This window comes from Cyprinodon tularosa, unplaced genomic scaffold (assembly GCF_016077235.1).
Source record: "Cyprinodon tularosa strain WSP-4 unplaced genomic scaffold, ASM1607723v1 ctg248, whole genome shotgun sequence".
In the NCBI taxonomy this organism is placed as follows: Eukaryota; Metazoa; Chordata; class Actinopteri; order Cyprinodontiformes; family Cyprinodontidae; genus Cyprinodon; species Cyprinodon tularosa.
In genome coordinates this window covers 55561-199739 of record NW_024038921.1, presented here as the reverse complement: position 1 = coordinate 199739, position 144179 = coordinate 55561, and the positions used below count along the sequence as shown (strand labels likewise).

Below are 144179 nucleotides of genomic sequence, written 5' to 3'. Positions count from 1 at the left end.
AACATGTCCAATGTTGAGAAGTTCGTCTTCATAGTGCTGAGTGAAAACATAATTTAGAGAAGACCATCATTTTCAGTTTCACCAGAAGGTCTTAAATTGTGCTCAGTGATAATGGTTGTGATTCAACTCGGTTTGTCCACACAAATGTTTTGTTTGTTTGAAAGACTATGTGAAGAAAAGGGGTAGTTATAGCGAAAACCAATCAAACCCTGATTCTTACAGTTAGTAAGTGAGTGAATAAGCAGCACTTCCACTACAGTACTAGTTAGCAAATCACCCTAGTGTCCAGTACAGTCATGAATCTTGATTAACTCATTTGTATTGTAAGCAAGTAAGTCAATTAGCACCATTTCTAGTATAGTACTACTGGGCAAATCATTCCTCTGCAACATTTTTCTACATGTCCAGTGGGTTGGTCTACACAAACTAACTTTAGCCGTTAGCTTGGAGAAACAGAAGCTATCATGTGTGAGTCATAGAACAGGAAGTTCCCCACCCGACGGTCTTACTCTGACCCTAACTGAACTGAGAAAGTAAGAGAAAAGTCAAAGAATTGATTTGATTTGGCACATTCACACAAATATTTTTTTTATTTGAATAACTCTTACATGTAATAACTCTTACAAGTAATGGGATTCCTCAAGGTTCCATACTCGGGAACTCTTTTTTTAACATCTATACCATCCTAGGTTGATTAATACAACAGCATTTGCTAAATCTATGCTAAAAATGGTTAACTGTATTTCCATTCAACCGCATGAAATATGTTTACATTTACTACATTTGCATTATATTTACGATATTACTATGTTGTAAAAACGAGCATTTTGGTTCAACAAGTTCAACATCTGAAACCAGCACTCAGTTAGACTCAATGGGGCAAAGTACCAAAGCTAATGCTGGGTGTCATCATGCACGCAGATGTAAGTCTCTGCATCCACATATTTACTTTTAGATTATATTACCATCGTGATAACATTAACAGACTAAAAGATTTTCTTAAGAAACACAAAAAACAATGCAAGCTAAAGTTTTTGTGAAGATGTCTTCGGCAGCTTGTTTACAAATATTAAACAGGCACCTGCCACTCATCTGAAACGATGAAATATACCCAAGTAATATAAATCACACCTTTTCTTAATTCACTGCACTGGCTTCTGGTTTGTTCTTTGAGAACAAAACGCACAAAAGCACTTTCTGAACCATGGCTTAATGACTCCACACATGCTCTCAGATAAGCTCCGTGTATCTAAAGAAGTTCTTCCTGAAAGCCTGTCCATCTATCAGGGTGCCGTTAAAGCTGGGAAAATTTAATATTTGTCCAGTCTTGTCTCTTGTAATAGTCACAAAAGTCCTTTTTTAAACATTTTTAACTCTCTTGTAAATCCTTGTGTGTTTAGAGTTTTCAAAAAAAAAAAAATTATTGATAGCGTATCTGCTCTTAGGCCACCTGGCTGCTCTTCTGTAGGTCCCAGCCCTGAACTCACTGTTCCTCCCCTAAATACTGTTTTTGATCAGTTTGAACCTGTGTGTCTCCCCTCACTGGCCAGTGTAGTTTAGCATCTCAGACCTACAAATGGTCTCTCAGACAGCATCCCCTCTCTTCTTTTTAAAGAGGTATTCACTACGGTGGGTTCTGTCATACTTTTATTTGTTAATTCCTGTCTCAGCACAGGATTTGTTCCAGTTGCCTTCAGACATGCTGGGGTACAACCTCTGATCAAAAAGAAAAATCTGGATCCCTCTGTGCTGTCCAACATCAGACCTGTCTTTAAACTGCCATTTTTATCTAAAATTTTAGAGAAAGTGTTTTTTATTTAGATCCAATAATTTTTAATGGCTAATGATATATAGGAAAGGTTTCAATCTGTCTTCAAACCTTCGCATAGCACTGAGACAGCAATGCTGAGAGTTTTTAATGATCTAATGGTGACCGTTGACTCAGGAAATCCTGCTATACTACTGCTCCTTGATCCAACAACAGCCTTTGACACTGTGGACCATGGGATCCTCTTAGCGTGACTTGAGTAGCGGGTGGGCATTACAGGATCTGCTCTCATGGTTCCAGTCCCTTTAAGTAACTTCCCTCTGGGATTATTAAAGTATGTCTGAATCTGATTCTGAATTGACTGATCAGAGCTTTTCTGTGCAGCTAGGTGATTTTATCTCATCTTTAGCCCCTCTCACTTCTGGGTTCCCCCAAGGCTCCATTCTTGGTCCTATTCTTTTTCTTCTGTATATGTTGCCATTAGGGTCAATTTTCATGAACCATAATCTTTCCTTTCATTGTTATGCTGATGATGTCCAGATCTATTTTCCGTTAACATCAATATCCAACAACCCCGCACACTCATTTTTTGACTGCCTAAACGATGTTACCTCAAACTCAAACTTTCTGAAACTAAATGAAAGCAAGACCGAAATCATTATGTTTTTTTGTGGTCCAGCAGACTTTCCTGCTGGCTTTCTGGGCCCCCTTACACCTAACATTCATCATTAGTAAAAAAAATCTTAGTGTAATAGGTTGAAATTCGATCACCAGGTTAACTCAGCCGTAAAATAAACAGCTTTTAACAGGTAAGAATTTTATCAAAAAGGTACCTGCCTTGCAGAGATCTGGAGACTGTAATACATGCTTTTATTAATACGAGATTGGATTACTATAATTCATTATATGTTGGCCTGGACCACTCACTTTTGCACGTAAAAGTGACTGAATGTAAACTGGCCTAGCTTTACTGCACTGGCTCTCGATTGCTTTTAGAATCTTTTTATTTTTTATTTTATTTTATGTTTTTAAAGCTCTTAATAGCCTAGCCCCCCAGTATCTTACTGAGCTCCTCCTAATCCATGCCTCTGCAAGAACACGGAGATCCTCCAATCCGCTGTTACTGCCAATGCCTAAAACCAGTCTTAAAACCAAAGGTGACCATGCCTTTGTGGCTGGAACAACCAGCCCTGGCACATTCGATCAGCACGATCTTTTGAGGTTTTTCTTCTCCCTGGCTTTTAATCAAGTCTAAGTGGACATCTGGCAAAAACATTTTTATTACAATTTTTATTTAAATTTTAACTTATTTTATTATATTTTATTTTCATTCTATTTTATTGCATTGTGTTTATGTATTTTAGCTTCTAAGTTTTTAACTTATTTCCTGCAACTGTGATATCCGTACAGCACTTTGGTAAACCCTGGTTGATTCAAATGTGCTTTATAAATAAAGTTTGAGTTGAGTTGAGTAAAAGGATATAATTCAACAGCTTGTTATTGGTCTAGAAACTACTAAATGGTCTTTGCACTAAAAACCTTTCAGATATGCTCCTAAAGTCTTGAACCGTTCACATCGTTAAGGTAATAAGGGACCTGCTCAATTGGTGCACCTGAAACCAAAACAACAGTGGGTTAATTTGTATATTCTCTTCAGCTTTCTCAGAGGCCACAAAGATTACCATCCGTCTATGATAGTTTAGGAAGAAAATGTATTGTTTATTTCTTTACTGTATCTAATGCTTCAATTTTACTATTATCTTTTTATTGCATATCATAACTTTAGGATACTTTTTCTTACCTTTCTCTGTTTAAAAAAAAAAAAAAATTCTGCAAAAGCAAAAAAAAAATCCTCAGCTCCCAGCATCTGTCATTTAACACAGCATGTTGAGTGCTGAGCAAATCAACGATGTGAGTCCTTGCCACCAGCCGTCTTGGAAACTCCTGACAGATCCGTTTCAGATTATCTTTCCGTAGTGTCCGGAAGAATTTTCATCAGCATGGTCCAGTGAAAAATGGATGAGTCTGCAGTGGAGAGGGTGGGTGGGGGTCGGATCAAGATGGTGTGAACAATGTATCATACAGTATATTAGACATCACATTGTAAACATGCTTTCCATTACTTGGTCATTTCTGTAGCCTAGCAGCTATTAAGTTGCTTAAGAGTAAGTAGCTGTTGTAATGTTTCTTTTTAGTTTAGTTGTGTAGAGGCAAATGCTGGAATGGCTTGTGTGTGGTTGGATGGTCATGTGTTGGGGTGTGCTAACTTCTTTAACTTCGCTCCAGTCTCATCTTTAATCTCCTCACTTTTAAAGAATGACAGCCCCTCAGGCTGTCTGGCTCTTCTTTTTTCCTATTCCCTGTGTCTCGCTGCCTTCTTTCTTCCTTGTTCCTATAATATAAAAAATAGGGGCAAATTCTTCACTCCTTTTTTCTGATGCATGTCAGCTGAGTTTCATTTTGTATGGATTTGTTGTCTCAGTTGCTACTTTCAAGACAAAGATGCAGCCTTTTTCAGCTTGTTACGACACCTCTATTTTGTAGTAAAGCATTGTCTGCTGATTTATTCTGAGGGATTTTTTCAGTAGTCGTATACTGTTTACAGTCTGGTTTGATGTTCCCTTTTGTCAACAAAGATTGAAAAGTAACTTCCCGACATTTATTTTTGCTCTTTAGTTTTTCAAACTGAATTCTAAAAGCCACAGTTTCTAAAGATTGTTTGTAATCATATCCTGGGTGCTGTTGCTCAGTACAAGCTATAAGTCCTTTTTGGCATGCTTTTAATCCACTCTAAGAAGGAACATCAAGAAAGTGATTGATCATTTTTGACTTTAACGATAAATAAAAATAGTCCTACTGAAGGCTTGAATGAGATTTGACCTGCTGAGCCTGAAGTGACAGTGGCTGATCCCAGAGCTGACCTGAAGACCTTCAGCAGCCCCAAAGGGTTTAGCGTCATAATGACAACATTATGTGTCTTATTTAACATTGTTCCCTATGTGAACCTCATTAGAATCAATGACACAGAATCCACCGGCTATTGGACCTTTGTTCCTTTTACCATTTAATACTTTTTACTGCAACAGTTTATAAAAACCATCATAATCACCATTTATAAATGGTAAAGAGACTGGATAGACTGGGGAGATTGGTTAAATTAATGATTAACCAATAGTTTATTAATGTTTGAAATAAACTGCATCTAAACCATCTGTTGGTGTTTGGTGGCAATTGGAATTTTGCCTCTCCTTGGTGTTCTGATTGGAGGCTCTGGGGAGGATTCACTAAAACGTAGAGTTGCTATCAGTTGGTGTTTACTAAAACCAAGTTGTTGCTTTACATCGGTGCATTGTGGGACAGTCAGGCTCAGTTGGGCTCTATTAAGAAGCTGCTTTAATTGTTGCCATCTGACTTTCTGATAGTTTTGAGTACTGCCAGCAGATACTGCCTACATCTGTACATTTCTGCTCATCTTGCCTGGCGCTTAAATGATTTTCTGATATCATCAGAGGTCATAGAAGAATGAATATACAGGTTTGAAGTAATAGAAAGGCATAGGGTGATAGTGCCCTCAGCAGGAGCACCATTGATCACTACTGCACACATACTATTCAGCCTGAAAACAGAAGGGCCACAGCAGCCGGAAGGCCTCACCTATACCTGTTGTCAGCTAAGAGCAGGAAAATTAGACTACAGTTCCGATAGACACACTGGGGGAAAAAAAGTTTGGTTCCAATGATTGTCATTTGCCTCTGCAACAACCAAATGGCAGCCATGTTAAGGTTAAACTATCTGTATAAACAACAAGGAAGGCCTGGATCCATCCAGCTTTCAATCAAAGTTTCTGGGCTTTTAGTACCAATTTAGAACCGCTGTAACACCACAGCCTAAAGTGTTTTTACTAACCATGTCCATCCTCGTATGACCACAGTGAATTAATCTACTGGTAAACATCATCTAGAGTAAAGCAACCAGTCACAATGACTGCAGTCCAGATGAATGAAACTACAATTTTCCTGTTATATCATAAGGCAGCAAACTGGCAAAGTCCAAATGCCTTGTTGTTTTCAATGGTGGTATACTTAGAAAACCAAGTATCTATTTAAGAGGTGCATGAAAAACTTTGACAATCACTAATTGAAAGTAGTTGTATATAATACATTTATTATCTCCTGTGAATAAAGGGGGCTTTATCTGGCTCCATAAAATAGCATCAAGGAGTAAGAGGTCTGTCAGGATTATTTAGGTTTGATTTGGACTCAAAAAATTTCATAGTAGGATTTGACACTCATGAACATGGATGGAAATAAAGAAAGGGTTTAATATGTATAACATTCAGAAATTATTTACATTCTAGTACGCCGAGTTCCAAAGTTAGGGTCATGACCCCACTCAGGGTTGTTGATCAGCCAGTATGGGGTCTTGGGCGCCACTATAAATTAAACTAAACAATAAACATTAATTTGAAATTATTAAAGATATAAATCACTAAAGGTGGAGAAAACGAACTACTTTTACTATTTTAATAGTAATATTTAACAACTTTTGTTGAAGTTTATATATTTAATACGTTTTTTGGCTCATGAGTCGACACTGGTACCATTTTTTTCGTGGGTCAGAAGCTGAAAAGTTTCAAACCTCTGTTCTAGTACGTCAGTTCACATTCATAAATTATTGTTGATTTATGAGATATTGATTATTATATTTGTTTTATATTTACAAATCTCGTTTATATGTCATCTGAGTCTAATTAAGACTGAGTGCACAGGGTCTTGGGAAGTGCTATGGTTACCGGGGAGGTTTTCTTTTGTTTGCACACATTATCTGTTAGACTTAAGTTATTTTTCCGGTTTCTAAATCTATTTTAAGAGTCACAGGTGATGTACTTCAATTATCTGATGAACCCCAATAACTAAAATCTTCTTTCATTCATGCTAATATCATCAGTCTTATTATGAATCACAGTTAGAGAATTTTTTCCAAAATCCTTAAACCTTCAGTCAATCATTAAAGAGAAAAAAAGCACCACAAACAAACTTTTGCTTTACCAAAAGTATTCACTTCCAGGTTTTGGCTGACACAAGCTATTTTATTTCTGCAAAAAAATTATTTTAGGCTGAAAAATGTATCTCTATCCAAAAATGTGGCTTCAATTTAAATCGTTAGCCTTGTCCTTCTTAGATGTCTTAGTCCTCTAAAAGCTCAACAAAAGAGGCTGGATCATGTCAGCTGGAAAGTGTTTCAGTAAGATGGAAGCCTGGTAATGATTCCTTAACATGTTTTCAGCAATAATACCCATAGAACAAATCGATTCTTGTTTTATATTCTAATATATATACCCCATTGTGTACATTCTCAGCTTGCTAACAACATAATTTCTTTCGTAAATTAAAGTTATGTGTTCACCACAGCCAGAAACATTTTGTGGCTGTATAAAAGCTGTCAGAAACGGATGGTTTATCGCCAACTTGTATTGCACGACTCAAGAAACATTTTTTGCATGTCAGTTTGACATGAAATATATATTATGGTCATTTGTTGGAAAATCTAATTATCGTTGTTTGTTGGCTGTTTCTCCCCCTTCAGTAATGGTGTGGTGTCATCATACTTGCACATTTTCCATGGTGTTAATCTTCACAGCTCATCTTCAACTGTTTTAAAAGACCAAGTTTTAGCTTGCCAATTCTTTAAACTTGTGATCGTACTGGCATGAATTTAATCTGGTGAAAAAAACAATCGTTATTTTGAGGCATGGCTTCAGCTTTCCACCAGGTAAAATTTTGTTTTCTGTTTCTTTGTTCTTTTGTTTTTTTTTCTACTCTGTCCTGATGCTTATTTACTAGTATGTAGTACTTCATGGTACTTCATGTCCTACTAAACCACACATTCTTTTGTTTCCCGTCACAAAACCCTTATCCTCTCACAGACTTTTTTAGTGGATTTACATTGTGCAAGGTGAAGAGAAAACCATGAAGGCGGTTTGTTAGATCATTCCCTACAAATAAGGAAACATGTTTTTTGAAAAGAAAGATGATTATTGAAGGAAACCATGTTAGATTTTTGTAGGAACAGGAGCTGTAGGAGAATTTCCAATTTCAGATTCATGTCAGTACCTTTTTTCAACCAGATATAATACTTAACAGCAATGTACACATTTTTCCTTGTATCTAATTTGTCCAATTAAAGTCCATCCATCCATCCATCCATCCATCCATCCATCCATCCATCCATCCATCCATCCATCCATCCATCCATCCATCCATCCATCCATCCATCCATCCATCCATCCATCCATTATCTGACATTCTATTAGTGTTATAAGGAGATTCTAGATGAAAATTGACATACGCCATCTGAGACATTTCATTTCAAAATGATAAAATAGTAAAACTTAATTGCAGATTTTCTCTGCCTTACTGTTATCAGCTATTCTTTATTGTCTGTCTGTCTCCCACAGTTGTAATTAAACATAGTCCTTTTGATATCATGTTTGTACCCAAAACATATGCATGTAACTGTAATGGACATGATCTGATATCTTTTTTTTTTTATAATGTCACTTTTTCAATCATTCTCATTTATACTGTTTTGGGACTGGAAAAAGTGACCAAAATAGTTTTTTTTTTATTAACTTACCATGGAAATATCCTACATCACATTATTATAATTGTTGATTAAGGAGTTTATAATAACTGATTAATTTCTTTGAGGGATGTGAAAAGGTACTTATCTTCTCATTTGACTGCAGCTGGAAGGGTGTGCTGTATGAGGATTGTGCAACCTGTCTTAACACAACCTAATGAAGATAAATGCTTTTGTGTCAAAGTCTCCAAATGGACCAGAAAAAAAGTTATTGATTTTTAGCTGATCTTTTGATTATTTTTATTTAAATATTGCTTAAATAGAACACCATATATTGACTTATATCAACACTGAAGTACAAACCTGCCTCTAAATACGATTTCTGTAAAAAAAAAAATTTCCTTTTACAATATCATTTACTCCTCAGGACAAAGTTAATCTTTTGAATTTCTGTTTAGCTGATCACTGCACTGGATGAACCAAGTTGAAAATGAGAAAAAAAAAAATCCTAAACAAGTAAACAAAATTCTATTAAAGTGTATTTTATGCATACTGTGGATATTAGAAGATGTTTTGAACTTGACCTCTTTGTCTCTTCCTTGTACCTCCAACATGATCTAAACTGCCTCCCACTTTCTTTCATTTTATCCTCTGCCACAGTATGAAGCATGGCTTTGGCTAAACCTTTCCTAAAGTTCAGACGCTTTCAGATTTCCCCTAAGCCTTGCCAAACCCCAAAATTTACCTTACACACACTTAAACACATGTTGGTTTGATGAAGCTAAACAGACTAAAGTAATAAAAAGACTACAACCATTCTTTGAAATCCAAAGCAGAGGTTGGGTTTCATATCAGAGAAGGACAGTGAAGTATTTATAGAAAAGCAAAGTCATTCTTTTCAAAGCCAACCATACAGGGGCAAACACAACTCAATGAAGAGTAGTAATGAGGACAATTTTCAAGAACTCTTTACTACAGCAGCAACCTACCACCCCCCGACATATCATTAAATGACAGCACAGCATATGAGATTTCTTAGAGGGAAGCAGCCAGCATCTATAAAACATTAACAAACTACCTGGCCGGTATCTTTGTGTCTCTTGCTGGAAACACACCACTAAGAAAGTACAAAATCCTACACTCTTAAAAAAAAAAATTCTATGTTTAAAGCAAGAGAAAAAAAAAACACACTGTACCTTTCAATGCCACTTAACCCTTCACCTGTATACCCACATTTGAAGCAGTGGAAAAATTGAGGAATCCAAACAACAGGACAGATTTCACCCCAGATCAGACCTGTAGCCTGCAAACATAACGGACTGGCAGGGCCATTATACTGTCATTATATTAAAAATGTCATCATATTTCAAGTATAATGACAGCTTTTGCAAGAAAAGCACAGCTTTGCTGCGATATCACCAGTGTCACTGATTGTAGCCAGTCTTTACATGGAGGAAAAGGAGAAGAGAAGCCGGAAACCCCTTCAAGCTAACATTATTAAGCTGCTGGTAACACTTGCATCAAAAGCAAAAAGACATAAAAGCCCTCATCAGACATATTCATTCATTGGACATTAAGTTAAATGGTGAGGAGGAATTAGGAGTCTTGTGGTATACATGGATGGAGACTGAAGCCTTAACACATAAAGGAAAGGTGGTGAGACCTCAGATTTTAACTTCCTGAAACATACAGTCCGGATTTAAGCAGGTGTTTACATTAAATACAAATGCCATTAAAAGGACACATGAATACATTTGTTCATAAATATAATTAAAATGTGAAGAATGAGTCTTTCCAAAAAGCTTTAAAGCCTCAAACTTTTTCCTCACTAGCTCTAAAGTTAAAGAAATCTTCAAAAGATGACTAAAAGTGGTCTTCCAGAAAAATTACAACAGTAACGAGAAGCTGTTTGATCATTAAATTGGATTTATCTTGACATAAATATCAAGATGTAATCACTCAAAAGTATGAAGCGTTCCAAATTCAAGATATTTAATATGAAAATCGAATAAAGCATGACCAAAAATATACGGGTGTGCTCGAAAGTTTATATATGGTATCCTCCCATTAAAGAAACTGATAAAGTCACACTGGTAATTGAAATTGAAAAGTAATAAGACAAATTATTATTTTTATTTTTTGGCCCCCGTACCGATACCTGGCTGTGTAGTATCGGCCAATACCAACACCATCTGTTTGAAATTGATGTGTGTGTCTATATATATATATATATATATATATATATATATATACCAGGACACCACCAGGCACCAGGACACCCTAGGCCGCAGTTCGATGATCGACTTTGTCATCGTTTCATCTGACTTGCGGCCGTATGTCTTGGACACTCGGGTGAAGAGAGGTGCTGAGCTTTCCACTGACAACTACCTGGTGGTGAGTTGGCTCCGGTGGTGGGGGAGGATGCCGGTCAGACCTGGCAGGCCCAAACGTGTTGTGAGGGTCTGCTGGGAACGTCTGGCGGAGTCCCCTGTTAGGCGGGGCTTTAACTCCCATCTCCGGCAGAACTTCAAACACATCCCGGGGGAGGTGGGGGACATTGAGTCCGAGTGGACCATGTTCCGTTCCTCCATTGTCGAGGCGGCTTATCTGAGCTTCGGCCGCAAGGTTGTCGGTGCCTGTCGTGGCGGCAACCCTCGAACCCGTTGGTGGACACCTCCGGGGAGGGATGCTGTCAGGTTGAAGAAGGAGGCCTATCGGGCCTTTTTGGCCTGTGGGACTCCGGAATCAGCTGATGGGTCCTGGCGGGCGAAGCAGCATGCGGCTCGGATGGTTGCTGAGGCAAAAACTCGGGTGTGGGAGGAGTTTGGAGAGGCCATGGAGAAAGACTTCAGCACGGCTCCGAAGCGATTCTGGTCCGCCATCCGGCGTATCAGGAGGGGGAAGCGGTGCAGCACCAACACTGTTTATAGTGGGGATGGTGTGCTGCTGACCTCGACTCGGGACGTTGTGGGTCGGTGGGCGGAATACTTCGAAGACCTCCTCAATCCCACCAACATGTCTTCCATTGAGGAAGTTGGGCCTGGGGACTCTGGACTGGGCTCTCCGATCTCTGTGGGCGAGGTCGCTGAGGTGGTTAAAAAGCTCCTCGGTGGCAGGGCCCCGGGGGTGGATGAGATCCGCCCGGAGTTCCTTAAGGTCCTGGATGTTGTAGGGTTGTGTTGGCTGACGCGACTCTTCAACATTGCATGGACATCGGGGGCAGTCCCCCTGGATTGGCAGACTGGGGTGGTGGTCCCCCTATTCAAAAAGGGGGACCGGAGGGTGTGCTCCAATTACAGGGGAGTCACACTCTTAAGCCTCCCCGGCAAGGTCTATTCGGGGGTGCTGGAGAGGAGGGTCCGTCGGATAGTCGAACCGCGGATTCAGGAAGAGCAGTGTGGTTTCCGTCCTGGTCGAGGAACGCTGGACCAGCTCTACACCCTCAGCAGGGTCCTGGAGGGTGCATGGGAGTTCGCCCAACCAGTCTACATGTGCTTTGTGGACTTGGAGAAGGCGTTCGACCGTGTCCCTCGGGTTGCCCTGTGGGGGGTTCTCCGAGAATACGGGGTGCCGGGCCCTTTAATACGGGCTGTCAGGTCCCTGTATGACCGGTGTCAGAGTCTGGTCCGCATTGCCGGCAGTAAGTCGGGCTCGTTTCCGGTGAGAGTTGGACTCCGCCAGGACTCCCTTTGTCACCGATTCTGTTCATTACCTTCATGGACAGAATTTCTAGGCGCAGCCAAGGTGTTGAAGGGATCCGTTTTGGTGGCCTTAGGATTGCGTCTCTGCTTTTTGCAGATGATGTGGTCCTATTGGCTTCATCAGGTCGTGATCTGCAGCTCTCGCTGGATCGGTTTGCAGCCGAGTGTGAAGCGGCCGGGATGGGGATCAGTGCCTACAAATCCGAGGCCATGGTCTTGAGCCGGAAAAGGGTAGAGTGCCTTCTCCGGGTCAGGGGGGGTGTCCTGCCCCAAGTGGAGGAGTTTAAGTATCTTGGGATCTTGTTCACGAATGAGGGAAGAAGGGAGCGGGAGATCGACAGGCGGATTGGTGCAGCGTCTGCCGTGAAGCGGGCGCTGTACCGGTCCGTCGTGGTGAAGAGAGAGCTGAGTCAAAAAGCGAAGCTCTCGATTTACCGGTCGATCTGCATTCCTACCCTCATCTATGGTCATGAACTCTGGGTCATGACCGAAAGAACGAGATCGCGGATACAAGCGGCCGAAATGGGTTTCCTCCGTAGGGTGGCTGGGCTCTCCCTTAGAGATAGGGTGAGAAGCTCGGTCATCCGGGAGGGACTCAGAGTAGAGCCGCTGCTCCACCACGTCGAGAGGAGCCAGTTGAGGTGGCTTGGGCATCTGTTTAGGATGCCTCCTGGACGCCTCCCTGGTGAGGTGTTCCAGGCACGTCCCACCGGGGGGAGGCCCCGGGGAAGACCCAGGACACGCTGGAGAGACTATGTTTCTCGGCTGGCCTGGGAACGCCTTGGGGTTCCTCCTGAAGAGCTGGAAGAAGTGGCTGGGGAGAGGGAAGTCTGGGCCTCCCTTCTTAAGCTGCTGCCCCCGCGACCCGACCCCGGATAAGCGGAGGAAGATGGATGGATGGATATATATATATATATATATATATATATATATATATATATATATATATATAAAGAACTGCATACTACTTGGATGAAAAATAATTGCCATCATGGCTTTGTCAAGCTGCTGCCTACCTTTGTGAAGCAGGAAAAAGACTAAAACAAAGTGAATCCATTAGAATGTTTTATTCCCTACCTGTAATGGGTGACAATAGTTGAATAAACTTTTGGCTCTAAAAATGGTATCGATGCCCTATTTAATGGTACTCGTCGATACCGATACCACCATTTTAGTGCAGTATCGGGGCCCTGCCCGATACTGGTATCGGTGCAACACTAATTATACATATATAAATATATATTTCATAGATTTGACACAAAATCAAACTTTAAAGAAAGACGATTGCCAAAAAACCCTCATATTTTCAGATTATGTGTTTTTTGTGTTTGCCGTATCCAGAAATGTTTCCAAACAACAACATCTTGAAAGCCTGGCACACGTCTAGAACTTCTTTCTTGTGTTTCACAAAAATTGATTGGCAAAAATAAAGACAATCAGATAAACAAAGAACACTGTCTAAACATCTCTGCAAACTTCAGTCAGAGGTCATTTGTGAGCTTGAAATCAGAGTGTAAAACAAAACTTTTGATTGTCTACTACAGTTTTTGAAATAAAATAGTTTAACATAAAATATGAAAAAGTTAAGCTGAAATAATCAATGTTCGCTCCGTATTGTAACAATGGAACCGTCCTGTCCCTGGAGTAAGGTGTGGCAGTGATTATCAGATGATGAGGGGATGATTTAAGTAAGGCAGGAACTCTGACTGAAAAACAAAACTAAATGAATACAAGAAACAAGGTAAATTAAAGTATAAACAGGTTTTACTAAATTTAATCCTCAAAACAAAGACTAAGCTGATTTGCACAGAAACACAAACTTAAAAATCTACTGAATAACCAAACAGAGGCTTAAACAGTTTTTGCATTGCATTAACCTTCTAAAGGGTAATTCAAGAGTTAAAGTTGTACAAAGTCAAAACAATAATGCAGGAAATGTCAGTAAAGTCAATTTTTGTTAAAAAAGGTTATGCTCAAAGCATAAGAGGGTTTTCCTCATAGTTCAGTGGACTTTTTAATTACCCAGAAACATTCAATTACATATCAATTCACAAACATTTTGATGATAAGTCTTCTGTAAACCTGTGGATTAACTTTAATTCTCCTTATTTTTTTTTCTGAAAAACTTCTAAAAACTTTTCACATTATTTTTTCCCCCCCTCTGAGTAAAAGAAAAAAGGCTCCAAAAAATTGAAAGCAGTTTCCTTTTTCATTTTTCCCCTCACTGTGATCATTATACAAATCCCCAGAACTGGACCAAAAAAGTTTCCCACAATGAGATAAATTCCTTCTTAGAGAAGTTATACAACTAGCTTGTTAAAGTCTTCAAAAATTTCTGGAAACATTAAATCAAGTTTTCTTTTTAAAAACCATATCGTTATGCTCATGTACAAACCATAATTAAAGTCATAGAAGCTTATTATTTTAATGCCTCTTTGTAAGTTCAGTCTGTAAACTGTTTGTTTTATCCCTGGCTACAGAGTTTGCTAGAAACCTTTTTTTCTAGCAGTAATAAAAGAAAAATTACATAATAAGGCGCTTTTATTCATGTACAATAACACAATCTTTAAAAAATAAAGTAACTTTCTTTATTCTCTAAGACACTTTAAATCCCGCTTTTTCTGATTTAATTTAAAATGTAAAGGGAACTTTCTTGTTCTTTGTAAATATCATTTTGGTTGAACAGCACTATAGAGTTATCAGTTTGGAGTGTATGAGACTTCACTATTGTTTACACAGATAATTACTGACAAAGAAGCGTAAATCACTGCTGTTTACTTATAGAAGTACTTACTTCTGTTACCAGCTAAGAAGGCCCTCTTTGATTGTTGAGACAAGACAAACTTGGATGCAAAGTGATCTGTAACGTCACTTACATGTATGTTCACAAAGTGTGTGCACAAATACGTCAATTTAACTTTATGTTTCCTGTGATCATTAAAGGCACACCGTGTAACTTTTGGTCACTGGGGGTGGTAGACCTAGACCAAAAACGTACACGTTTAGTGCCCTTAGAGGCCACAAGCGCCACAGTACTGTTATTGCGCTGTCACACCTTGATAATCTAGACAAGTGTATGCCTGACGTCCCAGAATCTTCTAAAACACTGGCATAGAATGAACTTTCTATGTAATTTTTCTATTTTTGGGCATATAAATGTCCACGATAAATAGAGATCAGTAATGATTCGTCACAAGCCAGTGTCCTGAGGGGACAGCGATGCACTAGGAGGCCCCCGGAAGGCATAAAAAGTAGAATATTTTTCTTAACTTCACAGTCTTGGTATTGACCTAGCTGCTGCTTACCTCCCGCCAAAAAAACAAAAATTTCAAGAGGGGAGCCCTGCTCATAGCTAAGGTTGCCAACCGTCCCTTGAAAACGGAATATGTTCTGTATTTAGAAATAAAAGTACCTGTCCAGTATTTAGTGGAAAAGGAATGCACTTTGTCCGGTATTACTGTGAGAGTAAAAAAGATAGTCAGTAAAAAACTAATGGAAAATGAAGAACAAGGGCACATTAGATACAAAACCCCGGGCCCTGTCCTGCGTTGTGACCAATGACAACATATATATAATGATCCAGAATACCCTCAACCCATTGGTCGAGCCAAGTGTTGCTCATGGAGAAGATAGCGGGAGACGGAGTAATTTAAATGCTGACGCTGCTTTTAGGGGTGGACAACTCCTCACTGGAAAAAGTAGGCTATCGCCACATAACTTGGTATTAAGCTAATGATTTTTTTTTTTCTGTTTTACAGATTTTTGCTGTGCACAAAAATTATGGACTATTTATGTATTATTTTATATTCATTGTTATGATTTGAAGTTGAGCAGTACAGGCTTATTTTTAAGATACTTATTTTATTCAGAAAAGTTTGTTAATTTGTATTAAAGTGCATGCATAATAATTTTCAGCCAATTACAAGTGCTGTATATTGGGCTGAGGAATCATTTAAAATAACTCATATATGTCACCTCTTTAGGTCACAAAGTTCACGGTGTGCCTTTAAATGTAAGCTCTCATGGTTTAATAAAAACATTCTTATTATGTTGAAGCTCTAATTAATCCTCCCTCCAATGTATGTCTCCTAGAGAACACTAAATAGAATTAACAGCTATGAGAAACTTCATAAACTGTAATTAAATTAAAGTTAAAAAAATAATAAAAAAAATTGATCCAAAAAGGAAATTAAGCACTACAATAAGTTTAAGATTACCTGTTGTGATATCATTTTTATTGATCATAACTCATGGTGCAGTGACTCATGGTTAGTATTAAATAGTGCATTTCAGTTCTGTTTGTCTTGATAAGCAGTTACAATTAGCAATTTTGACCTGGTTGTTCACTCTACTAAACCTATGTATCCAAAAGGAACAGTGTGAGGAGACTGTACAAAACCAACAGGGACAACTGCTGCATAGAGAGGATTGTTAAGCAGATTTATGGTGAGATTTGCAAAGTAAAGGCACAATATGTCCAGGACAGGACCTACAACAGTCACATGCCTTGCTCTAAGCCACTTCGGATAAGATTATGAAGATCAACACACCTGGAATATGGAGAAGAACAAAGCCTCTGTTGCCTTGTGGTTCTAAGTCCTCCTCTAAGAAGAAAGTAGCATTTCCATTTGGAAGTCCAGGTCCCAGCATCTGGAGGAAGAGTGAAGAAGTAGAGAGTAGATTTTTCTTTCATAGTAATGATTTAGGAGAGCATATCAACTGCAGGTGTTGGTTCATCATGTTTTCAAAATTCTTCATTAAATTCAGCCATCTACCAGGACATTTTAGATCACCTTATGCTTCCTTCAGTATACAACATCTATGGATATGCTACATTTTACTTCCAATCAGGATTTGGCACCTGCATCACTGCAGTGAAGGTACAAAAAGCTGGTTCAATGACCAAAGAGTTACTGTGCTCTGTTAAGAGACAGATGTCTATTACTCCTGAGCAGAATGTACCACGCACGATGCAATAATGCATGCAAAAGGGTCCCAAACCAATCTTTAATTGGGTGCATATATCTGATTCCCTGTATTTATGATCTGATGTAACCTGACCTTGAATTGGGTTAGATTTTATTAGATTGATTGAAATTTAGCTGACTTTGTTATGATTTAAAAAACGATTAAATGAGTTCAGCTATTTCAGTACAGATTTTCAAAAAAACTAGCTTCCTGAAAATCACCGTTTTAGTATTGAAATATTTATTTTAGCCTGACTTATGGTCTGTTTTTCCAAAGAAAAGAAATGGTAGCACATTTTGACCTAGTCACAGCCTGTAAAATAATTCATTTTATATTAATTTTCCCCTGCTGAATGGTCTGTATAGAGGCAACACTGCTTCATCCTTTGTGCCTGGCTGATTCATACATTAGAATTAGACAGCTTGCAAAATAAAAAAGGGCTATCTGTAGAACACTGGATGGAAAACAAAGGAAGGAAAGACCTTTAGAAATCCAACAGAAATATAAATTGAGAAAGTATTACAGTTCTAACTATTAACTCCTTTGTTGTAGGAGTAAAAAATAAGTTGTTGCTTTTTAAAATTAGCTACAGAGTACTTAGACACTTTCTTGGCAAAGGTAGACAGAAAGGAAAGAAATAGCAAGGAGTCAAGTTTGTAAAGATAGACTGCTGAAAAAATGGAGAATTCATTCAGAAATCAGCTATCTTAGGGTGGACAGTTATTTGGATACCACTTTCCTTCTTTTTTTTTTTTTTTACTGGATTATATGGGCAGGTTGTGTGGAGGTCTGAATAGCACCCAAATGCAGAGACGCAAGCTGAGATGGATTCTTGTTGATCTAATGCAATATTTAAGGCAAAAGGAGATAAAAGTCCACAAACAAAATAAAGGAAAACCAAAATCCAGGAAACATCAGGGGAAACACACAGGGGGCAAAGAAATGATAAAGGAACCAACAAACAACAACTGAAGAGAAGGAGTATAAATGGAAGACAGAAGAATCTAGGATGGAAGCTAAGGGAAGGAGACTGACACGAGTGCAACAGAGGGTAAACAAGAAATACATAAGAACTCAAGTACAACCAAAAACAACTAGGATAACACAGAATGTAAATAAAACCAATGAGAAAGAAAAAAAGAAGACTTAAACAGAACCAAAACAATGGCATATATTAGAGTTGGAACTAACTGGTATATTTAAAGAGACATAACTAAATCCAGGTAATGCTGCAAGATAAAAACATCTGATTATTAAAGACTAGATTTTAATTTGAACAAGTTTTGACTAAATTCCACAAGCTACTTCTCTAAGAATAGATGCTAAAATCTGTTTTTGAGTTATGCTTCATTTATATATTAAAGCTAGCGATAGATATCATTTATTGGTAAACCTGGTGAAGATTTAAAGCTTTAAAACAAATTAATTTCTTATTGCACTGATAGAATCTCAACTTCTTATTTAAACACATTTTTTTGAGAGGGAAATCCTGAGTTTATAATTCTTTTGAATAAAATAGACTATTTCAAAATTGTTTGCACCTTTTTATTAATTATTTCTTAACCATGCTTTTCTTATAATAGAATTAGTAATAAATAAAGTATGCTGGAACACGAGAGTTAATTGTCTGAGCTACTCTTCAGAATGGCATAAAACACAAAAAAGTCTAGTCTAGTTACGCTTTGGTTGATGCACATGTATTGGAAAATCACAAAAAAAATCTACTCCTCTTAACTTGCATACATAGTGAAACAGATTATTAAAGAATTTTAAAAACAGACAAACCGCTTTTTTTCTCGCTGTCTAAAATTAAAATAAACTTTTCCTGTTTTAGCTCAGAGAGATCAAATGATTTCTATTCTTGACATCAGATGGGGGACATTTAGAGGTTGTGTATTGGAAAATATGTTTTAGATAGAAACAATGTCTATATTTTTAAAAATATGTAATGTGTAATAGTACTTTCTTTTCCCCTTACCCCTGGGATGAAATTAGACTAGAATCTGGTGTGTTTACATTCATGTTGCTGTCATCATGTATGCTCATTAATATGCTCTGGCCCTTCTTGATGAAAAAAATTCAATTAAATTAGATTCTTTGAATTAATTTCTTTAAAATCTGAAATTTTCATTCAAATAAACTACTAAGCTTAAATCATTATAATGGTGTGTTGGTGTTGTAGACTTCAGTTTGGATATAAATCCAAATCAGATGTAGACCTCTAGACTTCAACAAGTCTGATTCAGCTGGAGGCAGAATAACCAGATGTCTATTATCCCATATATTTAAGCATAATGTACATTTCTAGATGTTATTCTTTTTATTTGGTCGTCAGATTCTGTGAGTTAGGGGTGTTTTGCTGCAGGAGGGACTGGTGAACCTTACAAAGTTTGGCATCAAAGACCATAAAGTGAAAATATTAAAGCAACAAATTAAGATATTAAATCAGGAAGGTACAGCTTTAAGGCAAAATGGCCATTCAAATGGTAAGGGTCTTATAGCTTAGCAACATTATAGCTGAAAATGGTTTAAGGACAAATAGGCAAAATTAAAAAAAAAAAAAATTTTTTTCGTTGCTCTAGCATTTAGCAACTAAATATAATAAAAAGAAAGTAAAATAATTCTGCTTACCCTAAGCGATTCAAAACAGGATACATTTAGTCTAACTCAGAGTTAGAAATTGAGGGGAAAATATATATATATAATAAAAATTCTGTCAATATCAGGTAAGAATTGTGTTTGCAGTTAATATAATCGCATTTTTCCTTTATCTTATAAAAAGTCATTAAACAAATAGAGCTGCGAGAGAAAGACTGCAGGGATGGGCACTGCATCAAGTAATTTTTACACCAAATCTGATTTTATTAGTCTTGAAAAAGAGAACAACGGTTATGGGTTTGTAAAGTGTGAGTGTGTGTTAGCAAAACCAGGACCAGGTGACCCAGTTTGACCTGACCCAGTGAGGTCCCATAAAAGCAGCATTGAGACTCGGAGGCCCTGGGACACAGCACTGCTTTTGTTACCCGGCCCAAGGTGTATTCCCCCTGGAGGCAGAACGAGGGGGGCGGGGTGTTACTCACTGGAGAGACACAAACCACTCCTTGGTTCGGGGCACACGTTTATTTTAGTGTTTACTAGCTAAAATAAAAAAGTGTTACTGTGATTTTAAGTACTTTTTTAATGGTTTTGCCTGCAGTTTTCTCCCTCGCTGTTGAAACAATCAACTTTTTCTCCTGTTTGTTTCCACCTTAATTAAGAGCACCGGTTCTCTTCTTTCACCGGTTTGCCAGATGTTTTAGACTAAGTCCTAACCTATTATTTCCCTACATCCTTCACCATCTCCTTTTTTTCAGCACATTTCTTTTTTCTTCATCTATTTTATACATCTGGTTTCCATGCCACATCTTTTACTCTTTGAGTTGAACTGGTTAAAGAGTATTCTTGAAGTCGCTCTGGTTAGATCCTCTGTCCTGTATTTACGGCTTTGTTCTTCAAGGTCAATTGGCGCTGTCAATGGTGCCTCATTGTGTATGAACGTCGTGTGTTCCCCTGCTGATTACTTGCCCATGAACATAATTAAAGTCACAGAACATCTGTGTACACTCCCTGCTTCTGCCTACATGTCGGTTCTTGCATGTGTCTCCATCCTGCCTTAACAGAAGCATCTGTGTACGTATGATTGCAAAATGCCATGGTTCCCAGCAAGCATATATAATTACGTTTGAAATAACTGCATGCTTCGTCCAGCCTGTGTTTGGCGTTCTTTAATTGTCAAACACTGCAGTTCTTTGTGAAAACAGTCGTCGGGACTCTCCCCGGGCCCTCGCAGCGAAGAAAAACCACAGTGGAGCCAAGCAGCTTCAAAAAATATGTTTATATGGGAAATATGACTTTAAAAAACAACACTCCGGGAGCTGACTTTGTGGCTTTTTGTGAGAAATTGCTCTATATATTGTAGGTGCTGTGGTCTGTCTGTGTGGAAAGATGTGATGTGGGTGGATTTTACTCTAATAATAGTCCCTTTGATGAAAGCGGAGAATAGAAAAGACATGTTTTCTCTAATCCAGTGTCCTCAGCTGTGATTAGAAACACTTCTCATTATGAAACTGTTCAATGAAGAAAAGACAATACAAGGGATATAAGTTCCTATGTCTTAGCTTCTAACCATCTAACATACCAGGATTTAACACCCCATATTTGTATTTGTGGTGCAACATAAACAAAAGTTGTCAGCAGTAGGCAAACAACTCCTGCAAGAAAAAACATTTATATAATTAAACAAATCAAACTAGATATTATCTGCAAACCACCAGTTATAAAATAATATATTTAGCATTTATAAATATTTGAAAATAAATCCTCTGTCCTATAAGCAAATTGCAATGGCCCTCTTTAACTTAAAAAACAACAACACATTACTAGCAGTGGCAGCTGATGGAGTTTAGACTTATACCAAAAACCAATCAAACAAATACTAAGTTATCACACCAGTATATGTTTATAAATGCCAAAAACAAAAAGCATTATAAAAACACTTTATTAAAAAAAAACATAATTCATGTACAGGTTTACTTTTTTGTTTTTTTTTTGCCCTTCTGAGGCTTTGTGAAGGCAAATCTGTGTTTTGCATGATCCAATTTGAGTCACAAACCTACCACTTTAATAATGAGAAGCTATTAGTCAGCTTTATATTTTTTTGATATATAAAATATATTTTTTTCTGAGAATGTGTTTATTTAAGATTAGCTATGCAAATTAACAAACACCTAGCAAAAGTACACAATATTATATTATTTTTCATGTGAATCCCAGATAGTTCTTGCTTTTTATCTTTTCTAAAAAGTGCTTTAAATCAGTCCTACCTGTCTTTATCCATGCTGGTTGAGATCCTGGCATTCCTGTTTTTTGGACTGCTGATTAATTTTGATGTTCAGACGATCAGGGCCAAACGATTTCACCTCCAGCTTCTCTTGGTAAGTTTACTTCCCTCCCTCGACTTGGCCTGTCAATCACCCGCACAACAACCATGATGATAGCTCCTGCCACCTCAAGGTGCACCAGAGCTGCGCCCTGAGCTGTCCTATACGTCTGTATTGCAGAGAAGCTACTGCACAAGTACAACTTTTAATGACAGTCAATGGGCAAACATTTTTTGCAGCCTAGGGCTGAAATATGTCACCAATCTCGTCATTAAAGATTAAATATTTAACTTGCGCATCTAAAAACTATATATCAATATATTCTGAAATATTTAAATTTTATAATTTATTTGAATACATTTTTTTAAATATATGTCTTAATAAAGTTAAGTGGGCTGGTGGGGCAGCGCCCTAGTGCCCTCTATTGTCCAGCTGCCACTGATTATTAGGGATATACACTCACCGGCCACTTTATTAGGTACACCTGTCCAACTGCTCGTTAACACTTAATTTCTAAGCAGCCAATCACATGGCGGCAACTCAGTGCATTTAGGCATGTAGACATGGTCAAGAGAATCTCCTGCAGTTCAAACCTAGCAGCAGTATGGGGAAGAAAGGTGATTTGAGTGACTTTGAACGTGGCATGATTGTTGGGGCCAGAAGGGCTGGTCTGAGTATTTCAGAAACTGCTGATCTACTGGGATTTTCACGCACAACCATCTCTAGGGTTTACAGAGAATGGTCCGAAAAAGAAAAAACATCCAGTGAGCGGCAGTTCTGTGGTCGGAAATGCCTTGTTGATGCCAGAGGTCAGAGGAGAATGGCCAGACTGGTTCGAGTTGATAGAAGGGCAACAGTGACTCAAATAACCACCCGTTACAACCAAGGTGGGCAGAAGAGCATCTCTGAATGCACAGTACGTCGAACTTTGAGGCAGATGGGCTACAGCAGCAGAAGACCCCACCGGGTGCCACTCCTTTCAGCTAAGAACAGGAAACTGAGGCTACAATTTGCACAAGCTCATCGAAATTGGACAATAGAAGATTGGAAAAACGTTGCCTGGTCTGATGAGTCTCGATTTCTGCTGCGACATTCGGATGGTAGGGTCAGAATTTGGCGTCTACAACATGAAAGCATGGATCCATCCTGCCTTGTATCAACGGTTCAGGCTGGTGGTGGTGGTGTCATGGTGTGGGGAATATTTTCTTGGCACTCTTTGGTACCTTTTGGTTCCTTGGTACCAATTGAGCATCGTTGCAACGCCACAGCCTACCTGAGTATTGTTGCTGACCATGTCCATCCCTTTATGACCACAATGTACCCAACTTCTGATGGCTACTTTCAGCAGGATAATGCGCCATGTCATAAAGCTGGAATCATCTCAGACTGGTTTCTTGAACATGACAATGAGTTCACTGTACTCAAATAGCCTCCACAGTTACCAGATCTCAATCCAATAGAGCATCTTTGGGATGTGGTGGAACGGGAGATTCGCATCATGGATGTGCAGCTGAATCTGCGGCAACTGTGTGATGCCATCATGTCAATATGGACCAAACTCCCCGAGGAATGCTTCCAGCACCTTGTTGAATCTATGCCACGAAGAATTGAGGCAGTTCTGAAGGCAAAAGTGGGTCCAACCCGTTACTAGCATGGGGTACCTAATAAAGTGGCCGGTGATTGTACATGTGGTGGAGGCGTCATGCTATGGGGGTGTATTTCTTTGCCAGGGAGAGAAAAGCTGACCAAGGCAGATAGAAACACTTGTAAAGCTAAAATAGGGTATTTGATATTAGACAGAAACTGTTTGAAGACCGTAAAAGTTTTGACACAGCAGTGGAGGTATCCCGTACAGCAGGCAAAAACCCCAAACGTAAAATAGAGCTACAATAGAATGATTTGGATCAAGTGTTTGTATAAAAATATCAAGGAGGAGATATAGCTGTAACTGAGAATCTGTGATAATATTTGCTAACTGATGTCCGGAGATGTTGTGCACCCAATCCGAATAAGATTAGGCTTATTCATAAAGAGACATTTGTGTCTAGATTAACTAAGATAGTGGAGTCCTGCACCTGTGCCTTCAGGAATAAGACTGCTCCAGAAAGCTTTGAATTGAAGGAGATGATTCCAAACACTTTACTCTTCATTAAATAAAAACTGAAAACATATAAACTTGCATTAAATGATCACAGAAAAACTGTAAATAAATTCAGCCTTTTAAAAACAGTGCTGAAAGTGAAACTATCAATGCATTACAGTCACTGCACAACTCTGCTATCAATACTTTACTGTAAATCCTGCTGTGTTTTTCTTTTAATGCTTTCTGGAGGCTATATCTGGATGCTTTAGTGTCAGTATGGAACAGGAAAACAACAACTTTGCGAACAATGCAGCAGCATTCTGCACGCAGTCATTTTTCTTCTTAAATAACTTCAAGCTGTTCTTAGTTGTCCTGCTTTATGCAATGTTCAGTGCTTTCTTTATTGATTACCGTAAACTGTAGGACAAATGTCATTATGTAGTCCATTTGTGATGACTGTTAATTATAGACACCTCCTTTACATCTGTCCACGGTTTGAGACTGAGCCTCCATCAGAGCTGTCAGAACTTGTCTGTATTTACGGTTGTTCTGAGTTGATCTTTTAATATAGTGCAAAGATTTATTTTTTAACCCGCACCCAAATTGAAGAATATGACCCAGTTTTGTTAAAAGAAAAAAAAAAATCATTTTATTTATTGAGCAAAAATTGATGAGTTTAACTGAATTATTCAAAGTAAGACGTTTACACACCTATTATTCTCTCACACTGAGTTTTATCCACCCTTGGTGTTTGATTCCCATGCAGACCCAAAACAACAAGACATTCTTTGGCCAAGCTGTATTTACCACATATTCACCACAGAGCGCTTAACCCCACCCACTCATAAATTCACTGAAGGGGGCCGGAGTTACAGAGGAAGATGAAGGAAGTGCTGCACATTAAGCATTTCTGACGGAGTTATAAGCCAAAATGTGACTCCTGGGAAACAAACAAAGGAAGATTTAGGAGCAGATGTTCTCTTTAGAAAGTTGTCAGCGGAGCAGATGAAAGTGGAGCTGTGTTTGGTGTGGGCCTGCTAGATAATGTGTGTTTGTTCTAGCAAAGAGTTAAAACTGCCCATGTAGTAGCTGGCTGTTTGTGGGTTGGCTGGTTGGAGTCGGGCTGGCAAAGGAAACAGAGGGACCCTTTATGATACTTGCCTCTGATTGAAATCATATGGTATGCCTGAAATTACTTTACTAGTTGAAAGAGTAAAAATAAAAGGCAACAGTATTGCCCCCACTGTTACTGCTTTGTTTTCTTTGTCAACACTTTCTGGTTTTGTTCTTAATCTTTGTTCTCAGCTTCGCCTCGAGCTTCGTCTGTTTCACATGAGAATAAAGAAAATTCATACAACTATGAGGCAACTATCATTATCAGAGTTCTTTGGTTTACCTTAGAGTGACTGTAGACTGTACTGACTGTTCCACAAGTAATAAAGCTTAGGAGGCAGCAATTTTTCACGCATGTTTGTTTTTATCAATTTTTTTTGTTTGCTGTTTTTTTGTTCAGGTGACTGATGTCTGGACTAAAATGTTCTCTAACAATATTAGAGTTATATATTTTTTCATTATAAACTAGCTTCCAACTTAACATACATCACTGCAAAGACTAATTAACATATTATTCTTCTACTATTGATGTTAGCTGCACTTCTAGCTCACCTTCTTATTTTTTGATATGACTTGATAACTTGGTTTGTACTGTTGACACCTAAAATAGCTTCTTCAGCTTTATATATGGTGAACGGCTTCCAATTGTTAAAAGGTTATGTTTTCATCTGTGTTGGTTTGTATGTTTTCAAAATAAGAGCAAAAGTTATGCACATGTTTTGCTGAAGTTTTCAGAGAAGGTGCGTATTGTGACTGGCAACAAATGATTACATTTTGGTGATGATCTGGATCCAGAATTTTATTCAATTATTCTCTGAATACAGGTATTAACCAACTTTGCATTTAAATTTGAAAATTTGACTCTTTACAGTCACAAAACAAATGTTTCTAAATTAATTAATTTTGCTGCATTAAAAGACCTGTATAATTTCCACAATGCTGAAAAAGTAAAACGGTGTTGTTGTAAATGCATAACCGTAATAAATTTGTATGTGGCTGGAATCAAAATAGTCAGAGAAACATATTGTTCATCAAATAATTAACCATCTCTGCACAATCTTAACTGCCTTTAACCAAAAGCAAATTAATTTCAGATTAAAACATTCAGCAGTGACTGCCACACTGGTTGGTGTTGTGCTCCTTGATCATAAGAAGGCATGTGGGAATATTAACCATGGATTATATTGAGCTACTATGTCATGATCCTGCACTTTGTGGACTTCTTGAGTTTTACACTTTAATTTATGTCATTCTATTTTTTCTTTAATTGTCTCTTTTTCATTTTGCGCCAATGTAGTGTATGTAATTTTTAGCCAGTGTTGTGATTTTGTGTTACTCTCTGTGCCTGTTTCCTTTTTTACTTGGCTCCCTTCTAGTTAGTTCTATCTACCGCCTGCTCCTTACCTAATTGCTTGTTCTGTTTCCCATATATAAACCATCTCTGCAGTTCCTCTTTGCTGGTTTCTTGTTGCTTTATTGCTTGCTTCCAGTGTGTTCTTTCTCCCTGGCGTCTCCTGGTTATTTTTTGGTTTCTTATTTTGTTTCTGGATTTTTGTCTTTGTTGCCTCTGTTGCCTCTGAGACCTCAACAAAATCAGCCAAGCTTATTTCTGCCTCCTCTTCTCTGTATTTGGGTCCTCTAAAACATCCACACAACCTGATAAACTAAGGAGTCCACTTTCCATCATGTGGCATAAAACTGATTGAATCTCATTCAGTCAATCACATTTTACCAAAATCAACCATTGCTCTTCATTTCCCATTTAACTGTCCAGAGGGAGGATCTATTCTTGGACCTTTAATATTTTATGTTTACATAAATGATGTCTTATTGACATGTTAAAACACTGTATACCATTTTTCATAGGCTGTTATCCCCTCCATTTTTCCAGTAAACATAAAAAGAAAGCATCCTCAGAAAGAATGCTTCCAGTCTCTGTATTTTTACTTTACATTAGTGAAACTTTATTTCAGCAGAACTAGGAGATCTCGCTTCACACAACATTCTTAAGATAAACCTAAAATTATTAATATACTAGTTTATAGATATCCAGACATGCCAGTATTGATGTTAACAGTTTGTGTGCCTTTTCCTGAAACTTTAATCTTTTCCAGATGATTTTGTTTTATTTAGATATTTGAATAAGTATTTTTCAGTTTCTGATCATTATATTTCAAACAGGTATTTCATATTGTGTTGGTGGTTGCAGCTTCCTGTCTGCCTTTGTCATGTGACTTGTTTAGCTGAGGCTAAGGTCTCCTTATATTATCTGCAAAGGAATATTAAATAACTGCGCAATAATTATTCCTTTAAAGCAAAGCAGTTTAAAAGGTATAAAACATTGTGATGCTGAAGGAAGAAATGTAATTAAAACATAACTTAATTTTACAAACCAGACCTTTTTCAAAAATTAAAGGTGGACTTGAAAACAGTGTTACACAATTTAATAAATCTCTTTTTAGGTGGAAAAAATAAAGGTTCTTCAAATTTGATTAAATGTAAGGAAAAGTAACTATAAGTATTATATGTCTCTCCTTAATGTCTTTGATTACTGTTTAGTTTTCTTTAATTATCTATGATAATACCAGCTACATCATACTCAAATAACTATTTTGATATTATTTATTGTCACAGTATAAATCCTACTGCTTACAATCTAACTTTCCCTTTAAAATGATTCCTACAGAATTTAACCATTTGGTCTCTTTTTTTTTCTCTCTTTTTGCAGCATTTGGACCAGTGCAGCACATATCTTCCAGCACGTCTCCCTGCACTGCATCACTGTGGCCTGACAGCAACTGAAAGGGGCTGGATGGCACTACCCACTTTCAAACTCACCCTAAATCCCTGACAAAGAAGTTTTAAAGGAAGCTAAAGCAACTTATAAAAAGCAAATATGAATAAACAGCCCAACTTTTTCACAATGGCATCCAACAGAGAGCACCAAATGCGTCACATGACGGGATTCTCTCGTGCCATGTACCCCTTTGCCTTCAACTCCATGAGGGGCCACTCCCCCTTTGACCTGCTGGCCAGCAGTCACCTTTTTGGACGCTTTGGAGCGGACCTTCCAAAAGAGATGGCTGCTTTGTGTAAGTAAAAAAGCTCAGTTCTTCCAAAACAGTTTTGCTGCTAACCATTTTTCTTAGTGACAAAGAATTCACTCCCGTTGAACATTTTGTCATGTAATAGCAACAAACTTCAGTATAATTTATGCAACTCAACAAAACAAAGCAATACATCATTGTGAAATGGAAGGAAAATGATTTATTCTCTATATGTGTTTTTGTAATTAAACATTAAAAATATTTGAAATGCATTTATATTAAGCCTCCAAAGGAAATCCACTAAAAGCACTTTACCTAAGGAGTAACCTTATTAATAGAGTCCACTTGTTCTATGAAGACCTCTCAGGTTTGTCAGTGAACATTACAGAACAAACTGTTTCAAGAACACCAATGAAATAGGAGTCTGGTCAGAGGGGAACTTGTCGGGACTTTGGTGATGGAAAAATCAACAAGATATGGTGAAATACCTGAACGGACATGTTCAATCAATTGTTTTTATTTCTATAGCACTTTTAAAAACTGCAGGGGTAACCAAGTGCTGTATATAAAACAAGTTTAAGGTATAGAGCAGGATTTTTGTGAATATTTTAAAAGACCCACCCTCTCCACTTTAAAAAAAAAAATGTGCACATGCACAACCCAGTACCCGCTTAAAAGAGGGAATGCCTATTAAACATGTGCGAGAGCATAGACGAGGAATAACGGGCTTGTGCACGTTTAAAAGTTGCTGCTTGCATCGTTCATACAAGCTTACTTTCCAAAAGAAGCTTTGCAATTTTTCCACTATATCAGACTCACCCCCAGTAAGTGAAAATGGGGACGAGCATGTAAGATGGCCTTACGTAAACATATCACCAGAAAGATTGACAATTATGAGGACCACTTATTTTGATAATCCATCTGGAAAAAGAACATCCTCCACTATACATTTAAGAATAAATAAATAAGGTTAAAACAGACCTAAAAACCAGGTTCACAGCAGAAATAGTGCCATACTAAACTCGACAAGTGTCAAAACCCAAGGAATAAGAATGTTAGACAAAGACAACATCAGTCAGAGAAACAGCAAAGAATTCAAAGCTAACCTTGGAAAAGATGAGATTAAAAGATTATGTGTGGGAATCAGCTGTCAAAACAACTAAGTTGGGGAGGCTGCACAAAATAAAGGCCATAAAAGAAGTTATCTTTGCAGTTTGACACCAGTGAACATGTGGAGGAGGTGTTGTGGTCAGAGGGGACCAAACTCTAAACAATCTTGATTCTTTATGCATAAAAAAAGCAACAAAAAAACTATAAGATAAAATGTGAGCTCCAACTTAAATGCCCACAAATGCCCACAGAATTTCAACCAAGAACCTTCTCTTTTGATAATCAGAAATTACTTTTCCTCCACTTAACTTTGTACTGATACACGGCAAGTAAAGCTGTTGGTATAACCTGACAAAATTTTAGTTGCACAAAGCAACTTTTTGCAATATACAGATTTTACTATAAAAGTTAAATGACTTTGGTGCAGCAAATCTGAGTTTATTGGACTTAAATGTGTTGCATCCAAATTAAACTAAGTCATTGTAGAATGATGAAATGGAGAGAGGCACAGTTGCAAGAATATTTATTCCTTCTTTCTCTCACATGACAAGCGTGTGTCTAATGTGCATCCTCTGACCAGTTCTTCAAAACAGAGAAAACTCAGGGTCCTCGGCAAAAAAACATTTAGTTTTATTAACACGTTTAATTAAAAACAGAGAAGAGAAGAGAAGAGAAGAGAAGAGAAGAGAAGAGAAGAGAAGAGAAGAGAAGAGAAGAGAAGAGAAGAGAAGAGAAGAGAAGAGAAGAGAAGAGAAGAGAAGAGAAGAGAAGAGAAGAGAAGAGAAGAGAAGAGAAGAGAAGAGAAGAGAAGAGAAGAGAAGAGAAGTTTCCATGCAGTAAACCAGACAGATGGCAGAAAGAAGGCAGGCTGGAAAAACAGCCAGCATAATGTGGTCCCTGTTTGTAATTTTCTGCTTTCTGTGGAAGTGCTCCAGCTCTTTATATTTGAACCAGGACTCTTCTTGAGGAGGAAGGTTTGGGCAAATGACAGAATTTTGGTTTTTTTCCTGCAGTTACATTGAGCTCATTTTCTTCCAAAGGGGGCGCTGTTGCACTTCAGATTGGCTTAATTTGTTTTAAAACAGGGGACTTGAAATGAGAAAGTTGTTGCTAGATTGATGGGTGAAAAACATTTTAATTGCTGCCTATTAGGATATTAGTAGTGCAAAAATATCTAATATAAACATATTTTTGTCTTTCAAAAAAAATAATATATAATATATTTTTCTTGGTCACAGTTTAAATGAGAATTATTTATTTATAAAAGCATAGTATCCCAAAGAGAAAATAAGATATAGGACAATTTTTTGTTGTTTTTATGCAGACTTCTGTTTATCTGAGTCTATAACAATAACGCAAGTGTTTTATTGTTCAACCAGTGACATGTTTCCTTTTCCGCTATTATAAAGCAAATAAAATACCAAAACTTATTTCTGAACTGACAGAAACCGTTTAGGAAACTTTGATGATTACGGAAACGTCAAGCTGGATTGAGCCACTCTTGGCAGACATCTTCAGGAACGATACCTCTAACGTGGAAGGCGTTGCTTTTGGACTTTTCACGTACTTTTTTTGGCATATATTTGAGGTCTCAAAGATGTTGGACATGGATCATCTCTACAGGGCCAGTTCTCAAGCTTCTCCTGAGAGGGAGTCTTCTGGGTTCAGGTCTGGACTTGCACAGTCAGTCCAGGACTTTTCATTATGTTTTTTTTCTCCTCTCTTGGAGTTATGCTGCCTTCATTGTCTTCAAATGGGATTCTCTGTGTTCTTAGATGGATTTATGTCGAGGTGGAGGGGTTTAAATCACTTATCTCAATCTCTCACTTTGACAAGTAAAGCATCATACCATAATAAAAATTCCAATAGCCTGATGCCTTCGTCATCATGATGGACCCTATGGACAGTAATATTTAATCCTCGTTTGAAGTCTTCCATGTTTACCTTAAGAGGCTATGGCCAAAAGAGTCGGTCATCTTGTAATCCTAAAAGAGTTAAAACAGATCAAATAAATACAGATTAAAGAAAAATATAGGTAACTGCACTTCACACCCTGTTTCCCTAATCTTTTGTACACAATGTCATTTGTTTTGGACCTATGTTAGATTAAAGGGGCTCTGAACATCATTCCACATTTTTTCAGCTTCAGTTGGAGTCAGTGGTGGGCTGTAAGGGCCTTCATTGGTGGTCTAAAATCAATCCGAAACTCTAACCTACATTCACAACCTAATTTCTTCAATTTCCTTCTATCCAATTGTTTGAATAGAAAAAAAAAAAAAGTTTGAACTTCATTGATCTCACTTTAAAGATATTTACCTCTGCCATCGTGGGGCAACCCTTGAGCAATCAGGGGTTTAGGGTCATGCTCATAGACTCAGAGTGGCAGTGGTGCTCGAACTCAGAAGTTTCTTTGATCATTTTAGATTTGCTTTTGTTTAAGTTTTTCTGGCCTAAATGACTGATACTAAATTGAGATACTAAGACAAAAGAAAAGAAGGATGGATTTTGTTTATAAATTATCAGCATCTCTGGTGAATATGATTTAATTTCATTCATGCTTTATGCACTATTTTATCTGTTAATTAAATGCATATTGAACGACTATTGATGATGAAACTGTGGAGGAGCTGTGGTTATAAAGTGAAGGATTGTGGTTGTCTTAACTGGGCTTCTTGCTTAATTGACCGTTGGCTTTTAGTGGCAGTGGGAACAGCTCGCTGACACACACCTACCCGGGTCAAATGACTCGGCAAGCAACCCGACTCTAATCTGCAGACTCAACCTGAGTCTGTGGGAACACCAGACTCAGGTCGATACGCTAAATTACATGATACCATTGAATGCAATGTATCGTTAACATACCATGCCAGTCGCTTCTGATCTAACAAGCCGAAACAGCTCTGCTTACATTCGATAAACATGGCGCAGCATTGTTAAGAGGGAACAATAAAGGCTCCCATCCATGTTGCTCTCCATTATTTACTTCCCTGATTTCCAGTGCACTGTTGACATCATCAACGCTCACCCAGCATGATACTGTCATCAGACACGCGGTGGTGGGGAACAGTTGCCACGCAGCTTTCCAGAAGGGGATCAGACTCAGCATTTCGGTCAAATAGGAAAAAAGCCAAAAGCAGATAGTTAGCGGGTCAACCCGGTTTTGAAAAACCCAGGTTTTCAATGTGAATGCGACTTAAGTTGAGAGGGTGCACACTAAAGGCCTAAGTACTAGATGCACTGCCCACCACTGTCTGGAGTAGACTTAGACTGGGCCGTTCTGAGAGATAAATATGCTTTGATGTAAACCAATCCATTATAGTGCTGGTTGCAGGATGAGGGTTTTTTTCCTACAGTACTTGAAGGTAAAGTTTTGTCCGAATACCTACCATTCCATCCATCCATCCATCCATCCATCCATCCATCCATCCATCCATCCATCCATCCATCCATCCATCCATCCATCCATCCGTCCATCCAGATTAAAGCCATGGTTAGGGGCTTAGTGTCTTCACAGGTACCTAAAATCTGAGCTATGGTTCTCTGCAGCTCCTCCAGAGTTACTATAATCATCTTGCCTGTTCTGTCTGATTTGGGACATTTTGCAGTTGCAGTTTACTGGAGTAACCATTTTTCCAAATACATTTGTATGGTTATTTGAAAAATATGACTGCTTTCTACTTTTATTTGAATAAAAACATACAAACCCAGTGCTACTCTTGGGTAAAACATTTTGGTACCCATGTATGTATTTTTAGCAAATGTCCATCAGACACTTCAGATGCTACACTTTTCAATAAGGAACTACATGAATTTCTACACGCAGCACTTCAGTAGCTGGTTGGTAGAGAGCAGCAGTGACCAACTGGATCCTCTCTATGCCAACAGACGACTGCTCGTTCTCAATGATCAGTGTCGGTGCTTCTTATTTATGGGGTTTCATGATTAAATGCTTTGTTTTCTTAGATCCAGGAGGCTCACAGGCATTCATCAACTTTCTTCATTTAATTCCAGCACTTCTAAATATAGATCCCAACACCCCTAAGAAATGCTTTTCAAGTCATCCACACTTAAAGTAGAGTTATAATAAGTGTTATATTTAAAAAAAAAAATTGTAGCTGTCCACCTAATTGAAGCCTGAAGCAAATAAGCAAAGCAAGAATTTACAGTTATGGCAGAAAAAAAAACAACACAATAATAATGTAATACAGTTGAAATTACTTTATACTCTCTATTTAAGCTGATTAACTTTAATGAGATTTATTTAGAGTGGCTCTCCTGCTGTCACTCACATGTTAGCTGTGGAGATAGCAGCTTGGGTCCAGAAGTTTGTGTACAACATGTTGAATGAGATGCTCTTATCTGCTGATCTCTTTTTCTTGAGTCTTTCTTCAGGAGGGGAGGAGGGGGGTCCCTGCAGGCTACAGACTCCCAGAGTCTGATTACATCTTTCAGATGTGGCCTCGGGAGCTTTTACAGATACTCAGGCAGAGATAGAAGGATAATGGGGCAACATTTAAATAGATAAGTAACATCTATAGAATGGAGAGGCTCCTGCTGTGCTAATGTATAAGACTGAAACAAAGAATTAACTAAATACCATCACTCCTAAAATAGAGTAAGAATTTATAGTTTCTTTGGGCATTTTTGTGGACAATCACTACATTTGACAAGTTAATGTTTTAGATGATATAAAACATTCAAATATGAAAAAGGAAAAAAAGAGGAATGCAGAGGGGGTAATTTTTTTCCCTATGCAACATGCAGATTTGTTTGTAATACAAAATTAAACATTACTAATTACTGTAATCATAAATTAATGAATAAAATCATATAAAATCATATAAACACCAAAATCAAAATCGAATGAGTAATAAAAAAAATACATATTTCTTACTCAAAATAAATAGTCTTTTTGAACTGCACTTATTCAAATGTGCAGCAAGTTGTTTTCCCTCTTTATAGCAGTTCTGAAAAGCTAATGTTTCTGACGAAATTCTCATATTGATTTAAAGAAAACATTTACGATTGAAAATCTTTAGGAGACATAAAATAACATTGTAAAATAGAACAATAGAAATTGAGTTCAACCATTTTCCAAAAGAAAAGGAAGCTTTTTCAAGGTTACCCCTCATTCTATACACATCATTTGGATATATATAATCTACTCTCTATATAATACATGTTATTTATATTTACAATTATAATATATAATGATAATTTTTACATTTCCAAATCATATTTATGTGTGAATAAGTTTATACAAAAGTATTAGATACCAAATATAAGGTAGGAATAAAGAGAACCTGATTTTAAATTATAAAGGGATAAACTGATTTAGCTAAATGTTTAAATATTAATGGCAATAGCCACCAGAATCCAGCTTAATCTAAAAAATTATAATGGCTTCCTTGTTTTTGGGGGTCATCTGGTAAAATATCTGTATTTCATAAATATCCAAGCTTGTTGTAATTGTCACGATGTCATGATGTGTTGCAAGAAAGTTAAAAGATCCTGTGTTATTTGTAGACATCCAAAAGGTGATAAAAGCTTCTTGGAGCTGCACGCCCCAGCAAGCTTTTATCTTTAGTTCTCACCATGAGTAACTCTGCAGCTAATGAGTCCAGATTTTTTTTTTCCCCGCTAATGCTATTTGAACCAAAGACGACATGGTTAAGGTAAAAGCTGGAGGTCAATTCAAACCAGACCCTTATAAGTCCGGACTTTGCTAATGAGACAAGTGTTTAAACATCTCCAGATCTGAAAGTTAGTTGTTATCCATATGAAAAGCACCCTCAGGTGCTTTTTTACTGATACAGTGAGTTCTTGCTGCTGCTGAACAGGAATGTGATAAATATGCATTTAAGTCTTCTAGACTTCAGCCCTAAGCTTCTTTGAATTGTTGCAAAAAAATCTAATTAAATCACCAAGTTAAGATAACATTAACATCTCTAAAGACAAGTCATTTTCTAAGACAGCATCTGTGCGTTCAACATGACTGTTAAAATAATGTTCATTGGACTTAGTTTCAAACTGATTTGTTGTGTCAACAGAGAAGCAGAAAAGTTTTCCACGTATTATTGAAATCTTTACTTTGAAAATGAAAACAGCCAATTCTAGGAAAATAAGCTTAAACCAATGGAGAAGCATAGAGGTGTGAATGTCATTACCTGGGGATGCTCTCTTTCAGTATATTTAATAAAGTAAACGAGACAAATTCTATAATTAAAATGAATAAATCTGAAACACGGCATGGCAAGTTAATCCACTGAGGACCTGCTGAATCATTTGACTTGCAGCAGACACCATTAAAATTTCTCCCAGCTAAAAAAAACAGGAGTTGATCTAAGGTTAGACACAAGTATCTGAATATTTGGTAATGAAAACAAAGAACTAAATATTTAAAAAGGATATCCTGATCTTTTTCACATGATCGTAACTTTTGCACTGTTGACATCTTGTCCTTAGTTCTAATCTGATTTTGACTGTTTTTCATGTGTGTGTGTGGCAAATGTGATAGTAACTGAAACCTGAAGGCACAGAGTGAAGCTTGTGTGTTTTTTTTTTTCTGTCTGTCATCACAGGCACTCTCTTTAAGCACACACATAATTGTCAGCGTGTCTGCACACTCACCCACGCTCACAGACACACAAAAACACACACACATGTTCCCACTGCTCTTTCTGCTGTGCATTCCAACACTCATCAATATCACAACCAGCAGTCCTTCGCCTACATTTCATTGCTTCACATTTGTGACCATATCAGTGTGCCTGCGGACGACCGCAGCAGGACTTTGTGCAAATAACGAGCAGGAGGAGCTGAGAAATAAATTCCACTGTTCAGTCCCATGTTTTCGTGTCAGACATGAGAAGAGGATACTTAGGTTGAAATTAGATTTTTCTAAAGAAAGCTTTCCGCTTACAAGTTAAATGTTTGAAAAGGATAAAAGCTTGTTTTCAATTACCGTTTCAAAGAGATTCCCTTTCTGTGGAGGAAAGAAGATGAGTGAGCCCCGGTTTTGCTGAAATTGAAGGAAACTGATCCAGCTATTCATTTTATTTTCCCTTTGTATTTATGTGCTTCTTTTCTTTAACAGCAGCAGGGAGTAGGGTGCTCTGAGGCAGGGAGGCTAATTGTCTCAAGGTGTGGAGAGAGCTCAGCAGGCTGATGCTGAGCAGCTCTGCTTCCAGCTGTGTAAGAGGGTAGAAAAAAGCAACAACAACAAAGAAATATAAACAGGTAGAACCTGAAAAGATACAGATAAAAAAAAATAGAAAAGAGATTTAATTAAAAAAAAGAAAACTAGAGAAAAATATGCATTAACATATTCAGGATAGAGGAAGCTGTAAAAACACAAAGTGCATAAAAAACAAAGAAACAAGACAGTACAAATAAATATACAAAAGAAGTGTGGATAGTATGAAGCCACAGGCAGGCCAAGTTGAGTGTATATCTGTCTGAGGGTGGTGGTGGTGGGGGGGTGTTAGGGCCCCAGTGGGGGTTTCTTCCAGAGTTCATCTCTCTTGAACGAGGGAAGGAAAGGGAGGAGGTGCGGAGGGAGGGGGAGTATGTCTCGTACACCAAGTGTCCAGACTTTGCAGAGTTTGGGGCCAGCGTGGCCCGCCTGCTGCACAGTTGCACCTCAGTGTGACTGAGGGGAGCTCCAGGAGGGGAGGATAGCTGTGTCCGCTTGAAGTAAATTAAAAAAGAGTTCAGCTTGGAGTTTACCATTGTAAAAGCTTCGGGTAAATGGGGAAAGATGATGGGGAACATTGAAAAATTCCTGTTAACATGAGGGAATTGAGCTAAGTGAGCTTCAAAAAGTACAAATTGTAGCCAGATGATTATGTGAATTTACTCAATTAATGAGAGTTCAACTTTGTCCTCATGACTCAGTTGTTTATGTTTTAAAGGTAATTTATCTTAATTGCTGCTGTCAAAGAGTCGGAGATGTAATGATTAGAAATTGAGAGGACAGTTTTATAAAACTGTGACCTGTTGGTTCTTAAATTAAAGAGCCTATAGCTTTAATGCAAAATGCAAAAATCTGTGTTTTTTGCAATTGCTATTCCTTCATCAAAATCACGCACAAAGTCCCATTTTTCTTGATTGATGCAAATCAAAGTAGACTACATGAATTCTATTCTGAGCAGGAGCCCCCTTCCTGTCATGGAAAATGAGTGACCATCGTCATTTTTAGGTAGAGTAGTGTTCAACGGTTCCTTTCAGGAATCACCTACATTTACAGTGCCACACAAGCCCAGTAAACAATGCATCTAAAGAAGGAGTTTGATACCGGTGCTGCAGAAATAGGGTTAGCCTCACTGGGTTATTACTATGAAGGCAAGTGTCTTTCTTCTAGGTTAGAAAAACAGATCCAGTAAAAAATTTATGTTATATGGAATATGGATTCTCCATAGTGCCAAAGGCATATGATCTTGCTAGTAAGATGAATTGTTAAGAGATTTGTGAATTCACAAACTCACGATAATGACAGATGTATGTAGAAATTGGTCTGAAATATTTCTGTGTTCTTGCTGGCTTTAGGGGGGGCATTTAGGGCACAGATTAAGAACTTCCAACAACACAAAACATGTAGAAGCCGAAAACGGCTACTTCCAAGAGCTGTTCTCAATCTCTTGATCGAAGTAATATTTATGTGTCAAATCATAAGGAGCTGTCTCCTTGAATATGGCTCCATAGATGGTATGTCAAAGTGACATGACTGGGCAGCAGATACCTCATGGATTGTTCAAGCATAAACCAGGATTTATTCCACTTCTTTACCAGATTTAACAAGGGACTGGTGATCTCAAATCCAGTATCCTTCTTGAAAGACAGAATTTCAATTCCAGTTGCTATAATATGCTCAATTTCCTTTTCTTTTTCTTTTTTTTTTGTATTGGATCTCTCTGTTGCAGCAAACCAAATGATAAGCTAACACATTTTAATGTTAAACTGGAGTTTTACCTCTCGATTGTCACTACAGGAATGTTTGGCGTGCATCAATGAGTCGATGCAATCAACTGGTTTTCCATAGAAAACTTTGAATAAATTTAACTGTATGATCTGGTTGAATTGTAAATTGTCTGGAGATGACGTGTTATGAATTGGTGCTATATTGTTGCTCCATGTCAGATAACCACGGTTATCTTTTCCTTATCATCTGTTGTTTATTTCATGCACATTAACAAAATTTCAAACAAAAAAATAGAAAAACAGGAGTATATTCCAGGGTATGGAGTTTTATGACTTGTGACTTTTGCATTTAGCAATATACAATAGTTAGCCTACTGCACTAGTAAAGCAGTTAAAGTAGGGAAATCTGGAAATGAAATCCTCACCAGGATGCTTCTCTTTGTGCTTATCTTTCCATCTGCACAAAACCTCAAACTAATCTATGCGAGTGGAGATTTCTTTGTATCATTTTAGCAGAAGGCAGCCACGCTTTTGCTGTTTGGAAGAGAGAAAACAAAGAAATCAGAAACCGAAAGAAAAAACATTTGTTCTCATTTTTTCCCCTATGAAATATTTAGACTTTAGTTTGAAAACTTGGAGCGAGAAAGGGAGGAACGGGGTGTATGGTATCTGGTCAATCAGAGAGCAGCGACACACCTCCTCAGGCTTGTTTTCCCTCCCTGAACCCCACCCCACCAACTCCACCACAGCAGATAGTTGGCTGTGAGTGTGCTGGAGTGTGAGAGGCCCACAAAGCCAGCAAGAGGGGAGGTGAGATCAGTTACAGCAGGCAGGGCAAAAGCAGGCAGCCAAGCAAGTGATCTAGGAACAGAGATAGACTGGAATAAAGAGAGAGATAAAGGTAGGAGGAAAAGGCAGAAAGAAGAGGTTTGGTTCATGTGAGGAGGAAAAGAACAAGACCAGAGGGCAGAGGCAGACAGATAGGGAACACCTGGACCAAGCAGGGCATTGAGTTACTCCAAAGGAAGCTCCTTTCTGGGCTCTTCTCCCAGCTCACTGCTCTCTGAGACAACATGTTTGACTGTATGGAGGCTCTTGGGCTGGTTCCTCGGCCACTCTTCGATGTGTCCAGCCAGGGCTCCTGCATGCTGGGCAAGGCCACCCCTTACTTTTCCAGGCTGGACCCTTTTTCCTGGACGGGGGCGAGCAGCATTCAGTGTGAGTCCAATCTGCCTTTATGAACAAAGCAAAGCAGTAACTCTGACTGCTTGTGTTTCTCTGTGAGTATGCTGTTGCTGTTGGAGTCATGGTCTTGTTATCACGGAGGGAGCTCTCTCCACAGGAAGCGTCAGATTCCTTTCGATTATATGTGCCCGTTCTCACCCTGCAGCTTGTTTGTTTATGTGCTTAGGGTGCTTTGTGAGTGTGACTGAGTGAGTTGGGGAGTGTATTTATACATCACTGGGTTTGTTTTCTTTATGAATGACTTCACATGATTGACAGCTCTTTTAAACAATGCAGGGGAATTAACCCAGTGATGTGTCCAGAAAAGAGCAGAGTCCAAAACAGAAACAACACTGACAGGCCGAGGGGAAATGGGCCTTAAAAATCACATGCTGGCTAAAACACTCAATAACAGAGATGGAGTCATTTCTACACACACAGACAATAAAAAAGACAAATTAAGTTGTGAGCAGAATGAGCAATCTATAAAATTTCTTTAAGGACAATGCAAAAGTTTTTTTAAATTACATCATGTTGCAAGAGGCTGTTGAAGAAAAGAAGTCAGTAGCTGACAGATAAAGCAGAAACCACATGATTCCTGAGCCATGCAAGCAAGACATTCTTCTGATAGCTGCTGAGCAGGAAAGGCACAGATTGCATCAGGCTTTCAGGTGTTTTACCAAATCCTATCAGCACACGAAAACACTGCTAAGATTAAAAAAGAAGAAATCTCACTTTATCGACTGAAACAATGGCCAGTTTATTTAACTATTTCCATATATTCTGTTCGACTCACTGAACAGTTTTGTTCATCACTTCTCTGCAGTGATTAAGAAGGTCCCAAAAGAGCACCTTAAATCCATTTATCTGCTGTAATTATTCAGATACCAGTGCATTAAACACTGTTGAGTCCACAGCGCTCGCTAATGATGATGGATGAGCAGTCAGGATGACAAACACCACAGCAGGGCCTGTTTCAACTCGCTGTGGAGCTTTGCCAGATGCCACCCTGAAAGACAAATGTCCACAAGTGCTCATTAATCATGCTTTTTTGTACTATAACTTAAATTTGGTTTAGTTTCTCTTTTTTTTTTTGCTGTTTTCAACCAATATGGTTTAACAGCAGTGCAAAAAATAGTTTTCCCTCAGCTTAGATATTTAATTTTATCACAGAGTAATCAAGGAGATCTTTGTAAGAAAATATCTCCCCAAAACAAATGATTTTCTCAGCATTTATTGTCTTTTTCAATGAAGTTACCACAGTTGAACTACGATGTCTGTTTTGGATCCAAATGCTTAAACTGTTATTTAAGCAAAGATATTGGCTGAAAAGAGCTCAAGCTGGTTTTAGTTGATGGTTAAATGAATCTGCCTCCTTTCAGCTTGTTCTAAAATTAAAAGACAGTGTTTTGTTTGTGGATTGATTACCGACTGAAAAAAGGAAAGATTCTGTCCTAATCAAAACCATCTTTATATAGTCTCTTATTTAAATAGACTCTCTGATTAAAGTCTCAATGAATAACTATTTTTACGTCCCATTCTATTTTTAGACTCTCCTTGTGTGAGTCACAAGCCCTTTAGTGTCCCGTTTTTATCAAGAAAAGTGTTTTTGTATTTTTCTTTTCATCCTTAAGATGCACTTTGGTAGATTAACAGTACATGTAAAAACATCTTTATATATTGGAAAGGAATTTCCCACCAGGAAGTTTAAAGGGATGCCAAAAAATTAGGAAAAAAGGTAAAACACAGAGATCAAATTACAATTGTTGTGTGTTCAATATCCTTTAACACAACCAAAGTAAAAAAAATAAATATAAAAAAAAAAAAAAAAAAAAAAAGAAAAAAAAAAAAAGAAACCTTAAAGGTGCATTGAACCAGGTGACAGGCTCAGAGTTTTCTCCTTCTCTAGTCACCAAAGAATAACAGTGCTTGAAGCTCATACACTTGGAGAAAGACAAATTCAACCATTTTAAATTACTACCAGGAGTAAAAAAGATGGCTTCTCTGTAAAGACCAAAAACTACACAAAATATCATTTTTAAACTACTCCTAATTACTTCCCCTATTCTATATTTTTCACAGATATTAATATCCAATAAGTGCCATAGACAATTTTGTGATGTTGCTATACCGTGTTAACGCTTATAATAATCAATATGTCCTTCATTTTAATGAAATAAACACATTTAGAGAAAAATCAAATAGAACAACTCAACTGATATTGAACATTTATTATGTACATGTTCTTGATATCATAAAACTATTGCAGCTTTATAATGGTTATCAATCCATGATGCTGACTCTGGAAGATATTTCAGGTTGTTTTTTTGGGGGGAGAAACAAAAATTAACAAGCAAAAAAAACAAAAAAGTTGGTTATTATAAATGTGGAAATTTGTAATAACCAACTGAATAATAACTTCAGATGGAGCTTTGAATCCACTTCTAAATAACCCCTTTATATATTTTTTTTTTCTTTGCCTCAGATCAGCAGCTCTCTTTCTTCCTTTGTTTTAGCTTCTGTTGGTATTTAAGGCAAGACAGACATGGTAAACTCTGCTTGCCCCCTTTTTTAATGTTTGTTTGTTTTATCCAATAATGCTTGTTTAATATTTGCCAGCATGTGGACCACCTTACACCTCTTAGGCTGTGTAAAAGCAGCACTTTTGATTAATCGGCTACAATAAGAAAGAGCTAATTCAGTGATTTAGGCGGTGTTTGTGGACATTTGTCTCTTAAAGGAGAAGAGGGATGAGAGAAGAATGGCAGGATGAATCTGGAATTTGGGATTTAAGGTATTTCATGCCTTTAGGGGAAGCCATTCTCCTCTTCATTCAGTGATAATCTATTTTTGTCCCCTGGCATCGACTTTAAAGTTGGCTCTTCAAAGCTGGCCGGATACTAGCACCTCATATCGTGAAGCTGACAGAACACAGTGAACTACGTAACATTAGGGAGATTCTGCTGTTACAGTCACTATCCATACTTAGATGTAGAAGTGACTTGACTTTTATCTGTTGTAGAAGTTACATTCAACACGTTTTTCTGCGGCATGTGATATTTTCTTAGGAATTATCATTTATATAATATCTTCGGTTGAATGGCGGTCCACAAGAGAATCTCATATTTGCATTAATATGACTTTTAAAGTAATGAAGAAACACTTTTAAACAATTTTCAATCTATTTTTACTAAGACACAAATAAGTCATTTGCGCATCTAAACTGTAGCAGCTGGTAATAGATCATTTATCTAAGAAAGCCTCTCTGACTGCACCCAGTCACTGACTTTGTTGAGACCAACAGGCCTGAGCAAGCATGAGATGAAAGTGGACAGAAAAATGTTAATCTACCAAACCTGTATTCTGCAAGAAAGGATCTCTGCTGGGAACAAATGGAAAAATCAGATCCCAAATATAAGGTAGAGCTTCATTATTTTCTTTTTTATGTAAAGACAAGAATAATAGATTTTGAAATTTTGACCAGAACAACATGAATATTTTCTGTATTTGCTTAAGAATATTAATTGATTCAAGTTCATAAAACACTGACATAATGAAAACACATGCATGTGCAAGTATCTCTTTGGAATTGAATAAATTCCAAGAGTTGAAACTTACCACCTTGTTTGAATTAATAGAATGTATGTAGGTTTCAGACAGTAACCTGCAGAAAATATTATTTTAACTGTGAGAAATCATTGAATTTTGATCTAAATGATTTCTGAAACTGAAAAGGTCACACTTACTGTATATATATATATATATATGAGCAAAAATAAACCAGAGCTTTCAGAAGAACAGCTTTTTTCTCTGTACTTTTAAAACTTTTTGCATCATGTTGCACATTTGTTTGGGTTTATATCTCACCCTGACCAGACCCACTTTGAAATAGATGACATTTAATGTCTAGTCGTCACATAGTCTTCCTCTAGGCCTAAATATCTCCAGCTAAATTTAGATGCAGACTGCAGTGGAGATGTTTAGGTAACTTTTTTTAAACCTTCCAAGCTCAAACATTTAAAGCAATAAGCATATTTTGTCAGAAAAACCCCCAGAAAACAAATAAAACTACTACTTTGTATTGATAAAAGCTAGAATATATGGAAAATATAAGGGAATCTTTAAGATGATTATACAAATAAAAATGACCTCAGCTGTTTTTCTACTACTCCATTGGTTGAAAAAAAAAGCTTAAAATGTTTGAGTTCTATACAGTTCTATGTTTAGTGCTCTATAAATATTTTAAAGAGTTCTATACAGTTCTATGTTTTTTGATCAGTAAAAATACCACACATATGTGCATGTTATGAAATACATTTAAAAACTATTATATATTTTAAGGGTGTGACTTGAAACTTTTTGTTGAAGGTATTGAATCAAACCGCTTAATGACTTTTATTAATACCAAAGCTAAAAGTCCTTCTAGACAAGAGGAACAATTATTCGGTCATGTGTAACTGTGTTTAAATTAGAAACATCCAAATGCAGGGATTTGATTTATTTATATATTCATTTTTAAACAGTTTTTCTTTTTTTAGCTTGAACTGATATTGGCTTTTCATTAATATTGTTGTTAAGATGGTGAAGATTTTATCATGATTTTATCAGAAGATTGAATCTAATACTTTTTAAATCAGCTCAGAATCTTTATACTAGAGCCACTTTATTATTATACAGTATTGAAGCAGATTAGCAATTTAGTTTTAGTTTTAGTTGTTGGTGTTTAAACTTTGCCTATATCAGCCATTACAGACTTTGTTTTTTTAAGTTTGAAAATGTTTTAATACCTTTCTAATGTTTAAAAGGTTAGTCGGGTTTTATAGAACAACGGTAACTGTACAGTTAAATTGGTGTAAATAAAGTGTGATAGAAAGTCAAAGGACCTTCTTATAGGAGAACTTTTCTACTTCTAGTAATACAAAAACCTCTATTTATGTTTCACTGATCTCATGTGATACATCAATATAGATACTAATAATATCTGAAATCCTGTATCCACAAGTCTGTTTAAACCAGTTCAATCTGTTACCCCAATAAAATCCAGAGCATTAAAATGTATTTAGAGGTCAGATTATCATCATCCACTGTTGTGCAAAATAATCTATCTGCCCTGTGAAAATCTCTGAGGTTTCTTAGAGAACATCATGGAGACCAAACAAAATAGCAAACAGTTCAAGGATACATATAAGCAGGAATGTGAATCAGCATTATGAAATAACTTCCCAAACTTTGTAATCTCATGGAGCACTGTTAAATTCATCCTCTGAAATGGAAAGAATATGACACAACTGCATTGCAGAAGAAAGAGAAACTGCAAAGACACCCTTTGCAGTTCAGTTGAGATTCCCGTCACCTTTCAGCAGAACAATAACCCCAAAAAGTCAGTCAGAGCTACAACCAAATGCATAAAATTAAAGCATATTTATGTGTCAAAATGGCACAGTTAAAGTACTGACCAAAATCAGTATCAAGACATTATTATTGATGTCTAAAGGGAAGGCTTGAGCTATTCTGCAAAGAGAAATGTGTATGAATAATCTTGTAGTCACTAGAGCATGCAAAGCTGGTGAAGTCATATCTAGAAGCTGTTATTTAAACAAATGGTGGTTCTATAAAATATTATCGCTGGGAGCTGCAGAAGGAGGTGTGGTTTGATTTCTAAAAATCTATGCTGAAAACATCAAAATTCTTTACAGTCATATTAATTCACTATTTGGTGTTTTTCTACTAACAGTCTCCCAATAAAATACATAAAATATGTTGTTGTAATGAAGCAAAATGTAAAACAGTTCAAGATGACAGCTCTTCACTTTTATTTATTTAATGATGCAAGGAGGCAAATGGTTAAAGAAGAAAGGATGTGGCTACAGTATATTGACTGTAATATCAAAAAAAGACACAAAATATAAACACATCTGGGTTTATGGGATGTTGTAAAAAAAGAAAGAAAAAAGAAAAAGAAAGGGACAAAAGGGACAGGAGGGACAAACTTAAACTTAACAACCTGTCCCATAAACACCCCCGCACCTCATTATGCAGACGAACTCTTCACACATGGATGGAAACACAGATCTAATGTCCAACTTTTAAACGTTTGTCTTGTATCATCATTAGGTTATTCTCTGTTGGCCGATATCGCTGCTACAAATACTATGTACAATTTTTTTTACACTTCTCACACTTCCCTGTAAGCAAGCATTTGCAAATGTGTGTGTGTTCCTTCTTCTCAAGTGTTTGGGTGTGTGTTTTATGGAACCATCTCCTGGACAGTAGCCTGGTTTTCACAGTCGATTTCGCTGCCAATGACAGGAAGGACTCCTCCTCCTGCCAGGGCAGGAAGGCAGGAGAGGACAGAGGGGGGAAGAGGGGTTATTAGTGAAGGTCGGAGCAGGGGAGGGAAGACGAGGGGAAGGGGCTGCCTCTGGTATTGAACTTAGAACAGCTGATAAAAGCCATTGTATGGGAGATATGCCCTGTCCCCTCCCTGCTGCTGCAGCTGCAGTAAATACTTACTCAGCATTTATAAGTAGTGGCTCTCACTAGACATGTTATGCTCATGATTCAGCAACCCAAACAATGACACATCCAGAATATTTGAGCATCTGTGAGGGAATCTGGGATAATTTTATTTAGATTTCCTTTTTCAAATAAATTGTGTCGTAACAGTTTGATGTTTATCCCAGTGTTTCCTCTCTATCTCATCTCCATGTTTGTGGATATCCTTGTTTTCTGAGAACCATGGAGAACCATATCACACTGTCCGATTGACCCATGTGTCAATGCATAACCCTAAACCTAACCATTCCCAGTGCATTCGTTACCCTATCCTCAACCTAAGATCAATTAACACCTTAGTCCTATACCTAACCCTTAGCTAAAAAGGAAGGGGTGACCAGCAAAATGTCCTCACTTTGATGCCAAAAACAGGAGAACAGAGACATATATTTGAACACACATCCCTCTCTAAGCTGTTTAACATTTTATGGGTAGGGATTTTTGAAATAACAGATTTTTACACCAGAGATAAAATTTAAGAGTCCATTTAGGGTAAGGCGTGAGGTTTAAAGGGGTATTGGTTTTGTTTACCTTCAATGAAATTTATTTTTACATAATCACATGAGAAATGTATGCTGCCTTTCACATTTATTGGCATTCCTGGTAAAAATGTACAAAGACATAAAAAAAAAAATAATAAAGTTCGGAATCGAAGTAGCCATGCTTGTGCCTGATGAGAGGCATGTTATTGCTAAAGTTTTTTGTATCTTATAATTTGAAAAAAAAAAAAAAAAAAAAAACACATAGTCACAAAATTTATAATTTTCTATGGGAAGAAAAGTCCTAATTCAAAGGGTTCTGATGCTATGCACAGGATTTGAAGCCATAACAGGCCCAGAGCAACACAGATCTGGCGCTTCATACGCACTGAGTCCACATAAGGGTGATTTTCCAAATTTTCTTCCTTTGTTTTATTTTTAACCCTACCTGAATTGTCTTTTCTTAAAAAAATGAAGATCTTAATTTCCACTGAGACACACAGTTCTAGTTAAAGTCTGTTTAGCAAACTCTAAATGTTTATACTTGTGATGGTAGGACAGAAAAGGCATTTTCCTGGCATGCCTCCCAAATAACTGGTTGGCATAACATGGTATGGTGGGTGTGTAGATTTGGTGACCCAAAAGGCCACTCCTTGCAGCAGTTTACCAACTGTAATATCATTTAAATGTTCTCATATAAGCCCGTTTCAGGTTTTTGGAAAAGCTATAAAATGCCTATTTTTCGTATAGCCCTTCTCTAACTGGTCAAGATCGACGTATGTCTCCCTTACTTGAATGGCACGTTCCCCATCCTTTCTCCTTCTGTAGACCTGCTGAGTGAAGTGGGTCTATCTGTCACAATGTTTATGCCTCAGAGAAACAAGAGGTTAGATTTAACTGTTCTTTAAGGTATGGTGGAGGATTTTCGCAAATTTTTAAGAAAAGGATGCCCTCTCCACTTAAAAAAAATGCATATGCACAACCCTATACCCAGTCCCGAAAGAAAACACCTATTAAACACGTGTGAGAGCGTGCACAAGCCCATTTCTCCTGTGCATGCTCTGTTTAACAGTTGCTGTTCTCACAGCTCATACAAGCTTACTGTGCCTGAACGTCCGCCCTAACCCCTAAATCCCTCAATCACTATATAGAGCTGGGACTATATAGGAGACTTTATAGAAAACTCAGTTAACTGACCATTTGGACAGATGATCACTGCTTTTTGCTCCCTGTTGGTGACTTAACTCCTCCTCCTCTTTGCGGTGCCTGTGCCATCTTTGTTATTAGTCCCCGCTGTCGGGTAGAGACAGCCTATGGCGGCAAATCCCACAATGCTTTGTGAGGAGAGCTTTTCGAGCAAAGCATTCCAGGATGAAGCTGCCTCTCCAGAGGCCTTTCATTTCTTCTAATACACTTCATAGACACTTTTTCTCTTAAGTCCCTCTGCCTTTTTCAAAGAACTGCGGTGAGAAAGGTGAGCTTCAATGACTGTCTGAAACCGTAGCTCACCACACATATATACACCTGAACGCGCGCATGCTCAGAAAAAGATAGCTAATGGGACAAGCATGTAGGACGGCTTTACGTAAACATATCACCAAAACGATTGACAATTAAGAGGACAACTTATTTTGGTGATCCACCAGGAAATAAAAAATTGTCCTCTATACCTTTAAGTCTGAGCAGTGGCATAAGAAAATCAAGTTCATATTAAAATATAGAAATTTATAGATAGTTACATTTAAATTCATATTATGATTTTATAGACAAAAAACATGTTTGAGAGTTTGACCATGATAGAATACCATTTCACATTTATATATCATTTTTTACATTGTTGCTCTACTACAAATGTCCATATGTTATATTTTATATATCTTTGGTTATTATTAAGTTTATTTTACTTTGTCATGCACTGGTTAATGTTAAGTAAAAATAAAAGCAACCATTAATTGTACCATTAAAAATAGTACTATAATAGGTTTCCTCTTGCTAATCAATTATAAATTGGTGTGATTCCCAGAATTTAGATGTATACTGTAACCTTTCTGTTGTCAGATCAGGGCATGTTGGACAATATGAAGAACCTCTAGTTTATGTTTAATAGTTCAGACCAGTCAAGAAAATATTGGCCTTTATCGTTAGTGCTTACATGATCTCAAGTTCCCTCTGAGTGTTTCTGGCAACCATGCTTGTACTCTTAGGCTGGGTGATTTAAACTTTTGAAATTATATGTTATCATAATGTATGGGTCAAGTATTTTGACCTATTTGTTAAAGCATAAAGACACATTGTTTTTTTTTTTTTTTCCACAGAAATACCAGAAGAGTTACTCATCCTGAAACTAAATGAACAAGTATATTCAAATCTACTAAAAGTTGTATGAGGCATGTTTCACTGGAAATAATTTTTTTTTTTACGAAAAACAAATCCTTGCTCAAAGGCAGTGTTAGTGGCTTTCAGTTCAACAAAGAATTTTGGATATAGTAGTGAAGTGTTGAAGGGTAAAATTAGATTAAAAAGGGACATATTTACCTACAACGCCACAGCTGCCAAATGTCCCCATATTAAGCCTACCTTTTAACGTTTCAGTTAAAGCATTGCTTTTAGTATTTATGGCACAGCAAAGCATCAGAGCCTTTGACAGGGAACAGGCCCATAGCATTACAGATCCCCACTGTGCTTAACAGTGGACATAAAGCCATTTTGCACATTTTCAAATTGTTCCTGTTAACAGCTAACAGAGGAACTCATATTTCAATTAGTGTCTTTTGCTAACTTTTAGCATTCAACAAACTGGATTTCATCAACAAAATTAATATTTTCATCCTTTCTCTTCTTGGTATGTCTCAAAGACTATGTTAACCCCTTTGTTGGCTCACTATAAGTACATGTGATACGACCAGCTAGCTGATGGTATGCTACTGACTTATTACATATACGACTAATAAGATGGTATTGTGTAACATGCTCTACGCAGCAGCAGAAAATGTCAACGGATTTCAGCAGACTAACAGTTAGATATTAGCATTACCTTTCACTCACGTATATTAGTTTAAGACTTTAGCATTAGTGAAGCTAATATTTTAGTTAGTGCAGTGGCTAGTATAAATGTCCAACTTGGCAAATTACATATTAATATAAAATAAACTACTAAAATCCCCAAACTGTCAACTTCAAATTGTAATTATTATTTTATCATTTTCATTCTAAAATGTGTTATTTTACTGTCTAACGAAATTATACATTGCGATAAATAGAATAAAATTATGACTCAGGCATGCCACCCAAAATAACTGGCAAGCGTGTTAGTAGCGATTAACGGTTGTTATGGAGACTTGCTGCAGGTACAGGGATATTTTTCCACCTTCCATATTATCCACCAAAGGGATACAGTGTTCAGCTGTCTGCTTTTTCTCAGTCCTGCTCACATTTTAGTTACAGGCAAGGTTTTTGCCAGCAACTGTTGATTGTTGATCATTTTGTGAGCTATAAAGATTAACATGACAACAATACTGGACTCCATGGAATGAAATGTACGCCTGTCTTTACATTTTTTGGGGGAGTCTAAGAGAAATAGATGGTCTGTGTTATGTAATACTTATCCCTAAGAGGAAATTAATCCACTGGCTAGTTAGTAAACTAGACAACCTGGCGATAAGAAAGCAGGGAATTCATGTTTCTTGATGAGAATAGGGTTAAATAAAAGTTTTAACTTTTTGTTTTCGGTTTAACAAAGTTTTTTTATTCACAATGTATTTCCCTCACAGACTTTGGTCTCATGACCAATATCTTGATTCCTCTGCGACTCTCTGTCCTGTGAGCAGATAAGGAAGGTGTCTGCTTTCCGAGGGGCCTCTGTTGTCTAAACAGGGATGTGCTGATCCGACAACAACCACAAAGGAAACGGCAAAGGAAAGAGATAGAGAAGGCACATAGAAGTGGCGCGAAGGATCATGCAGTAGAAATGTTGCAGGATGTTTCTTAGATTTTTTTTGCTGTTGTTGCAAGTTTGAGTAAATAAAGTTAAGGAAGAAGAAAATATGTTGCAGGTCGGGTGGTTTTGTTGGATGTGAAGCTCTTTTTGGGAGCTGGCTGATGAAGGGGATTCACACGAGTGCTGTTGTCTTCTCTGTGTGCTGATTGATGGAGTAACACACTGAGGGGTGAATTGTAGGTTAGGAAGGGAGAGGTATTTTTTTTGTTGTTTTCCAGGCTGAACTTAGTTCAGGGTGATGACAGCTGCTGACAGTTCTTGGCTCCTCGCCCTCTTTCTCCACGCCAGGTAAAAATCCCCCTCCTCCCTCCCTCTCTCTTCTCACCACGCTCAGACAGCGTCAGTCACTAGCACTTCGCTGGCGCCAGATGCAGCCTCTCTGGTTCAATAGGAGCTATTTTTCCACTGGTTTTCACAGGTCCACTTTTACACTGTCAGTATTACTATATAAACAGAAAGCAGTGATCAGGTTACAGTGCAGCTCACCTGTTACACCCCAAAACATAAAACCATTTATGCCAAGCTTACACTAAGAGATCTTACGTCCTCTCAAAAATCACATTTCAAAAGAAAAACCCAGAAGATTAAACCTTCTTAATGAGGGAATTTGAAAAAAAAAAAAAAACAAGCATTTAAAACTGCTTAAAATGTGTGTTATGTGAAAAAAACAACAACCTGAAAACAAAAAAACTGAATGGACCTACTAAATAATACAATCTTGAAGGGTTTCTTTTTTTATATAGTTTATTTGATTCAAATATAATAAAGACTTGTAATTGCATTTCATAATACATAGATTAATATCCTAAATCCAATTATCTGATATTTTGCTATATTCTTTAGGTTTTAAGTCACAGTTGAAATGGAAGCTGTGCTTTAAAAAAAAAAGCCTCTCTGCCCTGCTCAAAAACAAACACGCCTTTTTTCATGTATTTGGCTGAGTTTAAGGCTGCTTTGTAAGTTTATTCTTACTATTGATATAAAATTCATACCAGATGTTATAAACAACCAAAGTATGCATATATTGAAAAAAAAGGTCCACCTTAGTAACTCTAGAAAGACAAAACATATTGAACACATGTACTGTATGAAATATAGTGTGGACACACCTTTTGCAGACATCTCCTGCATGGAAAAACTAGTCATGCACTGCTTACGTGTGAGCTTGAGTGATTCTTCTACACATCATAAAGGATTTTGGGATCATGTGAAGTCTCCCAGTAATATATCCTTTAAACCAGCCCACACCATGATGTTCTCACGCTCAATGTTTTTTTTTGAATACTTAGAAGAAGCTTAAACTCGCCTTTTTCTTCAGCAGTGGAGTCTTAGTTAGTTGTAATTTTGATCATTGCAGTTGATTGAATTACTTTTTTGCATGGGGAAACACTGGGACTGCTGCTTCCAGGTCTTTCAGGTGTCTTTGAGCTTCTTGGTCATTTTACATCAATTTAGATTTTTTTTTTTTTTTTATCCTCTGTTCGAAATCCTATCATGACATTTTAGTGGCTTTCACATACCCATTGTGACTTCACCAATACTCATAATGTTTCTCAAAGGCAACATATTTTAAAATTTGTGCTTTTACTCAATTTTTTTTCTTCCCTTTAATTAAGTCAATAGTTAAAATTAAACGAATAGAAGCGAAGTCCAAAAACAAAGTACAGAACACTAAAAAAACAGGAGATGCCAGATTGAAACACAGGGAACAAAGTAATGAAGCAACAAGAAACCAACACTGAAGAACTGCACAGGGAGAGTATATATGGGAGACAGAACAAAGACTGGGCTAATCAGCTGATATGGAGCAGGTGTGGATAGAGGTAACTAGAAGGAAGCCAAGGGGATAGGAAACTGGCGCAAGGAGGCAACAAAGAGCAACACAAAAACACAACACTGCAAGAAAACAACTACAAAGACACAAAATTACTGAGATACTAAAAATAAACCTAAACAAAGAACAGAGCCCTGACATGAGCTTCATTTTGGGGTAATATGCTTAGATTTGTTGAAAATTTGTAAAAGAATTGTACTTTTATAAGTACTTGAAAGCTTTGTCGTTATGAAAACTTCTCCGACAGTCAGGAGGATTCGAATCTCTTATTCCATTTACACTACCCTTTTAATCCGTGCTGAGAGCGGTCCGAGCAGGGTAACCGAGATAACTGTTGAGTGTAAATGGCACACAAAATTAAACCGGACAACGGCAGACACAACCGAACTGTAGTTCATCACTAGGGCTCGGCACAGTTCAGTTCTGACTCGGTTCTCAGATAACAAAGAGCACAAGAGGAGACTGCGTAATCTCCTTACAGTCAGCTTCCGTAATTATGAAATTTCAGACATTCGTAAAAATACTAGCTTCCCTACCATGCCACACGATTTCCAATGATGATTCTGCTTAGCAGTGTGGTGAACCTTAACGTCTGTCATTGTTTCCTGTGTCTGTAAGCCCTTATTAGACTATCCTTTGTCGTATACACTTCCCAAAAGCCGACTCAACTGAATTTACCAAAGGCTGCCTTCTTCGCCTGACTCTCAGCAAACAAAGAAATATCACAATTATAACCGAACATAACTTCCTGAATGCTACAGGCGCTGCCATTTTGATTTGCTTGATTCCCTCCTTCAATCCTAGAGAGCAGTAGTACCGTAGATTCTCACTACTAGGCGTGGAAACGTGCTAGCTTGGTGTGTAAACGATTGTAAGGAACAAAGCTCGGGGCGGTTAACTGATTCAAGCTCAGTCTGATCTCGGCACGGATCGGTTTTCAGAGGAAAGTGTTAACAGGGCTTCTGTCACCAGCCTTCACCAGTTCCTCACCCAGCCTTGATTGTCAGAGCATCTACTGTTTACATATTAATATTTGTTACTCTGATTATATATATTGGTAAGTTTCCGTTAACAGAGTTCAAATTGATTGGCCTTTGTGAAAAAGAAAAAATCTTATTTAATGAATTAGAATAAAAAAGGATTCAGAAAAATTTGGTCATTTTATTAAAATTGTTAGATTTATTGTTGCAAAAATAAAAGACGACTGTCTTGTTAACTTTTAGGTCCTCTCCACTCAGAGTGTTTATTGGGTGTGGAGGTTACTGTGTCTTTTATCAGAATATCACAAATCTTACAAATCTTGAACATAGTTTTGAGTACTACTTTGCAGCTTTCTGTTTTGCAGAAAGGGTAAAATAAGTCAATTATTTCACAAGGGAAAAATATTCTGCACCCGTTTTTGAACGGTGCATACATTTTTGAGCAGCATGTTCTCTGTCCTCATAGCAGATCCAAGAAGGCTAGTGTTGCAGAAGCCAAACAATCTTGGTGTAACTTGAAAATAATTAATCTTGAAAATAATGTTTGTAAAGGTATCTTTGAGACTTAGAACCAACAGATTATTCCTAAATTATGCAGATGTGTCTCTGAAAAATGAATGGCTGCTAATGAGCTATGATCCCAGTTGGTGTGTTTTTGGTTTCTTGTTGCAGAGGAAAAAGCACAGAAGAGGGGAGCATTCATCCAGAGAGATTCGTGAGAAAACTTGCAGATTACTCTTTCAAAATCCCTTACAGGCTTACAAAATACCTCCAGCCATCAATTCAAAAACAACTTATTATGTTGCAGGGTTTATTTTTCCCAGAAAGCGGGTTTGTTGTGAAAATCAGCAGTCTAGTTGAAGTTAAATTACATTACTTCCAGACAAACTGATGCTGATTAGTTCATTTTTTAATACTTGCACAAATTTATGAAGTTTAATGGAGGCTGTTGATCATTAGCAGTGGCCTTTATGAGTCAAGGTCAAAGTTAAATAGTCAGGGTTTTATTTAACCTCCTGTCCACTGAGAAGTTTCTGTCCTCGGGCTCACCTCCTGCTTTCCCTTTCTTTCTCTTTTTCATTTTTCCCTTCTCTGTTTTTATTAGATAACTCCTTTGTACCTCTCTGGGTTTGAAACCTTACCACTCTTGTTAATGACAAGCTGGGGGTTCAGGTTGGGGTTGTGGCCGTGGGGTGAGGGCCACATTTGGCTCAGTACTGTGCTGTCCATTGAAGGTGACAGGAGGGGCTGTGACTTTGGGGCATTTGACCCCCAAATTCTTTATTTTTACTAGGAAGTCTTCCAAGGATGGAGCTGTTGATGTGAATAGCGGCCCAAGGTGACTGGATCCCAATAAAGGGGTCGTCACCCTGGACGGGGCCCCCTTCCCATCTGAGATACAACCTTTATTGGGCTGGTTATGAACCTGGGCAACTATTAAACCCTGCCCAGCCTGCACTAAGGAATTTAGGGCCAGGAAATAGGGGGTGGGGGAAGGCGTGGGCTCAAGGAGGTGAAGTTGGGGTGAATGAAGGTGAAAGTTGAAAGGCACATCTGATCAGAGATCATATGGAAGGGCTTTTATCCCCTAGTTTCCAAAATTCATATCATCTGATGCTGATTTTAGTTGAAGTTAAGTATCTAAACCATAAAAAGTTTACAAAAGAACAAATCAATCATTCTTAAAAGAAGTATTTAGATGTATCCTTTTATGGGGTCTAATAGGTGATAAATCAGTTTTTTTTTTTCCACTTTCTCTTTATGTTTCAACAGGATGTACTTTGAACTTTGAACCACTTTTTTGTGAATTTAATCAGATTTAGAAAAAAAGGTTACTGAAAAAATTACTTTAGTATTTAACTGGGGTTGATCTTATTAAGAAAACTGTTGTCTATTTCTTCTCCTTTTATGTTTTAAAGTTCCTAAAACATCCAAAATCAGCAAGACCTTCTTAAACAGACCTGGAAATCAGTGCAGGTCAGGAGAAGCAGGATCTTTGGAGGCTCTTGTTCACCAACTAAGAATTACTCTACATGTCATTTGATTTAATATTAGACTTAGTATACCGGTAACTTAAAATGTTCACACCTCAGAAGGTAAAAAATTAAACTTTTTAGAGAGTAGTCATTCTTAGACAGCTCTGCAGATAAACTTGACCTTGCTATTATTCAAAATGAAGGTAAAATGTTTCAAATGCAGGGATTGTAAACTGTCTGTCTTAATACAGCGTGATTAACAATGATCATATGTTAATAAAACATGCTGCGTGGGCTAACATGGCTGTTGCATTACAAAATAAAATGTTCTATGGTTAAATCTCTATTTTTGTGGTAATACACTTATGTAAATTAATTCCAAAATGTTCATCACTGTTGCTAAATATAAGTTTTCTTCCTTCAGTAAAGACTTCCTCACTGAGGGGTGTTTTTGTTTGATCAGATAAAATATTGTATTGTAATTCATATCCAGTCAGTCACTGATATGAGTTAAGTGTCAGCCTCTTTTCTGTCGCCGACTCCTCTAAATGTGTTCCTGGATTGTTTTTTTTGTTGTTGTTTTTTATCTGTGTTTTTTTAAGAAAACCGCAGTTTGATAAGCTTAACAACAAATGTTAAACATTATTTGTATTGATGCTTTTCAGTAGTGGTGGGAGAAGGCCTCTGCCAAAAATAAGCTGTTTTACAGTGTGAAATTTTCCTTAGCGAGTCAGTGAGAGGGGAATGGAGGGAGACGGCGAGGTCTCGTAAACATCCCACCTCTGTTTGTTCACATGGAGGCTCTGGGATATGGTCAGGTGTGGTTGGACGACTTTCCAAATAATAATAAAAAAAAAGGGCAACAAAGCATATGGGTGTGCACACAAACACACACGTGCAAAATTTTCAGATGTGAGTCAAAAAGTCAGCAGAGGTGTCCCACTGCCCCTCCTTTTCTCCAATAAATGGTGAAGCCAATCATAGCTCAGCTGCCAATCAGCATTTTATCAGCAGGGCCATCTGGCCATCAGCTTATTGTGTCCCTTTTAAGTCCCTGTCAATCAGCCCACTACCAACCCTCCTCCCTTTTCTCTTAAAAATGTCTGCTTTTGAGCTTGTTCCCTTCTGGCTCCACAGGGTGGCCTGCAGAATGATGGGGGGTTGTTTGTTGACCACTCTCTCCTAATCAGCTGCTGCATTTGCTTTCATCATTGTTTCAAAGACTCTAAGGATTAATGCAAACAAGATGTATTCTTATAATAAAGAGACCTTTCTCTCCCTCTCTTTTTTTATTTTCTCGCCCTGCAGCGGTGGAGACTCAGAGCACCAGTTCAGAGGAGATGGTGCCCAGCTCACCCTCCCCTCCTCCTCCTCCTCGGGTCTACAAGCCCTGCTTTGTGTGCCAGGACAAGTCATCTGGTTATCACTACGGAGTGAGCTCCTGTGAGGGCTGCAAGGTAAATGAAGCCAGAGGTACAAGGAAAAAAGAAAATTGAACAACTTAGGATCAGTTAAAAGGAAACCTAGAGTGGGGGCCTCATTTTTACCTAACAGATGTGTGAGCAGTGCAAATGTTTAATTTCTGCTGCCCCCTACTGCATACTTACTTATATTGCATATGCATAATATGATGAGTGTTTTCCAAAGGAACATTTCATTTTTAATGTCAAATTGCGCTTTAAAATAATATGTTTGGCCTATTTTTTATCGAAAAATAGGGCCTGCTTAACTTTCTTTTGGAAGGACAAAAATATACATCTCTTTTTAAGACATTTCTACAAATAAAAAGTTTGGAAATTAAAAGGTGAATTTGTATTAATTCTTTTTTACTCTCACACTGATAAATACAATCTATATGATATAATCTCAGATAAAACCCAGTTCTCTGAAGGTCCAGGATGTTTATTAGAGGACAAGTAGAAGGAAAAAAAAAGATATCATACAGAACAATGAACATCAAAGACAAGCCAAAAAGGAAAACCCGTAAACTACAATCCTAACAATGCAGGAGGGAATAAATCAGACAATCAGGCAAAGGGGTCTGGGAGAACTCTGGTGGACCCGCAGAGATCCTGCAGAGGTATCCCATCATCAATGCTCTGCTCAAAGGAGACCATGTTAGCCTACATCCTAAACACTTAATGTGTTGGAGACCTAGCTGCATCAACAGCCAAACAATGGATGGATGGATGGATGAACTTAGAAAAAAAAAATTAAGACTGGCTAATTACTAAGCATAGTAATCATATAATATTTTATCTCTTTTCAGATACAGTAGTAGCTTTATTAGAACCTTTATGTACTTCTTTATTTAAGAAATTTAAATAAATAAAATCGGCATTCTCAATTTTACTGTCAAACCAACAAACATAAGAAAATGCCTTAGATCTTTCTTTCCACGTTTTGATGTTGGATTTCTTTTTGGTTTTTAAAGCAGTGTATTTTTTTCCTTTTTAGGGGTTTTTCAGACGGAGTATCCAGAAAAACATGGTTTACACCTGCCATCGAGACAAGAACTGTCAGATTAACAAAGTGACACGTAATCGCTGCCAGTACTGTCGGCTGCAGAAGTGCTTTGAGGTCGGCATGTCCAAAGAAGGTCTGTGGCCTGGAAAACAGCTGTGACTTTTTATAAATTCAGCATACGTCCCACATCTTTTCACCTTTAACAGGTCCTCTAGATTTATATTTAACTTCTGTGAGTCGAACTCTTTATTAGTGCTTCTAAGCTAAATCTCTGTTCAAATGTGAATTTGAGCTCCTGCTATAAATTCTATATTTATTACAAGGCTTAGGTGGGCAAACAAAAGGGCAAATCTAAAGCAAAATATCCTGTGCTAACCTTAATTGTTTTGATATCTTTAGCCGTGCGTAATGACAGGAACAAGAAGAAGAAGGACATGAAGGAGGAGGTGGTGCTGCCTGAGAACTATGAGCTGAGCGGAGAACTGGAGGAGCTTGTTAACAAAGTCAGCAAAGCTCACCAAGAGACCTTCCCATCTCTGTGCCAGCTGGGAAAATACACCACAGTGAGTTTCCACTTCCATGCATGGTGGCGTTTCCACATCCCTCTGCACTCAGGCTCACTGCTTTCCAGGAAAGCCAACCCGCACGATCACACAGACCAAAAGTGTCCCTGTTTCTCTCTCCCAGAACTCCAGCGCTGACCACAGAGTGCAGCTGGACTTGGGCCTGTGGGATAAGTTCAGTGAGCTTTCCACTAAGTGCATTATAAAGATTGTGGAGTTTGCCAAGCGACTACCAGGCTTCACTACGCTCACCATCGCTGACCAGATCACCCTCCTCAAATCTGCATGTCTGGACATCCTGGTATAAGTCCTCTCCTGTTTAACCAGCCCTCCACCTCCCTAATGCTTTCCCATTCATCACGCTGCTTCACTCCTTCATACAAAGCAAATATTGAATTTGGATTTTCACTCTGACACCTCTATAAAACTACTGAATTGTTGTATTTTTGTTGCTTTTTTCGCGCCCATGTTCTAAACCCAGTAATTTTTCCCTCCCTTGCATAGATGCTACGGATATGCACCCGCTACACTCCAGAGCAGGACACCATGACCTTCTCAGACGGCCTGACTCTCAACAGGACCCAGATGCACAACGCCGGCTTTGGGCCCCTCACAGACCTGGTGTTTGCCTTCGCAGGTCAGCTGCTGCCTTTGGAGATGGACGACACCGAGACGGGGCTTCTCAGCGCAATCTGTCTCATTTGTGGAGGTAAAGCTGGCAGAATTGTCAAAGTTCAGTTAGCAAGTTGTTTAATAGGATTTTGTGAATCATCTTGTTTCTTCTTTTCATTGTCCCTTACCAAGACCGTATGGACTTGGAGGAACCAGAGAAGGTCGACAAACTTCAGGAGCCACTGCTGGAGGCTCTAAAGATCTACACTCGCCGCAGACGCCCCAACAAGCCTCACATGTTCCCTCGCATGCTGATGAAAGTCACAGACCTCCGAGGAATCAGCACCAAGGGTGAGGGGATTTTTATAACACAAAAGGACTTCTTTCTATTAAGATCAAAAATCCTTTTGCAGTTTACAGATGAAAACAGTGTTTGAGGTCAAAACCTTCTTTACTTGACTTATGACATGTAGAGAAAAGACGGAGAAATTGCTCTAAAGCACTAAAAGCATGAAACAGTAGAATGTAAAAGTGACCCCAATCAGTAAATCTTTACATAAACATTTTTTTACACTGTGAAAGTCAATGCTGAGAAAGTGAAATTATTTTGGAATATATAAATATCATATTTATTTTACTTCACAAGTATTTACTACCCTCTGTTAGCCAAAGACCTGAAATCTGACAAAAGTTCATGTTTGTGGTTGAAAAGCTTAGGTGCATTTGTGTGCTTTGTAAACAGAATGACTTTTCAAATGTTTTGCTTCTCGATGCCTACAGGTGCAGAACGAGCCGTTACCCTCAAAACAGAGATCCCAGGCCCCATGCCCCCTCTGATCAGGGAGATGCTGGAGAACCCGGACGCCTTCGAGGACAGCAGCGACTGCAGCGACAGCGCCTCGGCGCCTCCCCCTGCCATCCAGGCCATCAAGCAAGAGGGGAAGTCCACTTACGAGTCCGCCTTCGAAGAGGAAGAGGAGGAGGAGGAGGACGAATACTGGGAGGAGGAGAGGGAGTGGGGGGCGGAAAGTGACGGAGAGCCGTGGGGGGAGGCCGCACAGAAGAAAGCCGTGGTGGGAAAAACGCAGTGAGAAGGACGCTGCCTCCTCTCTGACAGACCGCTGAGCCGCACAGAGCAACGCCACCTCAGAGTTAGGCTCGTTAATGACATTGTAATAACCTGTACATACTGACTGCAAGGAAACAGATTCTAAATAGGAAGCAAATAATCAAAGAGAAAAAGCACTACATTTCAGTGGATGAATGAGGGCACCATTAAAATATCAGCGCGGCCTTAGAAAAGATATTTGAGTTCGACACAATCATGGCTGCAGAATAGCAGAAGAAAATGAGCTGTTCTGCTGTCTCCAAAGGGCTAAGCTTTGTATAAAATCAACCATTAATCGCAGCAGCTTATCTCTACATGGTGTATATGTGCCACGAATGTCTTCTCAGAATTACTTTTATTACTTATGCAACTTATTTTCTCATTGTACCTTCTTTTTCTGAGCATGTTACATTTATGCCTGTTTCTCTTTTTTGTTTGATTTATTTTTCAATCCTATGCAACTCAGCATGTGTGAAGTTTGAGCTTTAGCCTTTTTCTATTTGATTTATTGGACAAAAGCATTTCTAAAAAGATTTTTAGAGAGACAAAGAGTCATGAGCAGGACTCAAACTCACTATAAGTTTACACACATATATATATATATATCTATATATAGATATATATAGATATATATATATATATCTCACAAGGTAAGTTTTCAGTCATGAAATCATCTAACAAAGGAAGAAAGAAAGGAAAAAGATCTTAACTTTGGTGCCAAATATAGAAAAGGCAACACAAACATTTCCTTACCTCTCATCCTTTATCCTTTCACAAAAAAATTATAAATCTGCAAAAAGTAGATTTATTACCATGCCTCACTCTCAGGTTAACTACACTATATTGCCAAAAGTATTTGCTCACCCATCCAAATTATTGGAATCAGGTGTTCCAATCACTTCCATGGCCACAGGTGTATAAATTCAAGCACCTAGGCATGCAGACTGTTTTTACAAACATTTGTGAAAGAATGGGTCGCTCTCAGGAGCTCAGTGAATTCCAGCGTGGAACTGTGATAGGATGCCACCTGTGCAACAAATCCAGTCGTGAAATTTCCTCGCTCCTAAATATTCCACAGTCAACTGTCAGCTGTATTATAAGAAAATGGAAGTGTTTGGGAACGACAGCAACTCAGCCACGAAGTGGTAGGCCACGTAAACTGACGGAGCGGGGTCAGCGGATGCTGAAGCGCATAGTGCGAAGAGGTCGCCAACTTTCTGCAGAGTCAATCACTACAGACCTCCAAACTTCATGTGGCCTTCAGATTAGCTCAAGAACAGTGCGCAGAGAGCTTCATGGAATGGGTTTCCATGGTCGAGCAGCTGCATCCAAGCCATACATCACCAAGTGCAATGCAAAGCGTCGGATGCGGTGGTGTAAAGCACGCCGCCACTGGACTCTAGAGCAGTGGAGACGCGTTCTCTGGAGTGACGAATCGCGCTTCTCCATCTGGCAATCTGATGGACGGGTCTGGGTTTGGCGGTTGCCAGGAGAACGGTACTTGTCTGACTGCATTGTGCCAAGTGTAAAGTTTGGTGGAGGGGGGATTATGGTGTGGGGTTGTTTTTCAGGAGCTGGGCTTGGCCCCTTAGTTCCAAGGAAAGGAACTCTGAATGCTTCAGCATACCAAGACATTTTGGACAATTCCATGCTCCCAACTTTGTGGGAACAGTTTGGAGCTGGCCCCTTCCTCTTCCAACATGACTGTGCACCAGTGCACAAAGCAAGGTCCATAAAGACATGGATGACAGAGTCTGGTGTGGATGAACTTGACTGGCCTGCACAGAGTCCTGACCTCAACCCGATAGAACACCTTTGGGATGAATTAGAGCGGAGACTGAGAGCCAGGCCTTCTCGTCCAACATCAGTGTGCGACCTCACAAATGCGCTTCTGGAAGAATGGTCAAAAATTCCCATAAACACACTCCTAAACCTTGTGGACAGCCTTCCCAGAAGAGTTGAAGCTGTTCTAGCTGCAAAGGGTGGACCGACGTCATATTGAACCCTATGGATTAGGAACGGGATGTCACTTAAGCTCATATGTGAGTCAAGGCAGGTGAGCAAATACTTTTGGCAATATAGTGTATGTCTCAGCTTTCAGTGCAAAACATTCTACTCGCAGCAAGATGAAGACAAAGAACTCAAGTAAAAGTATTTAAATAGATGAATAAATTACTCAGGTGTTTATGAGAAAATCTATGAACATTCTCCACAATTCAAGCCGGAAAGGATCTATTAGCATCTATTAGATAACAAAACTAATTGTAGCTGCTCCCTACAGCTGTTTAAAACCACAGCGATAAGTCATTATATTGAATTTAAAATTGAGCGCTGGAAAAAATACGTAAACTCTTTGCAGACAGGATTCTCATAAACGACGTATGATGGATTTACCGAACAGTTTTTAACCCTTCATAAATTATTGGTATCAATTGAATAATACATGGCTTCTATTTCTAAACTTAAATCGTCTTTTAAATGAATAAAAATATATCATTAATTTACTCAAAAGACATTGGAATCATACAGAGCAGGCCAGAGATCGTCTGGGAGCCTATGTAGACTTTGAATATATAAATTCAATAAAATAGTTACATTTAATATAAGTATAATTATGTTTGAGGTATATGATATTCAATGTCTAGAAGTGTTGAAATCTGCATTTCAACTTGGGGAAAGTTAGTAGTTTGTATAAAACATCATGAAAGTGGTAGATATTAATACATTTACACTTCTGACCATATATATCCCATTAAACTAGGGTGACACACGGTGCCATACAAACCCTGTTTTACAGTGTGTTCCTTTTGTGTTTTAATGGAGATAATGGAGTAAAATACATGGTTACCATTTTGCATTGCCAAGGGAAAATGTATTTTCTGACCATGACGGATTTATGTTGGCTGCTTGGATCGTTCCCTGGTTCAAAGTCTGACATCCCAGAAAATCTAATATACACTTGACCAGTTCTGGATACGAATCAGAAGAGATTATTAAAGATAGATTTTGTATTAAAAGCCTAATTCAAAGTCTTCTGTACTAATCTGGGACTGCACGGTAGTGCAGTGGGTAGCCCTGTTGCCTTGAAGAAAGAAGAATCTGTGTTTGATTCCAGGCCCCCGGTCTTTCTGCTTGGAGTTTGCATGTTCTCACTGTGCTTGCATGTCATCAAAAGTTATCATTTGACATCATTAACAGTTCTGTATTAAACAAGTTGCTTGCTGAAACACAAAATGAGCCTCCATTTTCTAAATATATCGTCGCAAGTGGAATAAAGCATCAACCAAATAAAATAAAACAATGACTACCAACAGATTTCTTAATGTAATTGAGTTATAATCAGATTGATAGCCATTAAATTGATTGGCCATTTTCATAATTAAACTTCCATTGAGCTGTATTTGCTCGTTTAGGATCTGAGCGTTGTAATATTTCTCTCAAACTCACAGACTTACACACAGTGTCTGCATAGCAACAGCCAAAATGATCTTTCTAAATCATATCAAGTTTTATTACTTCCAAATAAATCCTTTTTCTCTTTTCGTTCTTATTACTTTTTATTTGAGCTGGTGCAATAAATTAATCAATGAGGTTGTCTTCAAGGCCTCAAGCCAATAATCATATGTGCATCAAGGTGTAACAATAGAAAAGACCAAAGACAGAAAAGACACTTTGTATTCAGCAGGATTTTACTTACTTTTTTTTCATCAAATGAAGCTGTATACATCTCATCTCTCTAACGTTTTGCTGTTGCTGATGGGTTTTATTTGTTTTTTAAAATTCCAAGCATGTTGTCGACATGTTCAGGGAGCCTATTTCTTCTTGTATGTTCTCCGAAAGCAGAATAGCTTTGATGACTGACTATTGCACACAGCTACAAACAAATACAGAAACTGTCTCCAAATGCTCTGGTTACATTTCTATGAGAAGCTGAAACTGAGTTTCCTTTTTTTTCAATGCTTACTATTAAATGTTTTGTGATGATTCCTGTATTTTGATAAAGGCAATTTTTTTCTTCTCAGACTTCATAATGTTTTTATTGTCTCCTATTTTTTTAACTTTGGACTTTTATTACATTTGTACATTTGTTATGTAGGCTCTTGGTTCCTGATAATCTGCTTAGAATGAATGAAAAGATATCTCTCGGATAAAACATGCAGTGGGTTATTATTTGGGCTGTAAGTAGGATAATGATCCAAAACGAGGCAAAATCAACAGAAATTCTAAGTCCGCTTTCTTCTATGATCATCTCAGTCTCACTATGGGATGAGCTGAAGAAAGGAGAGGGTAAGCGAGGAGGAAGAACTATGGATGATCTAAATCAGGATTCCTCATTTATGGAGGTCAAGTCCATAAATGCTTTGCTTCAAGGCCTGAATCAAATGGCTGATTTACCTCCTCAGTTTACAGTCAGTCAAAAAATATATATTTTATTAGATTCCACACCACCTAGGTGTGTTTAAATAAAAGGTTTTCATTTTTCTTAGGTTTTCATTTTTCTTATCCTGCTGGAATAAAAAGAGTTATTAAACTTAAGAGTTTTTGCACATATTTTACCACCAGTCCCCATAAAATCTATCTGTATGTGAAAACTTCAATCATTCATTTCTCTGTGTGTTTTATCAAACAGGAACTTTGCTCTGCATCAAGTTTTCAGCAAAACATAGAAAGCAATCAATATCCAAATTTGCTGGCATTTTATCAACAACCCCGATTTTCCAAACATATTACAAAACAGCAAACGGGCGATCATGATCCTCGGGCCTGACTTGCTGCCATTTCACACTTGACCGTGATCACACGCCCACACATTTGACACGCTTTCAGGAGTCATGCTCTCATGGAAAACCCAGGAGCAAAAATAGCCCTGCACAACATGTTGAGTAAGAAAGTCAGGCCAAAGACATATTTCTCACATTATCCACATATTCATGTAACAGCAAGAACAGAGATTAAAGAGATTAGAGAATACTGAAATGCAAAAAAACCTGAGAGTTTTCATCTCACTGAGAAATAATATCTGTTAAATATGATTAAGAGACAAAACGGTTGACTCTATGGGAAAAGCAAAGTGCGTTTTCACAAAAATAAGAAATAAATGCTCTTTGTTTTGTTCTGATTCAAATCCATATCAGTGGCACCAACGTTGCTTTTCACCCATGTGCTCCTGGTTTTGTCACCACATTGGGGAGTCGGCCCACTCACTGCAGATAGAAAAAAAAGAAAGGTTCACAAAAGATTTATTATTGCAGCTGATTTTGAATTTTTACAGCTTATTTTGGATTTACGTATGTGCTCTTACAATGGCAGCAAAAAGGTGCAACCACTCATCATGAGAATCCGTCTGATGGTGATTTGCAGCTTTATGTAAACCATTTTCACTAAATATATCTTCTGTGATTTACGTGTTTCATCCATACATAGTGAAAACTACTTTATAGCCTTTGTTGAGTGGATTGTCTAGCATTGCACCTTAAATACACAGATTTTTGTAGCATTCAACAAGCTTCCTACTTAACCCTGGATGGCACTTAGTAACTCATCTTATCAGGAACGATACAACTTATTCTAACTGCTTGGTTTCAATGCAAGGACTCTGCCTTTTAGCACTGAAGTCAACAAACTTTTTATGCAGTTAAGATCAGTGTTCAGAGAAGGTCATTTCAGAAGCCTAGCGGATAAAGTTAACCTGTTTTATCCGTTTAAAATAAAGTTCTAAGTTCCTCTCCAAAAAGGAGGACACTTTGCCCAGCCTCGAGACTGATTCAGACAGGCTTCTCAGAGGTTAATGAATAATGCTTTATTACACCTAAATTGTACTAAAATACCTTCTGTAGTAAAACGAAATCTGTAACAACCAGTAACAAAATTATAGCTCTCTTTAAATTACATAAATAAAATCAAATAATGCTCTAAATATGACCTCTTCTATATTAGAAAATACAGCCTCAATAAATTACCTCTTTAGAGCATCCTGTTTTACCAGGTCTAACAAATTACTCAGGCAACTTTGAAGAGGAGCTCTCGCCTTGCAAAGCTTTTTAATGTTTTTCAGTGTCTGTGGAGTTTTGAGATCTCCAGCAACTTAATTAGACACAGAGAAAATGTGCCAGCTTTGCACGCAGTGCACTTAGCCTCCCACTTGATGCAACGAGGACGGTACGTGCTAATTTCTTTTGGAGTTCATCTCTCAAGCTGCACATTCGTTTTGGCATTTTGTGTCCAATGCTGGTTGTCCTGCGCCCTGTGTGTGTGGGTGTCTCGCTAGACCCTTCCACTAGCCATCTCTCAAGAATTACATTGGCAACAAAGTACAATAGTATTCTCTGGCAAAGGGCATTTAAGCATATGGTCCAGTGAAAAACATTGAAAGCCTGACATTTTAATGAATTCATATGACCCCTCAGAGTTTTGGCTCGGTGTGCAGGGTTGGTCAGCTTTCATTCTCGTAAGTCTGGCTCCAAGGTGGAGACCTGTTTAAAATTTGGCATTTATCCTGGTACCATCTATATTCCTCTCCACCACTGAGACTGCCTGTCTTCATCTACACGTGCCTGTTAGGACTTATAGAACTATGAACCTGCCTGAACGTTCTGGGGATTTCCAGAACCCTGGATCTGTCTGTTCCTGTTCAGACCGGAACCGCTGGTCGGGCTACGGACTCCTGGATCTCGGAACTGTCCAGTTCTGAACTGTGTCTCTGAACTAAATCGGTCTCCTACCTGCTTACTGGGGTTGCTGCAATGGGGACACTTTGGACGGCTCTGAGCCACATCTCGTTTTGCAGTCCACCAGCTGGATCCTGCCTTCCTCTGAGAGGATGGACTGAACCGTCAAACCAGGTAAGTGACTCACTCGGATAATCATCTCGTGTCAGATGATCATGGTCACTTACCTGTGTTTCTCCCCTCAGAGTGTCAGTGATTGGGCGGTGCCCCGCCCCCTTCCTGCAGGCACTGCGGCCCGTTTATCTTCAAGCAGCCCGCATCCCGTCCTGTTTTATTATTTTTCTGTTATTAAACATTTTGAAACTTTGCACTGTCTGACTCGCCTTGAATACTGGATCCATCTGTCCTGTTTTATGAAACGTTTGGTCACCCTAGTTTGGGATTATTGTCCAGTTGCGACACCAAAAGCATACAGAAAAAAAGCCAAACTCTAATCAGTTTGGGCATTTTATGTTTGAGGCCTACAGTTCAATATTGGAGACAGTTGCTTGCTCCAATAGGAGGATCAAAACCAGTAAAGCCAGGCATACGATGTGCTCTTTTTACAGTCATTGCACGCAGCTTGGTGCTGATGGTCATAAAAACATGTCTAGATGCAACTTGCTCAGAAACCTTTCTTTAACTATAAAGTGGATATAATCCTGTGTGTATTATACTTAACCTGTATGGATTGGAGAAAGGTAACTATAAATTCAAACTAGGGCTGTCATATTTTATTTTAAGTAATCATTCCGACTTCTACATTTTTTAAATGAATCACTAAAACCACCAGATAAAACATAACATTCATAGGTGGATGCAAACCTCTGATCAGTACCCTACATATTTTCACTGTGTTTCAGTGACACTGTTAAAGAAAAGATTTTATCACGGATGAAATGCTTAATAGCGTTTGGTGGCTGGAGCCTTGTCACCTCAGGGTGGGGTTAATGGGTTCACGCAGGATTAGCTGTTTCCCTTCTCCTTCAGTTGTCCTGATTTCCGTTTCTTCCACCTGAATTTAACAGACAAAATGCTTGTTTCAGTGCTTGTGATCCTGACTAGTATTTACAAAGTAAGACTTGTTATACAAAGAACACAAAAACGTGACTTTAGCTTTAGCTAAATGCAGGAGGATATGACGCATTGAGGATGCAAACTTTTATGGTAGCAGTCAAATAGCAACATGCTCAGGGATGCTCTCTCTGAAAAAAGCCTAAAAGTCTAAAAAAATTAAACAAACATTTAAAGTTCTGCTTTCTGCTTTATTTAAGGGTTTAGAGGACAATCTTTTATTTCCGGGTGGATCATTAAAATAAGTGGTCCTCCTAATTGTCAATCATATTTTGCTCCAACAGGGAGCAAAAAGCAGTGAACATCTGTCCGAATTGTAAGTTAACTGAGTTCACTATAAAGTCTCCTATATAGTCCCCGCTCTATATATCGATTGGGGGATTTAGGGCGGACGTTCGGGCACAGTAAACTTGTATGAGCTATGTGAACCGCAACTTTTAAACATGCATTTTCTTTTAAAGAGGGAGGGTTTTCGTGAAAATCCTCCACAATACATTTAAGCACTGCAGTATTAATGCAACACATAGTTGAGATTCGTTTTTGAGATGTTATTTTTCCCATCTCTCTTTTTTAACGACATTACTACTGTTAACCTAACTAACTAGCTAACTAACTAAAACAGAAAATTTATATTTTCTGATCCTTTGAATTAAGTGGCTATATTCTTAAATAGCCCAATAAGGGGCTGTGCATCCTTTTATTCATTTATAAAGTCTGATTTATGTAGCAGCTAGCTCTGCTGCTGGAAGGTAAAAGTAGTGTCTGCATACAACCCAGTCTCATGGGAAAATGTATGGGTTGCTGCATAAATGGGGCCAAAACCACATATTTAGTAGTTTTTTTCTATCCTACAGTTCAATAATACTATGGACCAAAATACACATATAATGTCAGCATTTCACTAGATTTAAGCATTTTGTTCTTTGCAGCAGCTTGGAGTTTGGTTTTACACACTTTAGTAGTTTTTATAGTGCAATACAACAAATCTCAATCCAGCTTCATAATATATCGGATTTAAGCTGTCTGAATACAGCATACCTATGCGAACCAACTAGAATCAGTTATAAAGAGGTGAGATGTGTTCATTTGGTTTTCTTTCCACCACATCCATGCACACAGATTGTTTTTGCTCTGACCTATTTCTGCAGCAGCCCTTAACACAGGTGTTCAACAATGAAACTAAAGCAACCACTCATGAATAGGCAGAGCTGGAGGAATCTCTTGAGACAACAGTCAAATATTTACCCACTCAGATAGTGTGGGTCTTTAATGCAGGTGCTATTAATGGTTGTTTGGTTTACGGCTGAATGGACATGCATACCTGGGAGTCAGCTGGTGACTCGTCACTTTGGCTGAGAGTCTCAGCTGGGATCTCAGAGTAAGAGCTCTCCTCCGGGGCAAAAGATGAACAAGCTGATCTCAGGGCAGCTGATGAAGAAAGCTCCTCTTTCTCAGAACCAGGAGCTGTTTAAACGGTTTTTTAATTGTAATACTTCTTAGAAATGAAGTGCATGAAGATAACTTTTTACTTACAGATGCAATCAGCAGTTCTGATGTTTGATCTCATTTCTTGTCCGATCCCGAGCTTTATCTCCAGCTGATGAAGGCAATTCACCAACTCCTGGAAGGTTTCAGTCACGACCCACAGATTTTGAGAGCAAAACAAAAACAAACTAGAAATCATAAAACATAAACGAGCGAATCGAGAACTTCTCACAAAGGTACTGGAACATGGGTACAGTACCCACCTTTTTTCTGTTTGTATTCTAAATTGAAAACAAACTAATAAATAACAGGGATGTCCCAGCTAAATTCTTCAATTAAAGAAACCTGATAGAAGCAATCTGTCTAATTATTAAGCCTGCTGCAGCATTTCTGTCCAGCAGCGCTTGTATCCTGCAGAAACATTACAACAGCAGCTGAGCTCAAAAGTTCTCATTCATTTCTTCAAATTTATTCCTTTTTGTTTTATTTAATTGCAAAATATTCTTATGTTTTAGATTTCAGAATATCTCAAGTTTCAGCCAATACTAAAAGCTGCAATATCAGTACAGTATCGGAAATGAAACTGTTTTATCAGAAGCTCTTTAATAACTAATGCTGACTTTTTCAGGTTAGCCATCAAGTTAAACTGGGATAAAAGGCGAGATTCATGTCAGAATTTTTTTTTTTTTTTGGAAAACGCAATATTTCTAATCAGATTAGTTCTTAATACTTTTATTATTATTTTTAATCAAAGGTGTTATATCTCATGCCCCATCCTAAAAATGGTAGCTTCTTTACACTCACACTGGGTCCCACAGTGGAAGAAATAGACAAAAATGTCAAATTCAGCTACATGGTGCCACCATAGTCATATATACCTGCTGGGCATTAAATAGCAGAGTGGAAATCAACAAAGATTTTTAGAACTATTTATATCTATGGGTCAATCGCAGCACATCTGTTTTTCAGATTTCACATGTGCTCCACAGTCGGTATGTGAAATATTCGATGCTACATAAAAACAAATGAAGTGATATAATGAATGCATGAGGCATTTTGTGGTGTTGAACAGTTGCCTGCTTGTGAAGTTCTTCCAGCTCTCTGCCTTTCTGGACCTTCCTCAGAGAGGCTTTCAGCTCCTGCAGCTCCCGCTTGGCGTCGCTCAAATGCACCTGCAGGGAGAGCAGCAACTTTACACCATGGCCACCCTCCCGTCCTGCTCGTCACATGATGATGATGTGGGGAAATGTTTACTTACTGTTCATGGAAGCTCTTCTATTTGTGCCGGCATGCATGTAAGAAAATAACTGCTCTGAACTTTGGCATGCTTCTCCAGTTTCCAAAACACATACTGAGCAACTGATTTTGTGCAACCATGAAGGTGTTTGTGTATTAAATGATGCTCTGACTGGTGTCTGTTTTGCCTGCTCACTTTTTCCCTCCCAAGCTCTGCTTCCAGTTGGTCTCGTTCTGCCCTCTCCTCCTGGAGCCACTCCTCCTTTCTTTGAAGCTCACAGCTCAGATCCTGTAGTTTCTTCTTATCCATCTTCACAAAAAATATAAAGAATATGGTTGAGAATGAGTTTGGTTCTGCCAACACATAAAGCATGCTGGATCTTCACCTCTGCTGCATGCTTAAAAGCCTCCCTTTCGAGGACCCAGGTGGCCCGCTCCTCTCTGAGGGCCAGGTCTTGGTCTGACAGCTGCAGGGTAAGCTTCGCCACCTGCAGCCGGGCTTGGTGCAGCTCAGTGTGGGTGTGACTCCGCTGGATACCAAGGTCTTGAAGCTGTTTGCGTAGGTTCTCAGCTACGTGGTCGCTGGCTTCCAGATGTTCCTGCAGCCCTCGCACCTCTGCAGCTAAAGCATCAATCTCCACCTGTTAAAGAGATTCCTTTGTTTTGACATCAATGCTGAAGACCTGCAGCCATTTATCTCAGGCCTTATCTAAATAAAAGGCTCCCATCTTTAAAACTCAGCTAGCATCTGTGTTCCATCAGCTACCTGGAGGGATTTTCTTTTTTCCTCATCATGTTTCCTCTGGCTTGACATTTTCTTCACTCGTTCTTTCAGCCTGTGATCACAAAGTCAGTTTTAATTCCAACTAATGAGACACAGTGACATTTGTATTCCCAACTAAAACGTGCTTCACTGGCCTTTGCAGTTCCATGTTTCCTTGATCTTCTCTGTCAGACAGAATCCTGATTTCATCCTGCAGGTCGAGGACTTGCTGCTGCTTCTCCGCCTTTTCAGCCTCAAGTTTTCTCAGTTCAGAGCTCTGAAGTTCCTGACTGCTTGTCTCATCCTTTCAGCATTAGAAATTATAGACAACGTTGTTTCAGAAAACTTTTCATCTCATTTGAAATTATCCATCTTTTGCTAGATTAGAACCAAACACTTAAAGGTAACTTATTTTGATTGTCAGCAATGGATGAAAACAAATGTACTGAAGAGTTGAGCAGTGAAAGTATGCTTGTTTTTTGTAAATTTGTTGGAAAAGAAGGAAATATTTTTTTTTGAGTCAATGCTTTGGTGAATTACTATCCTCTAAAACACCTGCAGCAAAGTATAGCCTAGATATTTGCACATTTTCCGTGCAAAATAGTTAAAGTTTATGCTTAATATATTTTCACGCCTTATCACAAGTTTCGTCCAGCATTTTATTTTTTATTTTGCCTCTTTAAGCCTGCAACTCCTTTATGTATTTTCCCCTCAGCAAGATGCAACCATAATCATGTTTAATCTTGGAGTGATGGGTTCAGTGTAATGAAAAGTTTGTTATTCATTACTCAGAGCATTTTGCATGTAAGGAAAAAAGCATCAATGTTAGCCTCATTTAAATAGAGAACCTTGTTCCACTTGTTGTATTTATTCCTTACATGGCTTTATGGAAAAGAAAATAGGACTTCTTGTGTTTTTTGTTTTGTTTTCCTTTCAAAGATTGTTTGTATTCTGTCCATCTTGCATAAAAGCCAGGATTGGAAACTGTTCAGGAAACAGTCTCTGTTAGGTGATCCTCCCACCTGAGATGTGGTTCTCTGCAGCTTCACCTCAGTTACCTTGGATTAGTAATCTTCTTTACTTCTCTGTGAGGTTAGGTAGGCCATCATGCATTGGTAAGTACTATTTATCAGTAAAGGATGATATATTGAGCAGTGCTCAAAAAAGAGCATTTGTATGGATAATTTTTTTGGTCAATTATATAAAATCAAACCAAGTCTGTGGTTATAACAGGACAAAAAATGTGCAAAGGTAAATGGGGTGGGAACACAACATTCCTAATTGATGTGTCTTTTTATTTAGCTTGTAAGTAAACCATAGGGATTGTCTCTTAGCTGTTACTATTACCCCCTCATACCTTGTGTCTCTCTTCCAGCCTCTTTAGGATCTGGCAGCTCTGTCTCAGGTTGTCTCTGAGTTCAGTGATCTCCTCCCTCATTGCTTCTCTTTCCCTCTCCCACTCAATTCTTGCTCTTTTGCTGGTTTCTTTTTCACACTCAACCTCCTTCTTGGCTTCTTCCAGAGCTCGCAGTAAATCCTCCTGCTGTTTGAGGCTCTGCGCTAGTCGACTCTGGGGAGAACACAGGAAAACGGGGAGGACTTTTAATGCCTTTCACAGGAACCAGAAAATCTGCCAAACTTTTAACAGTGGCGTCCCCCCCTTATCTTTCTGGAGGAGCTTCTTTTCCTCACCTGCAGCAGGTGAGCCCTGGGGATGACCAGGAGCAGCTCCTCTTCTTCTCCATCCTCCTCGTCTTGTTCTTCTTTCAGAGTCTCCAGCTCCTCCAGCGGCTGAGGGGCACAAAAAGTGAACGGACGGCTGCGAGCACACACCTTTCCCACGCTATCCAGGTAAACAAACTGGTACTCCACATCACTAGGGCGAGGCAAGTACGATGCTGCAGAATGAGTATAAAAACTTACAGTTATTATGCAGACTTCTAACTTTAAATGGCAATAACCTTAAATGTGAAAAAAGACATGAAATAAGAGGAACGTAGAATGAGAAATATCTAGACCTGAATATATAATTTTATTATAGATAGATAGATAGATAGATAGATAGATAGATAGATAGATAGATAGATAGATAGATAGATAGATAGATAGATAGATAGATAGATAGATAGATAGATAGATAGATAGATAGATAGATAGATAGATAGATAGATAAACACATGTTTTAATCTTTTTTTAATTGAAAATTATTAAACAACTAAAAGATTGGCTCACAGGAAAATATCAGCTGATCAACAATCACCCAAACGTAACGAAATCGAGGCCGATCAATTTGCTTTAAAATTTATACAATTTTAATAACTTGTAAATATAAATTACACTTTCTTAAGGAAAACAAACACAGTGCTGTTCAAGTGTGGTTAAAAATATTCATGGGCGTAGGTTTGCATAGGGACCATAGGGACATGTCCCTACCAAAATTTTGAACCGACCTAATTGTCCCTACCAATAATTGGATGTGAGCAACATGTTTATAATTTACAGCAGTAGTTGTTGCAGCAGTGGCTTCTTTTCCTCTCGCAGCTCCTCTGACTGGTCTCTCCTGTCCCTTTCATGTAGCAGCGCATGGAGCTGTGCTGCGCTGTTTAACTCAACTCTCATTGGTTGTTCTGCCTTAAGTTCCGCCTTCCCTCTCTCTGATTGGCTGTTTTCTAGTCCGCTTGTGCTTGGAGCACAACATTGAAAATTTATTCACACTAGAATGCTGCGGTTACTACAATTAATATTAGGCTACAAAACTAGTCCCAATAAAAAAAAAATGAATATCATGTACACTAAAAAACAAAAACCTTTTTTTTTCCTGTTATAAAACGAAATATTCTGAGTCAGCCAGGAGTAAAGACAAGAACAAACAGAAGAAGAATATTAATATTTATTTCATCTTACATAGATTTCCACACATTCTATAAGTAAATTAGTACAAACAATAATGTCTGGTAAAAATGCTTGAATCTGGCTGTTAATTTTGTATATTATTAAATTACAGATAAGATATTGTTATATTGTCTTTTATAATTGTTAAACGTGATTTTATATTTGAATACACTTATTCTACGGCTTTAAATCATATACATACACATATATACATATATATACATATATATGTATATATATGTGTGTATATATATATACATACATATATATATATTGTATTTTTACAATTTTGGTATAATTACTGATCTAAGTGGGTTACTCTGTCGGGGAAAGGCACATTTTACATTTATATTACTGTATGTTTTAAAGTCTCTATACTCCAGTTAATGAAATAAATTACATACTAAATTAGTTGACGATTATTGAAATAATCAATAATATATTTAATTTTTTTCAGCCCAGGATAAAATACATGAAATGGGCTACACAGAGTAACTACAGCCCAGATGTTCAACTTTTATAGTGAAGTTAATATTTTAATGAATGTATTATTTTTGCTTGATACAGAAAGAGCATAGTAGGTAAAATATAAGAGTGGGGTTTACCTCTGCACAATTCTATATCTTCAAAGGATAATCCTGTATTTACCTTCTCTCTTAGTCGTTCAAATGAAAAGATTTTCAAAGTGGAAAACAGTCCTAATTCCACATTCATCAGAGCTGGTGATACTTCAAACATTAATAAACAGCATCTAATGAGTGTAGTGCTTTTAAAAATGTTATTAATTTAGCAAAATGATGCTTTTCTCTTTTAACAATGAATTCCTCTTATCAGTACGGATGCTCACATCGAGCATAAAAAAGGGCATGAATATTGCATAGCACCAATGACACCCGACCAATAGTGTCCCTACCAAAGTTCAAATCAAACCTACGCCCTTGAAAATATTATTATGATATGGAAGAAATAACAGTAAGCAAACGGATTTCTTTTTTTTTTTTTTTTTTTTTTTTTTTTTTGCTTTGTAAAGCATCCTATAAACAGTAAGATTGTATTTAAGATGTTTGAAAGGGGACAGTTACAATGAGATTTATTTTCTTCTTCTGGTTCTTTTTTTGTTTGTGTAAAAAAGCAAAAAAACAACAACAATTTGTTACTTCCTCACTGTTTTGTATTTAGATAAAAAAGAAAAAGAATGAAAAAAAGACAACCTCATGACATCATGACACCAATTAAATTATTGAATAAATAGATAAAGAAATGACAAATTCATGTTGAAATTAGTCTTCACATTTCTGCAACATGTTTGTTTCTATGTGGGATTAACATCAAAGAGTTGGAGTGGATTAGCTGGAGCCCCAACTTAAACTTAAAATCTGTTGTGCGGGGATGTAAAGATGAGGGTGATGGAAAGGGGGCCATCCAATCTAAAAGACTCATCAGTCAAAATGTCATTCGAAACATGTAAAAACGCTGCTCAGCCATCATAGTAGGATCTTTAAATAAGGTCATAACAATAAAGAGCTTTACATTGATTACACTAATACTTTTTAAGAGGTTATCTGTTTCATTAAATGTGAATAAAATCAATTTTCCTATACAAAATAACTCCTCTTTTACTTTCTAAACATTTTCTGAAAGATGCCGCCACATTTTCTAGAAGAGACAAAGTTGTTGGTTGAATAAAAAAAAATAAGAATATAAATCCGGCAGATTTATGAACATTTTGGGGTTTAACTGTGAAAAAAAAAAAATTATTCACATATTATTTACCATAAGTGACTCACCCATACATGATATGGACAGGATATAAGTGAGCTATTGCTGTCTATTGAGTTATGGATACAGACTGTTTGAATACACTGATGCTGATTCAGGTGATAAACGATGAAATGATTGAGAAATTGTACCCTGGAAAACTGCCCAGTAGTCAACGCTGGTTCCCTCTGTGTATCCATCAGGGACCAGAGCCCACGTATAGGTGTGATACTGTTTGACTGAAGACCAGCCCATCTGTAACAGGACACACAAAAACACTTTAATGCTACTATCCTCCATCCTCTCAGCATTCAGGTGGGTTGTAGTACCTTAAAAATCCCTATCCAATCACTGCTGCTCCACTGATGCTCTGATGTCAGACTGTAGTGGCACTCCAGCCTGGTTTGGGGGAAGTACAACTGTCCCACATTTCGAAACACCACTGAGGGCTGTTTCTCCATGAGTAATGGGAAGCTTCACTGTTGAGAAAGAAAACACACATGGGTCCAGTTTGATGTGCTCCGGTTTCTCTCCGGATGAGAGCAGCTGATGAAAGGTGATAGCTGAGATCAGGAATGCAGCTGTGTGAGCATAACACTGACCGCCTGTAGCTCAGCACTATGTTTTAAAGCAAGAAAATCAGACACTGACTAGATCTCAGTAAAGGAAAAATCAGAGCCATTCCAAAAACTTCCAAAGCAAATAATACAAACATATGAGAAGAGTATATAGAATATTTTTATTTAGCAGAAGTAAAAAGTAAAGTTTCAAACACAGACTAAAAATGGTTCTTAAACTTATTTAATTAGATATTTAAAGCCAATATTTTAATAAATTTGTATTTAAATCGAAGACCAAACAAAAAACACTTCTTATTTGATTAAAAACTGTGTATTAGAAAGAAAAAAATAAATTTTTTAAGAATCATAAGAGTTTTGTTTGTTCAGAATCTAAAACTAAACATTAAACCTTACCTTAATCTGTTAAAAATAATTCTTTCCACTCCTCATTAGAGACCAGGCTGGGCATCAGTGTGGAAGAAGTGCTGAGCAATTCTGTCAGGTGCAGGAGTTTCACAACATCCCCTGGACCATGAGGAGCCCACATAAACTTTAGAGTCCCAAGGGAATTATGGGAGATGTAGTAGTATGAGTGCTTGCAAGGGGGTAAAGCTGCTTTCCAAACTTCAAATCCCAGAAAAAGATATTTTCTGAGCATGTGCCACTTGAAGTATGGCCATGTTGAAATACTGTGGAAATAAAGTGTTATAACCAATAATAAAACTAGCAAGATTCATAAAATGGTAATATATTTTTTTCAAAATATTTATGGGTCGTAAATTCTTGCTCATTTTAAGCATATTCATTATTTTACAGAGTCATATTCTGGGAAAGGCAGTTCTATATTATTTTGACTGTGTTAGAATAAAGTTCCCACTTTGACCACTAGATGGCAGTGCAGCTGCACCAAACGCTCCAAGAAATAAAACTCAAAAAGAAAAAAAAATGTTGGCCTTATTAGAATAAAAATATGAGATGAACTTTTCAATTATTTTCCTCTTACACCTTTGTTCATTAGTTCTTATTTTTTTTTTTGGTAAAGTTTTTTATTTTAGATATGATAGAGATAATAAAACAAATAACAAATAAAACAACAAAATGTTGTTCCAATTTTCAACAATAAATTAAACAATGACTATTTCCATGACACAGAGCATTTATATCTTCTAGAAACTGGGTTGATAATATAGATCTGATAGAAAGAAAGGTTTTTTAATGTTTACCCTATAAAAAAAAGAGAGACAAACGCTGACCTGAATTCTAATTAAGGAAATATTTTACTGTGTCTCATAATTAAGAACATAATATCGAGTATTCTTTTTTTTTTTTCAAGTTTTCTTTAATGAGCAAAGTTTAATTACTGAGTCCGCAGAGCCCCAACCTGAACCAAAATAGATCATGGCAGGGCAGAAGGACTTGCACCAGGGGTCAGTGGCTCTCAATATTGGCTACAAATGATATGAACTAATTAATCAGAATCAGAATCAGACATACTTAAAATTAAATGTGCTAGGCCTATAATAGAAAGTCTTAGAAGCTTTACTGCTTTTTATAAAGAATATTTAAATTTCATTTTCAGCCGCATGACATTTAAAGAACAAAAAATATGTTTCTAGAGCTTTTTTTGTTTAGTTAGAAACTAAGTGTTTTATTGTCATTCTAAAAGTTAAAAATACAAAAAAAAAAAACTGTTGGCTGCTTAAGATGATAACAGATTTTAAAATATGTTTCCTTACAAGTCGTGTAATATTTATGCTCCTCTACACTAAAAACATTCTGAAAATGAGTAAAAATTTCTTAAAATGAGTGTAATTAACCTAAATTTCAGTAGGAAAATAAGATGCTCGGCCAATGAATGGAATGAGCATTTTTACACCTAAAATAAATAAATATTATGCACTTGAAATAAGAGAAAGCAGTTGATTTTATCTTAAATGTAAATTGTCATCTTCCATTGGCAAATTGAAAAAAAATAAAAAACTTATTTTAAGAAAAAGGGACTTAGTCAGATTTACATTTGTTGCAGTGTAAAATACTTTAATTTAACCAGACTCGGGGGAAATTATGCTTTGGATATGGAAGGATGCAGATCCTTTATCTATGAGAAGCCATGATTTCTTCTTAGAAAGAGGAACAGCAACAGCGTTAAAGCGTAAGTTGTTATGGTTTCTCATGCTGCTGAAGCTGCACATTCTCAACCTATCTGTGCTGGTGGACCACAACCATACCGTTAATGACAGGCCAGTACACTCCTGATTTATGTTTTTCCAATAAACTTTATGATGATGACAAATATAGGCCTAGCATTAACATGCCAACATTTGTTGTTTGACTTCATTACAATAAATGTTTTTTTTCCCAGTGAGAAGAATCAAATCTGTTAAACCCTTAAAAAAAGAAAATCTAAATTATTTTGGTATTTATGTGGCAGAAAAAAAGGTCAGGCTCACGCTGTATTTATAGACCAGAAGTTTTTTCTCCAACAGAAAACAAAAACAAAAAACAGACGTGAAGCCCAACAAGATAACAGTAGTGAGAAAATGTACAGCAAAACATTTTTAAAACAAAACATATATAAAAAAAAAACAGAAAAAAAAAACAAAATAGCTTCTTCTGAAAAGGCTAAAAGATAAACAGCTTCCCTGGCAGACATTGGTAGAGATGAAGCTATGGCTAAGTTTAAGCACCATGTTAGTTAGAGGGAACAACGAATCTCCTCCCTGAGCTATAAGGAAGAAATAAATATTCTATAGTGTCTGTGACACTGGCACACTCCTCCATGAATGATGTTCAGGCAGCTGGCCGGGGTTAGAAATCCTCCTCCAGGATCTGATGGTACTTCACCTTTTCTTTTGGTCTTTTAAAGTCAAAAACAAATTCTCCACCTCTGTGATTGACAGCAGGCTAAATGCCTATTAATCTATCAAGTTCTTATAAAATATCAAATCAAGTTGCTGCCAAATAGCTGGATTTTGCTATCATCTAACTGCAGCACATTTTACCAAACTATATCATTTAGATAATCATTAGCAAAACTTCAGATGAAAAGTTTTTGTTCCATTAATTAGTTTTAGTTAAAACTCCCAAAACTTTCCAGGATCAAAGTCATAGACTTCCTCATTTCTGAAATTCAGAAAAACAAGTTTACTATACATATATAGTAGACAAAGTACAGCAAGGTTGTTAAGGAAGGAAGGATGCAAGGGTAAATAAAGTAGAGATGCACCGATCCCATTGTTCCGTTCCAATCTGATACCGATACCTGGCCTGAGCCAATCAGTCGATATCAGCTATTAAATGAATGAACCATGTGAGGGAAGGCTTTAACCTAGATATAAACATTATTGAAAAATGTAACAAATTAATACAGATATAAATGTATTTTATCGTTTTTGTTAACAAATAAGAAGCAAAAAGAAAGAAACTCTAATATAAAGGGAGAGAAAAAAGAAGGAAAGGAAAAGAAGAAATGAATAAAGACAGAAGAAAAAATGTGCAATGAGAAAAGAAATAAAAGAGAAACAAGGAGAATAAGTAAAGGTACACAGAAGGATTCATAAAATAAAAAGGGGAGAAAAAAGCAGAATGAAAGAAAAGGAAAGAATGAAAAGGGTAAGAAATGAAAGAAAAAGGTAAGGAGACAAGGGAGGACTGAAAGAAACGAAAAGAAGGATGCAAAGGTGAGGAACAAAGAAATGAATGATGGAAAGGATGAAAGAAAAGACAGGAGAGAAAGAATGAAAGAACTGGAAGGAATTAAGACAGAGAACAAGGATGCAATAACATAAGGAAGAAAGAAATGACTCAAGAAGGCACAGAGGTGCAAAAGAACTAAAAGAAAAGATAGAACACAAGAGGGGTAGGCTGCAACATATACAAATCGTTTTTATACACTCATTTTTCATCTTCATACCTATCCAAACCCAGAAATACAGATAAAAGGCCAAACTCCCCAGACTGCATGAAGGCCTACATGAAACTGACCAAACAGATGTGGGCAACCTGCTAATAATAAAACAGCTGTGGGAACCAGCAGCTTCTACACCAAGTTAAAAGTCAAGTTTTGTTTGATGATCAAACAGTTCATGTCCACCATGCCACCCTAAATCTGTTTACTATTTTCCTTCTGAGTCGTTCATTGATATTTTTAACTCTGAGTGGAATAACCCCACCGTAAAAATAGAGACTGCTCATGCCTTTATGGGAGAGCAACAGTTATTTCCTCCACTTGAAACCTGGAAACATTAATAAACACAAACATTCAGGGAAAACATGAGGTCAGATTAGATAGTGTTTGTGATAATAGCCTGGATACGGGTGGAAGATATATATGCCAGCATTTTTCACCTGCTTCTAGTCTCCTGATTAACCATCAGGGTGAGCGTACAGCTGCTGAGGCTTATTAGCTGCTACTGAGCAGAGAGAGGACACCCAGTTCTTCCAGCTTGGCTTTAGCCACCGCCTCCCAGCCCTTATTGGCCAGAGGGTTCCTGGGCGATGGGTGCATGATGCCCTCGACTCGCACATCGATCCCTTCAGCGGACAGCGCCCGGCGGGCCCGCTGCTCGGCAACCTTCCCCACACCGATCACCATGGAGACGTTCAGCGCCTGCACCACTTTGCAGAGAGCTGCATCACACAGAGAGAGCAGGGCTTCTCGTTTGTCTGCAGGAAGCTCGGGGGGCGTCAAGTTCTTCCCGCTAGCGCTCATGAAGATCAGTGGGCACAGATTGTGAACAAAACAGTGGCGGAAAAAACGCTCGGGCTCGCCGCACAGTTTTCTGAAGAAACCCCAAAACCGAGCGCCGCTCACTTCACTTTGAGTGCAGCTTAGGCCCAGGACCCGTCTCTTTGGATGCTCCTCAGCGGGGTGACCAACCTCCCCTGTGATCTTTAGCCAATCAACGACCGACTTCACCTCACCAAACGGGACCTGAAGCAGACAGAATATTCAGGGATATTATCATTACAGCTCATTTTACTGTTGTCAATCGTCTCATAATATCACTGTGCATCATTCTGAGGGTATACAGTCAGTATTTAGCATCTGTAGTCTCAACACCCTTCAGATAAACAGAAATGCACACCACACTTTTGAGGTTTTGGCTTGTAGACCCATCACTTGACTACCCTTCAGTGATCAGTGATGGTTTTACATGGAATTTACCAAGGGGTCGTTTTTTTTTTTTTTTTTGATGGGTATGCAGAACAAAATAAAAACAAACGTGCAAAAAATAAAAATAGGGCAAGAACACATTGCTTATTTTAATTAGAGAGCCACAAAGCCAAGACTGCAGACCACTGGCTGAACAGATGAAGAACAGTAAACTTTGAATAACTTTTAAAGTAAACAGGAAAGAAAAAACATTTGATGGATCCAAGTGACGAATCGGGTAGTTTCTATTGTCAGTGATGGTTGAGTGATGGCCTGGAAAACATTGAAGAACCCTGGATTATGTCACTAATGTGAGCAGATGATCTGCCAAAGGAATTAGTATTGTTGTTCTTAAAATAAAATAATTTGATGTTAAGGACTTAAAATAAGATTTTTTCTTACTTCAAACAGAAATTGTCTTTTTAACCTGCAAATTGCATTAACCCTTTAAATCAAGGAAAAATACATTAGACTACAGCAGTGGCGGATCTAAGGGGCGGCTACTTGAGCTACAGCCCCGGATGTTTCCCTCAGAGCCCAGGATCTCGCTTCTGAGCTGATCTGAGTAAAATGTGCAGTTCTGGAATTCACCACATAGTGGCAGCATGCACTGGTGGTAGCATACGGGAATGCTACAGGCTGCTTTCCCGTGCAGAAGAAGTTCTCACCACTAGCTGTTGCTAAACAGACATTATTGATGTCCCAGGGGATGTGAAGCTCTGACTGACTTCCAGACGTTCTTTGTTCCAGTGTTGTATGAAATTTTGTTCCCCTCGGGAGCGCGCATGAGGCAGACATGGCGGATGGGACTTCTGATCGATTTCTCGCTAAAAACAAGTCCTATAATCATGTCAATGTTTTAACATCCAGTTTAATCAGCAGCTGTTGTTTACTAAATTGTAAAATAAATAAATAAACAAGGTCCTTTAAGCTGTTTTGTGTTATTTTAAGCGCCAAGAGAATCTTTTTCCAACTTTTGTCTCTTCAGCCTGACAGAAATAAAAGTCAGTCACCAAACACAGATTTACAACACGTAGTGAGTATTTATCATTTTTAATTATATGAGAGGATGCAAACTGGCTGATAGCAGGACACAAATATTAAGAGTTCCTGCAAAGATGAAAGTGTAGACTTTCTGGTAAATCACTTTCTAAAGTAAAATATGACAGATTACTGGATTAAGGATATTTCTAGTATACGACATGATATCACACAACAATTTTTTTTTTTTTTAAATCTGGAAACAGTTGCTCTTTATTTCCCAAATATATGGGAGGAGGAGAGAATGGATATTACAGCTGCCTGAAATAATCTGTTCCTCCTCCATAACATGGGGAGAAATTAATTCACCTGTAAGTCTTTAACTGTGTTTATTCATCTCTGCATCAACAACAAACTGTGGATTTGCCGACGTTTGACCATTATTTGCCAAAGTTATGAGAGGGGAATCAAATATTTTAGCCACCTGATATAATTGTTATAATAATAGTTATGTGTGATAGCATGTAGTATACAAGACATTTCTTTAATCCAGTAATCTGTCATATTTTACATTAGAAAGGGATTTACTCTCTCATCTTCGCCCTCAGGGCTAATGGCCCCTGGTCTCCAGGAATCCTAGATCCGCCCCTGGAATACAGCACAGCTTTTATAGGCACCTGCCCATGTTGGCCCCTTCCTAGAACCGCCCATGCATAAACAGCTTAAGGTTACTCATGTAAAAATCATGTAAAACATTAGAGTTGATATAAAGCAAAAGTAAAGGATGTTGCTGTGCGGTGCTCACCCCGGTCTGTGCCATGCCAAAAGGTCCAGGATTCATCCCCAAAAACAGGACCTTCTGTCCGGGCAGACAGTACTTCTCCACGTAGCAGCGGTGGGTGTCCCATGCGTATTCTAGCGGGTTGTAAACAAAGCGGACGGGCTCTCCGAAGGTGATCCCCCGGAGGTGGGCGTTTAACTCCAGCTCAGCCTGCAGGAACCCTGAGGAAGAGGAAGAGTTCCCCTCTGTTGGCTGAGAGACCCGATCTGCTAACACCGTCAGCCCCCTCTCAATCCCCGATGTGTTCCCATCAGACATGATGAAATAAGTCGCTTTTTTGGCACACAAAAAAGCGCATTAAACTGTGTTTTCTATGGATCAATTTTAAAGCTAAACACAAAGAATCTCATCGGTTTCTTCCTCTGCTGCAGCCTGTCATCTAGAATGCGATGGCACCACCTGCAGCAATAAAGGTGTAATTACACCATTTACTCTATAACAATTTACCCACAAACTTTAGTGTCTTTGCTAGTCTGTGGACACTTTATACTGCTTTAATGGGTTATTAACATATTGTTCATTAGATTGGACCCAAATCCAGCAGAAGAGGCAAGCTGCAGCGTAAACAAACAAACCTACCTTCTAATATAAAATCCATGGCGGATTTAACTAAGGGGCGGAATTACTAGACAAGTTTAGCAAATGGTAGCATGTTGATGTTTCAGCACATAAGTAAGTGTGAGACTATTGCATCTTGTGTTGGCGTTAAGCTCAGGAATATAAATAAATAAATACATAAGTCCATCCCCTAAAGTCAGATACGGCAGAAAGTACCTGGATCAGACAGCCAAGGAATCTCGACGTGTTGGTTGGCACTTCCCGGCCACCGTACTCTACGTGCAAGCCTGTTTGAGAAATGTGTGAAGATGAACTATACGAGTTATATTTATTTTTTTGTTGGAAAATGTATATATAGCAACTCGATCCACACTCCATTCCAGTAGATGGCGGTAATACACATCAAATAAGTTGCTGCCAACTGCCATAAAAAAGAAGAACTAAGAGTTCAGTGTTGGTAACAGGGAAGCATAAATACTAACCTTTCCATTTTCACACTTGAAATCTTGTAAAATCAAAGTCCTTATTTTTCCCGTCTTTTTGTAACCACAAATTACACCACTTTATATTGGGATATATCTTAAGTTTTGTAAGCCTTAACATGGGTTTGTTATTACTGAGGGGGGTCGTGAGAATCTTTGACTCTGGACATTTGATTAATGAGAGAAACATAAAATACAACAAATCCTTTACAAATTCTTTATTTTAGCATAATAGTAAGAAGCCTCTCCTCTGATTTTCATACAGCTGGAACTAATTGGATCACAAGGGTACATATTAGTTAGCCCATTTTTACAATAATTGTAAATTTCTTAGGAAGTTATTTTTATGCGCTCTCTTTCCTACACAAAATAATCAATAGATCCCATCTTAACTGAGGACCGTAACTCTGCATGCAAGACTAATAAAGAAAACAACTAATCTGTGATAGCTACTGTTATGCTGTTGTTCATCTAATACCATTATCAATATAATTTACTACAAATACCAGGGACTTTGTATAAGAAAAGCAAACATTTCTCTGTGATACAACATCATATAATGTCAAAATTACAGAACATACTGGGCTCCCAACTGTACTGATCCAAATCCTTTTGATCACCCGCTGTGTCAAGGAGAAAAAACAACTTTTGTCAAAACCCCTAAAATCTAATACAGACTGAAGGAAAAAAAAATATCTAAAATGTTCATGTTTCTCCATCTTATTCCAGTGTACAATTTTATCTGAATAAAAAAAGGTCCTTGAAACAATCATAAAAATGTAATGAGCTAATCCTTCCTTTGATCGGTGTGAAAATAAAATAAAACTAAACACAAAATCAAACAAGATTTGACATGGAAGGATTTTGTGTTTCAACAACGTAAATGATAATTCTTAAAACCAAGAAAGACAAACAGGTATCGACAACGTGCTGTATTGCCCTTTTAAAAATAATAAAAATCTGTGCACACACCAGTGGAGTCCCTCCACAGGCCAGGAATAGTGTTTCCAAAGCAAATAACTGCAATTCTCAAACTTGGCCCCTATTCTTTTTTCTGAACCATTCTATCTTAATCAAGTCACCTGAAGTGAACGCCTCACTAGCTGCTTATCTTCGAAAGCTTTTCTAAAAACATCCCAATTTCCTCATAACTCTGCCACGTACAATGAAGCAAATAAAGACGCCACTTCCACATTTGGTTAACGGCTTCAGTAGCACATAATCCAGGAGAAAATGGTTGCCTCTACGCAACCTTTCTCTGTCCAGCACTGACGGCCGGCGTGGTTTCAGCAAGCAGCGGATTGTCTGCTTTAAGATATGTAAAAGAAACCGTGTCGCAGAGGCAGATATTACTACAATAACTCGTGTATTTTTGGGTACTTTAAAAAGAAGACACCACTCGTTGGAATCCATTTAACACTGCTGACCTCTCATACTGACCGTCGGGCTCCCAGTGCCTTTAGAACCGCTTGCGGTTAAAAAAATAAAATAAAATGAACAGTAAAAATTATGACCTAAAATATCCATGTTCATCAGTTGAGTTGTGAAGCCATCGACATTTGAGAATTTTAAGTTTAGCAATTATTAAACACAAAGAAAAGGCTGGTAAATGCATCTGTGGTGCAGCCTTAAAAACACAGCAGAAAAATAAAAGGCAATAAAACAAAAAAAACATTAAAGAAACCTACTAAGGCCACATCATTTTGTATACTGCTGCTAAATCTCACAATGTGATGAGCTGTACAAACAGTGAGACTCCAACAGGCCAATCTGCACCCAGTTTCCACCCAGACTCAGGAAGTGACGTTTTTTCTGACAGCACTGGAGATCTCATATATATATATATATATATATATATATATATATATATATATATATATATATATATATATATATATATATATATATATATATATATACACACATACACACACCCACACTCACACGGGTGAATGGACGGCAACGGTAGAAGAAGTACTGTTGCACTGCAGTCTGAAACACAGAAACCGACCTGTTTACAAACATGGATTTAACCTTTGTGTTCTCTTTAGACATCAGGAATTCACTGTAACAGCAACAACCGTTATTGTATTAACCTCCATTACTACTCTTATATTGGCCCATTTTAAGCATAAAAAAAGAACACTCAAGTCAAATCTAGAATAATACACTTTCTTAATTATTTACACTGATTAAAACTGGACCCTCCCTGCTGATCGGGTCAATAGAATTTAGTGCATCTAAACACTAAAGTACCAGACGATGCTTTCAGTGACAGCTCATGATGAGCAGCACCGTCTTGGTAAACTGTAGTCCCAAACGACACGGCCGAGGATTCGACACATTCGACCCGGAGGGAAAGTTCAGTTTTACAGATTAAACCTGAGTGACAATTCTTTTGAGTCAAAATGGGCCATTTAAGAGAGAAAAAACACTACAAATTTGCGGCAACATTTTGTCCCATTTTTTTTTTGCAGTTTTTTTTTTTTTTTTGCAAATACAACAGGACAAACAATATCCAGTTCCCGTCCCAAGCTGTACCACCGAATGCAGTTTTTTTTTCTTTTCGGTAATAGAAACCTCCTTTTTTCCCTTGGGAACAAAAATGTACAAAAACCAGGACCATGGACCACTGTTCGTCACACAAAAAAAGTGTCATTGAAAATAAGAATCGGGGTGGGGGGAAAAAAAAAAAAAGACACAGTGAAACATAAGTAAAAAAATAAATCAGGAAAAAAAACAACGGCCCCACTGTCAATAGTAATCCCAGGACTGGAGCTGAAGGAGCAGTCTGCGCTAGAATGTGGTGCCACTCTGCACAGAGGAGAAGGGAGGAAACCCTGCGGCTTGTCCCATCTCTGCTGGAGTTCTGGATCCCGGGAAGGCGTAATGTCAGACCGCCAGCCGTCCTGGAGGTGGGTGCAGGGGGCTCCAGGTAGGGGGTGCAGGGGGCGGTTCCTGTGGATATGGACGCGGTTCGCAGCACGGCTGGTTCTCTACTTTGGCTACGCTGCGACCCTGGCACAACCGCCGATGTCGCAGCAGCCGGTCTGTGCGTGAAAAATTCTTTAGGAAAGAGGAAAAGAGTCTTGTTAGATCTAGAGGAAGATGGATGGATGCCACCTCAGAGGAAACCATCTTCAACTAGCACACAGCACGCAAGGCTTTGCACAAATATCACACAAGCTTAAAGGTGGGGTATATGATCCTGGATAAACGGTTCCTGCCAGCTACATTTTTGAAAATACACACCTTCAGCCCACCCCACGAAACCACGCCTCCAAATTACATGAACGCGCCTGCTGTCAGTCGAGAATGTTCGGATGTTCCCGAGAACGAGAACGAAACAGGCCGAGACCTCGCGTATCTTACAAAATGTTTATAAGCATGGATTGGACAGGAATGCAGCGTCAAGGAGGATAATACTTTATAGTGCCATGATAGCAATCAATATTTCAGACGGAGCTAGTAAGCTAGAGAAACATGCTGGGACATTGCATGTAGTCGACATCTTTGACTTTCTCACTAATGTGGTAAATAAGAAGTAACCAAGTATTATCTCAACATATAAGAAAACATAACGTTGTCTTACCTATCGAGTAGAAACAAGGCCACCTTAGCATCCGTCTGTAGTCCCCTGTCTTCTTTCAGTTGACGCCAACGTTGGAAAGCTGTACCGATTACCACTCTCGTCCTGTTTCGTTCTTCTGTTGCTTTTATCCTAGCTGTTGCTTTTTCAAGCACAGTTTTGCCTTTTCTTTTCGAACCCGTTGTTGTCGTCTTTTCTGCCATAGTCAATATTCTCTCTGGCTGTGTGAGATAAATCTGTGGAGTTGGGCTTGATAGCTAGGTAGCTAGCTCTCTAGTAGCATTTGAAGTTCACGGTAGGGTGGAGTTACCTGAAATGACTCCTGCGCCGGCACTTGGGGGGGGGGGGGGGGGGGGGGGGGGGGGTCACGAGTCTGTGAACGCGCAGGGGGGAGGGGTGGGGAGAGCTCAGAGCTGACGGTTGATGGGCGTGCCAGCAACCAGTAGAAGTAGGGATGATAGTTACTTCTATTGGTTAGCGTTTTCCTCTGACTACGCCCTCTACACTGGACTAAAAGATTTCGTTTTTTTTTCCAAACATTCTATCTCAGTTGGCGCAATGGGCTCGTGAGGAGGTTTTCAATCAGTATGGTAAAAACATGCTCCAGAAAACATCACATACCCCACCTTTAATTAAGTCTAAGCTAAAAGGTAACTTTTATGTTTATAAATCAAAAAACACTGTTGGCGTGTTGGTCTGTTTTAGATTTCTTCCTAGTTCAGTTCCACCCACCTGCTGGCACCTTTCGCACTGATAAGGCTTTTCCCCGCTGTGAACACGCTTGTGTCGCTCAAGGTGGTAGCGCTGAATAAACCTCATATCACACATGTCACATGCAAATGGCTTCTCTCCTAAAAGAGCACACAAATACAAAGTCAATGCATCAGTTTTAGAGTCTTGAGTCAATTCAAATGGCACAGCGTTGTTTTAATCTTTCTTTAGAGAATAACTGTCCAATATAATAACATTAACTGTACATTAATAATAACAATAATGCTCAGTTTGGGTAGATTAACTCCCCTATACAATTTACTTGGAGCTTTTAAATAATGATCTCTTCAAAAAAGCCTCGTCATCAACTCATTATGTGTAGATCAGAGTGGAATTTCTCAATTTCATAGCCCAGATCTAAAGCAACGCAGAAGCCCCACAAATGGGGGTGAGTTTCTTTTAGGCTGGTTCAACATCCCATCAAATGACTAAACAGTCCAAACTCGAGTTTGTTGTTCATGCACCGTGGCTTTCTGAGTTAACAGGGGTGCGGCAGAGGAACGCATACCCGTATGAGTGAGGCTGTGTCTCTCCAGGTGGTTACGCTGAATAAACCTCATGTCACACATGGAACAAGCAAACGGCTTCACCCCTACACACACAGAGCAATATATTAGCCCTACCACCCAACAAGTGCAAGAAACACAGGCTTTTAAGCTCAAACTAGCCCTACAAAGTGAATTCATCCTACACAGGAATGTAATGTACATTTTGTTGTCTGGATATGAGCATTCATGCACCCAAGTTAGATTGTAACAGAGCTACAGTACTGTGCAACAGTCTCAGGCCGATCTTCCATTGATACTCTGCTAAAATATGGAGAATATGAACTAAAAAATATATAGAAGTGAACAAACTATATATCAGGAAACAGCACTCTGAATACATTTTTAAATGTTCCACATTTTGTTGCGTTAGAACTGCAACTAGCATTTTATTTGATCGGGAATTTACGTAACTGATTAGCTAAAAAAAAGCACTTATTTCTAGCATTTTAACATCTGAAAAGCGGTTTTTGAGTCTTTCTACAGATTCCAATCAGGATATAGGTCTGAACTTTGATTGAAACAACTCAATTACAGCTACAACATTAGGTTTATGTTAGTGTTGTGCTGAAAGCCCTGATCTAGACTCTTTTAGATCTTGTGACAGACTTTTATTTAGATTTATTCAGCTTATTCAATTGTTTCCAGCTTTTTTTTTTGTTGCAACCCCACATTATGATGCTGCCATCTTCTCAAGATGACCAACCTTTAAAAACTTTTGCACAGTACCGTAAACAATTCAGGAGGTCAGGAGCACTGAGGCGTACCCGTATGAGTGAGGCTGTGTCTCGCCAGGTGGTAACGCTGAACAAACCTCATGTCACAAATGGTACAAGCAAAAGGTTTCACACCTAAACGCAGAGCATCAAGATGTTAATCTCAGGGGGGGTTGCACTTCACGTCTTACAATCCATCAATCTGAAAAGTACTCTAAATTGCATTTGCAATTGATGGGTTGCTAACCACTTCTCAGTTGTTAAGAAATTCCAAATTTGTCTAAAAAAAAATATAAGGGTACTTTCAAATTTGTTTAAGAGATTGAGGTATTGTGCTTTGTTGTCAAATTATGTATCCACTTCTAAACACATCTCATGAGCTGATGATATATTCAACCCTAGACTTATATCACATGTTACTTAAAAAAAACAAAAAAACAAAAAAAAACCTCCTTTAAACAGAAAATTCATACACTAGGCTGAGTCAAACTTCATAAAGTATAAACAAGTAGAATTTGGTGACATGGGTAAGGTAGGCGGACGCATACCCATATGAGTGAGGCTGTGTCTCGCCAGGTGGTAGCGTTGAAAAAACCTCTTGTCACACATGGTGCAAGCATAAGGTTTCACACCTAAACGCAAAGTAGCATTATTACTCTTATAACACTTAAGCTATCATTTCCATTCTTTAACAAAAATGTCATGCAACACAAAATAGATATGTTTCAAACGTTAACTTTAGTGTGCTGTTTGAAGCTGTCAATGAAAAACAAAACAACTGTGCAAAGTGTACCTACTTTAAAAGAGCTCATGTTTGTCAGCTGTGATGCACTAGGATCAGTTTTAAACTTCCCGACAGAAGTAAATATTCTCTTTAATCTACCTACAAAATGCTAAAAGATATCCAATAGATACAGCAATCAACTACGCACAATTTGTCTAAATAATTCAACGGCCCACATGTAATTACAATGGAGAACCTAAAAGCTGAAATGGGGGTTTTAAAAGTACAGGCCTATGGTCTAGTTCTTATCTCATTGAATAGATTATAGCCCCATTTACACCACTTTTTGAAACCGTGCACAGTAACCGAGATAACTGTTGAGTGTAAATGGCACGCAAAACTGAACCGGACCGTGCCAGACACAACCGAACAGCGCCAACATGGTACTAGTTCCTGAGTAGGGCTCGGCGCGATTCAGTTCAGGCTTGGTTTTCAGATAACAAAGAGTGCATGAGCAGACCGCGCCATCGCCTAATTACAATCAGCTTCCAGTGGTTGCCGATAATGCACATCAGCAAGTTGCTTGCCAACCGCAACAAAACAGAGCAAGAAGAACTGTAAACATCAATCCACATCTTCTCAACAATAAATTTTTTTTAAAATAGCTTCAAAAGAGCTAGGTGCGACCTGGGGTGACACCGAGACTGAGGCTGTTATTGCAATTTGGGCGAAGGACGCTATCCAGGCGATGTTGGACAGAACAAAACATAATCACAAGGTTTTCCTACTAGAGAGCAGTAGTACCGTAGATCGTCACTAGGAGGCGAGCAAGCATGCTAGCGTGATGTGTAAATGGTCGTAAGGAACCGAACTTGGATTAGTTAACCGTGCTTGGCACGGATGGGTTTTCAGAGGGTAGTGTAAACGGGGCTAAGAAGTCAGAAACTAACTGGAGCATATTTCATAGAGGCAAAGTTACTTTTTGTTGTATTATCTAAAAATGTATAAATGGCCTGTATGACTGGTAGGGATGGGCAATATAGTGCTGTTTACTGTACCAGATGATAAAAATCAGTTGACTGAACAATCTGATTATGTTTAAGATTCAAATGGTTTGCAGGATCCTTTTATTTTTTTTAACTATTTTATCCACCAGTGGTTCTATTTATGGATGGCCCATATCGCCCTGTCTATTAAATATCAATATCAAAATGTTTCCCCCCCTATATAGTAAATCAAAAATCATTAGAAGATTAGTTTTTGGTTTTTTTTGGAAAGGTTACACCTCTTAAAAGCCAATTCCAGCTTTGCTTTGAGAACAATCCATATAATTAGCTATTTGAAAAAAATAGCTAAACATGTATGTTAAGGGTGGGCTTTTATTAACTATTAGCCTGTTTAGTATTAGTACCTATATGACACCGCTTGTGAATTCCCTCAATACCTCAATTCTGACCTCTTAATTATACTGCCAACATTTTATTTCGGACATCAGGACAAAAGCCTTCCTGTTTTCCCGCTTAGTTCTTGCTCTCTCACAGACTGAAACGGACCAAAGACATGGATCAAAATTCAATTCAATTATACATTTTTAATCCCCGAAGGGCAATTAAGCAAGGTTAGAAAACAAAATATGACTTTAAACTTTGTACTACATCTTTAAACCTTATCTGGCTTCATTTTAATTTCCTACTGACACTGAAAATAGCTCATATTGAGTCTTCCACTGTTACTAGTTTCAGAGATTGTCATCGTCAGAGCTGGTGGTGTTTAAGTGTCACAGAACAGCATGAGATTGGATACTTAGAATGTCTGACTGGTGGATCGGGGCAGATTGAGGTTAGGAATGTCTTATTCTGGGTGTCTCTTTAAGAATCATGATAAGAAATTACACCCTATGTTTAGGTAAAAGATTTTTGGGCAGAGTTTCTATCTGTGTTTATTTTTTCTTACTTGTGTGAAAACTGACATCTATTACTTTAGTAAACTCTAATACAGATTTTTAAGCCAACTTAATAACTCTTCTACACTCAACAGAAAAAAACATGTTTCCTCAATCAATTTTCAGACAATCTTGTGACATGAAAGGTAGTTGTATGAATCTGATCATAGAAAGCCATATAGATTTTATAGTTTCAAATTAGGCAAATCAATGCAATAAAATCTTGAATAATTTGATAATGTCAAGTCACCAATGATCAGTTCCATAATAACTACCGTAATTTTCGGACTATAAACCGCACCTGAATATAAGCCGCAGAAGCTAAATTGCATGATTTGTACATATACAAGCCGTACCGGACTATAAGCCGCAGGTTTTTTATGTTTAATTACCATATGGTTCGTGCAGAGAGAGGATTGTCGGGAAAGAGACAGTTCTTCCTGCTGGCGTCTCCAACGTCTCAACATTGACTCGCTGATTCCAAGATTACGTTCTATTTCCTTTGTTTACTGCCAAATTGATTGCCTTTAACTTAAAAGCTGCATCATATGCATTTCAACGTTCGATTTCCATAATGAGGGTGTCACACAAACAGTCTTGCGCTCGCAATGTACGTCTTTCTTGGAGTCTGCTTCTGGAGGACATCCGCATTCCCACGCATGTGGCTACTTGTGTGTTGAAGCAAATGTGACGTATACATGGTGGATGGCAAAATCCATAGATTTAGGTACCGTATTACCCTAGTGGCCGTTAGCTGTAAAAGTCCATAGATAAGCCGCATTGTTTTATAGGCCGCGAGGTCGAAAAATGGGGAAAAAGTCACGGCTTATAGTCCGAAAATTACGGTATAAAACTCAGGTTTGAAGGTAACTGTGTATTTAAATTCCATGGTTTACTGCAGTTAAGTCAACTAGCATACTTGATAATAGGTCAGTTTCAATTTCATCTTTGCAAAAAGTACCCCCAAAAATATTGTTCAGACGTCCATATCACCCATCCCTAGAATCTAACACTTCTGATCCTGATTTGTTGGACACCACGTCACATTTTTCTTTCTATCGTGAGGGGGGGGGGGTGGACTGAGGCGTACCAGTATGAGTGAGGCTGTGTCTTGCCAGGTGGTAACGCTGGAAGAACCTCATGTCACACATGGTACAAGCAAAAGGTTTCACACCTAAACGCAGAGCATTCAAGTATTACATACACATCTGTGTGGGTTTGTGTTCACAATCCATCAATAAGCAAAACACTTTAAACAGATCATCGAAATTGATGGGTTGTTAACCACAAGAATTAGCAGATTTGGAGGAGTCCTCGATTTTACCAAAGAATAAATCAAACTATGTGAACCAATTCAAATCCACTATTTAACACATCACATGAGCTGATGATGCTGCAGTCCTGTAGCCTGACATCATGTTAACATTCCTAGACAGGTTAGATCTAAATGTCCTCCTCAGTCTGAGAGATTACAGCTTAATACCAAATAAAAAAAAAACACAGTTTGATTTTTGTGACTTGGGTAAGGTAGGCGGACGCATACCCATATGAGTGAGGCTGTGTCTCGCCAGGTGGTAGCGTTGAAAAAACCTCTTGTCACACATGGTGCAAGCATAAGGTTTCACACCTAAATGCAAAGTAGCATTATTATATCACTTTGCCTCATTTTCACGTCTTTAAATTTATGATAAAAATATATACGTTATTGGTTATTAACCACACAAAATGCCTTAACGTTTCATAGAATGAAAAAAGTTAAACACTGAACTACATTTATACCGCTTGTGCTTACTAAGACTTTTAATATCATTAGGCCTCTGTGAACTTTATAATTACAGGGTTCCAAAAATGTTCCCTATATAACAAAAAAGCTCTCTTTAGAGACTTCTCAGTCCTTTTTGCTCACTGGAAAATATTAAATACTACAACTATATCTCTAGACATTTACGATACATTTTTACAGAAGGTAGGCTTAAATATTAAACTTGAAAACACGACAGCAAAAGGAATGACAAGAAAATAATTACAAAAGGAAAACAAAATAAGAAAAGACAAAAGGAAGGAATGGGGATATCATGAAAGGAAGGAAGATATACCAATGGTGAGAAGGGAGTCAGCGCACAAGAGGTGAGTGAAAGTTTGGTCAGGAGGCCACTGAGAGACTGAGGGATCTTTTTAGAAGCAGACTGGAGAATCTTCCAAAGCTCTCATGGTAATGACATCACAGCCTGACTGAATGCATCACGGACTACATGACCTTCTCTATGGGAAGCAATGTGCCTACATGACGGCTACGGTTCTTAAAAAAAAAAAAAAAAAAAAAAACATCGGGTGACCCCCGAGCTGAAAGTCCGGGGACAAAGAGGAGCAGCGGAGAGTTCAGCAGGAGCTCCAATGAAGGATCAGCGTGGCAATGGGAGAAAGAGGGGGAGGAGCAGCTGGCGCAGAAAAAATATCAAGGATGTGTGGAGAGGTCACAAGAATTTCTCCGGCTTTGGGCGGAGGACCAGCAGTGATGCACACGGTGACACCAAGTCAAAGGATGAGTGAAACAGGTTTTTCACCAAGTCTGACTCACACTGGTCTCCTCCTTGCCTTCACCTCTTAACAGGTGATTTTCTCCATTGTGAGATCAATAAAGTTCTATTCTATGCATACAATAATAGCTAGAGGAAGAGAAGTAACAACAAAAAATAGAATAGAAAAAGGAAACATAGAAGACAAACAAGGGGGGAGGACAAAGAAATGGAGGTTATGGACAAGAATGGAGAGAAGGAAACAAGAGAAAGGAGGGAACAAATGGGATAAGTATGGATGACTGAAATTATAGATTATATTCTGAATATTTTATTCTTTTCTCCATGCTTTGCAGAGCTAGAAAGTAAAAATAGCAAATTCCAGACTTTGTAGGAACCCTGTAATTAACCCTTTCCTGACATGATTAAGCAGGGGCGTGAAGTGAATAAAAAAAAAAAAGCGTACAGTCTAAAATCTGACCGACGGTGGAGAGACCCATACCCGTATGAGTGAGGCTGTGTCTCGCCAGGTGGTAACGTTGAAAAAACTTCATGTCACACATGGTGCAAGCATAAGGTTTCACACCTAAACGCAGAGCATCAACAAAAATTATTTTCCTGTCTCTGCAACAAAGAAAAAAAAACCCTAAGCCTGAAATTCCTGTTAGACAAAAACAAAGGGCCAATATGGGCTAAAATATTAACTGTGGTTAATAACCAATGTCATATTGTTAATGTAACTAACAAAGTGTACAACATTATTGTTTGAAATGACTAAGTGAGGTGTTCCTATATCCATTCTTACAACACCAGAGCTGTGTGTATAACCTAATGGAAATAAAGCCCTCTGAAACAGTGAATGAATGCAGATATAACTACATAAATAAGGCATACAACAGCATCCTAATCTTGTGACAGGTTTAGGATTGGCAGAGGCATACCCATATGAGTGAGGCTGTGTCTCGCCAGGTGGTAGCGCTGAAAAAACCTCTTGTCACACATGGTGCAAGCGTACGGCTTCACCCCTATGCACAAAAAGTATGAGCTTTAGCATTTTATAAAACTCAACTGCCAAAAATGATCAGTGATAAACTTTACTAATTGCTTTAGTAAAGTTTTGGCTGCACTTATCAGCGCTTGATTGGAAATTTCCAGCTTCACAAACTTGCTATTAAATTGAAAAAAATAAAGAAAATTGTCCATTTTGCTGTTCCCGCACGTAATGTAGTAGTAATTGAGGTATTGTATAATATGAAAGACCTTCTGTTCAGATGGCCAGATCAGCTTGTTTCAAACTAAAAGAGGTTGGGAGGGGGGTATAGAAGACAAAACGAGCAACTGGGGCCTGCATCTCCTGAGGGGTGTCATTCCAACTAGCGCAACATTTTTCATGTAATGCCAAATAAAAGCTTAATCAGATCATGTTTTTGTCAAATCCAAAAAGAAGATTTCCTCCTTAGATTTGTTAAAATTAATTACGCTGATAGCAGTAGACAATTTTAGGCAGTTGGCAAACAACTGTTTTCAACATCAGAGCATCTGCTGTGCTTTCAGAAAAAGTCCACCTCATTGCATCACTGCATTGAAAATCTTTGCAAAATCTAAATCAATACAATGTACACAGTAAACAGTTGGTATGCTGTTTTCTAACTATAACTTTGGATGTGAAATGACAAAATGACAAAGTGCAGGTATCCAGCTAATTAGTTGTTGGTTTTTTCCCCTTCTTTCTCAAGGAAACCAAAGTGTAAACATTAATCAAGGTCCGTCCTGAGCGGCGTTCCAATCTGATATAACCAAGCACAGTATTCTGGAATGTGTGTAGCTGTTTAATATGCCGTGCTAAGTTTTGACCTCTTATTCAGCCCTTTATTTACATTGCCATGCTTCACTAAGGGAGGTGATTAAAACACAAAAGTTCTTAAAAACAACTAGAACATCTCTTCAGCACAACTCATTTGGCCCAACTGATCGCCACCATCGAGAAAAGATTCTAAGATAAGATGGATTTTATATTGTTAATAGGGCTGCAACTAACAATTATTTTACAAATCGATTAATCTGTCAATTATTTTCCAATCAATCTATTAATAATTGGATAGCTAAGGTGCCTTAAGGAAGATTTTTGCTAAATTAAACCAGGTGAAACTAAAACTTTTCCACTTAAGGAGTTCAGAGTAGAGCATACTGACAAAAACGTATTTTTATCTTAAATGCAAAATGTTTGGGATCTTTTTTTATCATTTTAAAATACAACTACTTTAGGGGCATTGTTCTGCCAGCTAAAGGCATATTTTACTGTCTTTATACTACACCTAACGAATAATCAATTACTAAATTAGTTGACGACTGTTTCAATAATCGCGTTATCAGAAGTAATCTGAAGAATTGTTTCAACCCTAATTATTAACCTTCAAAAATATGGATTAAGATCTTGGTTAAAGGGGATCTATGTATTATTAAAAAAAAAATGACAATAAAACCCATTTAAAATTTTCAATCAGAACGTTTAATTTTCGCTATAAAACCAAGACATTCCAAGCGGCAATAGTGTAATAGTAGCTAAAAACCACCAATTTCCACTTGTTTTATGGTTGTCATGTCATTTCATAAACAAAGCACGGGGAAAATATTCAAACACAAAATGACGATATGGAAAACAAAAAATGCTCCACAGCTAATCAGCAACTGCCAGCATGGTAACAGCAAGCATTACAAACTCGAGTTTGAAGCAGCCATTCAATCATTAATGCACGCTGCATGCACGACCAAAGCCAGCAAGCGAACAGCTCCAAAGTTGATATAAATGAGGGCGTACCTGTATGAGTGAGGCTGTGTCTCTCCAGCTGGTAACGCTGAATGAATCTCATGTCACACATGGTACAAGCATATGGCTTCACCCCTAAAACACAACAAAATTAGACAAATTCAACTTTAAGACAAAAAAAATAAATTCAATATTTTTAATGGCATGCTTTAATAATAATAATAAGGGTGTTTGAGGCATTACACTAACACAAGCTACAGAGAGCAGTGTGGATAAGCTTTTTTAGTTTAAAGCAATTGGTCTCATTTTGCTGAAGATTTCCTTACAAAGAGAGGGTCAGAAACTTTAGAATTTGACTAAATCTTCATAGTGACTGCCTCGACAACTGCTCTTGATATTCCTTGAGTGTAGTGTAATGTGTCTTTCATTAAAAAGCAATGATCCACGATGTGCATGCAAAGTAGCATTACAGTGTTAAAAGTCAAGGTGACTGACGGAATCACTTCTTCAGTGGACAGTTTTCCAACAAAGCCTAAAATTTCTCTTTAGCAGAGGAAAATGATTTATATAATTGAAGTATGGAGAAGGGATTATATATCATTTTGTATCATCATAAAGTTTGTTTTTTTTCTGTTGGAAATGGGAAAACTTTCACAGTGAAAAAATTTATTGATCATACCAGTATGAGTGAGGGTGTGTCTTGCCAAATGGTAACGCTGGAAGAACCTCATGTCACACATGGAGCAAGCGTATGGCTTCACCCCTATATGCATACAGTACCAGAATTTAGAAAAAAAAAAAAACAATCTAATCAAATGTTGGCAAATAAGGGTTCACATACACCAATTACTACTTTTTTATTACAAAAGCTGATTAACTAATCAAGTGTGTCAAAACTAAAAAGCAGCTGGCAAATAAGACAATATATGATAGCTAAATATCTAGAACAAAACCAGCTAAACAACAACAAATAAAAACTAGATTAGTTCTCACATACAGATGAGCCCTATTATCAACAGCAAATGTCTTTAACTCCTACTAGTACGAACAAGAAAGAGGGTAAGTAAAACTTCTACCCGTGTGAGTGAGAGTGTGTCTTGCCAGGTGGTATCTCTGGAAAAATCTCATGTCACACATGGAGCAAGCATATGGCTTCACCCCTGAACACACAAAGCAAAGGGTTCTTGAGTGAAAAAAAAAAATGAAAATCAAACAAAAAGAGCTCACGGGACACACATCAGCTGCTCCTCATTAAATTATCACTGAACAATGCTTTTTACTTTTAGTAACTTTGATTCAAATACTGAAACTCTGGGGATTCATTACACACAAATCTCTCAAGTGTTTTAATCAGATTATTATGGTTTACAGCTAATGAAAACCTATATTTAAAAAAGTATTGATCTCATATCATGGCCTCAATGCAATCAGGGGGCAACACCTGTCCAGCAGACAGTCGTTGACACAGGAGGATAAGCCAAAAAAAGAAGACTTTTTATTTAAGCATTGTAATGGAAAGTTAAGTGGAAAGAAAAACGATGCAGCCATGAGAGAATTGGGAAACCACGTCCACTCAGCACAAGGCTCAGGTGAACTAAAGATATGGGCTGGCAACGTCACAATCCTTGTTTTTAAAGTCACTCCTTCACCACATACCACATCCGAAAGGGACCAACCTGGGCTAAGGAGGATAAGGACTAGACTGCAACTAGATAGAGCAATTAAAGATAAATAAAAAATGGTATGTACTTAGAAGTTCAAGAGTCTGGAATAAATCAAATAAGTTTGGGAAATCAAAATGAACCCTAACCAAATGTGACTGCATAAACTGTGTTGTTATACTCTTTAGTAGGGAGGATTTCTGTATTTAAAGCCATTTTTTATGAAAAACTGCCTTTTAGATTTTCATTAGCTTTTAACCATAATTATCAAATATAAGAGATAAACCTAGAAAATAGGGCTATGTGTGGAAAAAATATTGAATCTCAAATTAGTTTGTTTAAATAAAATTCTGTTTTTCATTATTAGAATATTCTTGTAATAATTTACTGAGATGCACCTGTATATTATGTATCCAGACATGCCAAGAGGGAACAGATCTGACACAAACTATACATCCAACAAATATTTTCTAATCCGTCGACATTCATTAAACAGAGACAATAATTGAAATATATTCTTAAAACTAAAGTGTTCATAGGGAGAAAGTATTTTTAATCCAGTCAGGAAGACTTTACAGCATTAACTGGTGTGTTTAGCTGCTAAACATGCTGGCTTTAATGGTTTAAACAGAAACTCTGATTTACTTCTTCAATATAGGAACAGTGAGGCACCTCTAAGTCACACACGACTAAGAAATTTGGGTATTTGGGCACTGTTGAAGAGAAGGAGGGTGAAACCATACCCGTGTGAGTGAGGCTGTGTCGTGCCAAGTGGTGGCGTTGGAAAAATCTCATATCACACAATGAGCAAGCGTATGGCTTCACCCCTACACATACAAAAGTATGTAAATAATCACTGAACAAAAAAAAAAAGTTTTGGCATTTGATCACTCCCTGCTCTTTAGTTAAACATTTGCACAACTGCATCGCCCTTTTTCTAGTGCCTAGCTATATTGTCAGGGTTTTACTCATAAAAAAAAACATAGAAGATATAACAATTAGGCAGAACACATGCTAATTAGGTAAACATATTGTTACATTTAGAGAAAATAATGAAAAGTTTGAATTTTCCTAATCTGTTACATGTCTGGATACATCTCCATGCATCTGGAAAAGCCTGTCCTTTTAGCTTTTTCACAACAGATAAATCTTTGCTTCAGGTGGGAACATCTAGAGTGAGCAGACGCATACCGGTATGAGTGAGGGTGTGTCTCGCCAGATGGTAACGTTGGAAGAACCTCATGTCGCACATGGAGCAAGCGTACGGCTTCACCCCTACATACACAGATTATCAAGAAATTAGCTACGACGTCACTTTGGGATAAGAGGGAGTTCCTACCAACTAAATAGGCTTGATCCAGTAGGCTTTCATTTCAGAATTTAGGTTAATTAGAATGGTGTTTGGCAAATTATGAGCAATATAGATATTATAAACTTTCAAATTAAATGGAGTACATCACAAAACAGAAGGGTTATTAAGCTACATTGCCATGATTGCCATGCTACCCTTAATTAGAAACATTTCTCACGCTTAATCTGGGAGGGTAACATTTGGTTCAAACATGAATTGGAAGCTCATTAATATTACAACTGTTGCAAAATTTAAATTATGATTTCCAAAGAACAATGTAGAGACGCCCTCCTTGGATTTGAACTTTGACCCTGGAAAAAAAAGGAGCTCCTTTTACTGTATGTGTCTACAGAGTGGACCCACTGGACCGAAATCTGCTCAAAAGCAAAAAGCTTCTCGCACAGGTAAGTGTCATCCCGTCGTCAGCTGTCCTCCTCAGGACCTTAGGTCCTTTTTATTGAAAGCCTTTCAACACTTAAGAAACTTTAGCTAAAGGGGAATATGTATTACCGTATTTTCACGACCATAAGGCGCACCGTACTAAAAGGTGCAGTCTCAGTTATGTGTCCCATTTCTGTATTTAACACACACATAAGGCGCACCGGACTATAGGGCGCATTTTTTATATACAGGTACTTGTCCTCTACTACCTTTAAATAGCTCTACTGCGTATTTTAAAAATACAGCGGGCCCAAAACTGAGTATGACTGTGCTTTATTCATGTATTTATTACAAATTAATCAAACCTGCTTGCTGGCCATGAGACAGACACATCGCAGATGACACAGCGCTGTGATTACTCCTAAATTAACTTAAAATCCTGAAACCTGCCGACGGAATATGTTCGCTTTTATTGCCGGTATCCTGGTGCCTGCACTGTAAATTATTTAGATGAAAAACACCTGCCAGCCGCCGTGTGAGGCTGCTGTTGAAGGGATTTACTGTCGGTGTACCGCTGGTATGTGGGGGTCTGAGCGTCTCCGACAGAAATAGATAATCTGGATGAACTGACTGCAATTAAGTTTTCAGGTGGCCTTTCTCACTTAAAAACATATTAAAACTACTTTATTCCCACTGATCACAGCAAATATAGCTGCAAGATTTAGATTATTTAGATGAAAAAACACCTGCCAGCCACCGCGGTGAAGAGGAGGAGACCCGGCCCAGAGGCTGCTGTTGAATTAAGTTTTCAGGTAGAAAAATAGAGCGGGAGCAAAACTGAGTATGATTGTGCTTTATTCATGTATTTATTACAAAGTATTAATCAAACCCATCAAAGTCATCATCCTCTGTTTCTGAATTAAACAGCTGCGCTAAATCAGACATGAAATTTCCCATTCTTCGCTGTCAGTCACTTTCCGTGCAGCGCGGCTCCTCAGAAATAATGCCGGCTTTTGCGAAAGCTTGAACAACAGAGCCAGCAGACACTTTAGTCCAAGCATCTACAATCCATCCGCAAATGGTGGCGTAATCTGCCCGGCGCTGCCTTCCACTTATCCTGAAACTGTGGTCTCCGTCTGTCATCCATCGCTCCCACGCCGCTCGCAGCCTTACTTTGAACGGCCGCTTCACACCGATGTCGAGCGGTTGAAGTTCCTTTGTCAGACCCCCCGGGATAACGGCGAGCACAGCGTTCATTTGATTCATCTTTTTTTTTCACATCGGCTGTGAGATGGGCACGCAGCGATGGTGATGCGTGGAAAAAAGCACCTGGTCTCCTCACATACACCTGCCTTTCATCATCTCCCCAGCCCGTTTCATTTGCGTTAATATCATATGTCATCAGAGCGCTGTGTCTGTCTCGCTGTCAGCTCCCAGATCAGCTTCTCTGATTGGTTGATGCAGCGCGTCCAGCAGCAAAACTTCAATTTTTCCATCTCGAGCAGCAGCAGCGCGTTGGCGGCGCGCTCCCGACGCGCTGCACCTGCAGCTCAAAACGCGCTGCAGGACCTTTTGCTGCACCTATACGCGCACCAACCATTGACTTTGCATGTAAACTCGCTGCTTCTGCTGCACCTGCTGGGTCCGGTTCACACCGATGTCCAGCGGTTGAACAGCGAGCACAGGGTTAATTTGTTTCCCCATGTTTTTCACATCAGCTGTGAGATGGGCACGCATGGAGTTACATATTAACAGCGATGGTGATGAGTGGAAAAAAACACCTGGTCTCCTTACATTCAGCCACTCTTTCATCATCTCCTCAATGAGGTGGTCTCAAAAGTCGCAGTTACAACACACATAAGGCGCACCGCACCATAGGGCGCACCGCACATTTTGAGGGAAAAAAAAGACGTTTAAGTGCGCCTTATAGTCGTGAAAATACGGTATATGTAGGTGTGTTTTCTGCTAAAATTTATTTTTAAAAAAGCATTAATATGAAAACGGACTCAGTCATGACGTTAGTTGGTGGGACAGTGTTAGGTTGTGCATATTTTTGGAAGTTAGTGGAATGTCTTTCAGAGTCAAAACGGCCACCAAGGTGGATTTCTTAAAACACAGATTAACAAACAGGATTCTACTCTATTAATGCGATTGAACTCCTAGCCAGATGAAACATTTTCTCAAAGTCAAAAATAAAATAAAATCTAGCGTAATGTTAAAAGTGTGTTTACGTAATATTGGGGTTAATTTCATTCGGTTCTGAACTTGTTTTGAGGCTGATAGTTCCAACTACTGTTAATTTCTTTCCAAATTTACATCTACAAATGTTCAGTGTGTAAGAAAGAACATCTAAAAATACAAAGCTGAAAATGAAGACAGAAATATGTAAGCCTTCACCTACTAAAACCAGAACAACTGCAACTCTAAGGTGCCCAAAAGCTGGTTTTCAAGCTGATCTTTTAAGCCTTAGTAACAAGAGGTCAGACCCTTGTTACTAAGGGCTTCCTTGTTTATTTGTTTTTATTTATTTTTTTTATACCTCAAATCAATTCCTACAGCCTGCCTGTTGCTTTCAGCCTGTGTGTTTATCTCTGTTTTTTTGTTTGATAGAAGTCAGACTTGCCTATAACACAAAAAGAAATCCACTGACTTTAGAGTCTACCCAATCACGCTAAACAAAAACCTGGGTACGGTAAAAAAACGCATACCCGTATGAGTGAGCCTGTGTCTCTCCAGGTGGTAACGCTGAAAAAACCTCATGTCACACATGGAGCAAGCAAACGGCTTCACCCCTACACACACAGAGCATACATGTATTAGCTAGGCAGTCTGGTAAGTAGGGAATAAATTTAAAAGAAATGAAAAAAAAAGCAAGAAAACGTGTAAAATATATATGCATGAAAAACAGATGCAGTGTTGGCAAAAATAAAAACTTGTAAAAGATGTCATCTAAACCAATGTAGATTAATACTACAGGCCAAAGTTAGTTAAGCATTTATTTTTTTACATAGAGGGTTGACTTACCCAGATGGTCTTTAATGATTATTATATACACATCTCTAAAATAATGTTCTCAATTTTAACTGTACACCAATAAAAATTGAGAGCATTTACTTTGCTCACAATGCAGATGCTGTCAACACAAAATGAAGCATATAAGGGCAATATACTGCATTGCCTGTGCTTTAACAGTTTTACAATCTGTACACTTGGGTCCACAAGTAAAGGTCCATAGTCAAGTCCACTATCAAAAAGTCTTCTCCATAAACTTAATTCACATGTTAAAGCACAGGGGGGGTTAATATGTTGCCATTGAGGCCAAAGCAGAAACAACATACTGGAGAATACATGTGGTCAAATGTGTGAGGTGAGGTGTGGATAGTGCAGAATGCCAAATTGTTTTCTATTGATCTGCTCATATCTTTGAATACAAAAAGGTACAGAGTCATTTAATTTCAGCTCTTCTAGAATTCGACATCAGAATTCTTCATAAACAGAATGGTCTAAATTAAGAAAACGATCATTTTACTTACACAGTTTTAAGAGTATTCCCTACTATCCTCAGTTGTGCTCATTTGAATCTAACAGAGTTCAAAAGAGCTTAAGGTAAAACTAAAAACATTTGTTACATATCGCTATAAAACAAATACTATTTATTAACATTGATCACTGCAGTTATAATGGTGCAATCAAATTCTATTATAACTACAGTAATAAAATAGTTTCTGTAGGAATTTGGGATGTGGGTAAATATTCCATCCATTAGTATTATTGTATTATACTAAAAGGAATCAGCCATCCTTTGATACAATTGGTACACTAATATATACTTAAAAATATACCCAAATGGTGCGTTTAGTATCTCAGCTTTTATGTATGGACTATTTGTTTCCACAATGTGATCCATGAGATCATCAATAAATCCCAGCAATAAAAAAGTGACTGAAAACATATTTTAATACATTTTGCTGCAGAGAAACAATATCAAACAGAACTCCTGCTGTAGCTATCTAGCCTGTTTTATAGTTGATAGATTTTGTTTTATTGTGAAGCCCTAAGTGAATTCACTTACAGACTTATAGCCACAAAGTATCACTATAAATGCTATGTCTATACTGTCCACCCACTTCAAATATTATTGTAGCTTTTCTGCTTTTAAAAAAGTGCAGCTTAAATATGTTACACAGTAGAATCTTTATTGTTGTGTAAATACAATAATAAAATGCAATTGTGCTAAAGGTTTTTAGACCCTGACAACCCAATACCAGCTAATATACTATGAGCTTCTTTTTTTATTTGCAGACCAAATCATAGAATGTTTACAGTTACGTAGAACAATAAGATCTACACTGTAAATGTATTTGTAGAGTCTGAAAAGCAATCAGTTTCTGCTAAAATTTCTTTTCAACAAAAACCTTTAGAAATCATCAAAGTGCCGAAAACAAGGAATACTCATCACATTTCTACTACTCCAGTATATATGAAAAACAAAGTCAGAGCTCCTTAAAAACTCCACAAGAACTTCAGAAACAGAGTTTTTAATAATGGACTCTGGACTACAGGACCACAATGGCTTCAATTTACTGTTTTCTGGTAGTGGGGACGAATAAAAAGTTTGGAATAAATAAGATTTAGTGAAATGGCTTTGTTGAAAATTACAGTCCACAGACAAAAATGAATCGTCAGCATCTGTCCCTTGATTAATGTGAAAGACTACAAGCGTAGTCAGATTTATGTAAAATGGGTACGGCTGAGGACGCATACCCGTGTGAATGAGGCTGTGTCTCTCCAGGTGGTAACGCTGAATAAACCTCATGTCACATACGGCACAAGCATACGGCTTCTCCCCTAAACCGAAGAGCACCAGTTTTAGTTCAAGTGCCCCACAGATACCAGTCAGCTGTGAGGCAAAGCTATTACCAAACAAAGGCTTTTAGCAGGCCACTGGAAAAGCTCAAAGCTAAAGCAAACTTTTAGAGTCCAACTTAAGAGTTTTAAACTTTCTTTCAGAAATCAATTTTAATATGCAACAAAATAAAAGCTTTTCTAGTTTAAAAAAAAAGGTCAAGCTGCAAGAAGAGTTTATCATACCTGTATGAATGAGGATATGTCTCTTAAGGTGATATCCACTTCTAAAAGCTCCGTAACAGTGATCACAAATAAAATTTTTTTGTACTTTGGACGCAGGACCGTTTTCATCTCCACCTGTGCCCTACAGGAAAGAAACAAAAAAGTAAAAAAAGTAAAAGAAAACAAAAATACACAAAACACAGGCTTTAGAGTAATATACAAATATATAATATCTAGTAAACTACGATGAAAACATGCATATGTATTTCTAGAAAATATGAACATCCCAGAAAACTGTTTGCTTTATTTTTCCAAATAAAGTGTTAAGCTCATTAAATAGATTATTTACATGATAACTGATATATTTCACATGCTTATTTATTTTCTACTGAAAACCCAAAGGTTTTCTTCAGAAATTCTGAAGCCATTTAAAAGTTTATCCATGTGAAGCAAACTGCATGCACTCAAAAGGGGGGTCAGTGACCTTCGGCTTATCGGCACAGTTGGGTCTCCCATCTTCCACTGATTCTCTATGGCAGTGGCCTTAAACCCTGATCACCGGGGCCCACTGTATGTATGCTTTAGGTGTTTCCCTTATTGGGTTTCCATTAGCTGTAAGCCCTTATCCAAAGTCCAATGTAAATGCAGTTTTACTGCATGTAACAAATCATTTTCTCTCGTTGAGTAGAATTAATAAAACTGAATATTCTTTTAATTAATGAGTAAGACCTGTAATCTGACCGCTTTAACACAGCATCACCATAAATGCCAAATGTTTTATTTCACATAAAACAGATCAAAAAATAAAGAGGACTTTAGATGTGTAATTTAGATGTTTCTCTTTGCGCAGTTTTAATATTATTCCAAAACTCTCCCACAATCACGTCAAATGCCCTGGAGCCCTCACGTTACTGCTCCCCCAGTCATGCTCACAACTGCAGTCATTGTGCTCCACTTCTCTCCCCTCCCCCCCTTCCTCTCCAGAGAACCTCCACCCACCCCCTCCATATCTTTCCTGTGCTCCTCCCCCCACCCCCACACAAACAAAATGTGCACCCTTGGATGATCCAAGGCAGCCGCGAATCAGCCAATTGAAATAGTGATCACGGTTCATGGACAGGGAGCTAGATTTACAATCATTTAAAAAAAATAAAAAATCCCCAACAATTCCAACAATCCAGGCTACTGACCTTCCCCCCCCTTCCCTCTTGTTCTCTCACTTTACAGGGCGTTACTGATTTCCTGTTCTTTTTTTTCTGCTGCATGTCTTCGTTGGTCCTCATGTCCTTCTCATCCAACAGGCGGGGTGCTTGGAAATCACCTTCCTTCCGGATAAGCTACAGAACACAAGAGAGTGAATTATTTCTCATCTTTTAAATTCTGTATCAACACTTCCAACCAGGTCTTAAAACCAAGCAGCTAACCCTTTTCCCTTTATCATACAGTAAATTTGTAGCAACTACCTACAGAAAAAACTTGATCTATGATTTTTTTTTTTTTTTTCATATTGACCTGCTTTATAAGTAATATAATAATGTAGACCTTCTGGTCAATCTTGTGTTTACATTTGTTAGAAATCAAATTATAAAACAAAAAATAGAAAACTACTTAGAATTACTTTCACTATCAATCTTCTATGAGAATAACCACAGAATATATAAAAGTATGCAGTCTTTACACCATCAATAGGCTAGCTAATAACCCCCCACATCTTGTTGAATTTTCCAATGTGAGATCTAACCAGGGGAGGACAGCTCATTCCAGAAGGGAGGATCATATGGCTCTGGGGAGTACGGTCAGGTCCTTCTCTCTGAGGTGGTGCGTGACCAAGGGGAGCCATCATTTTTTTAGGTGGAGCAGCCATAGTGCTGGCCTGCATCAGGGCCATGCTGGAGAGGACAGCTTCGCAGCCAAGTAGCCCCGCCTGCACAAGGTTGAAACATAAAAATAAAATAAAAAACACACAAAGAGCAACACTTTACAAACTTTATCAAATCATAAAAATAAACTGCAAATTGAAACAATTTCCATCTAAGACAGTAACGTTCATGTAGCGGCGTAAGCCGACAACATCCTGAGTGACACAAGGCAGCAAGTAAAACTATTTGTAACCACTTTGGTGTTGTCAAAACAAACCCATTTCATATGGTCGCGGACTGAGCTGCTGGGCAGATGTGACATTGCTGTGGTATATGTGAGCGCAGGGACAGGGGTGGGGACAAGGTCATCCACAGATCCGTCAGTCAGGATGGTCGGGCTGGTGGGAAGCCACACCCACCTCACTCATCTAGTACTAAAACTGAGGAAGAGGAGGATGTGGATGAAACAGACAGACATATAGTTACGACTGCTTCATTGGCTGCCCTTACGGACACACAGCACAAATCAGGTTAATGTACAAAGATGGTTTTTCTTTAGACAAAAGACTGAGGTAATGAATCTATTCTAACAATAAGCTCATTTCATTTTTAAAAGGCAAAATCTCTGCATAAAATTTCCAGATTATAAAAACAGCTAAAATTAAACAACATATAGATTTCAGTAATGATTGAGAAGAAGGAAATATTACAATAAGAATAAAATGCAAAATTACAAACATTGAAAACAAAAAAGAGAGAAAAAAATCTATTGATCACAAGTAATTTAAAATCAGCAGGGGAAGCCTATGACTGGTAGTTTGATGCTGTTAAAGTAACATTACCCCGTTGAATCTTTTTTTTTCATTACCTTTAGCAGAACACATCGCAATTTCTGTATGACAAAAACCATTTTTAATTTATATTCAGATGAATGGAGTATTGTTTTTGGTGTTTTTTTAATCACACCACCAGATTAATCAATAAATCATGAATGTAAACAAAGGCAGCCACATTTCAGGAATAAACTTTTCAAATTAAAATAAAATAATACCCGTAAATAACTTTGCTTAAGGACAGCTTTATTCCACCGTAACAAACCTATATATTAAGGTTTTACCATAAGTTAATTATGTGCTGTTGCATTGACCCCTGACAGTTTATCATCATCTGCTTGATGTTGTATGACAATAGCTGGAATATTTATTATTTAATCTAGTTTTACTAACATTGTTGTGGCAGCATAAATTGTCCCATAATTTATTCTTTAAATTGAGGTTGTGGCTTGCTTCATCTAAAACTTCCTTTCAAGCCCTTTAATCTAAAATGTATATCAGCAAACACCCTGAAAGTTTTGATAGCACAGCGCTCTGGGTTAAACATCAGACAAAAAAAAGGATAAAAAAATCAGAGCTTTTAAAACATGTTATTGGCTGCTCTGTGGCATTGCTGTGCCTTGATTTATAAACTAATGAAAACACGATTTGTCTAGTTGTTAAGCATCCCATATTGTAATAACCATTAGTTAACACTAATTTACAAAAACAACATTCGAATAAAACGTCCCTTCAATAATAAAAACGACGTGACAATCAGTTTAAAACAGAAACGCGATTTTCATCAAAAACGTCTCTCATAATGCTTTCCAGATGGTTAACCAACATGAACGAGCTAACATAGGTACAAACATAATGAACCGCTTAAGCTAATGCTAGTTTAATAAGTACAGAAAAAGTGATAAGATAACGTTTTGTTTACTGTATTTTTTACTTTTATATATTTATTTTTTAATGCCGAAACCAACTATATGCTGGATTTAGATAAATTTTCAACCCAGACAGTAGTGGCCTTCGTTCTGCCACCGGACCGACCGCTAGTTTGGCTCCCGTTGAAGGCTAGCTTGCTAGCCAGCTAACATCAGTTAGCTAGCTAGAACCAGCTAACACCAGCTAGCCAGCAGCTAGCTACTCGGTGGCGCCCTCGCCCACTCTAATGTTAAAGGCGAGCAGATTCTGAATCAACCATTACACTGGTTTAATACCAGCGTTTAACCAGAAAATATACCTCACAAACAAAATCACTCGATTTGTCCCCTCGTTTGACTACCAGACATGAAAACAAAAGCTCAAGTGGTTCCAGACTCGTCTGGGCTATAAAGACATTCGTGATGGCCGTCGTTAGAAGTGCCTCCCCCTCCCCACCATTGAGCTAGCATTTGTTAGCATCCCAGCCCAGACTAACACTGGCGTTGTAACAACCTATAGCCTCCTTCACTGCCTTTTCCATCTGCACGGTTTGCAACAAGGCAGAAAATTGATCAAAATGCATGACTGATATTACACAAGCACGTAAAAATATATCTATTTCTTCTACGTACCAGCTTTGCTCGCCGACGTCTTCTGTAGCGTCTAGTTTACAAACACAGGAAACGCCACAGGATGTAGCCCACTCCCCCACACAGCAACAGCAGCAAACCCCCCTCAGTCGAAGAGAAAGGGCTCATCTTCCTCTACCCCCCCGAAAAACCAGAGCTGCGATCAAACTGGAAAGGCATAGGAGACTGTTAGTCCATTATCATTCTGATCTGGAGACGCCCACTACCGCGTTAACCTTAATAAATGTTTTTGTTTTGTTTTTTTTTTTTGGGGGGGGGGGGGGGGGGGGGGGACCAAGACGCGCAGAAGAAAAGAAGGGGCGATTCTCAGAGAGCAGACACATGTTGACATATAATGTGGAGTTAGGGTATATTTCTATTAATTTAATTTATGAATAGATAGATAGATAGATATCTATACAAAAAAAGTCTAGATTGATGGTCACTCAATCTTTTTTTTTGCAACAATGCTTCTCTGTGATTAACGTTTGATTGAAAAACCTGACTGTTTCACTTTATACTGTACCCCATATGTAAGAAAATTACCAAAACACATCTTAAAACACATTTTATTCTGCAGTTAGCTCTGGTTATCGCGTGTTGAGTGGGATTTGTAATGCTTGAATACCAAGAATTGCAGAAATGTTTCATGGGGGGGAGGTTGAATCTAATATTGTGGTAAACCTGCTTGTAGAAATCATAAAGACTTAAGTAAACACTTACTCTATACCTATAACTTGGTTTATTGTGAGATTTTTAATGTTACGTTGCTGGCTGTGCATAATGGGATGCTAAACTGATGCCACTACAATTTACACTGGTGAGTGGGGTGGCCAGGGCGTTGCACAGGGTGGCTGTGGCCACCCCTGGCCACCCCCTGGTGGCGCCACTGTTAAAGACCTGTTGGCAGGACATAGACAACAGCCTATCACCTCCTTCCCATGCTGGTCAGATGCTACTGTGAAGAGGATGGGTGGAGTACCTAAAAATTTTACTCAACACTAGCACTACTTTAAAATGATCAGAAAAAAATAATTGATCCAAGGAATAAAACAAGTAAGAGAAAAAAAAACTTGGTAACTTAAAGCATCTGATTTATTGTTTAAAATGATGTGATAAGACAGTTATGCACAATCTCTGCTCTTTAAAAGTAACAGTTTCAAATAAAAAATACACATGAATAACATAAAACAATTTTCCAAATATTTTTTTTCAACAAAAACTTATAAAACAAGTGTATATAATATGTTATGTCAGGAACGGATAAAGAGCCTTGCTGTGACAGCCTCTGTTTATTGTTTCTGATATCCAAATAACTCAAGTTACTTTTGGTTCATAGAGTAAATTTTACTCAAGTAAGATTTCTCAATACTCTCAGAAGATTGTTGACTAAGTAAAAAAATAAAACTTCTCTTAAAAGTAAATTTTCCTCTGAAAGTTGCTATCTTCCTCTGATGCCCTGGAAAGGAAACCTTTTCTTTAACTAGCTTTTTTTCAGATCAGCAGTTGTAGTGTGTGCAAACAGCACTATCAAACTAATCCTACAAAAATTACAGAACACTGAGGCACTTACATTACACTAACTTACACTTAGACTAAGAAGCTCGTCACCATACAGCATGAAGAAATAAAAAAATCCAGGTGGATTAATGTACTTACATTGGAAAATGGTAAGAACTGAAAAATGTTTTGGATCTTGTTCCTCAAGTCTCTCTATCCAGAGTTTCTGATTTCCAAGTGAAATGCAAACTTTATTTTTATCCAAAGAGACTAAAGGGTTTATTTGTATCTCTCATGACCTTGGCACAGATGACTGGTTTAATTACTCATTTAATTCACCTGTCCAATTCTGCCCCGTTTCTCATTACCTCTCATCTGATCCACCTGCTCCTGCCTCTATTTACGGTGCTTGAATGCAGTCATCATGGGCAGATTATCTTATTCTCTAGCTGAGTGTGAGCGTTTTCTAGCCATCTGTGAGTCTCTGATTATCTGATCCTGACTAGTTTCCGTCCTTGGACTTCTAAGTTTTGGTTGCCTCTGTGTTGCTCTGTTGCCTGATTTGTTTTCTGACCATTACCTGGAATCTGCCTGCTAATGACCTTGGACCTGTCTTCTGACTTAAAACTGCTCAACTTCTGGCCTGGAAATCTTTTCCTGCTTTGACTCTGCCTTCGGATTATCTCTCTTTGGAATCTTTTACTCCTCTGCATGCTCTGGCTTCTGCTCGTTGCTGCTCTGCCTCTCTCCTGGACCTCTGGAATGGGTTTGCATCGCAAGCTACGCCGAAACAAACCCTCCGGACTTAACTCCGTCTTCTGGGCTCGGACTGAACCAGGTTAGTGACTCACACACTCATTGGCATTTCCCCTCTGCTTCACCTCTGGGTCCCATGTTCTGAAATTCTGACAGCATCCAGAGGTTTTTAGAAAACTCTATGGTTATATGGTCTTATGATAAGGAGATCATAGATTACCTGCCACATTTTCACTGCATTGAGTTTCATTCGGAAATTAGTTCTATTTGCATCCTCAGTCATTGCTGGATTTATATATGAACTAAGCGAAAGTACAGAGAAATTCATTTATTCACTTTTATCACAAGCTTGGAGTCTTTGATGTAATTTATTTAAAATGTAATGGATTACAGGACAACTGTAACACTGTACAGTTGTAATACAACTATTACAAACAGTAATGTATGAGGTAAACTACTTTTTTGCTCCACTTTTTTCAGATTTGAATTGAAAGAGCACAACGAAAATGTTGACTCAAGTCCTACCCACTCTCTACAGTAGAGTCCTAAGCTGAGATTTGAAAATTTCAGCTGAGGATCAGTCTTAACACTTCCTACATGTTAAGAAAAAAAGTAATAGCACAGCATTTTGTTTGCAAGTGTTCAGAAAGTGAATTCTCAAAACAGATGAATAATGTGTTTGTTCCTTCTAATTAATGGGAAAAAACAAGCAAATTAGATATGTTCAAGTTTACAAATGGTGTGTAAATAAAAATGATACCCGGGTTGGAGATTTACAACCACTGGAACACAGTCAGGACTGAAAAAGTTAAGCCAGCTGGAAGATTTCTTCTCTCAAGGTGATCTCTCATTTAAAAGGCAAATTCCATGCAAACATCTTACTTGATCTTTTACCCTCCACTATAGAAATTGTTCTCTTTTTGGTATGCCTTTGCTGTATTTGATTAGAAGATGATTCCACAAATTTGTTTAATTTTTTGCAATTCATTGCAAAAAAAAAAACTGCCTTTCAGCTCCATCAGAGTTGACCCAGGGTTTCATGGAGCCTTGGGCAGGATTAGATTTGGGGTAGCCACTCCCAATTAAATGCATCACCCATCCATCGTCACATAAACGTTAGTATCTTTTTTGCTTTGTCCAAGAAGTAGAATTTGTGTTCATGTTCTTGAAACATTAGAGGTAACCATGGTCCAGCACACTTGAATCAAATTGCTGAATCCGAATACCTCTAATTTTAGCTCAGAGCCCCTGTTCTTAGCTCCTGTTCTGATCTCCTTTCCCTTCCTCTTTCGTAGGGTAAGCAGTTAGAAGCCTATCCAGGCTAGTAAAGGAGCTACTGACTTCTACGGTGAATCTGAACAAAGCCCAGCCTCATGAACATCATCACACAATGGACATGCACATGAATGACACTGGTAACATTGGTACCTGAGCGTTCAAGAAAATAACCACCAAAACACTTATGTATCAAATAGCTGAAGCTCTGTTATAAAAGCCAAAACATATGAAAAGGGAACAAAATTCACTCCATACATCTGCAACTTGACTAAGTCGAGATTTGTAAACCTACTCAGAGACACAGAAGTGAAGTAATTAATGCCACTGGTTTTTCATTCAGGCAAATTGGTAAGGACACTTAAGCCAAATAGGAAGTTCTACCCAAATATTGCTGGTAGTAAGGAAGGAGGTAGGAAGATCAAACAGGATGCTGCCAATCGACAGCACATTTAGCATAGAGAGCTCCTGATTTCCAACGCAAAGGAGCTATAAGGTTGCCATTAATCCTTTCCATGATCCTCATGGAGTTTCACAAAAATACATAATGTCTACTCTGTTTGACACATGCTAATGTATAAACCTTCATGTGTTTTGAGTTTCATAATGGAGAGCTTCGGTTGTTCTCTATTTGAATAACTAGCCTCTCCTATATTCCCCCCAGAATGTCTTAGGCCCTAGTTTTTAATCAAGACATCTATGGTTGGTTCCACCAAGTAATGATGTCTGTAAGGCTGAAGGCTGTCTGGCTTAAACCCAGCAGTCTGAAGCGATGGGTGAGAGAGTTTTATATATATATATATATATATATATATATATATATATATATATATATATATATATATATATATATAGGGATACCAGACGTCCTCTTTGTCTCAGACATGTTCCACTTTGTCCGGGGGGAATTTCAAAATCGTCCAGGATTTTGGTCGACTACAGTGCAGCAGAACTGAGCCATCAGCACCGCTGTGAAGTTGGTTTGAAGTTGAATATTGGATATTCAAGCTCTGTGGAGTCAGCGGGATCTAGCAAACGGTTGATCTGACTGAGGGACTCCGATGTCGGCCAGCGCCTCTCAGCTGCTCCTTCCTCCCACACGCGGTGGAGCAGTCAGGGACCGTCAACAAATCTTTGAACCAAGCACTCTTGAGAAACAAAAATCAATAAATTCCTTATCTTATGACCAGCTAAGACGAAACTAATACAAAGTCATGCCAATATATAACATATGTAAGGCTCTCTTGCTTTTTATGCAATTTTAGGCTATTTTCAATTTTTAAGATATCTATAAAGACAAAAGTGGGCACTTTTCTTATGTAGTAAAACTAGTTCACAGATTCTTGGCCTGATAAGGCACACTTATTTTTATTCCAGTTTAAGCCTTTGTTAATTTTAAAAGATTTTTAATAATAAGAAAATGTGATATTTCTTCAATAGCTTCCAGGTCATTCAACCCACCAACTCAAATTCTTTGTGAAATTGTTTTACTACATTAGCCTGATGAGGCACACTCATTTTTTTTCTCCAATTTTAAGCCTCATATTTAAGGATTTTTTATAATAAAAAATGTGATATTTCTTCAATGGCTTCCAGGTCATGTGACCCACCAACTCAATTTCTTTGTGAAATTTTTCTACTACACTAGCCTGATGAGGCACAAATTCATTTTATTCCAATTTTAGGCCTTTATATATTTTTAAACATCTGCATAAATTATTTGATAACTTTTTATAAAAATGTTTATCTTTGATTTCAATGAAGATACCCAGATGATTTGCAGACACACAATTTTCTCTTTACCCCATATAACACAAAATCTAGTTCTGAAGAGAGCATGAATTGTGTACTTATCACCTTTAGTGTTAATATATTGATATTTATGATTAACCACAATATTCCACTTGAGAGTATAACTGCTGCCACCATCTGTATTAGAGGGGGAAAATGGTAGGGGTGGCCAATGATTGGCTATGGGTGGCCATTGGCCCCCCATCTAGCTCCGCCCCTGGAACATACACTATATTGCCAAAAGTATTTGCTCACCTGCCTTGACTCACATATGAGCTTAAGTGACATCCCGTTCCTAATCCATAGGGTTCAATATGACGTCGGTCCACCCTTTGCAGCTAGAACAGCTTCAACTCTTCTGGGAAGGCTGTCCACAAGGTTTAGGAGTGTGTTTATGGGAATTTTTGACCATTCTTCCAGAAGCGCATTTGTGAGGTCGCACACTGATGTTGGACGAGAAGGCCTGGCTCTCAGTCTCCGCTCTAATTCATCCCAAAGGTGTTCTATCGGGTTGAGGTCAGGACTCTGTGCAGGCCAGTCAAGTTCATCCACACCAGACTCTGTCATCCATGTCTTTATGGACCTTGCTTTGTGCACTGGTGCACAGTCATGTTGGAAGAGGAAGGGGCCAGCTCCAAACTGTTCCCACAAAGTTGGGAGCATGGAATTGTCCAAAATGTCTTGGTATGCTGAAGCATTCAGAGTTCCTTTCACTGGAACTAAGGGGCCAAGCCCAGCTCCTGAAAAACAACCCCACACCATAATCCCCCCTCCACCAAACTTTACACTTGGCACAATGTAGTCAGACAAGTACCGTTCTCCTGGCAACCGCCAAACCCAGACCCGTCCATCAGATTGCCAGATGGAGAAGCGCGATTCGTCACTCCAGAGAACGCGTCTCCACTGCTCTAGAGTCCAGTGGCGGCGTGCTTTACACCACCGCATCCGACGCTTTGCATTGCACTTGGTGATGTATGGCTTGGATGCAGCTGCTCGACCATGGAAACCCATTCCATGAAGCTCTCTGCGCACTGTTCTTGAGCTAATCTGAAGGCCACATGAAGTTTGGAGGTCTGTAGTGATTGACTCTGCAGAAAGTTGGCGACCTCTTCGCACTATGCGCGTCAGCATCCGCTGACCCCGCTCCGTCAGTTTACGTGGCCTACCACTTCGTGGCTGAGTTGCTGTCGTTCCCAAACACTTCCATTTTCTTATAATACAGCTGACAGTTGACTGTGGAATATTTAGGAGCGAGGAAATTTCACGACTGGATTTGTTGCACAGGTGGCATCCTATCACAGTTCCACGCTGGAATTCACTGAGCTCCTGAGAGCGACCCATTCTTTCACAAATGTTTGTAAAAACAGTCTGCATGCCTAGGTGCTTGAATTTATACACCTGTGGCCATGGAAGTGATTGGAACACCTGATTCCAATAATTTGGATGGGTGAGCAAATACTTTTGGCAATATAGTGTATGTCTAATAAAGAAAAGTAGTCCTTCATGTAACCAAAGCCACGTTGATTACCCACCTTAATTAGAAATCTGAATAGATGCTTATATAGATTAAGTGATTCAATAAACTATTTAGAACGACTCTTTCAAAAGAACTGTTAATAGTGTTTCAGTTCACTCAAATGAACACTTGTAGCTTTTGAGGATTATTTTTCCTCACCCCTCTACCTGTACCTATTCCATCCCTACCACCCACCCATGTCACGTCACGCTGGCGGTTGCTTCACAGCATTTATCTTATTGTCATCAGACTGTCTAGACTCACTGAGAAGTGACCAATGCTACCTGTTCTCAGGAACTTCAGTTCGCCCTTTAGAAGTTTCCCAGGTAAGCGAAAAGTTATGGCTAAAGTCATTGGTTCAGAGAGTCACGTGACTTGCTTCCTCCACTCACCTTCGCGCTCACCCCGCCCCCGCGCGGGCCACTCCGGGCGGTGTCGCGCGAGCAGCAGTCAGTGTCAGGTGTCCTTCAGGTTTCTCAGAAGCTCTGACTGAACGGAAGTTCTCACAGGTAGGAACAATTTCATGTTAGGCCGGGGAACGACACGGAAAAAAAACCACCCAGAAAGAAGTTATTTCTGATATCTATAGTAAAGAGAATATTTTAGTTCGTATTTAGTGAAACTGGTGTGGATTTAGTTTACTAGGAAGGGAGCTGCTGTTTCTGTTTATTCACCACTTTCCATAAAGCTTCGCGGTCTAAGTCTTCTAAATGTTACATCTAAGTTTATTTTCTCTCTCCTTCTCCTAGCGACCATGAAAGCTGAACCTATAATTAAAGTTTTTTTAGATGAAATGTTGGCCTCTGAGTTCTGCCTCTTTATTGCATACTTCAGTAATGACGCTGTAGCTCAGACTCATGCTGTCCTGAACACCTGCCTCTGGCTTTTGTATGAATCCCTAATAGATCAATTATGAATTAAGCAAGCTGCACTCCTCCTTTCTTATTTCTTAGCAGGTATTGTAATAGATTGTTGTTGCTTGTTGTCATAGCAAATACATTTAATGATGCTGATCTCAGAAAAGTTGAGAACAAGGGTATTAAAGACATATATTCTGTTTGATTTTAAAATCCATAAAGTTTACAGGATTATATGAAATAGGCTGTAATCTTTTCAAGCCTTTACTTGTGTCTGTCTTCCCCTGCTGAAACACAGACACCACTGTGAGCGCTTTGTTTAAAATTTCGCAAGAAATGACACCACTGATTCCTTCAATACTCCTATTGCCAGCTTTTAGTCTGATATTAATTCTCACGGTTGTGGAATTCTGGAAAATGAAAGTAAGGAGACTTGTCAGGTGATCCGCAGGTGATAATGTGACATGTTCGGAAAGAGTTTATTACTCATCATAACACAAACAATCTCCTCCTGTTAACTAAAGTAATACAACAGAATTGTTCTCACAGTTCTAGCGCTCCAGTGCTAGAAGTTGTGTTAATTGTTTCTGGTGTATAGACTATCTGAGTATTTAAACATGAGGTTCAAAGTCATTATCCTCAGTAATAGCTTCTTATACATGATAAAAGTGTGATAAAAAATACTCAGAGCGATAGAAGGCTAACAACTTGTGAGATATACACCCACCCAACATCCAGTTTACATTATTTTCTTTTCTTTTTTTAATTTAAAACAGTTCGGACTGACAGTATTCATATCAATGTTCGTCGAAATGTTAATAATAATGGTATGCAGCAACACTGGTGAAAATTAAACATCAGAAAACCGTTAAGTCTGTTTTCAGTCACCAGATGTCCTTGTTACTAGGCTACGATGAAGGAGCCTGCATCCATTCGCTTTATTGTTAGTCCCCAGGGATAATTTTACTAACAGCAGCAGGACCTTAAAGAGTAAAGAAATGTACAACTTTCAGTTTGCTTGCAGAGGCAACAACTTGTTGAAAGATCTGAGACTTTTCCTTAGTATTGGTAGTAGGGCTGAAACAATTATTTGGATTAACTGATTATTGAAATAATCGTCCACCGATTCAGTAATCGATTAATTGTTAACTGGAGTGTAAAACATGCCTTTAAATGACAGAGAAACCCACTTTGTGCAGTAATAATAACAAAATTGTAAAAGAAAAAAAGTAATAAAAATATCTTGCATTTAAGATTAAAAAAATATTTTCGTCCATCAATGTGCTCTATTCAGAACTCATCAAGTGGAAAAGTTTCAGTTTCACCTGGTTTAATTCTGAAAAAAAAAAAATCTTCCTCAAGGAACCTTCGCTATCCGATTATTAATCGATTAGCCTAAAAAATAATTGATGGATTAATCGATGTGCAAAATCATTGTTAGCTGCAGCACTAATTAGTAGACAGGCTTAGAACAGACTGATGATTCACAGTTGAAGAGGCGGTCCGAAACAGCACCTTCAGCCAGCGTGTCTTTGCCATCATAACACCGAGTCTGACTGAAAAAACAGCAACACACTAAACAAAGGTCTCTTATTTAACCAAAGCGGTCCAGTATCTACTGATACAGGGCTGCTTTCTGCAGGAATTTACATTTTTAGCTTTAGTTGTTTATACATATTTAAAATATGCTAAAACAGATGTGCATGTCTTCTTTTCATCTCTCTGTTATTGTAGTTTATTTACTTTTAACAAAATTCCTCAGCGAACAGCGCTGAAAATAGTGACCAAGAACCTCACTTCCAAAAACAACACAATTTCCCTTTCAGGAAAAGATGCATAATAATGATGGTAATATAATAAAACAGAATGGCTGCTTAATTTTGCTACAGTTTCAAATGCTAATTAAACAGAATCATATACCTGTTCTGCTCTGTGAACCAACCTGAAATGATCCTGAAAATTAGTAAGGCTATTAAAATGTATGTAACCATTTCATGTAAAACATGACATATTTGTAGTATAACACATTGGTACATTGATAATTGAAACATGCTATATCATAACCTTCTGACACTTCAAAAAACCTTTGCAATAGCAGACTAGAAGCAATCATTGTGCATTGCCAATATTAACTAACCTGGAAGTTACATACAAACTGCACCAAAGAGAATGGAAAAACATCTTAGAGTCGTCCTATGAGAGGGAAATGCAGTCATGCTGCTTAATGTTTTCTCACTATTGCATCCTGCGAGTAGTCAGGAATTTTAGAAAACAAAAAGGTCTCCCCACTACATATGTGTGGTATATTTTTGGCAACCGTGCGCCTGATTTCGTATATTTATATCCAGTCCCTTGGATCATTGTGTTACATGTTTATATTGCACGGCCTTGTGCAGTTTATACGTCACGGTTATGAGTGTACTTATATGTTTTTAGTGATAGCGCAATTATTTGAGTTGCAAAGGATGCCAAAATGACAATACCTCTGTGAAAAAAGTAATTAAAAATGAAGTTGTACTTTATATCTGTGTGATTGGTGCAAAGTTACTGCCTAATAAATTCAATAAATTATCAATTTAAAAAAAGGAAGACATATTTATTTCTTTACAAAGTAATACAAACAGTTACAAATATATATTTAAAGGTTGTACTGTATGGATGTAAACAAGATTATAGTTTATTTTACTGCAATATGTAATGTACTGGAGTTGACTTTCTTCTTTTTCAAATGTTGAAACATTTTAGCAATTTTAGTTTTAATTGAGCTTTATCTATGTATGAATAAATATAAAAAAATAGTCAAATTAACAGTATGGTTAGATTGAAGCCATCCACATTTACATAACGGACTGCTATAGTGCTTGACATTTGTTTTATGGAGGAATCTATTTTTGCTCAAAGTACTAAGCACGACTTTTAGAGAATTAGGTCAAAAATTTGGTCTAAGTATGTAAAACCTGTAAGATTTGGCTTCATGTGCACCTTAGATGTGCACCAATCCATTCTCACTTAAATCTTCATTTTACAAGTTATTTATTGTTTAATTAGTAAGTCATTTCAGAGCATTTTATCTCTATCTAAAGTCTGCCTAGATAATTTTATATATTTTTTTATTCACAGTATGTTGTAAAGTTGTTTATTTGCAGAGCAACAATAAAAAGCAGCAGTAAGACAATTACAACAAAACAACCTTGAAGTGTTATCAGTAGGATGCCTTAAGTTCAAAGTTAATTACATATTTACGAACAACGTAATTTGTCTTTTTTGTGATTGTAGAGAAAATGTAGCTAAGAAAAGCTTTTTCTAAGGCAGCCAATGACAACAGCAATATGTAGGGGTGGGACATTATTTTTTCATTATCTACTCTATGCAGCTTAGAAAAAGGCATTAAAAGGACTTCAAAATATAGGAATGGTATTAAGGAGAATGTTTTGGTTTTGAATCATTACTTTTTTTTTTTACAAAAAAGTCCTGCAAAATCTTTTCAAGCAGCACTGTGTCGTAGCTTTAAGCATGGCCCTGCCTTCTTCTTGACTTCTTTCTAATAATGTAGAGAAAATAGGTCTGTTTTTAAAATGAATTCCGGTAAAATCTGGAAGAACAAGTCTGAGGGCCCACTGCTGCGGTTTGAAGTTATTCTTTATCTGATCTCATTCACTGCTGTGAAATCCTTTGGCTGGATCGCAGTAAAATAGAACAGCTAAATAGACGTCTCCAAGGTGTGTCCCTTTTTTTGCATGTAGGAAATGACTCCAGGCCTCAAGGAAGACCTGAAGCAAACCGGCCAATTGTTGACTGACAAGAAAGTACCCAATCCAGTGTACCGGCTTAGCAGAAGGATCAAATAACATCCAGGATGATGAAATGAGCCAGCGTGCCTTTGGATCCAAAGTTTGTGTCAGTAATAATTAGCCTCGAGGAACGTAAACGTAATATTCTAACGCTGGGTTGTGAATACACACGTTGCGTTTATTCAAATTTGTCCAATTCGAATTGAATTAAACACAAAGAAATAGATCAAATTATTTGTGATGTGTTTATAAATATTGTCCAATCAAAACTAATAGTATCTAGGTTAAAGTAAAGGGTTTACTGCTTGGCCTTAAGCAAGGGTTATGTTGAAGTTCAGTTCAAAGTCCTAAAAGCAATCACAAAAGTTGCCTTGCATGGGGCTGATGATGTAATCCACTAGGTGTGCTGTGGCTAATATACCCACAGCTGAAGGAATGATTCAAATAAAGATTGTGTTGTTTGCACCAGGTTCATGTGGCTTGCAAAAATCTTATGCTTATTTTATCAAACATTTTTTTACATTGTGTCATTTTTGAACCACCAAGATCATTGCATTTAAATGGGATTTATGTGCAATTACACAATAAATAGATGGATAAAACTTCAAAGAAAGAATTACTCACACCTCAGATGGTTATTTAGCCGACTTTTACTATGGTGCCCAAAAATAATGCTGCAAATGTTTGGGATAATTCTTTGACTAGCTTTGCACATTCTAAGACCTGTTTTTTTGGGTTCAAACTTCATTCCAAAATAGCTCAAACTCACTAAGATTTGATTGCAAGAATTTAAAGTGGATTTCTGTTTTGACTTTTACTCTGCTACACATGAACGCTCTGACATAAGGCATTCTATTACAACTCTGGTTGAAGGTTTGGGGTTCTTGTCTTGATAGCAGATGAATCTCTGCAAGAGTCTTTTGCAGCTTCATATGTGCTTTCTTTTAAGGTTCTGTTTTTTAGCTCCAATCACAATCTTCTTTGACCAACTTTCAAGAAAGCAATGCAATGACTGTTATTTCTTAGAACCTTTTACTAGAGATGCACCTATCAAATACCCTTTGGATATCTGCTCCGATATTGACGAATTATCTGGATCAGATATCAGTGAGTGGATATTGGAGATCCAATCCAGTAATCTACATGGAACTATTATTTCCTTCTTTTTCCGCTAATGTACATTTTATTTGTTAAAAAATGACAAAAGATTAATTTATTTCTGGGTTAATTTGTTAATTGAGTGTATATTTAGACAGGAAGATCTGAGAGTGAAAGAGGAGGTTTAGGGTTCTAGAAGGTCAGAGGTTTAGGGTTTAATGCACATAGGGCTCTTAAAATAAAGAGTAAAATATTTTAAATGAATTTTAAAATGTGTCAGTAGTCGATGTAAAGAGATTAAAGCTAGAGTAATGTGTTGTCTCTTTTTTGTTTTGGTTAAAAGCTTTGCAGCAGCATCCTGAACAGACTTACAAGATCTTTTTTTATTCAGAAACATAAAAATACTCTCAGTCCTTTGTCCTGTCTATCCCTGGAGTGACTTAGAGGTTCACATCATGAAAAATCAAACAGATCCTAAAACAATGACTCAGTGGAAGTATAATTAAACGAAAGTGTCGTTTTGGTTTTGTGAAACGATGCCATCACTAATCCAGTCTCTTGTTTGGCGACCGTACCTTCTCTCTGCTGCTCTGTTTGTGTTGTCCTCTTTGCATTCATGCGACACAAGTTGCCGTACGAGTTTGAACACGTCGACTCGTCTGCTTGCATGCGTAACCTGAATGAGCACAAATATGCCCATTCAGTCGTGAGCTGTTTGTCAGGGAAGTTTATGCTATAAACTTGTAAATTAATGATCACCAACAGGAAACAGGTCCTGCCACAAACAGCAAAACTGGACTCTGACATTAAGGTGCTTTATAGTCTAATGCTAGAACAGGTTTTAGACTTGTTTAGTCATTTCAATAAATGCTTTAGTGTTTAGAACAGAACCTCTGTTGAAAGATGGACTAACTGCTAAAAGGTACAGGAAGAAAGGTAGCATCCTGTTGCTGTTAAACGCCGACATGCTAGGTTCCCAGGTTATTTCATATTAGATTTTTTTTTTGCATATGTATAGTTGATATATGTTTTATATGCTTTGAAGTTTGATTTAGAGATTAATTACTTAACCCTTTATAGGGCAAGTTAAAATTTTTGATCACCTGCATACCCTTGCATATGGAGTCCCCCCCATCCCTCAGTGAGGTCTAGAAGCACAAGATCTATATCCAGCCATTCAGCAAGGACACTGCTACATGGCTGTACATCTTATTTTTGCATTTGCCCAATTAGATGAGCTTAACAAGTCAAGAGAAAAAGGTAAAAAGCTAATTAAAAAGTTAAAAAGTAGAGTTATAAAACTGGTAAGCCTAGTTCACAATTATATTTAGGTTTATAAACTTAAAAATGTCAGTGCCAGTGTCAGTCTTAATGCCTCTAAGGTTTTGTTGTACCAAAACAATCTGTTTGTTTCATTCTCAGAGTGTTTTTGATTAATTTCTTATAGAAGCACTTTTGTTATTTTTCCTAATATATTGGGGCAAAGTGGAGTTTCTTGTTATTACATTGACGTTATTTTTTGGCATCAAAATATCCATATTTTTTAATGTTACAAAGGTAGTAAGGTCTTGTCCTCGATTACAAAAACACTATTGGCTTGAAATTGTATTTTTCAAAGTATTTCATTGAGTGCCCTATAATGGGTTAAAGCAAAACAAACAAAAACTCACCTTTCCAAGAGGTAAATGAAAAGTAAATGAAATATAATGATGAAATAATGTTTTACAAAAAAGAAAAGATGGGTGAAATGTGAGGTCATAATTTTACAGATTGTTTATATCAAACAATGTATTCAGTCCTTTCCAGTTGTAAAAACGTATTGAATCACACCATATCAAAATGCAATATTAAATATATAAGCTGTTTGCTCTTTTACTTTCTTTTTTTCTGTTTTTACATATCACACTCATGTTTAAAAAGCTAATGCTAGTTTGCATCTGCCCTGAGCTTCAGATTCAGTTTCACTGCATCATCCGCTCACATTCAACAGCAACAAAAAATACAGACGTAAAACGTGTGATGGAATATGCACTGAATGTGTTTGTTGTTTCTATTTTCTCTTTAGTTTGACAGACATGGAGAACGGTTCCTTTAATCGCCGGTCCTGGGCAGCGCAATCCTTGCGTATCACCGCTAAGGAGCTGTCGCTGGTCGGTGGGAAGAAAAACGCCATTGCAGATCGATTCTCCAAGTGGGTAGCAACAGGTTTTCAGCAATATTTGATTGTATTTTTATTTTACTTATAACAACTCCCTTCAAGAGAGACAAGTCAAAGGATGCTTTAGGACATGTTAACACTATCGAATATTGAATGACACCAACTTGTGAATAAAAGTGCTTGGAAGTGAAGTTTTTTGTACAACTGAATGATTATGATCAGACTTACAAATCTTTATGTTTGATAAGTCCTTTTTGATGAGTCCTCCTCAGCAGGCAAGTAATGGGAGGCTACAACTAATAGAGTTGGACTTAAACCACTACAGCACAGAGGTGTCTCCCTATTTTTACTGTTAAACATCACCTGAACTGTAAAAAACAACTGTTTTCAGTCACTTGTTTATTAGCTTTTGCTGCATTCAGTGTGAATGTAGCATTAGACGTATGCTATGCCTGGAAATTCTTTACACCTACTTCATTTTTTTTTGTTCTGGTCCACTTTTAGCCGCTAGATTATTATGAAATAAGACAGATTTAGAGGCACATAGTCACATTTCCTTACAGTGGAATAAAGGTGGATATACTGTAGAAAATGAGTTGTCAAAGCAGGTAGTGGATGTACTCTTGCCAGTCGGGTATGTAGTAATTAAAACTACATGGGTATAAAATGGTGGAGGGGCTAATTGAGTCCAGCAGGAGAAACTTGTGCAGTAAAAGGATAAAGTGAAAAAACACTGTTGTTTGTAGTTTATTGAAAACCTTGTGAGCAAGCAGGAGGGCTGTTTGTACATGTTTGCTGGATGATATCACATTTTTGATTAGGTGAGTAAGTTTTCTGCTTGGAGAAACAGCTACGCAGAAGTTCAGCCTCAAACTGTTGTCATGGTTGTGGGGCTTCTGGTTTCATATGAACATGTCTGCTCTGTTTTGCATCTGGGTGGCTCCACCAGCTGGCAATTATTCCAGCTTATTTGGAAGGATAATTTAAGGAGACTTATCTATAAATTTAAGCAATCCTTATTAAATAATGTAGTAATTTATTCAAAGAAAGGTTCTCTGGGTTTTTCAGTAAATAGATTAAAGGGATATTTTGGGGGGTATTTTTCTAAGTGTTCAAGTTGTACTGATGATATTTTAAAAGAATTTTTAGATGTTAAAATTTTCTCTGATTAACACTGAATGTAAAATGCTTAAATAAGTAATTAAAAATTTGTTTTAATATATTTTTTATTTAGTGACTTTTGAAGGTTTTAAAACCAATAAATATAGAATCTGTGCATGCTTTGGGTTGTTATGAGTCAGCAGAGATCAGTGTTGTTTCTTTGCTCTGCAGGTACCAGAAAGCTGCTGAGGAGTCCAGTGCAGAGAAGAAAAAAGGAGTGAGTATTTTTCTTTGAACAGTTCAATAAGATGGGTCAATAAAATGATTGTAATCAATGTAAACACATGTGTTGCTGATGGTTAATAATTGTTATTACTGGACACGTTTTGCTTCTTTTATCGCTTTTACCTATTTTATGGAGGATTTCATGTGACACACAACAAAAAGTCACACATAATTGTGAGGTGGAAGGGGAATGATTACTTTATTTTTACAGGAAAAAATGGTTTGGATCTGTTTCCATTCAGCTTTTTTGAGTTAAAACTTTTAAGGATCGTCTTTTGCTGTTACTAATTGTCTGGATCATGTCTACCATCTTTTACATATTTAAAAACTAAGAATTAAGCACCAAGGACAGTGCTAAATTGTTTCAAAACAATTTAAGGCCTGACCAGTTATTCCCTGTTAAATTTAGAGTGTGAAAGCATTTTAGTAGCTTTTATGATTGTTTTTTACAAAACTTTATTTACAATAAATTCAAAATTACACAAAAACGACTTAGTTAAGATAAGTATCACATCAGAATGACTTCACAAATGACTTAAATTTTAGAATTATTAGAATATTTTTATTTCATCTGACACATTACATAAAATCTTATTTAAGTCACAAATGCATAAAATGCATGTTATTAGTGGGTCTGTGGAAGGAGAACTCTAGCCTAATCCTGGTTTTGACGTTCCACAGAGTGTCAGCATCTAGCAGAAGAAGAAGAAGACATAGGCTATGGAGTAGATAAGAGGTGCAGGCTCACAATTAAATTAGCGACCAAAGCAGCAATGGAAACCCCATTAGACTGGCTTTCTTCTTCATGCTTTTTTTTCTCCTTAATTAGCAATACTCCTTTAGAAAACAATCAGGTACAACTGCATATTGTTAGTTGCCCTGGTTCTTGACCAACTCTGTAAAGGCACTGCTAAGTTTATCTGGAACTCCTCAGACTCATGAGGGAGTTTAGGTGTTTTATAGAAGGGATGCATCTAAAAGCTGCAGGTTAATAGCCTTTTGGGCTGATGACTTAGGCATACCTGTCACATCAAATCCCAACAAAATAAATTAAGTTTGTGCTTGTAGAAAAGGTGGAACCTTGTCTTTTGAGGAACTGTAATGAGCCGTTGCTTGATTTTGCACAAGAAAGACACAGACTGTGGTCAGAAAAGATGAACATATTCCAATTATTTTTTACAATATCAGCAGACACTCCAACAAAAAAAAAAAACAAGAAAACAACAGGAGGTCATAATTTTATGTCTGCTACTTGTCTCCTTTTATTTACTTCTTTCAGCTGGAGATTGGGAACTGATTGAGGCTTTGTGAGATTAGGAATATACGCACAGTCACAATGATATCCCATACCAACACAGTGGCCTGTCATGTCCCATCCTGGCTGACCTCTCATTGGCTACATGCTACGACAGGCAAGCTATCAAACCCATAATCCTACTCCAGCGTAATCCCCCCTCCCTGTAAAACTTTGAGCGGTACCAAAAGCAGGTTTAGCAGCTTTGTCAGTGTGAAGGACCTGTAAACAAACTTGGACTGAGATCAAATGAGGAGCGGACCAGAGCCAGTCATGCGAAGACACAAGGTGCTGTTGATGCAGTCGTGAGCAATTATAGGGTCTGTTTTGCAGCCTGTGTGTCAGACAGCTGTTTGGAGAGGTTCTTTCTTTCTTTCTTTAATGCTCAGGGTGGTTACGTTACAGATAACAGTTTGGCTTCCCACTACTACTGAAACCTGATATCAGTGAAGGTGGCTGCTAAGATATTTGCTGTAATGATAGGAGTGGATTTTTCAACAAGCTTCAATCTAAACCATGTAATCTAAATTTATTCAGCCCTCAGTCTGATTCAGTTTAATTATTGTTATTCATGGTTTTAACTTAGTAGAGGTAAGTTTTCGCCTGCTTGAAAAAAAATGACTAAACAGAAGAAGTGTAACTAAATTATTTATGAATAACACCGGTATGATGTGTCTGAGTTAGTTTAAATGAGTACTATCAAAGACCATCTGTTAGTGTGTGTGTGTTGGGGGGTGGGGGGTGGATGAAGTTAAGATTGTTGGGGGATGGGTTTTTTCAATGTGTCAAGTAATTGAGTCCATCTCTTACTACATAATTCAGAGACAGATTGAAATCAATAGGACTTATTTATTACAGAACATGAAACATGTATCTCTCAGAAGACGGTAACATAATAAAAACTGTTTAATAAAAGGAGTTAATGTCTTTAAATGGCATATAGAACTTTAAGGTAAAGGGGTCTTAAAAAAATGAAAAATCATTACAAGTATCTGAGGAATTAAACTTTTGATGATTATCTTTTTGTATGTTTCCACTGATATTTTGATGATTAATCGTTGGTGACAAATTATACAAAGAGTCAGAAGGCTTCCTCACTATCACCCTAATGTAGAGCTCCTCCAGATCCCATATAGACTCTGTGGAGTCTTTGTGGAACATGAATCTGGACTCTGGCTTGGCAGCTCAAAATTGATAATGTAAACATGCTTTTAGAATGAATAATTACTCTAATTCTGAATTAGCTACATTAATTCCTCAGGTTTTGTCAAGAGTCTGGCTGCAGACCTGCACTATCAGGACACGTCTTTGCAGACCAGCAAAATGGGGTCTCCTGCACCGTCAGGACTTGAAATTCATTCCAGAAGTTGTATTTGAAGCCTTTGGGAATAGTGCGCAGCATGTGTTTGCTGCTGGATTAGAGTTTATGACAGTGGTCATAAACTGAGCATAGGAGCAGTTTAAATTATACAGTAAGCAAAAATCCTCAAAGGACAGCCAACCTCCATTGTTATTTAGAAAATGTCTTATAGACCAAATGCCCTGGCCTTTTCGTCCAAAAATCCATATACAGAGACTTATTTCTATGTAGCAAATATATATTATTCCAGATAGGAGTTTGATGGGAAGTAAAATTGTGCTTGTACGTAAGTTTCCAGCATAACAACACTTATTTGTGAAAGGAAGCTAGTGTGGAGTTTATCGACGCTAGCTGTTACTTTAGAAAGGCTTCGAATCAACCTCGCGTTTACTTTGAAAGTCTGAATAAACTTCCGGTTCTAAACACACAGGAGATCATACAGTGCAGGTCTGCAGCCAGGGTCATGACAGTGCAAGTTTGCAGGCAGACCCCTCTCGGTTTTGTATGTAATAGAAGAATCATAGATTGCTGTGTGGTGCAATACTAAGAGGATTTTGTCCTTAATCAGTTGACCCGAAGCTGTTCTTCTTGCCAAGATGTTGATTAGTAAAGGTGGCTTTTGCAAGAAAACATTGAAAGATAAAAATCTGTTTGGTTAAACGAATGTTTCTTGGTGCATTTTAAACAGTTTTTAAAAACACATTTTTAGGATCAAACAGTGCATTGCAGCACAGCTGTTTTATCGCCCTATATAAGATTCTCAGAAGTCATTTAATTTATATATAGAGCCGAATGTTGTTGGATTTTCTCTCAGTTTCAATCCAGCTGCTCTGTAAAAAGTATTTTTAGAAAACAAACATCACAAAGACCAAGGAACCAAGCGGGCTGGTCAGTGGAAATGTTTTAAGCTGGGTTTAGGTTTTCAAACAACATCGTTAAACAAGCTGTGAACATCACACAGAGGGCTGTCCAGCCAAGTGGACAGAGGAAGGCTCAACGGCAAACCTAGTGGGACAGTGGCTGCCCAGCCAATCAGACAGGCTGAGGAGGGAGAGCATTAATCAGAGAAGCAGCCAGGAAGCCTATAGCCACTCAGGGGAAGCTGCTGCTTAGGTGGGAGAATTCTTTAAAACTGTTAGTTGTGCCTTCTAAAAGAAAGGCCATTATGCAAAACTGGCAAGAATGGAGCAGTTGTTGAAATAAAGTCTTAACAAATAAAATTCTGCCTCAAAAAGAATTATGCGATCAGATAGATTTATTTTAATGAACAGGCATTTCATCGGTAGGATGCATTTTATGAGATATCAAATCCCAGTAAAACACTGAGGTCTGAGCGTATAATCTGACAGTTTTTGGAAAAAACTGAAGAACTAATAATACTTTGGACTAGTACTGTAAATACAGTATAGTTGTTTTTCAGATTTCAAGCCTAAAAGGGACTCATAGAATGCAAAACCTAGTTTACCTTGTCACAAAGATGAATAACGATAGTTCAGTGGGTGAAATAGACATACAGAGAAGTTCAAACCCCATCGACACCTACTTTCTCTGGAAATCTCAAAATCCATAAACCATAAAACAGGTGAATCCAAACGAAGCACCGAGTTGATGTAAACTCAGGGATGGTGCCTTATTTGGTTCTGGCCTGTACTTTTGTCGCACCCCGAAATTTACATATAGACCAGCTCACTGGTTTACTGGCCCAAGAGAACATGAATAGAGGTAGATGTAAGACACCAGTTTAGCTGTTGAGCCTACAGTCGGGTTTACTTCTGCAAGAATTACAAAGCAGGCAGTTCCTCTATTGAAAATGAGCCAGAACCACAGGTATAAAGGTATAAATGCAGTGTTTCAGGCTGCATGGAGAAAGGGGACATTTTTCGACAGGCATGGATTATGTTTGTGTATCAGAAGATCTCTGCAAAGTTTGATGCTCAGCCGTTCATTTACTCTAAGCATTTTACCGAAGACATCCTTCAAAATCTTGGACGATTCATAGCAGGATTGGGGGGGATTGTTAGATGTTAAGACTACTGTACTGAAGGTATCAAAATATATTTTTTTCATCAAGGCAAGTCCTTTTTATATCTTAAAAATCCCTGGTTTTGCCACTTTGTATAGTCCCTCATGTCTGTCTAATTGTGTGATTCTGTATTTAGTCCATTATTCAAACAAAAACAAATTTAATGCTTGCCCCTCCTTTCAAGGGTGATTGCAGTCGGATGTTTTCCAATTCCAGAAGCCAAGGCAGGAGTCCTGTATGTTCTATGTGTTCCTGCCTCAGCAGCACAGCTGAATTCAAAGCATTGGATCAAAACCAGGCCTTCGCTCAACATGATGAAAACCCATAAAAGCATTTAAACCATGTGAATGTGGTGTGCTTGAAGAGAAATATATTGGACAGATAGGATCCTCATTACCTTTCCGACCCTGGAGGGATAGAGATGGATACCGCTGTATAATTCTGCCACGCTGGTTAGTTTAGTGTCAGAAATAAGCAAAAAAAAAAAACCTAAATGCATGAGTTTTTATTTGCAGTCTATAAAGAGCTGGCATTATCTTTAAAGAATTTAGCCATACCCTTTAAACGCAAGCTCATACATATCTTATTGGGAACCTTTGTGATCTGTTACTATAAAGAGAGTGCCGATACAATAGAAAGATTCAGGGCATAAAACTAATATAATAATAATAATAATATAATATAACAATAGACCAACAGTGGAACGATAGTGCCACATGAAGTACTCGTCTTTTATTAATTGCAAATCTTACGGTTTGTGACTTTTGTCCTGTTTACTGTTATGTTTTGAGATAATCTGTAGCAGGAGTTTAACACTGACGTTCAGAGATGCTCCAGTCAGACTAAGTTTGCTGTTTTACAGATGAAAAAGAAAAAAATAATAATTTCTAGTGGTGCACAGATGGTAAAGACATTCTTCAAAGGATTTAAAGCATTTTTAGGCATCTCAGAGTAAAGGTGGCTCAGATACCCACCACACACACAGACATGCACTGATTACTGTTTGTCTTATTAAAAACAAAGAAGTTTGTTGTATTGTTTCCCTGGTGTTGCTGTTTTAGAACTCGGATAACATGCAACTCTTATAGTTGTGTACTGATTTTTTCTTTCTTTATGGTTTAATTTTCTCTCTTGCCCTTTTGCTTTAAATTATCACTTTTATTGATTAATCTTTATGTTTTTCTAAAGCTGTGTGCTTGAATTTTGTTTCAATTAGCGGTTTTAGTAATCTTATGTCCACCAACTCTTAATCAGAGGAAAGAACCAGATAGAAAACCAGGGAAGAAAGAGTTAACTTTTCCCTGTGCGTATCATTTCCTGCTCTGGTTTCCTGGGTATTCTGACTCTCTGCCTCTCACTTTCCTGCTGTTAGAGAGGGGCCGGACCGGCTCTCACTGGTAGGTTTTGTCTAGCCGCCTCTATCACACAATGCTCGACCTTCAAACACCGAGCTGAGGAGGGAAATCAACCCAACCACTTGGACCAGTTTTGCTGTCTAGCTGTAGTGGCATCAACCTTGGCTGCTTCATCCCATTTAATAAGGTTTTCATTTCTTTTCTACTTGCTTTTAAAACATTGAGTTTTCCATTCAGCCTGGCACCACTTCACAAAGACAGCAGTTGTGCCACTGCTTTTTGTTCTTTGTTGGGGTTTCGTCACTTGCTGAAATCCTTTCCGTTGAGTACTTTGCTGTTTGTTGCCTTAATATCTTAGAATCAAATTAATATTTTCTATCTTTAACGGCTTCTAATTGATCAGAAAATATATTTTTAATTAGTTTTTTTTTTTATTTGACAAGGTTTTGGCCAGGAAATGTATTTCTACAGTCCATTTGGCTTTCTATGATTCATAGATCTACATATTTTCCTGTGCACATCCTCTTTGCTTGTGTGTCATTTCTTTTCTTTAATTGAGGAAGTTCCTCTCTGCTAAACTGAGAGGTGCTCCCACTGGTTTCTCTTCTCTGCTGTCACCAAAAGCAGTAACTTGAGTGATAAATGGAGTCATCTCCTGTGGGTTTTGTGTAAAAAAAAAGTGAAAAAGAAATGCAACTGAACGTCCCATTATGTTTTTACTTCAGGAGCCACTTCTTTGTCCTGGACCAGCTTTGAACAGCTGTTCCCTTCATCTATCAACTGGGCCAAGTTAGGAATCAGGCATTTCCTTCATTCCACTGCATTAAGCTGCTGATCCACAGCTGTTTTTTTTTTTATCAGCTCATTGGAACATTATTACTATTGTGACTCTCAGCATCTTTGACTGATTTATAATTCAGTTATCTCATTTTTTCTTATTTTTCTTACAGACCATCGAAGGTGCTCCAACCTCTCTGCGCTCTGGCAACTTGAGCGCTCTTAAGAAGCGCTGGGAGCAAGCAGGAAACCTAAATCAGGATAAAAAAGCCCCAGCTCCAGCACCGAGTGGGTCCAGCCTTCGCCGCAGACATTCAGCCCTGACCAAGCCTGCTCCCATCCGTGAGGAACCACCGCCCGTGAAGCCTCAGGACCCACCTAGCGATCAGGGGGATCAGCGTGCAGCCAGGCGGGTCCAGCAGCCTCCTGTAGCCCCAGTGGGTAAAGAGCAGAGAGGGATGGACAGGGATGAGCTCACAGAGAGAGAAAAACCTCAGCCCATTGAGGAGGAAGTTCCCACCAGCCCAAGCGCTGCTTATGAAAAGCCCAGGGTGCCGCTGAACAACCTGAAGATGAAGTTTGAGAAGCGAGAAGATTCCACTAGGGAGGTAAATCTTCACCAGTTGATTTGTTTCTGTTACTACATTTAACAAAAGTGTGAATTCAACAACATATTATTTTGAAATTGTGGTTTTGGATTTTCTTTTAGGTGTTTTTTCCACATATGTTGTCATTGACAATTGCTGGAGTTATTTTTCTTTGTTCTTCTTTAGAAAAGATTACCCCGTTGATTTGTGGAGCCTTTCACAAGGGTTTTATGGAATAGAATAACACAAAAGATATAATTTGAGGAAATAAGGATGAATATGGTTTTGAAAAATATGTTTTTAAATATTTAAAAAAATGATCTTAAATTTTAAATTTGCTGGAAAATTGCCCTCAGTGTTTTCTGCAATAAATTATACCAGTTAGAGTTGCATCCAGGCTTGCAAAATATACATTATTACTTTATACATATACTGGTTGTGATATCTGTATCAGAAAGAAGTGCTTAGGCTGCTTTTAGTATAAGCTAGTTGTCAAAAAGCAATGCATAATGCTCTCTATGCTAGTTATGTATTGAAAGAAGTTTGATGTTAGCTGTTTATTTCTAGCAAGTCAGATCATTAGTTCATATTGCATGTTCTCAATACTGTGCAGCCCTGTCCAGATCCCTTAGATATACCAGAAGCTGAAAGGTGAACTTTGCTTCAGCATAATTTGCAGCATCTAGCTGGTTTTCCTCAGAACTACTCTAGGTTAAAAAGAAGACAATCCCACAGCATAATGCTGCCACCACCGTGTTTCCTTTTTCTTAATTCCTGTTTTGTTTGTTTTTTTGAGCAAAGCTCATAGGCCTTTACACAAGTGCTCTATTTAATCAGAACACTACATTACATCTAGCTGGACTCTATTAACTAATCAAAAGGTTGCACAGAATCACCATACTTTATTAATTTTTTTTTATAAATAAATGGAAAACCTTTAATCATTTTCCTTCAAAATCACTGTTGCACATTTTGTTGTGTTGGTCAATGATTTAAAAATCTTAATACAACATATTTAAGTTTTCTGTAGAAGTTTTGACCTGGTAAAATGTAGAAAAGGTCTGGGGGTAACGATTTTCTTGCAAAATTCTTTTTTTCTGGGTAAAGATATAGAGCCCCTCTTTTGTGAAGCATGCACATACTTAGCCTAGCTCCACTAGTAGAAAAGTCAATATTTTTCGTTCATTTTAAGCTTTTTTCCGCCATAATTTAGCCCCCGTTTCAACTGTTTCAGGCCTTCCTAGTTCCATTCTTTCACAGCAGCTCTGTCTCTCCCTCAGCCCAGCACAAGTAGTCCACTCTTCAGCTTCTGGAGCAGAGGAATGCAGACATTCCTCTCCAAGGCCCATCTCAGTGTCCACAGGACCACCTCTGTAAAGCTACTATCTACATCTTGGCATAGTCGGCACATTTCTATTCTGGAATAATTCTCTTTTAGTGTTTATATTTGTGGGGTTTTGATCAGTTTTAGTTCTGCACATATATTTATTTTATCACTATTGAATAGACATCCAGGCCAGATTTAGAACAGATGAGCATATATGTGGGCTGTTTGAGGTGTTTTTTTGTGCTATTTATGTATTGCAGAGAGAAAATACCAGTCAGTGCAAAAACGTACATGCATACCCATTCTGTTTTCAGTGTAGGGCAGTTTTAGTTTTGACTGCAGTTCACCTGCAGGCTGATGGTAGTCACATCAGATCCCAGGTGTCTCAGTTACTATGAGATAAGCATCAGATATCTGCTACCTCTGGCTCTGTTGTTTTGTTTCTACTTTCTGATTTAACTCAAGGTCGACCATTGTCTCCTAATAGAGGAAGTAGTTAACTGTACCTGACAGAAAGCTTTATACCTTCTAATTTATTTCCCTGACTTTACACTAGAAAGTGTGAATTTACTCAAAGAATGACATGCATTTGTACTCTGACCCCCTGAATAAAATCTGTTTCATCTATAGCTCATAATCCATATATAAAGTAGGAGAATATGAAGATAGGACAACTATTTGTTATGAAGATGACAAATGTTCCCTTTTCAGATGATTAGCTATAGTAAGTTGTATTCCCTATCTGCCATATGTCCTGTTGGAGAAACAGCATTGGTCAGATGTGACTAATAAACTTTTTAACATATATACAAAGTAATATGAGTGCAACAAAACTGATACTGCATGTCAACTTGAACACACCTTCCCTATAGTGAAACGTGATTGCGGTAGCAGCATGCTGGGGGGGATGTCTTTTTCTTTAACAAGGGATGTGTACAGGATGATGGATGCAGCTAAATACATGATGATAGCTTACAAGAACCTGCAGAAACTTGAGACTGTGACAGGGGCTGTCCTTTTTTGCAGTAAAACATCTATAAAAATGCATTCAGAGCTACAATGGAAGGGTTTAGGTCAAAGCACAAATGGTGGGAATGCCAGGTCAAAATCCACACCTGTATTTATCTAATCTGATTCAGTCTCGACTATTTGAATGGTCATACTCCACTTTCCAGATTTTAATAACCTTAATAGAGTTTGTTTTTCTATATGACTAAATGCACATTAATTCTAGGTATTTGGATTATTGAGTCTACTTGACTTCAATTTTAGTGTTGCTCAGCCTGCGGTGTCAGATTCAGACACTAAACTAAACGGCTGAGTTGCATTTATTTTTTTTTTGTAGCATTTTTTTGTCACATTATTAGACATATTTGTCATAGGATAAAATCAAACTGGTTAGTTTTTTGTTTTCAACTGGTTGTAACCAGTAACATATTTAGTTAAGCTCATAGTGATGGTTTGAGTGATGTCCACAACCGCTTAGAACTGCAAAACTGAACCTCTTGATAAATGTTTGAGCAATGAAGGCCCGTATGAGTAATATCTGAAGTCCTGTCATCAGCAAAATGTAGGACGGAAAACAGGGCTGGGTCATAGTTGCACATAGCTCCACTCCCATAATCTGAATCTCCTTTTGCTTTTTCTTTAGGTTGGTCGGTCAACACTACGCAGCACTCCATCCGAGGACTCAGAAAATCACATCAGTAAGCAATGATGACTGATTTATTCCGATAAACAGTTGTTGTTTTCTCTTGTTGCTTTATCTTATGTTTACATCCAAAAACAGAGATAAAAACATGCATGACGATTTATACCTCTGCTTCAGGTACACGTGGTTTGAGCCGATCTTCATCTATGAAGGAGAAGTTGGCCCAGTATCAGTTTGCCGTTGCTAAACAAGACACCAGCCGCTCTGTGAGTTCAGTGCTATATCCCTTTTCAAGTTAATAAGTGCCAAGAGATAACATTTTTGTAAATATATTAACCATTTAATCATATAGCTTTAGTTATAGCAGATCCATTGCAACATAATCTGCATATGCTACATCTTCAAGTGGTTGAATTTCCTATGAAGCTCTCCTTGTTGCACACCTTCTTGCTCTAATTAGAAGAAAACAAAAAGAGACCAAAATTTTGACCAAACTCTTTAGGTCCACATTTTTCACCACTATCAAAACAATGCAGAGTTGTTTTTTTAAAAATAAGACTAAATACTGGTTTTGTTTAAGCACACCATAAAATAAAAGTCGCCTTAATTAAAGTCAAATCCATGCAATTATAGGTGATCAGAGAGCAAAGCTAGAAGTAACAGAGCGCATTTGGATGTGTCATCTTTACCTTTGTTCGTTTGTTGAGGCCTTCAGTTAGTTTTCCTCCGTGCCTGCACCAGACTTATGCACAATTACAAGAGAACTGGGGTTCAGAAACTATTTGGTATAATCATCTTCCAGGGTTAGGATATGAGCCTGTAACAGCCTTTATGTTTTTAAGCTTGAAGTGAGTGAATAAGCATGTATTTTGCAGTTTGAACAGAGATGTGTGTGTAAGTATGCAGATACCCCGACAGCAGTCACCATGTACTTACTTTTGAGTTTAAATTCCAAAGATTTGTGGTTCTTTAAAAGGTAGGAAGAGTTAATAAGAGAAAGCAGCTTTTTGTTAACTTATAAGGAGAAAATATAAATAGAAAATACTTTAAAGGTATAGTGGAGGATTTACACGCAAACAAGAGCGTGCACAAGCCCATTTCTCCTCTTGCACGCTCTGTGTAAAAGCTTCTGTTTGCATCGCTCATACAAGCTTACTTTCCAAAAGAAGATTGGCAATTTTTCCAGCATGTCAGACTCAACACCAGTAAGTGAAAATGGGGACGAGCATGTAGGACGGCCTTACATAAACATATCACCAGAATGATTGAGAGTTAGGAGGACCAGTTATTTAGATGATCCACCCAGAAAAAGAAAACCCTCCACTATACCTTTAAGCCACTGACTAAGAAGCTTTTTTAAAATAATCATCATACATCATGTACCATGATCTGACTCTTCTGTTTATTTTAATTGATATAATAAAATCACATAAAATTTTGTTACATTTAATCCCGAGTCATTTCCAATTAAGGTTTAGCTGTTTTTGATCTAAGTTACAATATTTTTAACATTGTTTTTTTTCTCATGTTCTAAATGTGGATATTATTACTAAAAAGCACGCAGTAAGTGGAGATTTCTGCCAGGCAGCTATTTTTCCTCTCTCACAGTGTTAGGGAATATTTTTAAAAATCTCTATCATGTGCCGTAATGCCACCTACATTTAGGGCGGTCTAAGTTGGGCTGGGCGCAACTAAAAACTGTCAGTGCTATCTGTGCATAGCTTTTTTAGTTACCAAGTTTACCTCCTTGGTGGCGGTAATTACTTTACTATGTTTTCTCTCTCTATGTTTTCGCCAGGCTCAGCCATCAGAGGGGTCTGCTCCAAGAAGATCTGTATCTATGAAAATCAGACACACTCCAGCAGCCGAGTGCAACGGTAGTTTTATTTTACCAGAAACCAGAAGGAAATGTTTAATTTTTGCTCTCTTACTTAAAATGTAGATTTGGCACATCAGTGCAACATTTAAAAGAGGTTTTCTTGTTCTTCACACTGGCTGAGCATCTGGGTTTCATCTGATTCTGTTTTATGTTTTAGGAGAAGGCACCGAACAACCCAAAGTAACCAGGGTGGGGCTTAATAAGTTCAAACAATTATTAAAATAAGTGTTTTTTGTAAAAGGTCTTTATGAATTCATGTGAATGCGTTTACGTTTGCAGAAGTTTCGGCCAGTGGTGAGCGAAAAATGCACGGCCTGTCAGAAAACAGTGTACCCGCTGGAGAAGCTGGTGGTTTGTGGGAACATTTACCACAAAAAATGCTTCGCCTGTATTCACTGCAACACAAAGCTGGGGTTGGTTTTCACTTATTTTATTTTTGTCCTCTTAAAGCAATGTAGTATTTATGCTTGCATTATGATATAAATGTATCCCAATTAATCAGATTATTGAAACGTTTAGTCCACCCTCAATCAATCGCTCTAAACTATTAAACAGGCTTTGATTTAAAGTCTTTTAAATGCTTTTGCTGTAGCCTGAGCACCTTGTTTCCCTGTGCATTTTTCTTCCACTTAAAGGGATAGTTCGGTATTTTTGACATGAATCTCTATGGCATCCCCATCACCAGCGGCATGCAATCACACTGACTTACCCCTGGCAGCGTCCTGTGAGCAGAGTTATCGTCCAGTTTTGGTCAAGCCAAAAGTAGTCCGGCAGGTTTTTAGGAACAGCGAAATAAAACTTTTCTCTTCCCAAAACATTATGTGTTCAAAAGAGCGATATTTTTGCATCCCAAAAAGATTGTAGTGGAAAAAGTCACACGTCGTTATCAATTGGTCCTATTTTCTCTCTGTTCGTATCAGTGCGCGCCGTCATTCAGACAGCGAGCCCAACAACAGCCATGTCTCCTTCCGCCGCGGAGGGAGACATGGCTACATGACTACTCCCTCCATGTCTCCCTCCGCGGCGGAAGGAGACATGGCTGTTGTTGGGCTCGCTGTCTGAATGACGGCGCGCACTGATACGAACAGAGAGAAAATAGGACCAATTGATAACGACGTGTGACTTTTTCCACTACAATCTTTTTGGGATGCAAAAATATCGCTCTTTTGAACACATAATGTTTTGGGAAGAGAAAAGTTTTATTTCGCTGTTCCTAAAAACCTGCCGGACTACTTTTGGCTTGACCAAAACTGGACGATAACTCTGCTCACAGGACGCTGCCAGGGGTAAGTCAGTGTGATTGCATGCCGCTGGTGATAGGGATGCCATACAGATTCATGTCAAAAATACCGAACTATCGCTTTAACTTTCTATTTATATACTTAGATGTCTAAGGTACATTTCAGCAACACAGATTTAGATAACATTGTGGTATGATTACAAAAGTCCTATTTAAAGATCTCAAATATTAGAAACTGAATTTTAGGTTTTCATATGCATGTGCTTTTATGAGTCTGAAGAGTCTGGAATTTTATAGAAGTTATTTTATAGGTCTGCTTAGGCCTGAACAAAGTGAAGATATAGATTTTCAAGACTTTCATACTAATCTTAATGTCTTAGTGTCTCCCTCTGTTTGTATGTACCTTCTTTTGTCTGTTCCTTCCTTCCTTCCTTCCTTCCTTCCTTCCTTCCTTCCTTCCTTCCTTCCTTCCTTCCTTCCTTCCTTCCTTCCTTCCTTCCTTCCTTCCTTCCTTCCTTCCTTCCTTCTCATCTTTGTGTCCTTCCTTATGACATAAAAAAAAAAAACACATTGTTTCTATCTAAAGTCTTTTCATTTCAGTATGAATTTGGAAACAAATTCAAAGTAATTAAAACAATTGTGGAAGGTGTTGCAGAATATCCTGGAATCTTAGCATGTAAAGCATGTAGGAAATCTCCAATGAAATCTACACTCATTTGAAATGTCATCCTTCTGTCTCTAGTCTGGGGAACTATGCTTCTCTGCATGGGAAGATCTATTGCAAGCCGCATTTCAGCCAGCTGTTCAAAGCCAAAGGAAACTATGATGAAGGTTTTGGTCATCGTCCTCATAAGGAGCTGTGGGAACCTCGGGATGAAGATGAAAGTGAGGAAGCGCCAAAGCCTAAAGAGCCACCAGTGGTTGTGAAACAATCAGCTGAGAGAGTGTCTGACACGCAGCCAGAGCCTAATGGGGAAACATCCCCCCAGGTGAAGGTCACAGACATGGCAGCTTTACTGGAGACCCGCACAAAGAAGCATGTTGGTTCTGGAGAGAAGACCCAGTCTGCAGACAAGCCAGCCGAGACCCGTAAGCTGAAGGTCGCCTGGCCTCCTCCTGCTGGAGAAGACCAATCTGGAACAGGACCGCTGAGTCCAGCTGCGGAGGAGGTCCCTTCAAGCCGACCCTGGAGAGCCAAGTGGCCCCCAGAGGATGAAGTGCAGTCATCTTTCCAGAGCTCCGAGCGGGCCGAGCTCAAGAGCCTGAGGAGGAGCACCTCTCTGAAGGAACGCAGCCGTCCTTTCACACTTGTGGCCAAACCCAATCCTACAGCAGCCGCAGGTCCTAGAGAGCCCCGCCGTCCACTCAAGGGACTGCTGGAATGGAGGGCATCGTTTGAAGAGAAACAGTCGACTGAGGAAAGACCCAAAGAAAACAACAAACAGGAGGGAAAGCAGAGGACAAATGAAACAACAAACGGAGCAGGAATCACCTTAAAGGAGGAGAAGGCGAGTCCGAATGAAGATAAGAAGGAGAGGATGGAGAAAGCAGAGAGGGAAGCTGGAAAAGAGAACTACTCCTCTCAGGATGTGGAAGACAACAAAGAGGGGAGTGATGGCGAGGATCTGAGCGCTGAGGATATAATCAAGAGGAACCGCTACTACGATGAAGATGATGAGGACTCATTAGTGTAAGATCATCGGCCCATGATTTAACTTCCAAAAAACATTAAAAAAAAAAACAACTTTTCATCTCATATATCGATCATTAATTTAGTTTTTCCAGATTTCGCACCGACATAAACCAAAACTATACCAGCTATCTGTGAACTAAGCACAAATGTCTTTTTGCTTTTGTTTCAATATTTGTAAATATATATAGAAAATGCTCATTGAATTGCATACCCTCTTTAAAATGAAGAAAAGCATTAAATTAGATTTTTTTTACTACATGTTTTATATTAGCAACGCTACCAAAACATTGGGTAAAACTCTTGTTCTCACTCAGGGATGAAAAAGCTGGTTGTTGTCCAGTTTTGTCCATGCCTTCCTAATAGATCCTCTCTGAACTGTTGTTTTATTTCTCGTAAATGTTTCTGAATATTGTTTTTTAGTAAAATTTTGATTTAGCTGTCAGGATTCCAGCTGCATTAAATATGACAGTCTTCATTCCTTTACGTAGTCTGGCATATATTCATACGTAGCTTGTGTAATTAGACGATTATTTGTAATTGTGTTGCATTTTACAAAAGCTGCCATTTTTCTCAAATCAGCTCTTGAAATGGACCAAACCAGCTGCCAATATTTCAATGTAAAATTGTACTTTCCAACATCTCTAGGGGCCTTTTAAGCATAAAGAAACACTTCCACATGTAATCCTTTTTTTTATGTGAAACATTTTTATGTATTTCGTTGTTTGCACAACAATCTATCTTCTTGCAATTGAGATCAGTCTGTTGCTGAAACAGAATAAACTACTGAGAGCATCCAGTGCGGTTTTTGTGCTTCATCTTTTCTAGAGACAAATTAATAAACTAACAATTCAGTTTATTAAGACTTTAAAACTGATGTGGCTTTGATGAGACATCCAACACTACATCACGCCTACAGTAAAACATGATGGTGGCAGCATCATGCTGCGGGGGGGGGGGGTTTCTTTAAGCACAGACAAGAAAACTGATCATATAAGATGGATGGAGGCAGATGTATTTTACTGCAAATCGCTTTAGACTAGGGAGAAGATTCAACATCCAGTATGATGCTGGACATGCAGGAATAACTTGAGGGGAATGGTGGCCTAGTAGTTTGGTCTTGCACTTGGAATCCTAGAGGTTCTGAGTTCAAGCCCAGCTCCTATGGACTGCCACTCTGGCTCCCTGAGCAAGCCCCTTAACCCCTAACTGCTCCCTGGCCGCCGCATAATGGCAGCCCACTGCTCCCTAAAGGAATGGGTTAAATGCAGAGTGGATTTCGTTGCTTTGTACTTGTGACAGTGTTATGACAATAAAGTTAAATTCTATTCTTCTACAGTGAAGCGGCTCCGATCAAAGCACATACAGGTAAAAGCCAGTAAATTAGAATATTTTGAAAAACTTGATATACAATATTTTAATTTTGTGACACACAGAATTTTGGATTTTCATTTTTTTGCCACTTCAAATCATTAAAATTTAATGAAATAAACATTTGAATGCATCAGTCTGTGTGCAATGAATAAATATAATGTACAAGTTACACCTTTTGAATGCAATTACTGAAATAAATCAAGTTTTTCAAAATATTCTAATTTACTGGCTTTTACCTGTATGTGCTCGAACAGCCCTTTAGGATCTGACCAGCCTCAAGATTTGAGAATTATTCACAGATACAACCCTATCTGACTGAACTTAAGCTATTTTACAAAAGGAAAAAAATTATTGCATAACTTCCCTGTCATGATTTTGCAAACTCTGCACCAGTGGCAAACGGAGCCTGCTGTGAGTGGACGCCCTGGTCTATCAGAGCGTAATCTTGGCAGCGGAGAATTCCTTCATTCAAAATAGTTTGGATCGAAAGTAGTGATGCATCCAAAAGCCTTCACCTCAATGCTGAATGCTGTCATTTTCTGAGCAAGCTCTGCACTGGTGGTAAAACAATAATACTAGGCAATGCTGCTGCTTTCCTAACTTCCTTGGCAGCTTTCCTCACAGGAAATTAAACATGGCTTGATTTGATAAATAGTAGATATGGGAAGTCTTACAACCAAACCCTCTGGAGCTCTGCACATGTTTTCTAGTAGATATATTTTTTATGGTTATTAA

At 38.1% G+C, this 144179-nt stretch overlaps 5 protein-coding genes across 42 annotated transcripts; 2 read left to right on the top strand and 3 right to left on the bottom strand.

Moving 5' to 3' along the window:
• Positions 1-27865: 27865 nt before the first annotated feature.
• On the top strand, positions 27866-60111 carry LOC119785411 (retinoic acid receptor gamma-A-like). Of its 2 annotated transcripts, none has more exons than XM_038288087.1 (8): positions 27866-28226; positions 56564-56712; positions 57713-57854; positions 58121-58284; positions 58409-58585; positions 58789-58993; positions 59089-59247; positions 59677-60111. In XM_038288087.1, the coding sequence occupies exons 1-8, from the start codon at positions 28031-28033 to the stop codon at positions 59985-59987; spliced, it is 1503 nt and encodes a 500-aa protein (XP_038144015.1). In that variant the 5' UTR covers positions 27866-28030; the 3' UTR covers positions 59988-60111. The 2 variants fall into 2 exon arrangements, with proteins under 2 accessions (XP_038144015.1, XP_038144016.1); XM_038288088.1 differs by lacking the exon at positions 27866-28226 and adding an exon at positions 38950-39428.
• Positions 60112-65013: 4902 nt separating this feature from the next.
• calcoco1b (calcium binding and coiled-coil domain 1b) lies at positions 65014-77014 on the bottom strand. The gene is made up of 14 exons (XM_038288089.1): positions 76894-77014; positions 76249-76398; positions 76072-76174; positions 72962-73167; positions 72627-72839; positions 71425-71573; positions 71273-71342; positions 70893-71147; positions 70703-70816; positions 70347-70442; positions 69319-69406; positions 69107-69249; positions 67647-67726; positions 65014-65208 (listed from the first exon to the last, which is right to left on the bottom strand). Exons 2-14 carry the CDS (start codon positions 76378-76380, stop codon positions 65181-65183), a joined length of 1677 nt encoding a protein of 558 aa, XP_038144017.1. The 5' UTR covers positions 76381-76398; positions 76894-77014; the 3' UTR covers positions 65014-65180.
• A 3337-nt stretch (positions 77015-80351) lies between these two features.
• smug1 (single-strand-selective monofunctional uracil-DNA glycosylase 1) lies at positions 80352-83834 on the bottom strand. Its single transcript, XM_038288081.1, has 2 exons — positions 83421-83834; positions 80352-81412 (listed from the first exon to the last, which is right to left on the bottom strand). Exons 1-2 carry the CDS (start codon positions 83712-83714, stop codon positions 80882-80884), a joined length of 825 nt encoding a protein of 274 aa, XP_038144009.1. The 5' UTR covers positions 83715-83834; the 3' UTR covers positions 80352-80881.
• A 3125-nt stretch (positions 83835-86959) lies between these two features.
• On the bottom strand, positions 86960-110974 carry znf740a (zinc finger protein 740a). Of its 35 annotated transcripts, none has more exons than XM_038288032.1 (21): positions 110763-110969; positions 108666-108828; positions 108271-108453; positions 107720-107866; positions 106551-106671; positions 106224-106307; positions 104168-104251; positions 100919-101002; positions 100471-100554; positions 99143-99226; positions 98746-98829; positions 98118-98201; positions 96241-96324; positions 95802-95885; positions 94327-94410; positions 93874-93957; positions 90666-90749; positions 90169-90252; positions 89365-89448; positions 88818-88936; positions 86960-87562 (listed from the first exon to the last, which is right to left on the bottom strand). In XM_038288032.1, the coding sequence occupies exons 2-21, from the start codon at positions 108708-108710 to the stop codon at positions 87389-87391; spliced, it is 1965 nt and encodes a 654-aa protein (XP_038143960.1). In that variant the 5' UTR covers positions 108711-108828; positions 110763-110969; the 3' UTR covers positions 86960-87388. The 35 variants fall into 35 exon arrangements, with proteins under 35 accessions (XP_038143960.1, XP_038143962.1, XP_038143961.1 ...); XM_038288034.1 differs by having other exon boundaries at positions 107750-107866; positions 110763-110968; XM_038288033.1 differs by lacking the exon at positions 110763-110969 and adding an exon at positions 110450-110674.
• Positions 110975-118000: 7026 nt separating this feature from the next.
• LOC119785401 (LIM domain and actin-binding protein 1-like) lies at positions 118001-142869 on the top strand. 3 transcript variants are annotated; one of them, XM_038288072.1, is made up of 10 exons: positions 118001-118106; positions 125409-125534; positions 126834-126879; positions 133870-134304; positions 137262-137316; positions 137439-137527; positions 139060-139138; positions 139298-139320; positions 139420-139553; positions 141123-142869. In XM_038288072.1, exons 2-10 carry the CDS (start codon positions 125419-125421, stop codon positions 142072-142074), a joined length of 1929 nt encoding a protein of 642 aa, XP_038144000.1. In that variant the 5' UTR covers positions 118001-118106; positions 125409-125418; the 3' UTR covers positions 142075-142869. The 3 variants fall into 3 exon arrangements, with proteins under 3 accessions (XP_038144000.1, XP_038143999.1, XP_038144001.1); XM_038288071.1 differs by having other exon boundaries at positions 139298-139329; XM_038288073.1 differs by lacking the exons at positions 118001-118106; positions 125409-125534; positions 126834-126879 and adding an exon at positions 128345-128469 and having other exon boundaries at positions 139298-139329.
• The last annotated feature ends 1310 nt before the right edge of the window (positions 142870-144179 follow it).

Coding starts and splice junctions, on each gene's coding strand:
- LOC119785411 (XM_038288087.1), top strand. CDS start 28,031: ATGAATAAACAGCCCAACTTTTTCACAATGGCATCCAACAGAGAGCAC. Junction 57,855..58,120: donor GGTCGGCATGTCCAAAGAAG/GTCTGTGGCCTG, acceptor TGATATCTTTAG/CCGTGCGTAATGACAGGAAC. Junction 58,285..58,408: donor AGCTGGGAAAATACACCACA/GTGAGTTTCCAC, acceptor TCTCTCTCCCAG/AACTCCAGCGCTGACCACAG.
- calcoco1b (XM_038288089.1), bottom strand. CDS start 76,380: ATGGAGAAACAGCCCTCAGTGGTGTTTCGAAATGTGGGACAGTTGTAC. Junction 73,168..76,071: donor CTACTGGGCAGTTTTCCAGG/GTACAATTTCTC, acceptor CTCATTCTGCAG/CATCGTACTTGCCTCGCCCT. Junction 70,817..70,892: donor CTTTTAAGCATGCAGCAGAG/GTGAAGATCCAG, acceptor TTTTTTGTGAAG/ATGGATAAGAAGAAACTACA.
- smug1 (XM_038288081.1), bottom strand. CDS start 83,714: ATGTCTGATGGGAACACATCGGGGATTGAGAGGGGGCTGACGGTGTTA. Junction 81,413..83,420: donor TTGGCATGGCACAGACCGGG/GTGAGCACCGCA, acceptor TGTCTGCTTCAG/GTCCCGTTTGGTGAGGTGAA.
- znf740a (XM_038288032.1), bottom strand. CDS start 108,710: ATGTCACATCTGCCCAGCAGCTCAGTCCGCGACCATATGAAATGG. Junction 106,672..107,719: donor AAGAGGGAAGGGGGGGGAAG/GTCAGTAGCCTG, acceptor TCTTTCCTGTAG/GGCACAGGTGGAGATGAAAA. Junction 93,958..94,326: donor ACACAGCCTCACTCATATGG/GTATGCGTCCGC, acceptor CTCTGCGTTTAG/GTGTGAAACCTTTTGCTTGT.
- LOC119785401 (XM_038288071.1), top strand. CDS start 125,419: ATGGAGAACGGTTCCTTTAATCGCCGGTCCTGGGCAGCGCAATCCTTG. Junction 125,535..126,833: donor ATTGCAGATCGATTCTCCAA/GTGGGTAGCAAC, acceptor TTTGCTCTGCAG/GTACCAGAAAGCTGCTGAGG. Junction 139,554..141,122: donor CACTGCAACACAAAGCTGGG/GTTGGTTTTCAC, acceptor TTCTGTCTCTAG/TCTGGGGAACTATGCTTCTC.